Genomic DNA, 110,246 nt, shown 5'->3' with positions numbered 1-110,246 from the left:
AAGTTGTAACACCCCCAGCAGCGATGCGTACAGCTGCAGAGGCAGAGAGGCACTTTGGCTTAGAGACATTAGTTACACTGGCAAACTTTGGCGGGGCTGCTAAATAAGTCAGCAGTGATGTTAGCATGACAGCAAATAGCTTCTGGTGAAAGGGGGGTTTCAAACCCAGAGAGGTCATGTATCATGGGCTTTTGTATGTGATCCAGTGTACAGAACGAGAATATGATTTATTAAAACGAGTATTATCACAACATGCGCTATCCTTTAGTTCAGTGGTTCGCAACGTCTTTGCTTTGACACTTGTCTACTTGTGACCCCTTCTCACTGATGTCGACTATAAGTCTCCTGGTTATGACCAGTTCCACCAAAGACCTTGTTTTATTTGAGTGTAAAGCAAAGATTTGGTGCGGCAGACATTGGTTTTTTTATGCTTTCCGATCCAGTTTATCATCTTGTCACCCTCTGTTTGTTTCCCGACCCCCACACTGGGAACCACAATTAACTATTTTAAAGCTCACTAGTTAACATCTCATTTGTCTAATCCGTATATGTATTCTCCTCCTTTAACTGTAGAGAAGTCTGCAGAGCTCTGTCCAAAGCATAAACAGTATTTCACAAATACTACAATACCATGATGATCATTATAGTATGTTCTTTATACTTCCATCTTCTAAGTACACTTAGTTCATGCACACACATCGCCACGAGAGTGAGTACAGCAGTCCGATGTCAAGATTAAAATTGATTTGAAATAGAAGAGCATGGAAGACATGCCTCATTGGTAGTGTCTTGAGCATTGCACCTGCAGTCAGAAGGGATAACATTACAAGCGGTGTGCTCAGCAGTGCAACTCGCAGCTCTCTCCAGCAGCCCAAAGAGGGGAGCAAAAGTAGGTCATCCTCCCAGAGACCCACATGTCTCTCTCTCTCTCTCGCTCTCTCTCGCTGTGATTCCACACTGCAGCAGTGCTTGTGTCTTCCATGAGAGGGAGCAAAGATGGGAGTCGACAGCTCCCGTCCTACTTATGTTTTCCTGCACAAAGGCAGACCAGCCTCATCTCTGCTGCTGTGAGATGCCACTCAGAAGACAAAAGCAGCAGGAGGGGAAAAGTCTGATATGATAGGCAGTATCGACTGCAAATCATCTCGCTGTCAATCACCCAATTCCGTTCATCATCATCATGACTCAGAATCTGCCCCAAAAACCTCACAGAGTCTCAAATCTTAAAGCAATTGTTCGATGTTTTGGGAAATACAATTGTGCGCTTTCTTGCTGAAATTTAGAAGAGTAAGTTGATATCACACTGTCATATCTGGCTATTGAATATTAAGCAACAGTGAGCAGCAGGCTATCTTAGCTTAGCATAAAGACTGGAACAAGGGGAAACAGCTAGCCTGGCTCTTGCTGAAAGTAACAAAAGGCTGTTTTCTATCTGAATGTCCATTTAGGCACAGTGGTGTTTTGAACTAAATGCTAATGTTATCCTGTGAATTTGCTTAAAAGGACAATTGCTAACATGCTGATGTTTAGCAGGTGTACCATGTTCACCATCTTAGTTTAGCGTGTTAGCATGCCAACATTTGCTAGCACTAAACACAAGGTACAGCTGAGGCGGATGGGAATGTTTTTAGTTCTGCAAGTATTTGGCCATAAATCAAAGTATTGGATATTTTAAAGAAAAACTGACCTGGCGATAGCAATCGATAAAAAGCTAAGGGATCACCAAAGTTATTACAATGCATGCTAAAGGGAAACATAGACGTCTGTACCTATGATTGAATGTGCTGCTGCAATGGAATCTAGAACGGTATACATTATATGCATGTTGCAAAGTCTGCTCTGAAGTGTCTCCAGCAGTGTGCACTTTCAGATCAGCCAACTGCTGACTCAACACCTTCATAAAGAAGCAGAAAGTGCTTTCATCTCGGATTAGGTTAAGGAACCAGAGAGAAACAGAGAGGAAGAGGGGGGGGGGGGGGTGGGGGGGGGGGGGGTGGAGAAAAAGACTGAGGTGCCGTTTTAGTCCGTTTTAGTGACGTTCTTGCAATTCGTCCTGAGGGGAAAATGAATGTATGCACTCATTCCAATTCATCAAGCAGTTGTTGGGACATATTTCTCTCAGAACTAAATATCATCCTCATGGTGGCCCTAGAGGAAAAATAAGGGGATCACCGATATCAGTTAGGTTGCATCGGGGAAGCATGAATGTCTCTATAACATTTCATGGCAATCCATCCCATAGACATTGAGATGTTTTGGTCCGGCCCAAAGTGGTTGACCAACAAACCGACATCGCCATCCCTTGAGCCACGACACAAGCATTTTAACACAACAAACCACTCCAACAGCTGTATTTGTCCTCTGAGATTCAGTTGTGTCAGACACCTCTGCTGACTGCTGGGAGTGGATGAGATCATCTCCATTCTTGGCCTGAGCCGCATCCTTTTCAAAGCCGGGATCGGAAGGAACAATGACGCTCCATGGAAGCCGGCAGTGAAATCCCAAGCAGGAGCTCTTTCTCCAAGCTTTCCCATTTGCTGTGAATTAATAATAGCCTTGCTGTAGGAAATTGATGCACTTAAGATACCCTCATTTAAATGCGGCATGGGAAAGTAGATAGATATAGCAACCCTCTAACGTGTTTAAGGTTTCTTTAAAGTGTTTAAGAATCAAGCAAAAGTTTCAGAGTCAGGCTTTTACATTAATTACATTTTCCCAGCTTTCCCAACAGTAAGACAGGATGATCTGATATGGAAAACATACCATCAGAGGTGTGACAAATATGAGAGGGATGAATTTGACTGTTCGGAGCTGTCTCTGTGTGAAGAAATCAAAGTGAAGCCACATGGCCGTCTGTTATTCACTGCTTTGAGTTAACACCCCAGAGAGGATAACATATCAGACTTCACCAATGAGTATGTAGCTGTTATTAAAAATGATTTTGTTTAGTTAGTAGTCTGTTAGTTTAACAACAGAAATGAGAGTGACCGTGGTTATCAGCACAGCAAATAGTTTTACCCGTATTGGCTGAAACTTTTCTTTTTGCTGTCGCAGTAGAAAACAATGAAAAACGACTGAATCTGAGGAGGAAATATCATTTTAGGATGAGATTATTGCACATGTCGTATTCATTCAAATTAGAAGTGTACTCATACCTCATGCAGAGGGCTGAACACGTGTTGCTTTCATATGCTTTTCGGAAATCTGAATTTTCACGACTTGTGTGCAAAACGACCTGTGTGCAGCTGTTTGACGGAATTTGATATAATCAGAGGTGGAAAGAAACAAAACACATTTTCAACATTTAAGCGATGTGCACATGAACGCATCAACAATCATAATTGCATAAGATATATGGCATTCTGCATAATGAGTACTTTTATTTTTAGGGTATAAATATTGATGCTTATGGTTTTGACTTTATTTATACATTGATATTGTTTACTAGGCTACTGATTACTTCTTCCACAACCGGCTGATCAATAAATGTGGGGGAGTAAAAAGTGCAATAGTTCACTCTGAAATTTGAGTTAAAATATTCAGTGTAAAGTAGAAGTACCTCCAAATTTTACTTAAGTACAATACAGGAGTAAATGTTACCTCCTTAGGTCATGTTAACGGCTTCAACTTCGCCGTAGCACGTCGCATAATTAAAATCCGAGTTTAGCAGGAGTACGTGAAGGCAGCATAGGGTCCAGGACTGACTGAGGCAGCTCCGGGTCCTCAGAGCGGGACTGAGTGAGAGACTGAACCGCTGCAGGAGCAGGACACGGCGGGAGGAACGGATACTTACACCGCTCTCTAAACCTTTGCTCTACACCCGGGACATGAAATCCCTATTTTAACCGCGTTAAAAGTTAACTCTCCAGCCCAAAATGACGGTGGATTTTGAAGAATGTATTAAAGATTCACCCCGGTTTAGGTAAGAGCCTGGACACCTCTGAACACTACATTTGTTCGTTTTAATTGCTGAACGCAACAATGTATTCGCATGCAATACTTTGTTACGGGTTTCTGGTATTTCTGTGCGGGTTAATTCACATTATTTATCCCAGACATCGCATGCTATCTTTTCCTATGTGTCTTCTCTTATGTGTTGCTTGTTGGACTTCAATCTCAGTGGGATTTGAATATCTTTGTCCGATAAATGGTGTCTTTTATTTTCTGATTAGTCTACAGTTCTGGGACATCGGTCAGATTTGTGAGTAATTTCAGCCTGCATGTCAGTCATCTGTTACAGTAGGCATGAGGATGAGCAATGCAGCCTTATGAGTTGTCACATGGGCAGAGTGGGAGATCAAAGTCTTGTCTGTTGGTTCATTTTTCATTGCTTCTTCTCTTTAAAAAAAAATATCATCCACTTGACCGTTCAAATGGTGTCCAGGAGAACACTGTAATCAAAAAACATAATCCAGAATAATCAAAGGTAATGGGTGGAGATGGTTATCTGTATTGGTTTCCCTTAGAAAGATGAGCTCCTGCTCAAAGGGATGCAGTTCAAAGTGGAGCTGCAACTACGTAATTATTTCTCTTTCATTATTGATTCATCAGTTACTTGTCAGGTCTATAAAATGTCACAAAAAGGCAAAGAAATTCACCTCACAACTTGTCTGACTCATGAATGAAAGTACTGAGTATTTTCTAATTTAATTAAGAACTGAAGTGCAAAACAATCAGATTTTCTGAGAAAGTTGAGTTAGTCTGTGCTTGTTATTATCAATTTGGACGATGTATTTGTGTATCAGGATATCTCTACATATGATTTCATCACAATGTGATTCCATTGAAAGATGATACATTATCATACTGAGTTATCGCCCAGCCCTACCCCAATTAGACATCGTTTTATTGTAACGAGCCTGGTTTAATCTTGAAAAAAAGTCTCAATGCATCAAATATCTTTTACATCAAATCTTTATCTGAAAAGTACCAACAGCTGTCAAATAAACTTAGTGGACAAAAGTACTTTCTACAGAAATGCAGTGGAGTAGAAGTACAAAGTAGCATAAAATACCCCAAAAAGGACACTTAAGAGTATTTGAGTAAATACTTTCCAACACTGCACTTGTGTGAGGGCTCCCCGGAGATAGAATCTCTGCTCCCAAATAAATCAAAGACTTCCAGACTTGGCCGCAGCACCTTAATGACGGCCATCTGGGTCGGAGAGAGGCACATGTCAGGAAACGCTGAGTGAAGAGTATTTGCACTAACCTTCTCCTTCCTTGTTTCACATGCTTAAGCCAGGAGGCTCCAAGCTGCATGCTAAAGAGTCATTTAGAGCTCACTGTTTCTTTTTTGTCTCTCATGAATGGGTCGATAAAGTTCCCTCTTATCTGACTGGAGCTGTGCGTGTGGAATGAAAAATATGTCTCCTGTCTCACTATCTTGAGAGATGCTCTCTGTTCAGTCATTGTGCGCTTTCCCTCCACTTTATGTTGAGAGTGTTTTATCTGCTTCTCAGGATGTTTAACTGACTAGAAGAGATGCTAAAAGGGACAAAGTAAACACATGTTCTTGGAAGCCACTGAAGCCTGTAACTGTGTTTTTTCAGAGAGCATTCAATTGGTTTCCTTTGTGGAGCTAAAAGCAGCACTATGTTGCGTTATGTAACAACCCTGGAGGTGGATGACTGGAAGCAAGCAGCACGCCCAGAGTACAGGAAAATGAAGGCTTTTCACTGTAAGGATTGGCATGACATGGCGCTTCCCACATGTGTAAAATAAAGGCCGGAAATCAGTTCCCAGTTCCAGTTCCATGCCAACATGATGAATAACCAAGTCCTGTTCAGGGCCGAAGATCTCTTGAACAAATTCTATCTGTGTTTTGTCTCTATGGACACCACGACTCGGACAGATGTCAGTTTGCAACCAGTGATGCTCTCCACATCTGTTTTTGAGAACGTGGTCTGTGATGATTACACGGCTGCAGGAACTTGTGTGTTTGTATTTGCTCCGGCACAACAGTGGCAACACGCAACGTTTGAGCTGTTTACTCCCCACTGACATGTTAGTTCGAGGTCGCGCTCGCATACTGCTTCGGCTGTAGTTCATGTGAAGTATGCCTTTTTAAATCGGCTAACTTTGAGCACTATAAAACACATTATATAGCTTATAGCTATCGCAGGCATTTAGCAACTACTTTTAGCTTTAGTGCGTGTTGTGATTACAGCTCCTGAACCGCCATGAATGCCTTTTAGTATTTATGCTGAACTTGAGAGGATTTTTCATGAACACCCTTTTCAACGGTTTCACGTGGTTTTCAGCAGCCTTGCTGGTCCGTTCATGTGTCTGAGCAGTCCTCCAGCAGAATATAACTGTTGTCCGGAGAGCTTCTTGCTTCCGCTGAGAGACTCTATTCTCTGGGTCTGAATGGCCCGGGGCAGACAGCCCAGATGATCCTTCCTCCCTTGTGAACAGCTGGGGGGTGGAGAGCCGAGGCGAGGCCTTCATGGTGATGGGGTTTGTCATTGAGTCACTGTTCAGAGAGCCCCGACAGGCTGGGAATCCAAGGCCAGTGACCTATGGCGCTCACTGCTTGTGAGTCTCCAGCGTCTGTGAGAGAATGACTGGATGGATGGATTTGTGACACAAAGTCAGATGACAGGGTGAGGAGGGGGGGGGGGGGTGTCTATGTCAAATTCCAGGAGTTTCCTGGTATGAAGGAATGCAGAGCATGGAGTGAAGACTTCTACCGAGTTCAGTGCATTATTGTTGTTGAAAAATAAAAACGCATTACTGATTTCCAGCTGGTCTCCATCACATCCATCAATATGAGTGTTCTGTTGCCCATAAAGCCTGTGTCCTGTTTGGCTTCGATTTAATGACCTCTGCGTATGATGTCCGCATCAGACTCATTTAACTCCACCGCCGTCTTCCCCCCCCCCCCCCCACGCTTGTGATTTTATTCCGCTATTTAAATTTGCATCTGTGTGCTTGATTTAATGAGAAAGAGGCGCGGTGACGCAGCCCCGTGGGCATTTCTTAAAGGGCCGCCGCCCACGCAGTCTCTGTGGACGGCAAGGTGTCACACCTGGAGGATTAACGTCCAATTCCGGTGTCATCCTGAGGTGAAGGACTGCAAACGGATGATACATATCAGGCAATATCATTTCTTAATCACAGCGTTGTGTTGCCCTCCCACTGAGGAGGCGCTGCGCCATTAGCTGGGAAGGCTTTCGTCTCTTTAAAAGGAGATCGGATGAAGGGCTTTTGCCAGTTGGAGCCTGGGAGCTCACCACGCTCCAAAGCATGTAGGGCGGCTGCACATAGATTACCAGAGTGTGTGAAGGGACATGCACTCAGTTGCCAGTTTATTAGGTACACCTAGCGCAAACTAATGCAGTCTAATGCAACAGTGCTGCAATAAATCCTCATTCATGACCTTTATGATGTTTACGAGGGGCGTTGATGCCACTTCATGATCATTTTGGAGGGTTTAGTTTGTAGATCATTTATTTAATCTACCCATAGAAACACCTGTCAGCAAAGCCAACGATATAACCTGTTGTGTTAGATCGCATTAGTTCGAGCCAGGTGTAAGCCGACCTGATAAACTGGTAACTGAGTGTATGTCTTCGCAGTAAACATAAACTCAAAGGGCAGTGTGCAACAGATGCGCAAGTCTTCAGGGTTAGACCCAAACAGTCTATGGTTAGACCTCAGGAGGTGGATTGAGACCGCTCAACGGTTATAAAGGTCTGGCAGAAGTGGATCCTAATGACAAAGCATGGTGGGTCACTGGGTTTAGGCTTTGTCTGCAGGGATGAATGTGCTCGGTCTAATTTATGTGTTTTTTTTTGTACAAATGAAACCGTTCTAGTTCTAGAGCCTCCAGAGAAGGCTCCCAGGTCCAGTCGTTGTGTAATGCTTGATCAGAACCGGTTTGTGAGACTCGACCGCTAAATGGCCACATATGACGGCAGAGTGAAAACTAGAGAGAGAGACGCAAAAATCATTCCCGTTTTTCACTCACTCACCACTCTAGAAACTTAGCAGTTTACCATCCAGTTGGCAGCAGAAACTTCCGACACAGAATCATTGTTACTTTTCGTCATCACTATCATGTGTAGGGTTACACAAACGTGGCGGATTGCATTATGGGATTGTACATGCCATCGACACTTTTTTGTTGTTGTTGTTTAAATGCTGAAAATTGAGGGCACTCCATCGTAAATAAGGAGATGCATCCCAGTTTGTCAAATTAAGCGTCACTCCGTTTCTACTGGTCGACACTTCACTTTTGAAACTCTTATACAAAGTGTTTTAATTTTTAAAAGTATTCATGCTGTAGAGATAGCAGAACATGAGGTAATGGACATTTTTATTAATTTATACAGTGCTGCATAATGTATTATACTGTGTCTATGTATGCTGTATATCCAGGAAGTTAATGGTTGATTTGTGTAAATGCAGATTAATCCCTGGTGAGATGCTTTGGGATGATGTCATCCCTGAGCCTTTTGTACTGAAGGAGGGGGGTTCACTGCATGAGCCCCGGCTGTCCCTCTCATTTCATCTTCAATGAATAGCAAGACGTTTCACACACTGCTCACACAAAGAGCCACGGAAAGCAGGGTGCTGCATGCCGAAGGCTGCTAATCTGCTTCTGTCGCACATCCTGAGAGGTGACAAAAGACCTCGATCGGTCGGCGCACAAACACGGCAAGAGTGTGAACGGTTTATTAAGTGCGATGAAATCTAACGGCCAGAGCTCAATTTTTTTCTCTCTTTCAAATCGGCCATCCGGTGTTGCCACAGGTTGCGCAAGCTGCGCCGCAGACATTGAATCAGCACTATGGCAACATCCTGAGCCCGAAATGATGTACGAGTTGTAGTAACTTGGCATTAGTATTCCCATCACACAAACCGTGGTGGATGAGACCAGCAATGACTAATGCGAGGCAGGGCAGTTAGAAAACAAGGGCTGGGCCAGTGAGGGAAGTATCACACACGCACACACGCGCACACGCACACACACACACACACACTGAGCAGATTTTTAACGCTGATTTCTTTTGTTTTCCCTGGCAGATTGCATTATGGTAATAGGGACCAAACATCTGATCTCAATTCTGTATGGCTGTACAAATCCACTTTCCCCTTGATAAGTAGGAGTCAGGCTCCAATTTGGCCAAATCTGATCATGTGTTTTTATCAAGACGGGAACATCTAGAAACACAACTGACATGCTGGAAATGTGTGTATTAGAGCATAGCTACAGGTTGCAGGCATACCTCATATTTGGATTAATATCTGTGCACCTTCAACACTTTCTGACCCCGAACGGAGGGAGTTAAGCCTCAGCTGCAACGTGACTCCATGGTGGGCTGACGGTTACGTGAAGTGGACTGTGATTCTTAATATAAACAGTCTGACGAATGTTCCTGGTAGATTATCCATACAATAAAGTAGAGCTGTCCGATGTACCGGAAAGACTTGCGTAATACAGAAGTAGCTTTGTTCTTTCTCTGTACATCACAAATGGTTTTGGGAAATATGCTCATTCGCTCTCTGGTGGAGGTTTAGATAAGATGATAGATCCACTCTCACACCTGTCAGTTAAATATGAAGCTACAGATGTTCCTAAATAGGCTACAGTTGTACAGAGCTGCTGTTTCCAGTCTTTATGCTCAGCTAAGCTAACGGAACGCTGGCTGTAACCTGACAGAACCCAAAAGGGAATTTTAGAAGCAGTGCAGTTGCATAAATGTCAATTCAAAGACCTGATGAGCTGCAGAGGCGCTTCCAAGTGTTTCAGCTTGAGCCAAACATTCAGTTTTATCCTGGGGTTTTATGAATCTGCTTCTTACACAAACAAAGAGGAAAAAGGAGACAGAGAATAACAGAAACAACCAGGGTTTGAGTTCAGTCAGAGGCTCAGCTGAAGACAAACACAAAGGCAGCTTAACTTTTACACCTTAGGTCTGTACATCTGGTAAATTGGCTGTTTTGGACAATTCAACACAGACTGCACAAACACATTTAACGGACAGAAATTCAAGACACATTTCCAAAAGAAATGTTGCTTCAACTGCTTTGAGAGCGTGGTTTGTTTGAAATGCACTCCTTCATGAGCGTGTGACCTAGAAACATTACGCAGACGCGCATGCTTTAGAAATCTGATTAATCTGCATCAGGTTTTCTCATTAGGGTAGCAGCGTGTTCGGCCTGGAATCTATCACACCGCCCGCGTTTTGCATTCAACATAGAACACTAATTGGAAAAATACCCAATTTCCTCAGCACATAGCGGCTGCGACTCGTGGTCCGTCGCTCAGCTGTGTTTCTAAGGCTGTGCTGGAGGAGATTTGCCCTCCAGTCAAAAGCAGCATGTGAGGTGAAGTGTCCTCTCAGTGAGACGGCGGCTGGGTTTGGCTCTTTGGTCATGGCTGTGCGTCATTTATCAGCAGACTCACAGACAGCGGACAGTATGATCTTTCTTACCACTTTCACTCTTGATAAATAAGATTGCACAAGGAAAAAACAGGAAAAAAAGTTATTTTTGATCTCGAGCGGGGAAAGTGTCCAGGTGTTTCAACATCACCCCGCGCTACATGTCGATCACCCCATGGGTCAGCAAATGGGATAAAAGTCAGGATTTTAACGATACAATTGTGTGTTTGTGGTCACCTGAGGTCATATAAAAATGACTCTACGGCCAACATAAATAGTGACAGTGAAGCAGATATAATAGGAAAAATCATCGGTCTCCACAAGCACCCGTAGCTCCGTCTCTACTCCGTTTTTGAAATGCTGAATCACACGTGTACAAGCATCTGTTTTTGATTTGTTCCATCCCTCTCACTCCCTGCCTCATACACTCTCTTCCCCTTTCCAGTCCTCCTTTGCCTTCCTCTGTGTGCGGGGGCAGACTCCTGGTCGTGGCTGGGCCAGAACCGGGTCTAGGGACAGGCCAGGAAATGCGTCAGTCTGCTGAAATTTTAAAAGCAGGTTCAAAGTAAAGGGCAAAACCCGGGGGAGACGATGTGTGCGAGGAGGTTGCTGACTCTCGCAGTTATGACAGCCAGATCTGAGTCACAACATAAATCCCATGAACAGCGTTATTGAAACTTCAATGACGGCCCACCGGTGCACATTAATCATTTGGGGTCACTTTTCAAGCACAAATTCAAAGCATTTGATGGTTCTGAGTCATCAAAGTTGTTCTCATTGTTGTCTCACTGTCTGTTTGTTGTGGTTCTCCCTGGAGAGTGTGGTTTTTGGGCGAAATGACCAATGAGCCCTGACTGCTTAATTTTTTTCTCTCACAAAATTATAATCCTGCTCTTTTCTTTTCTCACTCGAGTCCGGCATAACTGCAGCTGTAATTCTCCAGAGTCATTTTCAGTGCCATGTTTCGGCATTGATAACTAAAGAGCAGCCAGCTGTTCCATGCTTCGGTTCTCTAAGCTCTGCCATTGTTTTTTGGACAATCAAGTGTCATCACAAAGTTTGTGGATTGACCAAGGAAGATTGGCAAAGAATGGCTGTTATTGTCTTCCTCACTTCTATCCACGTTTAAAGGTCCCATCTCAGGTTGAGCAACAAAAGCTTCAGGCTTTGTGGTCCCTGTTTTCCCAGTGTCCTCCCTGGCTTGTTGTGCTTCCTTGCTGAAAGTGTCAGGGTCCGCTTAGCTCTCTACTGGTTGACACAGGAGCCACATCAACATTCAGGTCCATGGACTGATGGGAAGGGGTTCGCAGGTCAACGGAAAAGAGCCCGAGGGTGACGTCAGGGCCGGGTTGCTGACTTCAGATCAAAGGAAACACCTGGGGAAACCCCGACGGAAGTGACACCTCTCCTCTTCACTTTGACTTGTCTTTCAGTCAGCTGAAACTGACACTGTGACGTTCGCACGATGTACGACCAAGCACCAGCTCCACGTGCTAATCTAAACCATGAATCGGCTGTCTGGGCTGCGTCTCCAAGGCAGTTGTTTTAATTTTGGGATCAAGTATAAAACAGCACTTGGAAGCGTTCTTGTTTCGCGCCTGTTCCGAGTGAAAGTGATATCGGCGTAATTCACATGGAAGCCGCCTGAGCTGTTGTACCGACAAGCAAACCATCTCTCAAGCTTCCAGATAGGAAAGAGCTGAATGCTTCACACGTCTGGTATGCCTTTCTAGTGCAAGCCAAGCTGCATGTTTAGCCCACAAAAATGCTGGGAAGGCTCCCGGCTCAGCCCCACCACATCGCGCCTGTGTAGGGATTTTCACAGAGGGATTTCTGCTATTTCACCAAAATGTCAGGGTGTTACACTGACTGGCTCACTGTGAGTGGCGCTCTATTCTGCTTGCCGCTTTTTTACCCCGACAGTCTGGTGTGCTGCCCAGAAAAAGGCCGTGAGGAGCTTCACGTCTGTAGGCTTTATTGTCTTCCTCCTTTCAATGGAACATTGTCCAGGCTGCTTCTCACAGCCCAGGCCTCTTCTGGATCCTGTGTGTGTGTGTGTGTGTGTGTGTGCGTTCTCTCATACGTCCCAAATATCTTCATTGACATATTTGTGTGTTGCCGTCATCTCGGATCACCCTGAGTTAACATAAACCTGCGCCGCCAGCCGAGACCTCTCATATCCTGACCTTTCTCCCGCCGATCAGCGGCGTCCCTCTCCCCCACCCAACTCCTACAACACTGGTGTGACGTCGAACACATCCTCTTGCATCCTATGTAATAATAAACACACACGATTTGAGACCGTCCATTCAAGTCCGTTGCCGGGAAGGCTCCCACCTGAGATGGTGCACAGGAATCACTCGCAGACCACACCAATTCAGTTGTTAACGGTGGGGAGTGGTGTAAATGCCACTTTTGCTGTGCTGAAAGGGTTAATCCATGTCACATTATCTCTAAATGACCATCTTTGTTGGCTCCCTGTCTGAAGTGTCATTACCCCTTGGGCTGTGCTGGCCTAATTGCACGACCCCCCCCCCCCCCCCCCCCCCCCCCAACTGCCACCATAGCTGATGGGGGATGGATGGAGTTGGCATTGCATTGTGCATAGGGGAAACACCCAGCTGGTTTGTGAAAAAAGCCCAAATCCAGCCGATGTTAAAGGCCTTCTCTGTGCTGCGTGCCAAATATAACAATCCGCGATAAGACTTTTGTAACCGGAGGCCCCCTCAGTCTGGATTGCTTCGATGTTCAAACCGAAAACAAGACAGGAAGCTAAGTCATTGCATCTCAACAAGTATTGGATGCAAACATCTTACACAGACATTCATGTTCTCCAGAGGATGATACCGACTTCCTCCTAATCCCCTGACGTTTCATTTAGCAACACAAGGAGGTTTGCTTTTTGTTTTTTAGTGAAATGCCTCGACAACAATCGGCTGAATTGTCGCTAAATTACATTGATGATTGAGCTCGTGTTAAAATTGGCATCAGTTAATCTTTTGTTGATTGAGTAATTAAATAGCCAGCTAATTGTTTCAGTACTTTAAATGTAAATCCTTTCTGTACGGCCCTTAGGCAGCTTACAGGTTCTTGCTCAAGAAGAGCAGAGAGATCATGTGGTATATTAGAAAAAACAAAACAACAATGTGATCTTTGGTCAAGTCTAGTTCCAGACTGTTGCATCACACCAGCAGTGGTTTATGTTCACACAGATGTTTGATCCATTAAATAAGTGAGTGTGAAAGCAGGATTGTTGTTTCTTCCTGTGTTGATATCAAAGAGGGAGTTGTTGTTTATGCGTTTTCCAGAATGACGTCACCGCTGACCTAGGGCTGCACAATTAATCGAATTTTAATCGCGATCACGATTTTGGCTGCCACGATTAAATGAGCACGATCGTCTGCGATATTGATGTTTTAAAATGCGTGCTCTGTTACATATCAAATCAAGCTCTTCCTCAACTAACAGTCAGCCGACCACCAGGGGGAGAACGAGTTGGGAGGTGTCATGCAAGAAGAGCAGCGGCAGTATCAAAGAAAGAAGTATCTGTCTGCAGTCGAGTAGAAGAGTAGAGAGACAGACAACAGAGCAGACGGTCACGGGTGTCGTGTGAAAGGTAAATCAAATGTCAGGAGCAGAAGGCGAGGAGCTAGCCCCTCGAAAAGGATCATCATCCGTTGTCTGGAAGTGTTTTGGATTTAGGGCAAGTGATGTTAACCAAGAACAAATCACATGCACAGAGTGCGTTCGAGTTATGTCTGCGCCGCATAGCAATACAACTAACTTGTTCAACCACCTGAAAAATCACCACAAACGATGAATGCATTAAGGCAAGCTAGCGTTACATCACTGAATCTCCGTCCATGTCCAACGTCAACCCAAAACCATAACAGCGACCCTGCATAGCGCGACAGCGTCTCCATCCACCTCCCAAAGACACGCTGAAATAACGGCTGCAATTTCATTTGGCCAAAGACGTGTGTCCAATAAATACTGTGAGCAACAGACATATTTATTTTTAGTTTGCCCTTTATTTTGGGGAAACATTTTATTTGTATTTTGCTTCAGGTGATCAGAACCGTATACATTTTATTTTGATGCAGAGATGTGTACATTAGCTGGACTGTAGCACAACATGGAAGTGAAAGCAGTGCTCTGTTGATTTCATTTTGGGTAAAAAGTGTTGATACTATTTTATTCATATTTTCCTTCTACGGCACTGTGATCAGGACCAGTCTGATGCAAAAAGTTGCACATTAGCCAGAATGTAGCACAACAATGGCAGTGGAAGCAGTGTTCTTGTTCATTTAAACGTGCAAGAAATAGATGTTGTCCCTAAAATGAATGAATAATCGTGATCAAAATAATCGTGATTATGATTTTGGCCATAATCGTGCAGCCCTACGCTGACCCGACAACAGCTCAAGGCTGCGCAGGACTCGGCTGGCCGCATTCCCGTTCATTGTCTCTTTTTATGCATTCCAGTTCAGCTTCCAAGAACTTTGCTGACAGCAGGAAGTTCAGGAGGGGAGCAACACGGCTGCTGCCAAAGTCACTGTAAATACCGTACGCTGAAATTGACGGTTGCATTTATATAAACGTCTGTGTTCTCAGACGATATTGTTCTTATTATACACAGATTTATCTCGTTGTCTGGACTGAGCGTCATCACTTAACTGATCTGTATAATCTCATGTATCTGGGGTTGTCGTGTTCAGTACAGATTGTTGATGTATTAGCAGCTAATGGAGCTCTAACCACAAAGCACCCCAGAGGCTGTTAGGAACATGAATAGTTGTGTAGAAAACTGCTAAAGTACACAAACTACTAAACATTTGTATCCTTCAATGCAGTATTAAATTCACAGTCTTAGGAGAGGACATGCAGTCACCGTCTACAGTCAGATGCCAGGTTGTTTGACTTGCTAATCCTCCTACAGCTGACAGGGTTCATGGTGGAAGTTAAAGCCCTGCAAGGAGAAATACTTTTGTCAATACTTCAAAAAAGAGTCATAAAAGGTGCTTCAAAGTCTCATCGTAACTCCCAATGATAGAGGTTTGTTTTAAGAATAGGGCTGGAACTTTTTAATGTGATTTTAAAACATCTTGTTTTGTCCAACTTACACTCCAAAACCATAAAATATTCAGTTTACAATGATATGAAACAGAGAAAATCAGCTACTCAAATTTGAGAAGTTTAAACTGGCAAACAATTGGTATTTATTAAACTAACCTCTAAAATTCTTCAGCATTATTTAAGAAAATTCAACTTATCCAAACAGGGATAGACAACATTTTGCTGTTTGACTGATGCCAGGATGTACCACCAAACAAATCCCTCAGCAACGAACAATACAGTGATAATCTAAACAGCTCAAAATGCTCTGAAAAGATGCTTGTTATAAAGGCAACAGGGGAAGGTACACAGTTTTCAGTTGTGTGTGGGATGTGTTGCTTTTAGACACTTTGGCTCTTTCCTATGACTGTCTTCAGTGTTGAGATACATCCAGCTGCCTGACTACAGAAAGAAAGGCGATATTGTGCAGAAGACGTCTGTTCCACAGCTGATCCGTACTCAAAGCTTTGAAATATTCGTGGAAAGGCTGAGACACGAAAGAAAACCGTCACGGTTCCAACTTCGACGTAGCAGGAGAAACTTCCTGCCACATTACTGGTTTCTAATTGTGGAGTTCAAGCATGTGCAATTCTGCTTTAACATTCAGTTAATAACTCCGACTTTACTTGGGTCGTGTACCCTCAAATCAATCTGTCTGAGCAGATGCTAAAATTAGATAATCCAGATGTTTTGCCATTTGTCTGCTGCACAAAATCCCAGAGCCAGACGAGTTATAAATGGAAACTATTCTCCTTCTTTTAGACATTTGAAAAAAAATCTCAGTGGATGACTTCAGTGGCAAAGAGCCTTTTATCATGTTGTAGCTCACGTTGACATGTGTATTTATTCGTGGTTCAACAAGCCCACAGTTTCGGTTTGTTTTGCGCGTTAGAGAGAAGAAAAGAATATCCATTTATAATGTGTTTGAACTGATGGAAAGTAATGAATGGTATTTCTATGGTGTATGAAGCCATACTATTAAATATTACATCATTAGTTTAGTGTTAGTCTTGTATTAATGTAAAAGCAGGATTCTACTGTTATAGTTGGTTGAAATGGAGCTCATTTTTAAAAACACTTTTGTAGAAAACCCCAACAATTATTATTTTCATTATGAATTAATATTATGATTAAGTGACTCCTTCATATTTGTTTGTTTTGTCCAACCAACAAAACCTCGAAATAGTTAAAATAACTAATAGAAAAAGCAGCAAATCTTCACATCTGGAACCATGAAATGTTTTTGAATGAAACATTACTCAAAAAGGTTGCTTATTAATTTCCTGTCACCCTATTAATGTTAATAGTTTCAGCTGTACTTGTATTTACTGTTGGGTAGTTTTAATTTAAAACAAAACGTCTTCTATTATCAGCTCTTTCTGTGTTTTGTGTGGAAATACCAATATTTCCCTCTGAAATGTCGAGGAGTAGATGTATAAAGGGGCATGAGAAGAAAATATTCAAGAAAAGTACAAATACCTCAAATTTGTACTCGAGTGCAGTACAACAAGAACTGTCTGTATGTGGCCTTGGTGGATCTGAATGTGAACTGGCTGGATTTAAAAAGAGCGGGAAAGACAACTTCAGCTGTTGCTCTTGGTCAGCAGCTCTCTCTGTCGCTCTCTCGCTGTCTCTCTCTCTGACACGTTATTCTGAAGCAAAAGGGGTGAGACATGCTCAGGTTTGTCTGTGTTGGCATGCAAAGCCACTTCTCTGAGCTGCCTGAGCCTGGAGTTTGATCAGACGGGGGGGAGCTGAGGGCAGCTGCTCGCTCCCCAGGGGTCGGGTCACTGCGGGGTCAGGAGTCAGGCTTTGGCAGCCAGTATCCACTGTAGGTTTGCACGAGGGAGTGAATTGTGAAAGAGCTGCTAGTACATTTACTTTTGGCGAGGAATATTGTCCAGAGGTTTGAACGATTATGTCATCCGAATGTCTTCGAATATTTTTTCTTTTTTAGCCTTGCTCATGTTTAGTCTGCTTCAGTCCAGACTGAAATATCTCGACAACTTTTGGATGGATTGTCATGAAATTTTGTACAGATATTTGTGGTCCCCAGAGGATGAATCCCTGTGACTCTGATTTTTCCTCTAGTGTCACCATAAGGTTGGCTTTTTGCGAATATTATCCGTCCAGGGCTTTTTTTGTGAAAAGTAAGACCGGAAGACGTGGAATAGGTCTGCGCTACCTTTGTTAAGGTTAAAAGGAGTAATAAAGTTTGCTGTCTTGGTTTGGATTGTGGAGCCTCCGTGTTGTTGTTTCATGAATGTAGGCGCAACTCAACCCGTTCCACGCGGCTTCATGGGTTGATGCCTTTATTCGCGTTGGAAAGCTCAGAAAAATCAACCTTGCTCCGAAAAGGCTCCGTATAATATTCAAGTTGTGTGTGTGTGAAGGTTCTCATGACAAAAACAGCAGTTCAAAAGAATATATTGACATGCCAATTAATCACATGGAAAAAAATCCCCTGGTTGTGTTAAGACCTTAACTCTCAGCAAGAAAGCAAGTAAGTTTATTTCCAAAAAAATGTCAAACTACCGTATTACTTGAGGAGGAGGAGGAGGAGGAGGAGGAGGAGGAGGAGGAGGAGGAGGAGGAGGAGGAGGAGGAGGAGGAGGAGGAGGAGGAGGAGGAGGAGGAGGAGGAGGAGGAGGAGGAGGAGGAGGAGGAGGAGGAGGAGGAGGAGGAGGAGGAGGAGGAGGAGGAGGAGGAGGAGGAGGAGGAGGAGGAGGAGGAGGAGGAGGAGCGCATCAGGGTTGTTGATTTTGGAGAGGTCGTGTGCATACGTATTGTCAGCCAGACTCAAATTCCCCTTTTTCCTCCTCTTTCAATCTTATAATTTTCCCTCCTGTTCTTTCCATTCCAGACGACTCTCTGGATGAGAGATTTTCTCAGGTTACAGTATGTTCAGCTGAGCTCCACATGCAGGTACTGTACATTTCTGACATTCTATCCAAAGTTCAGGCCCTGGGGAAATCCTGACAGAGGACACGACAGCCTGAGGTGTATGATTCCAAAAACTAAGATTCATGCTTTCAGGTTTGGCGGACCGACACCTTGTTGACTTCACTCTGTCATTGTGAAAAATGAGACTTTGGAGCTCTGGGCTGCTTAGAGGCAAGATGGGTACACTTGACTCACTTGGTACAACAGCTGTGCCCGTCTTCTCCCTGGAAAGGACAGTAGATGATATTGATAGATGACAGTCCTGCATCCAAAGCCAGTGATGAAGGTGCCCTGTATCACAAAGCATGTTTACTTCTGGCTCTCTTTGGGTTAACATTGGTGAAATTGGAAGACCATCTGGCTCAGTTAACTCTTTGGTTTCCTATTTGACTCATTCATGTAAAAGAGGCAGAGTTGTTAATTACGTCTTACCGATTTGCATTTCAGACACTTTTTCGGCACAAGCAAAAACAAAACTGCAGAATTAGGTTAGTAGAGTTAATTTCAACCCTCCTGCATAATTATTTTTTGAATGCCTTGCAGTAGATCCACTATGTCCGAGTCTCATTCTCGTGAACATGTCATCTCAGAACCTCCTGGAGGGAATCCCTTCAAAATTTGGCACAAATTCATCCCGGACTCGAGGATGAAGTGATTAGAATGTGGTAGTCAAAGGTCACCGTGACCTCACAAAACACGTTTTTTGGGCCATAACTAAGAATTCAAATGCTAATTATAGCAATTTCATTTGAGACAGACATGGACGTAAACTGCAGCTTGTCTGTTTGGCGGAGGCATGCTACCGTGAGGCGGCAAGTTTTGATGCAGACATAGCGGTACAAGAGTTTCTGTCCTCGTTAGTGATTCACAAGGCTTTTCATTGCTGTGAGAGAGGGTCGCCTACACGTGTCCTCATGCTTAATTAGACCTGGTTTTTTTAGGGGCTTCTCTAATGAGGACAAGCTCCGTCAGATGGCAGTCGGGCGCGTTACTGTTGATTCAGTTGCTGAGAGCCTTCAGAGCAGTGAGGGGTTCGGCTTTCATCCTGGCAAATTTAGACGACAGGACATCGGACACACGCTCTAAAAGAAAGAGTGAAGTAAGTCATGTTTTATTTTTGTCTGTCCGACAAAACAAGTCGTTTTAAGGCATCTCAACGGGCTCTGGTTACCTGTGACGGGTATTTTTCTGCCTGTTTTCTGAAATTCTACAGACTAAATGATTGATTGATGATCGATTCATTGTTTGATCTAGAAAATGTCTGAATGTAGTGAAACATTCCTATTATTGAGAAACTAACACATCTCTTGTTTTGTCTGACCCAGATTTGGAAGATCTTTAATGATATTAAAATAAATTATTGTTGGATTCATCTATTAGTCCACTGACAGAAGTTGACAGCAGTTTTAATAATCGGTACATTTTTAAGTTGAAAGTTCTTTGTCTTCTGTGATTGTATATTTAATATAGTTTTAGACTGTCAGACAAAACAAACAATTTGTACTATTTTGTGACATTTTATAGAACAATTTATTCAGGGAGTATTCGTCAAATGAAAACAATCACTATAAGCCCTACACATGATCATTATCTCTGTTCATTTCTACTTGTAAAATAAGGCTGCAATGAATGATTATTATTATTTTCAATTAAGTCTTAAAATGTCTAAAATTCCAGAGCCCTAGGTCACATGTTAAACCTTTTTTTTTTTTGTCCAACCAAAGTCATAATTGAGAAGCAGGAACCAATTCATGTTAATATAATTACTTAAAATGATCACTTATTGACATTGCAATCAATTAATTGTCTGTAGATTGACTTATTTCAGCACTAATGTGAAACCGTGTGACCCCAAAAGGTTGGAAGGTCCCGTCCTCTCCTGAACTCAACACCAGACGGTTTCTTCTCACACTTGGCAGAGATCACACACTCGAGGCCCCCGTGAGGAAATAGTCTGCTTGGGAATGTTGGTGGTCTCAGTATTAAGTCCACTGAATGAGTGGGTGGGCTGGGAGGAATTGTCTGCCGATGAATGTTGCTGTAGAAACGGGGCTTGGTCGATGGCTGCCACTCAGCTGTTTTGGCTATACACACACATGGTTGGCACAGTAGGTCAACTTAAGGGGGGGGATGGGGAGCTGAGCACTGTCCTCCACTTGTAGAAGAGCAACAAGGCGTTAATATACTGACCGCACATGAGACGTACACGTCAGCCCCCGTGATGGTAGCAGCCCACTACAGACTGGTGCAGAAATGTGAGCGGTGTCTACAGTGCGGCCCCGAGCTCTCGGCTCTTTCAGAACAGAAAGCAGGCTGGTTTTAAGTCTGAAGGAACACATCTAAGCTTTCAAGCCGAGATAAAAGCCTGGGCTTGTGAAACAATAGTCAGGGCTTTGAGCACATGGGCAGAGTATTACGGGAGACATTTGAACTCCCTCTGCACCTTAAATGCATGAGGATTGGGTTACGACAGATTATGGGGCGGTATAATTCCTTTAATTATTCGGATGATGATGTGAATGTGGCGCCAACTGGACGAGTGCAAACGTGTCTTTGGAGGTCATAATGAGCTATTGTAGCAGGAACTGACTGTTCGCTGACCAGTTTACCAGGCACAGGTAGACAAACGCAGACTTCTAATTTCTTGCCAGCAACCATTAATTTAACATTTCATCAGTGTTATTGTACTGTACTTGTACTGTTATTGTCTTTATTGTGCTGCTAGCTAACTCGTATCAATAAGAGAATCCTGTAAAAGGTATTTTAATCATGCATGTCTTCATGCCTACATACATGATATCGAGGCTGAAGCTACATGTCTCAGGCGAAACGTTAACATCCTCACCAGCTAATGAACCATGTAGAAGACATGGAAATAAAAAGCTATTTACCGGCTTAGCTTGTTCATCTTACCAAAGAGTATTTTTTCAAGTGACTGTTCCAAGAGGTGAGGCTTTGAGGATGAACACCAACCAGTGAATTTGTGTATAAATGTGATGCTGCTGTCTTGGATAACGTTGGTTGCAGTTGCTGGAGTGTAAACGTCCTCAATTTTGGCTCTTTTTAGTTTTGGTTTTGGAAAAGCTTTAAAAAGTCTTGTTCTAAATATTACTAAATCCAAAGCTTGACAGGCTTGCTGTGCCTAGTTAAGGTTAAGTGGTTGGGGAGGTAAGATATTCATGAGTGACTCTGAAAATGTACTGGGTAGGATTGGCATTGCATAGCCAGGGGTGCCTCCTCGACCCTGCATTAGTTCATGTAGTGGTCTGGAGGAGGAGGAGAGCTGGGCAGTGCAAGGGAGCATCAGGAGCCAGGCAGCTAAGAATAACTTGAGCTGCTGTTCAATGCAGCTGAAGGTCCCAACCCCCTCCAGTCAGCCATCCATCTCTGCAATCCAGCCTCAATTAGGACACTAAAGCAATCAATATTACAAGAAAATGCTGCCATCTCTCCAGACAGGAAGTGGCTCACAATGGGGCCCTCAGACAGACGGGGCCGCCCCCCCCATCCCCCCGTCTCCAACCTCTTGGTTCCCCCTCCTCCACTCCCCTTTGTAGCCTCCTGAACTCTCCACACTGATGAAACCTTCTGTGGCAGGTTTTGAATCAAGATTAAAGATGATGAAGAGCAAACAGCAGATTGATACCAAACAGTCTGCTGATTGCTGAGGATCACTTGAAGCTCGCATGTAGTCTGCAGTCTACAGCTGTTCTCATTTGTATGCTGGCAGAGAGAGATGAGAGCGTAAGCTGACATCGCTGCATCACTCATTGTGCCCCAGCTGGCGGTTTGGTTTGGGGGCGGCCACGGCTGTATTTTAGGGGTCACTACCTGGACCCAGTGTTGGCTCCCTCCTCAGCATCCCACCTGCTCGTTCTCCCTCCAGACCACCAGGCCGCTCTGCCTGGGATTCACGTGCAGTGGTTCATGAATTGAAGAGAAATGGAGGTGTTCTGCGACTCAGACCTTCCTCTGGATGCACAGTCAGCCTGTAGCGCTGCTTAACTGCACTGTTCCATGTCACCAGCTTAATTCTGCACACAAACGGGGGCATGTAACCTCAATCTTCCTTGACATAAAAGTATTGAGTTGTTGCTTTAGTGCTGTTGAATAGTCTCCTGATGAGGTTTTAATGGTGCGAGGATGGCCCTCTCTTGTCACAGTAGTGAGGTTATTGTCTACTTAGCTTCCCTGCTCCCCCCCCTGTGGTGTGAATAAGGGTCAACTCACAACCACATCGGGGACCTCTCCGGCCCACTTAGGAGATGGTTGCTGTGGCTACGGGGCCGGGGGAAACCGTGTGCATCCATTATGGGAGGCATGTGCAGCGAGACAGGGCAGTGGGGGGGGGTTAAAGCCTGGAGGGGAGGGGGGGGGGGTTCCACACATCTGGAACAGTTAGCTGTCGCTGCGTTGAGCCACTTGTTCAGTTGCATTCATGAGCAACGCAGAGTAGATCCCGTTGCCTGCGGAAGGCAACCTGCATCTTAAAGGACCCTTCTCACCGCCCTCTGGAAAGAGCTACAGGTCCATCAAAGTGCGCACCACAAGACTAACGAGCAGTTTCACCCCAAGCAAGAAAATGAATAAAACGGCAAAATAATACATGACCTCGCCTTTTTCTCACCCTGTTAAACTTTTGTGTCGGCCCATAAAAGGACATTGTGAATCCAATAGCCCACAAAAACCTTGAATAACCATTTAAAGCATGTCTGATATTTATAACAGTGGTATGAATTGAGAGCAGGAAGATCTGGACCTTAAAACGTACAAAGCCACAATTGTAGTCCATTAAATAAATATTTTGACAGCAGGTTTTACAAAAGATGGAAGAAACCTTCGTCGTGTCAAAAGTGCTGCAGATGTCGCTGCGTCTGCTTTTGGCAAATTTAAGTAGGTCATTCACAAACTGTTCAGCCAGATCAGCGTGGCTGCTGCTGAAAGGCGCGAGGAGAACGAGCCTCCTGAAAGGCGAGAGCTTGCTAAGCTCCGCATTATCACATAGAAAGGGCAGTTTTCAAAAATGACATCAGCATTGAAAACAGCTTTGGTCTCTGCAACATTATCCCAGGGTGTGGTTGGCTGAAGGCTGTCCAGCAGCAGATCAGATGAGGTTACAACAACACACGTCCACATGTGGAATAATATGGTGTTGATTATTTTAGTAATGTATGTTTCCATTTTGCATGAGCTGGAGCTTTTGACAGATATGTCCTCTCCAGAGTATCCCCCCCCCCCCCCCCCCCTCAGATCCTTCTAAAAGGAGATGGTGAGAGTAGAAGCTGCGGGGGTGGAGGGGAGTAGAGCATATGCCATCCCCCGTCCCCTGAGCTCTCTGCAGCCTCGGCCAAGCACGCTAATCCACCCAAGGCCAGCGAGAAAGAGATGAGCCAGAGATACAAGTTTTATATCCTGCCAGCTGTGGCCGATATATATGCCACAGATACTCTCATCACAGAGCTGCTGTGTGTGTGTGTGTGTGTGTGTGTGTGTGTGTGTGTGTGTGTGTGTGTGTGTGTGTGTGTGTGTGTGTGTGTGGTGCTGTGATTCGTTTTTTTCATTGATATCTAATGGGAAACTAGTCCTAATAAAGCAAAATGTATTTCAGCCACCTAAAAGTAAGATCCTCCTAAACGGATCAATATCACTTTGAGGAAAGCATAGATCAGTTTCACTGATATGTTTTGCTGTGGTACCTCATACAACTGCTGCCAGTATATTTCTTCAAAAGCGCTTGTCAGATGTTAATGTCGTCAACCAAAAACTAATCCAAATGAAAAGTAACCATTGAAAAGGAGAACTGTGACGAATATGTATTATGTCTTTGTCAACGGACAAAAAACAAAGGGCAATGTAAAAGATGGACAAAGTGACCAATTACAAAAATGTAACGAATGAAAACAAGACCAAACTAGCTGACATTTTCTAATTAGCACTAAATATGTACATCTGAGGCAGATGGGAAGTCATTAGATTTGCATGTCATAAACCAAACTCGGAGGATCTCCAAAGTGATTACAGTTCATCCTCTGGGCACCAACAAGTTATGTACCAAATCCCATCCATCCAACAGATGGATGTCAACCTTTATGGTGGCATTCTATGAAAAGTCAAGAGGATCACCAAATTCATTAAGATGCATCCTCTGGGGCACATGAATGTCTGTTGTTGTGGATATTTAGGAGTGGGCCAAAGTGGTGGACTGTCCGTGTATTTGGTTGAGGTATGCGGAGCTGTGACTTTATGACTGAGGCTGGCCTACGATGCCCCGCTGTGCAGCAGGAAGCAGATACTAGCAGGATGAGCAGCAGGTTATCAAGGCGATACAGATCTGTTCATTGTACTCTCTTATTGACACCAGCATGTGGAGAAGCTGGGGAGCGGTGCGCTTAGGGGCCACGTCATGCAGCTGTGAGCCTCTGGGTGTAAATCACACCTCTCTCTGTGGTGCGGTTGGGTGTGGTATTAGCGGCGGTGGTGTTGACGGTGGATCGGGGTTCGGGATGTGCCAGGCAGCCATGTTCGCTCTCACGTGTCGAGACCTCGTCTGCCACTTTGTTTTGACAGAGCTGAACTGCTCCCAGGACGGCGTCTAGCTCACTTACAGCTCCCCCAAACTCTCGCCTGTTGCTGCTCGAAACATGTCTGGGTTTGGCCCCGTGCAAAAATCTCCATCTGTCATTCACAGATTTATGGAGCGACTTCATGCTTCCTGAGAACGTGGGAATTCACACGCAGATTGTTAAACGGCTGTTTTCAAAATAAGATAAATGACCTTAAAGCGATATATTTCCACACATGCTTTAATAGCTTCTCTTGTTTTTGTTTTTCAGGGCAAATATTGATGAAGTGGAGACGGAGGTTGTGGAGATTGAGGCGAAACTAGATAAGGTAAGACATTTCCAATGTCCTTCATCTCCTTGTCCACCTGGTCTTATAAAGCCATCTATACACTCTTATAAAGCTATCTGTACACTCTTATAAAGCTATCTATACACTCTTATAAAGCTATCTATACACTCTTATAAAGCTATCTATACACTCTTATAAAGCTATCTATACACTCTTATAAAGCTATCTGTACACTCTTATAAAGCTATCTATACACTCTTATAACGCTATCTATACACTCTTATAAAGCTATCTATACACTCTTATAACGCTATCTATACACTCTTATAAAGCTATCTGTACACTCTTATAACGCTATCTATACACTCTTATAAAGCTATCTATACACTCTTATAAAGCTATCTATACACTCTTATAAAGCTATCTATACACTCTTATAAAGCTATCTATACACTCTTATAAAGCTATCTATACACTCTTATAACGCTATCTATACACTCTTATAAAGCTATCTATACACTCTTATAAAGCTATCTGTACACTCTTATAAAGCTATCTGTACACTCTTATAACGCTATCTATACACTCTTATAAAGCTATCTATACACTCTTATAAAGCTATCTGTACACTCTTATAACGCTATCTATACACTCTTATAAAGCTATCTATACACTCTTATAAAGCTATCTGTACACTCTTATAACGCTATCTATACACTCTTATAAAGCTATCTGTACACTCTTATAAAGCTATCTATACACTCTTATAAAGCTATCTATTCACTCTTATAAAGCTATCTATACACTCTTATAAAGCTATCTATACACTCTTATAAAGCTATCTATTCACTCTTATAAAGCTATCTGTACACTCTTATAAAGCTATCTATACACTCTTATAAAGCTATCTATACACTCTTATAAAGCTATCTGTACACTCTTATAAAGCTATCTATACACTCTTATAAAGCTATCTATACACTCTTATAAAGCTATCTATTCACTCTTATAAAGCTATCTATACACTCGCTATGACGCTCATGTGTATTATGCATCATAAACATACTTTTTATTAATTAATAGTGAATGCTTTATAATTACTGAAGTTATAAGCACTCATATATATTTGTAATGCTTTATAGCTATAATCATAACATCAAGTATCATAATATAACTGTAATTATACAGTGCTATAAGCAGATTATATGATGTATTATAGACATGGACATTAAATCAGACCACGTTTTTAAGATCATCTAAAAAAACTCATTTGTTTTCTTTGTTTTCTCCTTATTTTACGCCTTTTATTTTCCTATTTCCTTCTTCCTACAAAGCACTTTGTTACTCTTAAAATGTTATATACATAAATAAAATGATACTATAAATAATGCTTCTATCCAATAGGGTAACATATTCTAACATGTCGTTCAGGCTATCACTTAAAGTCAATACAACCACAGTATAGTTTATATTCAGCCATGCTAACTCATGTTGTTGGTACATTTGTTGCTTATTTAAGTCTTAAAGTCCGTATGCAACATATCAATCTTCATTTATGCTGCAGAAATAATAAAGAAATACCTAAACTGTCCTCGTATCACTTCACACAAATGAATGTAAAAATAACGGGGTTTGAATATTTGCTATAGTCTGCCTCTCTTCTGTTTCATGTTAGAATGTTTGGGGAAAACCCACCGGTGCACAAAAGAATGTCAATAACCATCACAGTCACAAGTTTCAGATTCAGTAATTAATAAAGGTATGTTGTACCAGATGTGCATAAATTAACTCAATAATTTGAAGAGTACTGAGTGTCTGTCTCTGCCAACAAGTTGGTCTACGCGGGCGGAAACACAAGTGAACATTAATTCCTGGAAACGTTTTCTTTGCCGGCATAATCTGCATTGGCGTTGTTTATTTTGTAGTATATGTTTTCCTAAGGCCATTGTGTATGCTTACAGTTCCCTCGCGCTCCAAGCTTTTGCCTAAATTAGTCGTGCCAGCAGCCAACTCTGGACATATTTGGTATGTTCGGTTTGCAGGTATTAAATTAACGAGCCTTGAATTGTTTTGGAAATAATCGTGGGTTATTTTCCAGTTCTGGGAAATGGACTTTGGCACATTGTTTTTTGTTTTCAGAGTGTATTTCACACACTGATCCCAGGCCTATATCTTATTTCAACTATATTGGATGAAAAATGACTAAAAAGGAGGAATGTTGGTTTTGTTATTTCTCCATATTCTGTCACAGCATATCTTGTTGCAACAGACTTTACACACAGTTTGCCCATTACACTCAGCTGCTCGTCACCAGCATTACGATACTCTGCAGAGCCTAATCCCACACGAACATTGCTAGACGCCACTGACGGCATAATGGAAAGCGTAATGTCGCTCATCCTGTGGAAAAGTTCAGCTGAGGTTCGCTGAACCGTGACGTGGCACTCACACCGGCAGATGAGGCAGCCAGATGTTTTTCCTGTCATCCTTGGGAGAGTGTCCACTAGTTAATAGATCATGGAAGGACTCTTTCGCTCTGACGGATAAAAAATACAAACGTGTCGCCAAATATACTTTGGCAGCCATTGATATACCTGTGTGGCCTGCCCAAGTAAAGTCTCTGTGGAAAACACAGGCTTTCTACCTTCTCATCTAACTCAAGGAAGCAAACAAGCATCCTTTAAACTAATTGAAAGAATGGCTCGGTCGTGTGTCTGGTTAGCAGCTGGGAGGAAGTGGGACTTTGCCGGAGAATAAAAGGGGCTGAAAAAACCCCAAAGATAAACAACCAGATGATCCTAAAAAAAGAACAAATTCCCAGAAACTACACAGCAAACATGTCCTCAGTGTCCTCAGTGATAACGGCCCAGCTAATGCTGATATGATATGCGGTGAAAGTGATACCTGAATTTATCCCACAGCGAAATGTGTGTCTGTACTCCACAGCTGGTGAAGCTATGCAGTGGGATGATTGAAGCAGGGAAGGCGTACGTCAGCGCCAACAAGCTCTTCGTCAACGGCATCCGGGATTTGTCTCAGCAGTGCAAGAAGGATGAGACGATCTCGGTGAGGTTCTGATGAGTGCGAGTCCTTTCATCTAGCAGCCCTGAAACATTCTAGCCTTTTGATTGTGGTTTTATGAGTCATAGTTTTTCTGACTGTTCGAGTAATTGTCTCCTGGGGATTGGGACTTTCCTGCTCTCTGGGTGTTAGCCTTGCAGCTCTGAATGTGTGTGAGTAAACACGATTACTAACAGATTAGTAAGTGAGCATCAGATGCGGTCTGGAAACTTGCTTCTGGCTCGGCTCGCAGCACCAGCGTCTTGGACTGTTTCATTGCTGCTGACGTTAAGTACTATTAAAAGCCTTCTTGGCTTCAACAGTAAGACTAATTGAGAGTTTCTTATTAAAGTCGTGTTCGTATTTATAGTTTCCATTGTAAGAAGAAAGTGAGAAAGAAACTGAATTACAGTTTCTTGTCCTGTTTAAAGTTCAAGAGAATAAATCCTCCAGTTAAACTCAAGTGACATTAACCAGCTCAAATCTAGCATCACAGTTCTTTTCATATACTGCCGTTTAGATTTTGATTTCAGCTTTTGACAGTTTTTATTTGCTTCTTTTAATCTCAGATGCAAATACATCAGCTGTTCTGACCCCGTTTATTTTATGATGCTATTATGTGCTTTACATCCTTTGCAGGAGTGCCTGGAGAAGTGTAGTGAAAGCCTCCAGGAAATCATCAACTACCACATGGTAAGTCAGCCTGCTCTCCAGACTGTCCCCATATGCTGCACATACAGTGGACTGTATGTCATCCAACATTAACTGGCAGTTAAGGCCTCACGAGGGTCCCGTGTTCCTATTAGAACGGCACAGAGGCTCAATCTGAGCTGTGTTTGAACCAATCTTCTTTCACACTTCATTACTTACGTCTGTCAGTCTGTCGCTGTGTAACTGACTGTACTGTACCTGTCAGTCAGAGCTTTATCACATCATCCAAAAGAGATTAAAAAACATCTTATGAGCAGATATGAGGGCATTTTTAAGTGTTTTTAAGGTTAGAATAAGTACAACTTCAAGAAGCCTTTGTTTTGCTGAATAGAAAGAAATACTCCAGTTTTTAGTGGTCCAGTAGCAGCATAAGATATGAAATATATGTAAGCGTCACCTCTCTGTTGGTTCCAGTTGAACAGCAACAGCACACAGCCCTAGTAACGGTTACACCGTGAAGTGTAATGCAATGTGTGTTATAAACCATGTTACTATACTTCTTAGAAATTCAAAATAAAGCATTACGGAAATGGGAGATCCCAACCTGACAAACCAAAACATGCTCTTAGTAGTTGCCTTTATAACTGATCTATAAAGCATTAGTAAATAATCATTAACTGTTAATAACTCCATTAGTTACATCTTATCAAGCCCTTATAAAGGATGCCTGATTAGAGATTGGTATGATGCCGGTGTAGCTGTTGGAAACTTAACACACAAAGGAAGAGAACAGCATTGGGCAACACAGCTACCACGATAGCACTCAATTTTTATTTTAATATTTTTCTTATTCCCAGCTTTGTTGCTGTATTTTCATTCATTTACACCTTCCCCCTCACATAAACAGCGTTTCTGCTTTACTGCTGCGTCGTTTCTCCTCCCCGCCTCTAATATAACTGACCCCTTGCCCCCCCCCCCCCCCCCCCCCCGGCCGTCCTGCCTCCAAGGCCCTTTGAAGTCCATTAGCTTGAACCCGTTGCGTGGTTGTCGACGCTGTGAAGTGCAATGCGTGTGTGCGCGTGTGAGGGGATCACATTCCGTTCTGGACTCTCAACAAAGACGTGTCATCGCAAATCAGCCACTCTCTCCACCTCATTCAGCTCCAGTGTATCGGTAGAGAGAGAGTGGGGACCGGCTTTACAACTGAAGGGTTAATGGGCCCCGGGTTGCTCAGCCAGAAGTAGAGTAGCTTCAGTCGCTGCTCAGTAGTAACCCGGTGTGACCTAGACTGGGTTACATATGGCGGGGCTTGTGGGGGGGGGGTGAAGCCAGTGAAGTGGAGGTTGTAATCACAGCGCTGAAAAAGAAAACTCTGGCACGCTCTACTGCTCCAGAGCCAAAAGACAGATCGCTGACAAACAGGAGTGTGCATAAGAGGACAATAACGATGTTTCTCTGTTGCTAATTGGGATTCCAAATCGTTGCACTAAATCGTTGGCGTTGTTATTTACAGTGACTGAGATTTGATTTAATTTTATTATCATTGCACAAGTACTGAGACAATGAAATGCAGTTAAGCATCTAACCAGAAGTGCGAAAAGCAGAAAGGTGTATAGAATATATATGAATACTCTAATATATATATATATACAATATGAACAAAAAGATATACAGTGCAAATATAAGTATACAGAATCAACCTCTCTCACTATTCTCATCAACCATATCAATTAATGCAGGTTCAAAAATGTGCAGAATTTACACATAGGTAGCGGGAGCACCGATTTTCTTTGTGCATTTTGCTTTTATGAAACTTTTTAGACACAAATAATCCACTTGCTTGCTGTACTTTTGTGAATTCTATGGATCTTGGTTCCTGTCTGGTAGCATCTTGAAGGATCTTATTATATCATCAATGAGAATAAACTAAATATTGGAAACACTTCAACAACATACAATTCAACAGCAACACAATCGAGAGCCTCCAAAATCAGCTGGAAGTTCAACGGCTCTCTTACACGGTCTCAAATAAACATTGACGCTGTAACCTTCATGAAGGCTGCGTCTTTTGCAGGACTGTTGTCTCAGAATGCATTTGTTTTAGCTAAGTGTACCTAATAAACTGGCAATGGAGCATACTTTCACCTGTACAGTTATTGGCAGGTTCAGGATGCTTCTTCTCAGTCAGATGCAGACTTCAGAGCCTCCATCAGTCCGTCAGTGTTTCTGTCAGACTGACGTATCCTCTGTTGGTCTGGTTCAGTGTGTTACACTTTAGAGAATGAGAGAGCGAGGCTTTGGCCTGAGACCAGCTGGCTACCTTGTTAGTTTGATGTCAAAGCGGAGCCGGAGGGCTCTGTGTTGCAAGAGTAGTGTGAGACTGAAGCGATAAAGAAAGATTTCACGGAAATGACACTACTTCCAACGATGTGACCTCAACGTAGCCTCGTGACCCACTGATATTAAAGACTCTTGTTAACAATTTATGTTGACATCTTTCACGTATTCCTATTTTAATCGGGAAGGACACCCTTCGCTTTGAACTGTGTGGCGCTCCTGTAGCCGAGGGACTCCGGCAGGGCTCCCATGAATAAGATATGATGATGGTTATGTCTGCTACTTGTGACGGATGTCCCTCTGCGTACATGCTTCTGTCATGCAGCTGCCACTACATATGCAATATGAAGTGGCAGCGTACAAATGGGACCGCTGAGTGCCCTTGTTGCAGCCATGCTCGGATGCCTTTTAAGACGCATGAAATAAACGCATAAAGCGAACGTGTACAAGGACGTGAGCTCAGACAAGCAAACGCGCAGATCCAAGAAAAGTATGAAAGAGTCTTTGCCCTCGTTTCCCTCCATTTCCTTATCGCTCAGCTCGCTCTCTTGCCAGCACCACACAACACAACAAACAGACTCTGTTTGTATGAAGGTGAAGCCAAGTTTTTAACTTTAGCTCCGAGCCTGTGAGTCTTTTCCCTCACCAGAAGCATCACCAGAATCAGGCCAAGATTTGAACTGTTTAACTGTTTGAACTGTCTGTTTAATTCAAGCATGAAGCTCCATATGAATACTCAATAAATGATTGACTTATGTTTGACTCTCCGAACATCCATTAGCAATGAGAGTAGCCTAACACGGAGATGCAAAGAGAGACTTAACATCTGAGCTGCTATAGGCGCTGTGTATATGTGCAGTAGGTAGAGAGAAGGCATGGATGGATGGAGGAATCGAGGTTATAATTACGTATTACTTTCAAGTACATTTTCACTTGCATACAGGAGGCTGTGCATACTGAATGAGTGTATTCCCACGTGAGATGCCAGCGCTAGTGTCTCTCAGTTATATTTGGAAACTGGAAAACAAAGAAAGACACAGCAGGAAGCTGTGTCTGTCTGCAGCTGCAATCCTTCTCATTCCTTACAGACTACAACTGCGTCCTTTGTTCAGAGAGTAGAAATATATGAAAGTGATAAGTCTTTACAGTGGCCTGACAGAGAAACACTGCTGTGTCTGCCCCAACACTTCGTTGTTAATTGTGTTCCTTAAATACTTAATATAGACAGCTGGTCATTGGTCTTGATAATAATAAGATTAGACTTGAAGCCCTTTAGCAGTATGAATACCAGACATTTTGATCTGCATTGCATGGACATCCACACAATAGATACATCAAGAATAAAGGCATTGTATGTTCCACGTTATTCTAGTGTAACATGGACTTTTCTCCTTCCACTTACATTTGGTACCATGGATTCTATTTTTACAAAACCTGTCAATCACAAGGTCGCCATGCCCACAAGCATACCCTGCTTTATGGTCTATTGTTGTACTTGGAAACGAGCTACCGAGGCCATAAACCCATGTTTACAATGGTGACTGAAGTAATAGATGAAATAAGAAGGAGGGGCATTTTATACTAGAAAGAACGTACGCTTAAGGCACTTCTGCATTGGCTTCACTTTTCAGAACTGTTGCTGCCAGGATTGTAAATTCAACCGATAAAGTGGCCATTGAGTGTATACCTCAGCTTACTCTCTGCTTTGATTTAAAATAAGCAGAGAAATGTTTTTATGCTCTTTAACCAAACGTGCCACAGCAGAAGACTGGCTGACCGACTGAAGCAGGGTTGTTCAGGTTTGATCAGTCAAACTGTCTGGATATAAAGTTTCAAAACAACATTTTTATTCCCCACACTTTGACATTTTCTATCTGATTTGACAGCTGTGTACTCCTGTGCGCGGATCAACCGATTTGGCTAAAGATTATTGCTTGACTGCTTTCATTAGGTCGGTCTGTGTCCCGACATGCCTGCAGAATGAGAGGCACACTGGTACAGTAGTCCATTGTGAGGGTGTTTGTAGCCGTCTCATTCCTCAGCTCTGATAACAGGCCGAAGATGTGCCAGATATTCCTGACTTTACTTTCTTAGGTACAACATGTTTGACAGTGTTTTCTTTGTCCGACCACATAACAGCATTGCATGTGTTGACCTGTCTGTTAATATGATAATAAGATCTTACGATTGTCCGATTTTGAATCCAAACAAAAAGGTTTCTCTTATTCATCATTTTAACACGACTGAAAGTCTATAGTCACAGTCGGAGCTTATTGACAACAATATGCCGTGACTCATGGCTCATAGCTAATATAAATATGTATTTCTCCTCGTTCTGCTCATCCTTATGTATTTCACTGGTAAACCACAGACGGGAGCGTGTGTCTCCTGATTGTCTGCTTGCGCGTATGCGTGTTTGTCCTTTCTACGTGAATATTATACAAACAAAACAGGGTACCACTCAGAAAAACGTATGACGCAACTGTTGATGGTAGGTTAAGGGTCACCAAAGTCATTTAGAACAAACCTCTGGGGACCACGGATGTCCAGTACATAATATATAATGTAAAAAAGATATTTCACAAATTACTGGGCCATCAAACCAACAATATTCCTTCAGGCAAAATTGTGTACGGTACCTTTAGGTGGTGTATTGTTCAGCCTGCAGTCGGGGGAGTAAACATCAGAGACAACCTCTGGCATCTTGACCTATGAAAGTAGGGTGTCAACTTGCCGCAAAAGCAGCTCAGGAATGCTGCAGGCTGCACCACCCCCAGAGCCAGGAAGTCTCACAGCAGTTTTCCTGCCATCACTCTCACACTCACACACACACACACACACACACACACACACACACACACGCACACGTACACAATCTCTGTGTGCTTGTTGACTTGACTACTTTTGAATATTGTGGTTTACATTGAGCCTCCATACACCTCACTCCTGTCTCTCACACTTATTTTGGCCCAGAGAGCTTATAGAGCAGTAAACTGAAGCCTTAACCCACCATCAAAACAAATGCGTCTCTTTTAGAGTTGGTCACAGGAATACGATGACCACTTCCATCTCAGCCACATTTTTATTTTGAAGCCTGGTCAACTCTAAGTCATCTCTACTTATTTGTAATGCCGGTGTGTGGCTCCCTCTGGACAGCACCTACAGTGGCAACTATAGAGAAGTGTCTCACTCATAATCAGTGCTTGTAATCCCACGAGTTAAAACACCCATAAGCTTAGTTTTATGGGATCCTTGCAAATCTTCTAATCCGCACCCACAGTTGCATATCCAATTATTCAGGCAGGATGAGGATGCAAACCCCTTCACCAATCTCGCTGTTCAGTGGGCTCTGACAATTTGGGTTTGCTTTGAGTCTGCTTTGGATGCAGACTCTGCAGTGTCACATTGTACCAAAAGCCTCTCCTCACTCTCACTCACTTCCTCCCTCCCTCTCTGTCCGAGTGACCTATTTAGCAGCAGCAGCAGCAGTATGGCGGGAGCGATCACAGAGGATGTGCTCAGAGGGCGAAAAAGAGGAGGAGGGACCTTTTTAATGTAAAACACGGAAAAGAAGGCGAGAGTGTTATTGTGTAGCAGCGGGTGTAGTTTGAGTCGGAGTGGGATTCCGCCACCATTCCAACGGGCATTAAAAGGCTGATTTGCATGGTTTGCGTGCATCATGCGGAAAAAGCATTGTGCTCTGTCGCCCTCTGCTGGTTAGAAATACATTGAGGGTTTGACTGTAGCACAATGTTTTCCCTCCAAAAGTTGAATCACTTTGAATGAGAAATGGCAAAATGCTTTAGGTTGTGCAAAAAACATGCTTTCGTATTTATTTTTGTTGTGCTGTATTGTAATATTCAAACAATCGTTCAGGAAACATCTTTATTTTTCACATTAAAAATCACGACTGTGTTAACTTAAGCTAGTATCAATGACTTCTTTTGACCTGTGTTATTTTGATATTACTGTTGGGTCAGTGGTGGAAGAAGTATTCAGATCCTTCACTGAAGAACTTAAAGTACCAAAACATTGATGTAAGAATACTCCACTGCAATCAGCATTCTTCATTCATCTTCATCATTTTTTTCTATAGAATGTCAGAAAATTGTGGAAAAGCTAAAGTCAGAAGCTAAAGAAATACAATTTTCTATCACACAAGACAAAGAAAAGCAGCAACTCCTTGTATTTTTGGAAGATGACATAATATTTGGCATTATGCTTGAAAAATGTATTAAAACTAATGAATCTATGATCAAAAGACAACTCAAAACTGAGTAATGGACTAATTGTTTGAGCTCCAGCTGAGATATGAATGAAAACCATTTCTCCTAAGGGTTATAAAACATCTTCATGTGTTTCAAAATCATTAAGACGTTACTCTTAATGATGTTAATCCCTTCTTTTCATCTGTTTCAGATCCTGTTTGATCAAGCTCAGCGGTCTGTCAAGCAGCAGTTGCACAACTTTGTGAAAGAGTGAGTAAACTTACAAGTTACGGCGCTTCAGTCGGGTATCCCCCGCAGAACTTTCAGATGTTTAAAATATTCAACACAGTTATAAAAAAACCAGAAGGTCCTGAACCTTTAAAGAGCAGATGTTACCCCCGAAAGCCTTTTTGGTGTTTCTTAAATATTAAACAGAGTACAACCCTTGGCAGCCAGGATCTGTTGTCACAGACGGATCACAAGCGATGCAGTGAAACCTCACGGCTACCTGTGACCTCATATTGACTCTGTGGTGGCGCTAAATATCCCAAAATCTGTAATTCTTCTGAGCTGAACAGTAGTTTGCTTTGTGATCCAGTGTACAGTTACTCACGTCTCACTTCCTGTGTCTTTTAGGGATGTGCGGAAGTTCAAGGAGACCAAGAAGCACTTCGACAGGGTGCGTGAGGACATGGAAATAGCTCAGGTGAAGAACGCTCAGGCGCCGAAGAACAAGCCTCACGAGGTGGAAGAGGCCGGCGGCACTCTCAGCATCACTCGCAAGTGTTTCCGTCACCTCGCTCTGGACTACGTACTGCAGGTTAGACAACGTCTCTGTGAATCCTTGTTCGAGAATACGACGATCCCCAACTTCAACTCCTTAGTGTTGCGTCCGCTGTCCAGTCACCAAAGTAGCGGGCTTCAATATTGGATCATGAGATAGAAATAACACCTGATCAACAAAAGCCAAGCTTTTATCCAGCACTGCGAAAACAAATGCGGTGACAACACGCTTAATGTCTGAGTCGTGAATGTAAAACTCCTGGATTAGTCTGAGGACTATGAGCCAAGATTGGGTTACGCTCAAACAGAACTAGTTCATGTGATCTGTTGTTCCACCTCCTCTGAAAGTGTTGATACCCGTTTCAAAATAGTGTGAGGTTCGTGGAAAACCGTGTCCGTCAGGTGACAGATCTGTGATGGGAGTATCGGGAGGAGGGGCGAACATTACTGTAAAACATTTGGATGATCACATCTTTTCATATCCTTCTGATGAATTTGCTTACAGTCCCACTAGACAGACTCATCCTGCCCGTACAATCGGGGGGGAATGGCCGTGACGTAGCCCTTCTAGCCTGCAGTGATGTCTGCGTCCGTCCGTCTTCCTGTATGACACATTATCCTCTCTGTTCATCTCTTCATATGCAGCATGCAGTTCATTTAGCGCACAAGTTGTAACCTACCCATGACCGCCCGCGGGGGGGAACAAAGAGGCTGATTCAGTGTGATGGCCGTGATGGCCGTGCCCTCTTTTCTGTTCTTCATTCTGTCTGCTGGCAGCTTTCTCTCACTGCTCTCAGACACGTTGCCCTTTTGAGTCTTGATTGAAAGTGTCTCAAGGCAGAAAAGGTCAACGCTGTAGGGAGATGTGCTATATGCATACGTGACCTCTTAAATGTAGCACAAAATGTTATTTAGGGTTGCGTTGTTTAAGGATGTGCACGCAGAGGCTTTAACTCATGAAATGTCAGACGGACTGTTTGTTTATGGCTGTGTGTTTTTTTTCCACTGTTCACTCGTATTGGGACATTATGGTGGTTTGCAATTGTGGAGGAAGTATTCAGATATTCTGCTCGAGTAAAACTACTGACATCACACTGACTGTTATAAGAGGTCAACAGTAAACCAGGCATCGGCTTTTGTTTGCAGGAACAAAAAATATTGTTGCCGCTTAATAATGGAAATGTGATTGCTCGTCCATTGGTTCTCTCCCTTTCATATTTTGTTTTTTTTGAGCCCAAAATTGAGAGAAACATTAAATTAGTCCCACAAAGTAGTTGTGATGTTGTCTCTACTTGAGTTGACGGCTCCGTCATGTTAACGATAGCTCAGCAGGCCGTTCACAAATCAACATAATGTCTTCGTGTTAGTTTCTCCATTGATTGATTTGTTGTTTGGTTTGTAAACATTCTGGAAAAAAAGGTGAGAAATTATGTCACATTTACCCAGAGTTCAAAGTGACACCGTCACAAACATTACGTCCAACCAACAGTCCAAACCTCAACATTATTAAAAGACATTATATTTTATAAGCTCTGCTCTGTGAATGTTTTGTGTTTTGTGTTCATCTTGAACTGACAGTCTGATCTATTATTTACATTTAGAAATGCATGTCTGTCTTTTTTTTTTTTGCAGATCAATGTCCTGCAGGCGAAGAAGAAATTTGACATCCTAGATGCTGTGAGTCAACACACACACACACACACACACACACACACACACACACACACACACACACACACACACACACACACACACACACCTGCATCTTTACAATATACTCCACAAAAAGAAGAGTCATCTGCGGCGTTGTAGCACTTCATAATGTAAAAACCCAACTACGTCTGTCCCACCCAGATGCTGTCATTCATGCACGCCCAGTACTCGCTGTTCCAGCAGGGCTACAACCTGCTGGATGAGATCAACCCATACATGAAGAAACTGGCTACTGAGGTGAGCAAAGCATCTTCATCAGCACTCAGCTGAGCTCTGTCATGTCCCCATGCGCTCTGTCTCCATTTGAACCGGTTTGATCCTCCTTTGAACTATCGACGGAGACGCAGTTGCGTAATGTATCATTTGCGTTCTTCTTCCGCTCGTTGATTGATACGTTGGAGTTTTGATCTGATTTTAGGTGTGTTGCACCGAATATAACGCGTCCTCTTCGCTTTCAATAAAAAGGATCCATTAGAGTTCAAACCGATATTTTCTTGGTGCACAAACATGTCATTGTGGACTAACTTGTTTGTCACAGCAGGTTGTCCGCTGCAGGAGAATCGATGCTTCATGACCTAACATGTTATTGGAGGCTAAGCCTGTGTTTGCAAGTGAAAACTGTTGCAGTCAGCTTCTGTGAATCACCCGTTACCTCTCTGGCACTGCCTTACTACTATATATCAGTAGTAGTCACTGCACTGTACTATATATCAGTATCACCTCGAAATGGAGAGTTTCACAGGATGTACATTTGGCTGGATGTCCTTTCAGAAACACTGAAGTTGTTTTTCTTTTTTTGTGTCTGTGACTTCCAGCTGGATCAGCTGGTGATTGATTCTGCCATGGAGAAGAGGGAAATGGAGCATAAACATGCAACCATACAGCAGAGGGTGAGTTCCTGCTTCTTTTTTTCGATCAGTCAATTAAGAATTGTAAAGAATTATACAAAAAAATTGTAGGATATCTTCAAGAGCATTGGTTTGAAAACAACGCTGCAGGCTGTGACGTTAGTTATAACATGTATTTGTATCCTACTGCGTGCTGTCAAGAGTTGTTATACACCTATTAACTAAAAGTGAGATCATTGCGAGAGTGTATCTGTATGGAATTAAGTGTTTTTAAGAGATATTAATCCCACTCTTGTCTGCTGTAGATGGTCAGCACATTATCTTCTGTTTGTTTGATGAACAGGAGCCTCACTGTGCTGTTAGTCCAGTAAAGTGCTGACCGCATGGTTTAAATGAATCCCTCTGACTTTGGGGATCCCCCTATTTTCTTTGCGCACGACCATGACTTCATTTTTTTCCCAATTTCTTTTAGTTTTTAGTGAAATATCTAAACTATTGGATGGATTATAATAGGCTCTATGGGTATAGCATCTCTTGGTGCGCGGATAAATACATGTAGGGTGCACTCCCTGTCTGATATCTTGTTCGTTAATAATTCAGAAAGCCTCATTTCCAGCGGGCCAGTGTCTGCCTCCTGTGTACCCGGGATCAGTGACCATCTGTCAGACAGCTCCGGTCAGCACTCTGCCTCCAGGCTCTGCGGTCTGTGCCGTGGATAGAGCCACGGGGAAGGGCCGGGTCACATGTGGGGCTCGTTATTGATCTGTTTTTGCCAGAGCAGTTAGACACTGAGCATCATGCACCATCCATCACCAAGGGACGTGTACTGTGGTTGTAAATATACAAGGTCAGGGAGTTGAAGCTACGTTCAAATCTAAATGGTAAGAATATATTGTGGTAGTGGTGGGTGATTTATTTTTACTGTGGGCAGCTTCATTGCTGGTAGACCAGTAAGGAGGATAATCAGAGGTGCATTGAAGCGGCGAGATTATTGTATTATCTCCACCTGAACTAGCCCGGTGGGTCTAACGCTGTATTTGTCTCTTCTTCTGCTCGTATGTTTTCATTGCCACCATCTCCTCTCAGACCCTCATGCAGGTGAGTACTCCGACATTTGTTTTCTCGTCGTCTGAATTTCATCTGTGGTTTAGTGTGTTGGCGGGCGGGATGGTGCAGCAGAGCCCACTGTGTTAGCGCAGGGCATTTACGAAACCCTTTGAAGTATTCTTCAAGATGTAGTCGGACTTTAAAAGCCCTCGAGGGCAAGCTGACGTAATTCCTGAATCATTTATAGAAGACTAATTAGAAACACAGGTCTTTGTTTGAGCAACGTCTGTTACATCGCCTATTGCCACTGGTGGAGAGTAACTAATACTCGAGCGTTGTACTTTTACAATATGCAGGTAGTTGTACTTTACTTGAGTACTTTTATTTTATGCTACTCTGTATTTCTACTCCACTCCATTTATTTTACAACATCAGTTACTTTGGAGATTTAGATAATTAATGCAAAATATAGATCAACTAATGAATTCAGATATATTATTATGGCTTAAGCCACCTGGTAGTATATCAAGTTCTTAAAATGATCCATTAAAATAGTGAGAAACACTTTAAGGCATCAATAATTATAATCCAGTAGTGTGTGTGTGAGACTACTGCCTATAAGTACTTTTAGGTATATTTTGATACTAATACTTTTGTGCTTTTACTTAAAGAAGATTTAGCTTGTAGGACTTTTCCTTGTACCAGAGTATTTCTACACTGTGGTTTTGCTACTTTTCTTGATCCGAGTACTTCTTCGTCCCTCTGCCTATTGAATAGGGATAATTGCAGTGTCCTGAAATAGATGACAATGTAATTGTTGCTTTCATTCTATATGTTCACTGTCTGAATCTGGTACATTACATGACAGGTTTTAGATTGATTCATGCACAAAATTGTCATTGCATTTGTTGTTCTTTATTCCCCGCTGCTTTTAGAACAGCGTGGCCTACTCTGTTATTCTTCTCTACTTCCCTGAAAGAGATTTTTTTCTCTTGTTTCTTTTCTTCTCCATCACATCGAGCATGTGCAATAAGCCTTGTGTAAAGTTACACAGGGCAGAGGGGGCAGCCTTTACTCAGTACAGGCAATAAACCAGGAGAGCAGAAAGCGAGTTAAAGTGCTCCAGCTGTCACTGCTGCTGGATCTGTGCACAGTGCAGCAGCACACATCGAAATGCCAGCGCCATTCATATTTAACCTCCGATTTAATGGAGAAGTCCTGTTCAAGGCAGTCGACTCCTCCTGCTCTTCTATATTCCTACCTTTACATCACCAGCGCAATGCTACATGCTGCCCCCCCCCCCCATTTGATTTATTTCTACTGCTTGGAACTCCAGATAGATGTTGTAGTAAAAACATGATTTCATATGTTTGTTGGGATGGTAGTTTTTATGATGGACATCAACACTCTTCATCTTAGCACGTACAGTACACAATTAAATGTACATACAAAATGTAAGTATATATAAAAAGAGATTAAAAAGATTTCGGGCTGCAACTAACAAATATTTTCATTGTCAATTAATCGGCATATTGTTTTCTTGATTAATGGGTTTGTCTGTAAAATAGTTATAATAATTTCCATACTTGAGAACTGAGAAAAATCTAAATCCCTCCAAAATACTACCAAATACATTATTTGAAGATTTCTGCAGGAGTATCATTTTTTCAGCGACTGGGTGGTTGGAAAGTTTCTGATTATATTAGATGTCATGTGTGTCAGATCTCATTTTATACAGCGAAGTTTAAAACAAATTGCGAGTGTGAAATGGCTACATTTGGGGAATAACATCATCACACTTGAATTTGAACTCTACAAAGAGTCTTAGCTTTCCAGTCATATCTAATTTATGCAATTCCAAGACGGTTTAGGGACACCAGTATGCATACACCATATTTAGAACAGGCAGACATAACACATTCAAGCCCAAACTGCATGGGATTATCATAAAGTGGGCATGAATGTAAAGGGGAGACTCGTGGGTTGCCATAGAAGCTATTTGATTCACTTATTGTGAGGTGAGAGGTCAAGGGACACCTGTGAAATTGGCCATGCCGGTTTCTTCCCTCAACAAAATGTACCCTAACAGATCTCAGCATATTTAGCCTTTTTCCCGACAAGCTATAGCATGACATGGTTGGTACCGATTTCATATGAGATCAGTACCTTCACTCCAGCTCTATACAGTAAGTGAGCCCGCTACAGCCTGGACGCTGGCCTGCTCAAGGAGGTGAGGAGATGATCAATGTCTAGTACTCAAAATGAACTGGCTTTTTGTAATTGTATAGCAATGTCAACCGGGTCTGTTGAGGATTAGTTGAAGACTGCTCAGCAGATGTCGGGCAGGTGTGTTCGGCACGAAAGCGCAAAGCCGTGTCTTGTAGAGAGAGCTTGCTGTGATAATGAGACACAGAAGGATCCTGCAGACGATAAACAAACACATCGCAGCAGACTGAGAAACAATTTGCTTACATGCTTCCAAACATTTTGGAAATCGCTGTTTCCCAGCCTGCTCAATAATTCACCCATGTTCATTTTCTGTCTGTGTGACGTTGCATCATTAACAATAGATGGTCTTTGTCGTGGGCTTGAGAGATTGCAGAGTACCACCCAGTGCGCATCTTGTTTTGAGTGTTGCCTCGCATGTTTGTGATGTTGTATTCAGAGAGGAGAGGCATCTGACAGCTGAAGGTAAGCTGCATTGACGATACCGACCGATTTGAAACTCGCGTTGCACTTGTGAGTCGACAGGAGATGGTAAATCAAGCCCTGAGTGGTGTTTGTTTGGTGGTCTGGGCAGCCTGCCAGATAGATTCCCTCCGGGTCACCAGGGGACTGAAACGCCCTCCTTCGTCAGCGGGGGGGGGGGGAGTTGTAAAACTGAAGCAGACGCAGACGCAAAAGTGTCAAAGCAGCCTGCTTGTGTTTGGGTCGAGAGCAGCTACAGTACCACGTAGTGTAGTCCACTATTCTTCCTCAGCACCCTGCCACCGACACATTGGCAGCTGTATGGTAATTTGTCCTAATCCTCGAGGCTCACAGGGCGGAAGGAGGCAGGTGGCTCTAGTGGAGGGCACACATGTCAGTGTTTGGAATTACGCACCGCACTGCAGCGACAGGATTCGTTGACCTCCGCTGTGAGACAGTGATGGCAGACATGCTTCTACTCTGAGACATCTGGTTTTTTTGGAGCCTATTTTTATCGACTTGTACGCCTTTTTCGTGCTTTTCAATGTTGTTGGAACGCGCTAAACGTTTCAAAATGAAGATCTTTTGCCGGTGGGACCGCAGTTTGGTGGGTTGGTTTGCATTAAATTGGCTGTTTATTACTCTCATTTGGTTATCATAATATTCAACTTTATTCTAGGTGTAGTTGTACTGCGAGTAGTTGTACTGCTACCACAACTTACTCCCAAGCAACTTCCCCTCAGCCCAGTCGCTCTCATTAAAATGTTTGGAGGTCCCAGGTGTTATGCTCAATGACGCGTGTGTACATTTTAAATGAAGTGTTATATAATGCACACTGGTGGGTAGGTGCACAGGGAAATGCAGTCATGTAGACAAAAAGGTTGAATTCCTGCATATTTTGTGCAGTATTCGACTATTTGCTTCATATTTTCATAACAGATATTGATTTATTGTTCTCTTCGTTATTAATAAATCTGTGATTTATTTTTTGTAAAGGTTATGAAGATATTCACGGCTGGGTTGTGATATTTAGACTTTTTTTTTTCACCCTTTGCCTCTTTTTCTATCAAATTTTTGTTGTTGAAAGAAATCTCTTATTTGGCATTACCCATCAAATCTTACAGTGAAAAAGAATCTTCATCTTCTTTCATTTGTATTCAGTGGTTTCTGGCGTGTTGCTTGTCTCATTTTAAGGACGTTTTTATTGATTATTGAAGTGGTGTTTTTAGATTTGGTGCCCCTTTTTAATTGGTTGCTACAAACTTTGACTGAAGTATACTTAGTGTACGTCCTGTTACACGTTTTCATTTGAATGTACACAAGTTAAAATGATGATATGGTGGAGAGCAACGAGTCGTTCTGTCATTCAAGCATTAAATAAGCAGTTAATGGTGTGCTGCTGCGTGTACACACACCCTGTTATGAAACAGGAGAGAAAATGAAATTCTGTTTTTATTTGGGTCACTCCAGCAGAGACTTTCATATGTTCTCGGGTACTTCTTTTATTATGTTCTGACATATATCTGCATTTTCTCAGGGCTGCATGCATGTGATGTTTCAATAGAACTTTGGATAACTTAATATTCTGTCCCTACTGCATATTATTATGTTATATCACCTCTAAGATATAGCTAATTAGACATATTGTCATACTTCCCTTACTATACATCAAAACACTGCTGTTTTTTGTGCTTCACAAAAACCTATTCATTTCGGAATGAGTGCTCTAATACCGGTGTACCACTTTCTATTAGCTTGCATTAAAGTGCTATCGGTCATGTTGTAAGTCAAGAAAAGGTTGGAGGCTCATTTCACATGAATCATCCTCTGTTTATGTAATAAGCTGCGTCACACTAGCATCTGTTGAGTTAGCAAATGCCACAGTGTGCCACGCAGGAAAATGACATGCAACTCCCATGCATACATGGACTAACACGTGACGGTTTCTACATGGTCGCGCAGTGCATGCTTTGGTTCTTTAATGGACTGTATGTACAGTACAGTCACATTCAATGCTACTGGTGTTCCAGGAACAGCACGCGTGCAACCTCCTCAGTGCAGAAAAGGGATTTGTTTCCTGTTTGACAGTTAAAATGTTTGAATAGCATCCTGCCAACGATAAGCTGGTGTGTCAACCTTTTCTATGACAGCCAGGGTTAACTTGGGGGTCTCATGTCTCTCTTTCTCTTCTCTTTCAGGACTTTTCGTATGACGACTCTAAGGTGGAGTTCAATGTGGATTCTCCTAACGGTGTGGTGATGGAGGGCTACTTGTTCAAGAGGGCCAGCAATGCCTTTAAGACTTGGAACAGGTAAAAATAAATCTTAATACGCTGCAATGTAGTCACTGTAGTATACACAGGACATTGATGGAAGAACACTTACAGTAGTTTTAATAAGTTACATAGTAACTCACAAACTATTCAGCATTGTGCTAATACAAAAATACAAGACTTTATTCAATGAAATAAATCAAAAATAGAAATTGAGAAGTTTGGTAGATGATTTGTTTATCTGTGTCTCGTTTTCGAGTCATAACTCAGTGAAATATATACAGTATATACTATACAGTAATATCTTTTTTAAATATAGTAGAAATGGAAGAGGTTACCATTTGTTTAGAATTTTACATTTTACAGTATTACCGCAATATTGCAGTATTATTGTTATATCATTGATACAAGCTATATAATGCAATGTAATATAGTATGTATAAGAATGTATAGTATCAGCATTTTCCTCAGTTTCTCATTCACCGGGAGGTTCGTGGTGCTGTGAAGCGATGTAATCAATTCTCACATGGTCATGATGTTGTGTTGCCAACAGCTAAACCCATTGATTCACCTTTGCTCCCTTAAAGATTGGAAGGATATCCATCGATGCTGATTTATTTATCTTCCTCCCTGTGGCTCTCTAGACGGTGGTTCTCCATACAGAACAGCCAGCTGGTCTATCAGAAGAAGCTCAAGGCAAGTCCATATATGTTGACGCTGTCGGCTTTCCCCGGGGTAAAGTGGGCTTCAAGAGGTTAAGTGCAACTTTAATGGAAGGACGGCTTGAATGTTTTTTCACGTTATGGGGGTCTTTTTCATCAGCACTCACCCGATGCCGTGTCAAGACATTTCTGCTGATATCTGAGTACTTAATCTGGAGCACACAGTGTTGCTTGGTTGTAAATATCTAATGGTCACACACTCTGATACTTTCAATTGCCAGGATAGAAAGTCTTGTCAAGGAGGAGCTAAAGGTTTATGTTTGTGTAGTGTTTAGGTTTTGTTTTTTATTATAAGCAGAGAAAAGATGAGTTCTTTGTGTTTTCGCAGGATTCCCTGACGGTGGTGGTGGAAGACCTCCGGCTGTGCTCTGTTAAACCGTGTGAGGACATCGAGAGGAGGTTCTGCTTCGAGGTCGTGTCCCCTTCCAAGTAAGACTTCACTATTAGATGGATGAACATAAAAACAGAAATTCATGTTCCTCAGAGGGCGACTTTCTAATATCTGCATTGATCCTTTCACGTTTCATCTAGTACCTTCATCGGGTCAAAGGTTTCTTCAAATACCTGCACAACTAATGACATTTCCATCAGACTGTAGTTTGTATTTAGCGCTGATTAGCAAATGTATGCACGCTAACTAGGGCTATACCGACGAGCACGGAGGGCCATTCATAACGCTGACATTCAAATTCTAAATCAACATTCAAACCCATCGGTTCTTTTTCTTCATCGCAGCACTTTTTTTGGTTAAGCTGTATAAGCACAGTTCTATATCGTTAATTATTGTCGTTTTGTTGTCGTTCTAAAAAGATGAATATATGTGAAATCTATGAATATGCAGACGAATGTATACATACATACATTTAGTTTAGCATTTCACACTCGATTATGCAGATCTGTACAGATGGTACATTATGGTTTATACCACTATGATTTGTCTGTTTTACAGGAGCTGTATGCTTCAGGCTGAGTCTGAGAAGCTAAGACAAGCGTGGATTCAGGCAGTTCAAGCTAGCATTGCGTCGGCCTACAGAGAAAGCCCAGACACGTACTACATAGAGGTAAGGCACAGGTCTGGGTCATAAAGCATGTAGAAATGTGTTTTAAAGCCTGTTTATGACATTTGATTGCATTGTTGCAGTGGTGGAAAGTAAAATACATAAATAAACATGTATTGAACATGTTGAAAGCTGACTAATTGACATGTTGTACCTAATCCATACAAAACGTGTAAAAACGACAGAATTTGCGGTTTTATGGATTATGCAGGACTTTTATTTGTCATAGATTATTGTAACTGTGTGAAACTGGTAATGTTAAGTTATCTGAACACATCTTTGTGACCCTAATGTTTTATGTTTAGCATCTGGACAGAACGGCCTCTCCATCCACCAGCAGTATCGATTCTGCCAGCGAGCCGCGGGAGCGCATCGTGCGAGGGGAGACCATCCTGCAGCGGATCCAGTGTCTGCCGGGGAACGAGCAGTGCTGTGACTGTGGCCAGGCCGACCCTCGCTGGGCCTCAATCAACCTGGGCATCCTGCTGTGTATCGAGTGCTCTGGCATCCACAGGTAGAGTCTAGAAAAAACATTTGTGTCTTTCAGATTACTGTACAAAAGAATCCAAGAGCAATCTGGACTTTGGCAAATGAGCCTAAGATTAGCTGAACTGCACGTAAATACAGTTTTGAGGTTCATTCATTCAAGTTTTTTACACATTAATGCAGAGGTGGTAATAATCCAACAATGTGTTGTATATTTAAACAATCTGAATGGGGTTGTTCTGCATAATGAGTACATTCGATTTTGATACTTGTAGTACATATTGATAATAATACTTATGTACTTTTAATTAAAGGGGAACTCCACAGATTTCACACATCAAAGCCTGTGTAGTGATTTTGGGAAGAATTACTGCATATATGTAGTATTAAGCCCAATCATGAAGTCCAATGAATTGATTTGAAGTCGAGTTGCATTGTGGGTATTGTAGGCCCCAGGTTTGGAGAATGTGTGTAGTCAAAAAGACATTATCTCTTTGAACTTTGAATGCAGGTATTTTACTCATGGATTGTTTTCACGCTGGTATTAAGGTACTTTTACTTAAAGATCCGCTGCAGACAAGTTTTAAAACAAATACAAATGCTCAACATTAAATAATTACTTGTGTCTGATGGTTTTTCCCTTTAAAAAACAATCTCAAGTTGTATATTGGATCTCTATTGTTTCCAAAAAAACCTCTTCCAGTGTCGAACATACATCAGTAAATTTGTACAGTGAAGCAAAAACATTAAAGTTAAGTAAAAAAAGAAGAAGCAAAGAACAGCATGTAGGGAGACTTTAAATAAAATATCTGAATACATCTTCCACCGCTGCCAATGTTTCTGTGTGGCTACTGGCACTGAAGGCAGGAAGTGGTGCCAACTGTCTGTTACTTTGGCCTTACATTGTGCTGTTAAAGTCTCCATGCACGTTCTGCCACACACACACACACACACACACACACACACACACACACACACACACACACACACACACACACACACACACACACACTGTTGAGGGGATTAAAGTGCGGAACACTGCTTATTGGATCAGGCTTTGATTGAGAGTTTTCACTGAGGGAAGTGAAGTGAGACGATAAAGACGAACTGCAGAGTTGAGACACACACACACAGTGAACAAGCCACTGAATAGTTTAATTCAGCATCAGATCCTGGTGAACATCCTCAACCAGATCTCATGTTCGCTTACGTCACACTCATTTGTTTTCAAGCTCCCGGATGGAAAAAAAATACCCCTCAGGAGTTGTGTGTCTTATTTTGAAGTATCACTGCTGATGTAAAGACAAACGTTGTGTGTGTGTGTGTGTGTGTGTGTCCTCGCTTGTTGAATATTCATGCTCCCTTTCGGGGCTCATCCTCTCACAGTGAGTTCGGACATCTTGTTACAATGCAGGTCAACAAAGAGGAGAAACACCGCTTCGGTGGTTTTGTTATGTTCTAGTGTGCCACTGTTGCCTGGGAACCAGACAGTTGCATCAGTGGAACTTGGTGATTTGCATGACATTAGGAGCTCCTCTCATTTCCCTCTAATGATGTTCGATCATTGCAGCTATTCAGACCAGCAGGTCACCATACAACACACCGTAGAGTATGATTCATTTTGAAATCTTCTCTCCTGTTCAAAGGATATCAGCTGCTCTTGTTTTATTTGTGGTGGCTGCCATCTGTTGCCTTATAGTTACAACAAAGTACAATTATTTCCCTCTCACCTCTGAATTGTTTGACTGCAGAACAGAAACACAGAAGATGTTCTATTTTTAACATTGATTTTTGTTGTCGTTGCAGGAGTCTCGGAGTTCACTGTTCGAAGGTTCGCTCGCTCACACTGGACTCATGGGAACCAGAATTATTGAAGGTACAGTTCGTTTCAGCTGTGCCCGTATTTGGTTATAAAGCTACAGCCAGGAGACAGTTAGCTTAGCCTAGCATACAGACTGGAAGCACAAAATCTAACTCTCAGCAAAAAAGAGAAAGGCGAATAAGGATATTTCCGAAAATGTCCAGTCTCAGTGGAAACCATTGATGTCATGTCTCTTTGTCTTTGCTTTGTAGTTAATGTGCGAGCTTGGAAACAGCGTCATTAACCACATCTACGAAGGCTCATACCAAGAACAAGGTCTAAAGAAACCATTACCGTCCAGTTCAAGGTAGGAATTCATTAAATATGGCTAAATCAAATTAAATCTGTTACTTTTAATTCAGCACGACAAGTCTCTCGTATGTTATGTGGTCTGTCGCAGGCAGGAGAAGGAGGCTTGGATTAAGGCAAAGTACGTGGAGAAGAAATTCCTGAAGAAGCTGGGCTCCACAGAGATACTCATCAATGGAGAGAGGAAGTCGGAACGGCGGTGGAGCGTGAAGAAGTGTCGGAGACACAACAGTGCCACCATGGTACCTAAAACACGACGAAGGTACCGGCAAGAGCCCGGAACCATCTCCCCGTCCACCCTCTCCTCAGGTACTTCAGTGGATCTCTGTCTAGACTTATGGGATGGAGCTTTCTAGTGATGTGGTTCATTTCAACTCTGAGCCTTACTCACAGCCCTAAGCACCTGAGTTTTCTAGCCAGAAATGCTGTATCTCCTTGCTCAATTTGTATAACATGAGCCAAATTTAAGAAAATGTCATGTCAGCTTTATTGGCATAGATCAGAAGTTTTCCAACTGTAAGTTGCATGGGATTTAGGGATGGAAAGACTTTAAATAGAGCAAAGATAAGTTGAAAGAGTCAGGCGCATGCAGGTGTTCTGAGAACAACAGGAAGTTAGTTATTTGGCCACTTTTTTGACAGCCAGCAGAGGCGGTGTCACACAGCTCAGGGAGGCTATCAAATGCTTGTTTGCCACATAATACTCCTTCTTTTAGACTTGATTTGGTCAAATCTGAACACACAGACGTGATACACATCGATCATTATCCCTCAAGTCCATCATGAGTAAACGTCCATTCATCTGCAAAGAAAGGCGATACTTGTAACTCCACCACTTGCCTGAGAATTACCACTTTTTTAAACTTTTGTTCAGTATCAAAGTGATCCAGTGTGACATGTCTGTACATGCATGAGTACGTTCTATACAGGGACTGCTGATAGCTAATTCAGCATACTTCTAAGTCAATTTACCAAAATGTAACGACCCACGGTGTAACTTACTGAATCTAAAGCTACACTACGACTCAGACTATTTGTGGACAAATCTTCAGAGCAGGGAAAGAGGAAGTCGAACGCTGTGACTTGAATGTAATGTTGATAAATGAGAGGCACAAACTAGGGCTATGTGTTGATAATGGTCCCACAACTGTGCTCCAATATATTCGTCAAAATAGCTTCTCTTTGGTGTTCACCAGTCACCTGTGTTTGTCTCACAGCAGCTGCTAAGTTCAGACGAGACTCCCTGTTTTGTCCTGATGAGCTGGACTCTCTCTTCTCCTACTTTGACACAGGATCTGGACCTCGAAGTAAGCGGCTCACTGTTTTGACTTTTCCCCAAAAAACAAACTGGCAATGTATTCACTGTTCACAGGCAACTCCAAAACACTCAATATTTCCATTACAGACTGTAAGACGCTTGGGTCAAGTCTCTGTTTTGCATGATTCTGTGCCTTTTTTAAACAATACTGATCCGCCAGAAAGAGACGCCGGTAACTAATGTGTCCATGCTCTGGCATCTCCCGGTCCGGCAGGCCTAAGCAGTGACAGCGGGTTAGGAGGCAGCACAGATGGCAGCACGGACATCCTGGTGTTTGGTTCTGTGGTGGACAGCGTCACAGAGGGTAAGTCCAGTGGAGGAACGAGTAACAGATGGTCCCTTGGGTATTATGTACAGCACAGTGGGAAATAAATGTCACATGACTCAAGTTCCCGGTCTCTTTACACTGTCCGCAGAGTGCGAGGTGTCGGAGGACTCGAGCGGCGAAGCCGAGCTGGAAGTCGAGCCGGAGACATCGGACCCGGAGGACATGAGGGACCTTCATCCCGGAGCGCTGCTCTGCAAGGCCTCGAAAGCCCGCAACCTGCCTGTCATGGCTGAAGCACTAGCCCACGGGGCAGATGTCAATTTGGTCAACGATGAGGACGAAGGAAAGACACCTCTCATACGGGCCGTGATCGGGGTGAGTCAGTCGAAGTGAGCGTTGCCAGAAATGAGTCACGCAGGAAGCATCATCTGATTGACTCGCATTCATGAATGACAAATGTATACATTTTGCTTTTCCTGGGCTGATTGCCAATGAGGACTGTATTTAGCCTTTGGCTCCTCATCTGTATGGATGCCAAGGACATTCATTTCCAACGCCTAATAATACTTTCAAAACTGACAGAGCAGCAAACAGAATCCTGCACAGATCCTCACTCACATAGACAACATATTAGAGGCAAGTTCTGTTGTTGAAATGAAGGGCTACGAAGTGGAATAAATCAAATAGATAAATAGTTTCACACAATCAACTGTACGTGAACTGCAGCTGGGAATGTGAGGATATCTGTTTCTTCATGAACCTTTTCTGCCAAAATCAATTGCAGTATTTCATTGTCAGTGTCGTGTTGTTTTTTTTCTTTAGGGTTCGTTGATCGCCTGCGAGTTTCTGCTCCAGAACGCTGCTGACGTCAACCAAAGGGATGCGAGAGGGAGGGGCCCCCTGCATCATGCCACATATCTGGGACACACTGGGTGAGTCACGAGGCAGGAAGTAGCTGTAACCACATCTCGCACAGTTTATATTTCCATAAAACATGCTTTGTTGAAGGACTTCATGCAAAGAACCACTCGTAAGAAGTTGTGGCAATCACCAATGTTCTGGTACTTAAAATCTTCTCTTCGTTATGACCGAAATACAGACATGTGGTCCAGACCTGTCACACGAGTCCTGAACAGATATTCTGCCTCACGTCACCAGGGGGAAATTCTTGCTTTACTTAATTATAATGCCTTTAATCTAAATTCATTTGGAATTAAAATTTGCGTTGTTTACATATACCAAGCTAACTTGCTGCTTTGTAACCATGACTTTTTTTTAAAAACTTTTTAAAATTTCAGTTGCTGTTACACTGAACAAAAAACGCGACAAAACATCGTTAATGACAAAAAAACAAACAAACAGACACAAACAGACATAAAAGTGAAAATAAAATTTTAAAAAATAAAGTAAATTAATATATAATAAAATGATTTTATTTTATTGTAACCATGACTTTAGTTGCTCTTTTCTATTCGTTTTATACACCTCTGATTATTCATTTTGTACTTCTATTCCTCGATACTCATTTCTTTAACAGCTGACATTCATCAGCTTGAATGCAGCGATCTACGACCCGTTGGTGCAGTTAAATGAGTTTTGTGCACCAGACCGCACAGAAGAAAAGTACGAGAGATTTAGAATGAGAATACATTTTTCCTGCATGAGGACAGCTGTGTTTCTGCAGCTGCCTCTTCTTTGTCAGTGAGCCAGACGTATGAAGCACAGACCTTTGAAAATGAATCTGATTGGATATGCGTTTGCTGTGATTGATCTTTGTTTCTCTTGTGTTTTCAGGCAGGTGTGTTTATTCCTGAAACGGGGAGCTACACAGAACGACAGGGATGAGGACGGCCAGGACCCTTTGAGCATAGCTGTACAGCAAGCCAATGCAGATATAGTTACACTGTATGTCCATGTAATGTACATACTTTCCATCGATTATTTTACCATCTCTCCATCTTTGATGAATTTTAAACCCCCTTTCCTTCTTTCCCAAAGGCTGCGTCTCGCCAGGATGAATGAGGAGATGCGGGAGTCGGAGGGACCCTTTGGACAGCCAGGTCAATACCCAACCAGCAGCCCCACTGAGCAACAGTATAAGAGATGCATTCAGGAGTTCATCTGTCTCAATATAGCAGAGTGCTAGAAGTTTAACATACAGTGTAAAACCAGTGCAGGGGGTGCCAGTAGACATATGACTGACCGATAGAGACGAGTCGGAGGGCTTCAAACTTCTTTCCTCCACTTGTTTTCTCACCACCGGAATAACTTCTTCTCTAGATCAGAATAATGAATCTCCCCAGCGCAGTCTGCTGACTTGAGACTAAAGCAGCCTGCTACTCACTCAGGATCACACAATAACTCAGTATTAACCTCCGTTAATGATGTCAGATTCTACCCACTGATGATGAGCTTAGTCAGTCCAATCACTGCCAGTGAAGGGTTAGCCACTCTTTTAGTTCACAGATTATCCAGCAGCACTATTGTGAAGCAATCAATAGACCCCCGATAAAGGCACCAGCAGAGTATTTAGGGACAACGTTGCCCTTTTTATTTGGAGGTTTTCGAGGGTACAGGGTGCTCTGAACCAAAGACCAGCCACAGCTCATTTGTCCTAACAATTCTACATTTAAGTTCATCGTGAGAGTTGTTGTCGTAGTGGTAACTTGAAAAGTGTTATTTTCGGGCACTGTTCCGGTAGTAAAAGTCCCCTTCATTTTTCCCCATAGTCGCTGTTATTTGACCTTTTCTACGGCTTGGATCGGCATGAAACTCTCCTTGTTAAATCATCAGTACAGAAGATTTAAAAACTGAATTAAAAGTTGAAGATTACAAGCCTGTGTAAATAAAAACGTTGTGGGTCGACGTTTACTACGAGTCCCAAAGGGCATTTCAGAAAGAAACATCCAATCACTGAGCTTTAATTCAGCTTTCATTTTTTTTCTTCTGCGACAACGGGTGGGGAAAAAACTTTTGGCAGGTGAAAAAATGTAATAGAACCAAAAGCTTTCATGTTACTCACCTGGTAAAAAACATGAATACTTTTAGGCCTATTGAGAATATGAGGTTGAGGTGCACTTGCGGCCAAAATTAGGATTAGTAACAACAACAAAAAATGTAAAAAGAAAGATAGTGACAACAACAACAACTAAATATCACCTGCGAAAACAAAAAATGAAGGGAACCTTTTTTTCCACCCATTCTTAATTCAAACACTGGGTAGAAAACAATTTAGAATAAAAATGGGTCACCACAATTTGGCTTTCCTAACATGCCTCTTAGGGCATCAATACTAACCGTAAAGGAGATGTTGCGTAAAGAAAACTTTGAGATGGGAATACAGAATGGGAATTATTCCTGACCAGGAACCAGCGGCTCGTCCTACTTGGTAACTCTCCACAGTATTCGTAGCACAGATGAGTCGGGTGAATGATGTCAAATTGTCTTGTACAGGGTGGCACAGCCACTTCAACTTTCCTGTTCATGGTCAATTCAATTTGAGCCGACTGTTCTTTTCTAATAACCTGAGGATCTGTTGTCCGTGCACGTCAGATTTAACGGCGGTGGAGCTCTTGTGTTGTCATTGTGAGAGTCGTAAAGGGGAAACTGTGAAGCTGCGATAACTGTGACTGAGAGTAAATGATCACAGAAGTTTAATTAAAAGCAAAATGATGCACTTTTTCTTACCAACAGTGATTTAAATTTAGTTTTTGCTCTTATGTCGCAGTACCTTCCCTTCTTTTTCATTTTTTTTTCTTCAACATAAGTTTTAATGCTTTTGTTTTTAATTATGAAGAACCGAGCAATAGTGAAATGATTATTTCAGTTCAGATAATCTGTATTTTTGTGTTATGTTTAACAACAATACAGGTGATATTTTTTTGAGCTGGATATATTTTGTTATATTTTATTTGCCGAGCAATCACACACACATAGCGCCAGTATTATATTGTCATTATGAGAAAGAGAGCCAGTTCTCCAAAGTTCCATGTTATATAATCTCTTGGAGTATTTCTGCAGTCAAAACTGCAGTAGAAGATGGACATCTTTTGACAAATCACAATAACCCAACATGTATTTGTATGTTAAAATGTTTATTTATGGTATTCTAATGTATGACGACGAGGCGGATATTAGATTTGTTCTTTGTTTATAGTGCATGGGTGGCTGTTGCCAGGTCTTCTTCAGCCCTGTTTCTTCTGTGCCCAGTGTATGTGAATATTTGACATTTATTATTGTTGAACAACATTGATATCCATGTTATATACTGAGAAAACATGACAACAGTGCATGGAATGGCATCCGTGACAGAAATGACAGACTGAACACCCATCTCCCACTGTCTTCCATTGGCTGCTTAGTGCAAAAAGCTTGATGACAATGAAAATGGCTGCCTGGCCGCTGCCCAAAACTGTATTTAATGATCCCGTTTATGCCCTAAAATGACGTCGGGTCTGTTGAGTACTTTACGTTTGACTCTCTTGGTAGCTCACAGTAAATGTCAGTGATCCAGAAACTGTTGGTTGTAGCGTTGAGCGGCCCCGTATGAGACTGACCGCTGCGTTTTTTCACGTTATCTGAGGCAAAATTAGCCGCGAGGAAAATATTTTTCCCAAAGATGTTGCTTGTCTTTGACAGATGCTATGGATTGTTGGGGTTTAGTTTAAACTAAAAACCACAGACAGTTTTTCAGAGTGCCAGCAAGAGTTTGGTTTTTTTCTTTTTATCATTTTACCAAAAACACCCCCTGAAAATCGAGTCCTTGCTGACTTCCATTGGTATAACTTCTAACCCTGCAGTGATGTTCAAGTGTACTCCAGGTCCCTGTGACATCACTGACGGGTGTGGTTACAGGTGCAACACAGAGCATTTCTGACCGTTGAGCTGGGTTTGATCAGAGTCACCGTAATATTGTTTGCTTCACCCATTAGTACAGCAGGTTGTTTTGTGCTATAAATGCACAATACCTTTACCTTTAATGCTGTACTCTAATGATGTAGAACAAAGTGAAGGCTGCTGGTTCGTGAAAATGGCCGCGTGCTTTAGATAACTGGCACAAGATAAGACAACAGAAAGAGCAGCTCACTCCCCCGTCTTGCTCCTCGGTGATCGATTCAAAGCACTTTGAAAAGCAGCCTTTTCTTATTGTGTGCAGTCCTTATTGTGGTAGCTTACAGAAACAGGAAGCAGGTTTTACGAGATGATGTCATCACTGACCAAACAATGATTTGCATCAAGCCATTGAAGGATTATGTGTTGTACAGTACGATGTGTCTGTTGACTGTTGTGTGTGTGTATAAACTAAAAACTATTAACACTTTAACTGCTTGCTTCTAACATGACATTGTAAACTTTCTTGTATTTTGTCTGTCTCTGACTGTTAACTGTACAATCTCTTTGAATACTGTGCCTCTGAATATACCTGTGCATATTAACACTAACTGCTACCTATGTTTGGTTTTGACTCCCTTTTTTTTGTTCAATAACTCCTCCCAGTGTCTTCTGAAATGTAAATAAATTAAAGATGTGACTAAAAGCTAACCTCTCCCTTTGCTTCTTTGCTTTGACAGCCTTTCACCACATCAAACAGCATTAACCAACTTCTAATATCACGCACTGCTGCTGCACTAATAATGGATCAAATACCTCTCATTTTCAAAGCATGACATGATAACCTGTATTACCTAAACTAGAATATGAATGAGTTTGTATATGCATGGAGAGAGATTAACATATGGGGTTTTTAAGCATTTACAAGCAGTATACAGATATTAATACATGGTTTGTAACACAATGTTGTTAGTAGTTATAAGAACATTTTATTATCATTTTTTCACATTTTTTGGACATTACAAGACAATTAATCTGAAAACTAAATGGCAGATTAATCGTGACTCATAGACCTGAATTAGTTACTTTGGGAGAAATGCAGCGGATTAAAAACTACAGTATTTGCCTCTGAAATAGAAGTAGCATGGAATGGAAATACTCAAGTAAAAGACAGGTACTTCAAAACTCAGAGTAAGTACAATACAATAAATGTAGCCTACTTGGTGGAAAGTCACTTGATACATTTACTCAAGTACTGTACTTTTGTACAATTTCTAGTTTCTAGTATTTCCATTAAGTGCATTATATTTGTACTTCAACTCCACTACATTTCAAAGGCAAATATACTTTTTTTATTCCACATTTTTTTGGGGAGAAGTTTAGTTACTAGTTTATTTTCAGATTCATATTAATATTTCAAAATAGAATAATTTGCCTGTTACACATGATTCACAGGAGACAATAAATACTTAAAAAATACTCTTACTTTCAACTGCATTATAAGGTTTTATACACCTCTAAATGGAAAGTTAAAATAAAGTGTTGGAAGCCATATCTATGCATTATAAGGCTTTTACTCAGTGGTCTCTCCTTCTCTTTCTCACACTCACACATCACAGAAACAGGGAAAGCAAGGAATGTTCATTGGCCCCTTTTTTTTAAATTAGCCAAGCCTGGAAGCTCTCATGGGACACAAAAGAGTTCAACTGCTGTTGTTGTGCCTGTGGATTCAGAGGTTACCATGGCCACGAGAAAAGTAAAGGCTCAGAATTTGGAAAGTTGAAAGAGGAAAGCTTCATGGTGCCTCTGCCCTTTTTTTTTTTACCCTTCCTTTCATGCATGGGGCTTTTTCTTAACTCCTCTGCTTTCTGTTACTTGTATACATAAGCTTTATATAAAAGGATGTTTTTGCTCAAGTGGCATTAATATTTTCCCCTTTTTCTTCTTCTTCATCAGGAGACGCCACATACCTTGACATATTCCGAGAATTTTCTCACATGGCATCCCACAACCCGGAGAAGCTGAAACGAAGGAGTGTGCATTTCCGACACTCTTTTAGGTAGTCCGCCAAGAAGTGTCTGAAGAGGAGCAAGATTGTGTACTTGAAAAGTGCAACAGCCACTTTCCATATATATATATATATAGATATAGATAGTCACATTTGGGGTTGCAGTTCAACATCACAATTAAACCTACCTGATAGAAAAAGGATCATATTTCAAAATAATAAGTTTTCTGTTTTATTCCACAGAAAAATCCACCTCTAAAATGCATTTAATTGAAGAAACTATTGCAATTGTGTATGCTGTTATTCATTATCATTCTTTTTTTTTTTTTTGCTGCATTATAGCTGCATATAGCTGCATATAGCTGCATTATATCTGCAAGAGTCTTGTGCTGTTTTTAGATCAACCTTTTATTTTGAAATGAGGATTTGCTGGTCTTGTCCTCTCAAATGTTTTTTATTTTTTTTTTAATATAGCATTGCTTTTATACAGTGTTGAATGAAACCTTTTGGATAAAATGCCAAGCACTTGTGTTGTTTATTTTCGTTGTTCGTTTGTTTTTTTGGTGTAAGTCATTTGTTTGCTGCATCGGTTTCATTATCTGATCAACATGTCTGATTCATTGAAGGAGTTTTTTATTATTATATATAAATACACTCTTCTGTGTGTGTGTGTGTGTGTGTGTGTGTGTGTGTGTGTGTGTGTGTGTGTGTGTGTGTGTAAGTAATGCATGCATTTATTCCCATTATATTTCATACCTAAACTTGAATTCAGCTACGCTGTATGGAGTGTCATATCATTGTTACTCATCATCATCAACAACCTTGAAATCAGAGTGTTATTTCTCATGATGAGCAGTTTATTTCAGTTATTTTCTGGGTTTTTTGCAGCGACTATGCTGGTCTAGTCTTCATAATGTTTTGTTTAAATGTACTTTGCAATACCACTATGAAATGCAGTGCTTATGTTACTGTATACATGCTGTAGAGGCAACAAAATGCTAATATATCTGAATGAACAGCGATGCAGTTGAAAGATGGATGAAAAAATAAAACATTGTCTGTGTTTTCACACATGCAGTAAGAGTTGTCTGTTCAGTTTTGCCTCATATCTACATCACATCTCCATGTAGCTTAAACAACAGCGCCCACCAGTGTTAAGAGATCAGATCAGTGAGTTTATAAACCCTGTCTTCCTGCACGAGATGTAAAACACTAGTTGGTCATATATGACCAACTAGTGTTTATACCATCATAACCATCCATCATAAACCACGTAGAAATCACGCTGCGTTCGGTTTTTGTTCGCTCTGTAAAGCCCCGAGATAGAATAGATGCAATAACTGAAACTACAATGGAATGGAAATATCCTATTTGTTAAATTACCACAAAGTACCGACAAATTGCACGTACTTGTAACAAATGTAGCAACTTGATTCCACAACAGCCACCTATACTGATTCAGCGGATTCCCCTTTTCTTAAAATAGATCTAAACGCTGCTCCAGTGTTTAAGTAACGTGAGTGAAACGTGGAGTGAATAATAGACGATCTTTGGCTCTATCGCCGCGGCCGTCGACGTCCGTGTCGTCTCGCCGTTACGTCGTCTCGGCGGCGAGCGGACAGACCGTGGTGAAGATGGAGCCCTGTAGCAAAAGTGCTCATTGTGATGCTGTCTGACATTTCCTGTGGCATGGTGCACATTTTGCTCGCTTGACGCGCGATGTGACTTGCGACTTCGAGTCAGATGTGACTCGGATAGCTCGCGTGTTAGCTCAGCCCTCATCCATCCTGCTGCAGCAGGACACAGAGCACACAGAGCACACAGAGCCCGGTGAGGACATGATGATGGTGATGATGAGGCCTTAGATGTCAGATCGGCGTCGGCGTGTTCACTCATCAAATACAGGTATTGTCACTCGTGAATCGGCAAAAGCGTCGCTACTGCCATGCCAGACTGCAGTTACCTGTGGCGTTCAGGGACACTTGAAGGGACAGGGGCCAAAAGCAAAAACCTTGACCCTAATGTGTGATCAAGGTGGAAGGATACGTATCAATGAACCGACACAGGCGTGTAATGGTGCGTTTTTCGGCTCGAGAGATAAGGGTCATTAGTCTAGAGCTGAGTTAACATTAGTTAATTGATTAATCAATTACTTAATTAGTGAATCTGGCTCCACAATATTCTACTCTTCGAAAGGTTAGAAATAGCTGTTATAGCTATGTTTTTTCTTCCAAAATGGCTATTTTAAACATAATCAGTTTAATTAGGACACCAAATGTATTATTTCAAATAGTTTTTACCTCAAAAGAATAATAATCAAATTGTTATTGTTTAATACAGGATTGCACAATGTAATAGTTGCAGCCCCCTCCATGCTACACACAGAGAAAATGTATGAACAAATATTCAAAACAAGTGAATTAGAATAGAACTGATTGATTTTCTGTCGATTGACAACTCGATTAATCAACTTAATTGTTGCAGGTCTAGATCCATCTCATCTCTTGTTTGCATCATCTTCAGTAAAGGACATACTCTTAAGTCCTCCCATGTCAACGTCTTGTCTGTTTGTTTTTTTAGATGTCATAGTGATGGTTGCGGCTGATCTTTAATCTGCAGACATGGCGTCGCAGGTCCAGGTGTTCTCCTCTCCCTCCGTGTCCTCCAGTGCCTGCTCTCGTTCAAAGAGGCTCAAAGTTGAGAACAGCGCCTGGGACGTGTCCAACCAGCTGGGAGACAATGCTTACTACCAGCAGAGTCCTACCCAGGGAGCTGCACCCTCCGCTTCTGGCTCCAACTTCAACCCAGTGTACAACTCCAACCAGGTGCACCCACCGACAGCCGGCTCCAGGGAGCAGACGGTGGTGCGGGCGGCAGACAGCACGGGCAACGTTCGTGGACCTTCCTCTTCCTCATCTTCCTCCTCCAGCCGTCGTGTCAAGGATGCAGAGTCCTCCTCCCAGCCGTGCGACCCCTACCACAAGCAGTACAGCTTGAAGCGGAAGAGCGAGGAGGTGGACAGCAGCGACAGCGTCCAGATCCTGGAGGAGCTCTCGGCCCCCGTGGTCTCAAACCGCACTGGCGGTGGAGGAGGGGGAACCGCCACAGCTCAGTCCATAGCACACTCCACTTCTACCACAAAGAGCAGCAACTCCCACAGCGAGGGAGACTACCAGCTGGTCCAGCATGAGATTCTGTGCTCAATGTCCAACAGCTACGAGGTGCTCGAGTTCCTGGGACGCGGCACCTTTGGCCAGGTGGCAAAATGCTGGAAGCGGGGAACAAATGAGATAGTGGCCATTAAGATCTTGAAGAACCATCCTTCTTATGCTCGGCAAGGTCAAATTGAAGTGAGTATGTTGTTTTGAGAGGAATAAAAACTCCAAGGTGGACAGACAGAAAGCTGCTCTGAAAATCACAGATAAATAGTCTGATAATTATCAAGTTTCAAATTTTCTCAGGTGTCAGATTCATCCAGTAGTGGTTGTCAGAACATCCACAAGTACACTGCAAACAGGAACTGCTAACACAGCATGACTTTTAATCGTGACAATTTAAAATGTAAACAAATAAAGGCCAAAACAAATAGTGCTCATGGTCCGGCCCGCAGATAACAGTTCACGTCATATGTGGTGGAGATGGGAAATATTTGCGAGCGTGCACGTCATCAAGACAGTTGCATGATTATATAGTTAATCTGTGTATCGACAATTCAACATGTCAATTGAATTTGGGTTTAATTCGATGTTTTTTGCTGGATTTGAGGCGTCCATGTTTAGTTTTCTTTTCAAGAACACCCATATTGGATGTGTGTGTTTCCCAGTTGTACTTCCCATTGGATGTTAATGTGAGGGACATTTACAAAGAGACGTGTAATCAAGATAAATTAGCTTCTGCTGCTTTTTGCTGGCATCGCCCGCAGCATTATGAGAGCTGCAGTTCCAAAACAGATAATTCTACCAGGGAAATTATTATTCTAAATAGAAGTTAGTGGTGTTTTCTTCATTATTTATCTGTTAGTGAACACAATATCTTCATCTTCCTCCCTATAGGTGAGTATCCTAAGCAGGCTGAGCACAGAGAATGCCGACGAGTTCAACTTTGTCCGCTCATACGAGTGTTTCCAGCACAAGAACCACACGTGCCTTGTGTTTGAGATGCTGGAGCAGAACCTTTACGACTTCCTGAAGCACAGCAAGTTCAGTCCTCTGCTGCTCAAGTGCATACGGCCGATCCTGCAACAGGTCGCCACGGCACTGATGAAGCTCAAGAGCCTGGGTTTGATCCACGCCGACCTGAAGCCTGAAAACATCATGTTGGTCGACCCTTTGAGGCAGCCGTACAGAGTGAAAGTCATTGACTTTGGCTCCGCCAGCCACGTGTCCAAAGCGGTTTGCTCCACCTACCTGCAGTCGCGATACTACAGGTGAGTACGTCCGCCTCAACTGTAAAGTAAGAGCTTTGAATATGTAAATGACCTGTTGTGATCCTGTCGTTTGTATGTTGTGATGTGCTTGCAGAGCTCCGGAGATCATTCTGGGCCTTCCTTTCTGTGAGGCGATCGACATGTGGTCGTTGGGATGTGTCATTGCTGAGCTGTTTCTGGGATGGCCCCTTTATCCTGGTGCCTCAGAGTATGATCAGGTCAGCGATAGCACGCCCACAAATACATCTACTGTAAAGCGTCAGTCATACATCATCATTGTGGCTGACACAATCGGCTCTCGTGATGATAACTGTATAAACTGCTACTGAGCACAAGTATAGGTCACATGCTGTCGCAGGTGATCAACTGACTTTTTTCTTTTCTATTGTCTCTGTCAGATCCGTTACATTTCCCAGACCCAGGGCCTTCCTGCAGAGTACCTGCTGAGTGCCGGAACCAAGACCAGCCGCTTTTTCAACAGAGGCCCCGACTCGAGCTACCCGCTCTGGAGACTCAAAGTACGTCACTCCACAGAGATGGACGTTTCTATCATCAAGCATATATACAGTCTGTAGTACGTTGACAAATTAGGGCCAATACAAATCATTATATATGTATGTGTGTGTGTGTATGTGTATATATATATATATATTATTGATTGCTAAATATAATTCGATTAGGTTTTCCATTCTAGGCATATTACACGGTTAACGGCGACATCTGCGGTGCAAAGTGAAGCAATGTAGTTCATTTTTACTGTCAAAAACTCACAAATGTTCTTGTCAAATTTCCGTTCATTTTATTCTCTAAATATGACCCTGCATAGATCGATTGGCGACTGAAACCGGCAGTTTTTTTGCAGATCGGCCAAGATTCAAAGCAAGCATTTAAAAATAAAAATAAAAAAATACAATAGTTTAAATCCTAATTATTTGCTTTGCTGTAATTATTGTTCTGCAGACACCTGCAGAGCACGAGGCAGAGATGGGCATCAAGTCAAAGGAGGCAAGGAAATACATCTTCAACTGTCTCGATGATATGATGCAGGTGAGGACGGAGCCGATTGATTTCAGATAAGCTCCTGCAGTTTACAGTGACATTGTTGGTAAATCTGGTCATTTAAAAGGCTCCAAGGTGGGACAACTGTGTCCATAGGCAAATAATTCATGGGTGTGTCAGTGTGCACTTTTACTGTTGGATACATTTTGATGTGATGATGTCGTTGGGTGTACCAGGATGCAGTTTGACAAAGCCAGACTTCCTGTCGTTCTGCAGGTGAACATGACAAACCTGGAGGGGACGGACATCTTGGCAGAGAAGGCGGACCGGCGGGAGTTCATAGACCTGCTGAAGAAGATGCTGACGCTCGACGCAGACAAACGCATCACGCCCATTAAGACGCTGAACCACCCCTTTGTCACCATGACACACCTGCTGCACTTCCCTCACAGCTCACAGTGAGTTCAGGACTGAGAAAGTCATTTTCAGGATTCCATCTTTGTTCCTTTTTTTAACGATTTTTTTTTAATTCTAAATTTTACAGTGTGAAGTCCTGCTTTCAAAATATGGATATATGCAAACGCAGATGCTCCGCCTTTGAGAATGGCAAAAATATGTTTGCCAGCAACAATACCCCAAGTGCAGCCACCAACCTCACTGTCACCTTCAGTAGCCAACTAAACCAGCACAACCAGGTGAGAATATCTCTGTTCTGCCTCATCGTGGTCTTCATGTTACCATGTTTTCTGCATGTTGTGATACATTATCTTGCAGATGGCCTCAACGGGAGGCCAGTCCCTGTCCCTCAGCAGTAACGTCCCGTTGCTGAACTACCAGCCTGGCCTCTACCAGCAGGCCACCATAAACATCCCTGGCCTAACCCAGCAGGGGGTACCGCTGCAGACCAGACCCGCGCAGCTCTGCGCCCAGACTGAGCCCTTCCAGCAAACACTCATAGTTTGCCCTCCCACCATCCAGGGTAAGAAAGCCCGACGTTAGTGTCATCGTGCTTCAATGAAAATAAATCGTATTGATTAATGATTTGACCAACCAGCCACCAAAGGAAATAAACCTTTTACGGATATGTTGCTTTTTTTTGCAGCCAACTTCATTATCCCTAAATTTCTTTTATTCTATGTTTTCTCATCCTCCATCTTTTCCTTGCAGGTCTTCAGACATCCAATAAGCCCTCTGGTTATCCAGTGAGGATGGACAACTCTGTACCCTTAGTTCCTCAGAACCAGTCGTCCCAGTCTCTGCACATCCAGCCCGGCATGCTGGCTCAGGTAGGAACCACTTCATGACCACTAGGGTTGGCCTTCGCTGGACTTTTATTGAATCTGATTCCAGTATTGACCATGTCAGTGGTGGAATGTACACTTATTACACGAGCACCCGGCGAATCACGTTACAGCAGTCTTGGAAAGGGAGGAGTGAGTGGAGGGGTATTAAATTGGTTGCAATCTACAACCACACCGCCAGATGCCACCAAATCCTACACACTGTCCCTTTAACAGATTATTGCCAAGTTAATTTTGGCTGAGCTTTTGTGCCCCCTGGTGGAAGACTAAAGAAAGACACACCCTCAGACAGCAACGCACACTGCTGTGTTTTTAAAGCTTTAGCATCTTCTGACATTATTTATTTTTGTAAAGAAATGTGAGCAGGACTGCTTAAAATCAGAAGCTTAGTGAAATGTGTTTTTTTCCCTCTTTAAGCTTTGTCTTGTATTGTCTGCTTCTTAAGTCTCTTTTAACACATTTACTACTGAGTCTTGATAAATGCAGATCTCTCTGCACAGGAATAAGTCTGGTGTTAGGGTCTGCTGGATGTCCTGGTGCGGGACAGAGATTGGAATGCTGGTGTTTGTCTACAAACTGCATGTGCTCGTCATGCATTTTATTTCAGTGTGCCTCTCCAAGACACTGCACTTTGTTCTCTTCTTAATGTGTCACTGCTGAGGTTTAAGGTTTTTGAAATGCAATATTTTATGATTTAAGTGTATGTGTTTGCATACAGCAGGGCTGGCCAGCAGGCACACAGCAGATCCTCATCCCTTCCACATGGCAGCAGATGCCAGGCATGGCCATCCACAACCCTGGGCAGGCCGTGGTGCCTGAGTCATCCATGGGCGCCCCGATGCCCGACAGTCAACAAGCTTCTGGCTGGAGGTGAGTTAAGTCGGACGGGACTCTTGTGTCATAGCTTCACAGGTCGGTCTATTATTACGATGAAATGGAGAGTCTAAAATGTAAGTGCAAGTTAAGCGTGTCCTTCCTTTTCACAGGGGTCGTCATGGGAGCCAATACGACGGCCTCAGCCAGCAGGACTCTGGTGTCGGCCGTCACGCTGCCTCCCAAGGCCACAACTCAGGGGCCGCTCACTCCAGATCCCAACAGGGAAAGAGGTCAAAGGCTCGACACGCAGAGAGCAAAGCCAGGTATCCTCTCACAATCTCAGGGGGGGAGGTGGGCCTTCTATAAATTGCGGTGATCCCTGGCGTCTCCTGACCACTTGTTCGAAGACAGTCGGGCTCCAGCGATTTCCATTGAAGCTTTAACCAACCTGAAAAATGTGTTTCCCATGACGACACCAAAAGTAACATTGAATTGATCTGCTCACAAGTGTGTCTGAGCTGCCAAAGCCTGATATATCTACTTCCTCTGTGCCATAGAGCTCTGTTGTTGTTGAAAAACTATCAAAAACACATCAGTGAGCCACACTGTTGCATTGAGTGACATGTTCCTTCATTACTATGAACACAGTGAATACTGTAAAAACTTCTACTTCTGTAAATACTCACTGGAGTTTAATCCACTGCTGAAAATGTCGCAAACAAATAGACTATTTACTTTTGTTTGATTAAAGTTTGTTATAAACCGCACTGCTTGCTGGCTGAGAGCTACACACAGCATTGGGCTGTTGGGATGTATTGAGGGACGGACTAACACATTGTTGGTTTTGGTCTTTGCATGATATTTTTTGACAATAACAAAACATAGAATAACAGAACCTTGGCCTCTGCCGAATGAATGTAACGTAATGTGATCCTTTGATGTGCTCCAGCAGTGTCTCCTTTATTTAATAAGGATATGAGATAGATTCAATATTAAAATGAAGGGCTATTTTAGGCAAGCACAAGCTGTAAAGACAATGAAATATAACCTCTGCTGCTTAAAATGTTCAAATAGATTCAGCATTTGCAATAAGAGCGTGATGGAGCATCTTCTTCCCCTCCAGGCCTGTGTTGTCGGCCACCACTGTGGTCCACAACACTTCCGCTTTTGCTGGCGACCAGTCTCAGCCCATCGTCATCTCGGACACACCGAGCCCCGCTGTCAGCATCATCACCATCCACAGCGACTCAGAAGACGACGACAGGAAGTTCCCTGCCGCCTGGTGAGCTCAATTAGAATTTTCACAGAGATAGCTTTTTCTTTTTTGCTGAAATGTTTATTTGACTGCCTCTCTTCTTCTCTCCTGTAGCTCTGGAACAAGCCAGAGGACCAACGTGATCAGCTGTGTGACCGTGCACGACTCCCATGACTCCGACTCCTCCAACAGCAGCCCCCTGAGCCCCAAGACGACCTCACAGCCCACCAAGTCTTTGGCCATCATCATGCCCTCTGTGAAGAGCCAGCCGGGGGAGAGCACAACCCACAAAGCCCCGGCAGCTCCAGGTCCTCCAGGGGCAGAGATCCTCTCGTCTTCATATACATTCATTTTGTTTTAAATAACTAGATGTGGATCCATTTTAGGTGCACGAATTATCGGCGCAGCTCTTAAGGCCTTTGCACAGTGGGGGTGTGACAAATAAACAACACGAAAGGCAAAGTACTCGTGACAACAACAATACTTTCTAACAATTATATCAAAATGCAAATGAATCACTCGAAGAAAGAAAACAATATGCCACCGGTGTGTGAAGGCTTTAAGATTGACAGGTTGAACTGATCCATTTTCTTCTTAGTGCTCACAATATTCTGTCTGGTTTCGCACTCGCAGATCAAGCTACAAGTGGCTCTGGAAAATCCAAGAAAGGATCGACTCAGCAGTCCAGTCGGGCAGGAGATTCCAACGCTGATCGCCATCAACGGGCCGCATCCAGCAGGTCTCAGCCTCTCAATCTGAGTCAGGTACCGGCATCAAATGTTGCTTATGTCTGCTCAACAAGTTGAAGCCAGAAAGAGTCTGGTTCTGCCTCCAATCTGTTCTCGTTATGTATATACATTACTGCTCAATCTGTCACATCACTGTTGATTCTGTTTACTGTTACTCTCCAGCCTGACTACCGCATTTCATTATTCCTCTGTGCCGGCGTAAGACGTGTTGTGGGGTTGTTGAGATCTAAAAATGCCATCGTCAACGACTGCCCACTCTACGTGTGGGTATGTATGACCCTCTCTGTTGTTTCAGGTACAGCAGTCTGTGTTGTCGTCATCCCACGATCAAACAGGAAGCAGTAGTTCCCTGAGGCGGCAGCCCACATACCCTCCTCCCGTCTCGTCCCACTCGTCCTACCGGCTTCACGAGAACGCCGTCTTCAGCTCAACCCCAAACCTGTACGCCTACCCGGCATCTGCCGCCCTGGCCTCTGTGTCCCAAGCCGTGGACCAGATGCAAGGTGGCTCATCCCGCCATAGCAGGGCGAGCGGAGCTTACTCTTCCCTGGCGCTGCTCCAAAAGAACGGCAGCTTGACTCTGGGAGGGTCTGCTCCGGGACAGTACGGCAACCAGCAGCAGCAGCAGCAGCAGCAGCAGCAGGGCGGGCAGCCTTTCCACCACGCTGCTACTTACCAACGAAAACTCAACCAGTATCCCTACCTGTAAAGACTAAAGCGCTGGATGTCGACCAAATGAAGACCGAGACTAGAGACGAGCACAAGCTCATCACGGGCGGCTGTGATTAGACTTTTAACTTTCCTTTACTGTGCTTATTTTTACAACTTCCAGTGATTATTTTGCATAAAATAATCATAAATGTATTTATATTTCAATCATGGTCGTATTTTTTTAAATATCCATTCCAACTTTGGAGTTTCTTCGTGTCGCATACAGCGACAAACAGAGCAGTCTGTCAGTGTCTACAAAGTGACACATTTATTGTCGTGTTGGTTCTGTGCTCCGGTACAGCACATTTTGAACAGTGTGGGGTTTAAAGTGCGGACTTTCAGCTTTAATTGAAGCGCGTTTTCATCCGCTTCAGATGAAACGCGTCGGAATCTCAGCCTTTTTCAAACATGCTCCCCAAATTGAAGGGACCAACGTAAAGCTGAAAATTCTACAACTTACAGACTGCAACGTTAAGTTGATTTTATTTATTTTTTATTTTATTGTATTTGAAAAATTTGTATTGAGGAGAAACTGGAACTTGACTAACTGTTGTGCTGATCTCTATTATTATTATTGTTATTATTATCATCGTTGTCAGAATTATGAACTAATTGTGTAAAAGTTGCATTTTCATGTGCACAATCGCCTTCCTTAAGTCAATTCATTTTGTCATTTTAAACTTTAACATGTCAGCACATTGTGATAAGTGAGATGTTGTACGTTGTATTCATTTATGAATCTACTATGTGTGTGTGTGTGTGTGCGTGTTATCTGTTTTTTGAAAAAAAGAAAGTAAGTTGTGCTGTGTATAATAATGTGTCCTTCAACTGTTTCTCATGTTCGCTCTGTTTTCGTGCTGCCATTGACCTATTATATTTACATGTTTCGTATGTCCATTGATGCAGTACAGTTCAGCGTAGAGTAGGGTGGTATTTAGAGGGGACCGTCGTGTTTTTTAAAGTTATTCTTACGGTTGCATGTGTGTGACTTGGAGTAGCATTCAGGAGAGGTTTGTAAAAAAAAAAAAAAAAAAACTGCAGCTGCGCTGATTTGAAGTGTCGCTCGCAGATGATGGATTATCAATGTTGTGTCAAATTTGTACGACAAACACACAAATGAAATTTTGGGAAAGTGTAAAACAAGGTGATGTCTACAAATAACTTCTTTATTTCCCCCATCAGCCCACAACCCTAAGATATCCAGTGTTTAATGATATAATACAGAAAGTACTCACATTTTGAGAAGCCAATGTTAAACGTTGCAGATAATATTTGGCAGTTTTGCTTGGAAATTAATCGATTGTATATTTGCCAATTCATTTTTTGTCAATCAATTTGAGATTGCAGCTTCTAACTCAACTGTTGCACGATTAGGTTAATACTCATTGAAGTATCATTTCAAATAAAATCAACAAAAGCACAATCTAATATATGTCCAGAGCACTTTTTTTCACCAATATGATAATAAACTAAATATCTATTTGTACAGACAAACCTGAATTGTGGCGGTCATTTTTCCCAAATCCCTTTTATATTTTGTGATTAATCTGTAATAGAAGTAATCGTTATTTGCATCCCTGAAAATAGAACACTAAAGAAACCCAGGTGCCATTTAATTGATGAGAAATATTTATTACCAGTACATTTGCAATACATTTGTGAGTGAAAATGAAAGGATGAAACAAAAGCGTTCCAAATTTAGCTTACAGGTAAATATAATGAAGAGTGAGCCACCACACAAAGACCACCCCCTTACAGCAATGAAGCAAAAACAAGAGATGCTTAAATGCAGCTGATCCAAATCAATCAAATAAATAAATTGCTCTTTATCCACATCATTAGATTGCGTTTAGTCAAGATCCAAACAATAGGCCTTTACATACAGGAGACATTCTGACCCGACACACATGTGAATCTAATTATGTTGACGCCTGTACTTTTCCTTCAATGAGTCAAAATGTCTCATATCATACAGTGACAATAAATTGTTAATGGAAGTTTGTGTCAAGAAGTATCACTGTCCGTTATTGAGGCAGTGTTTAAAAGTTATGCTTCAATTTTATTGTTTTTACCCTGTTGTAAGTAGGACGGATACTATCTCTAACAGAAACTAGTGGGATTGTACGCCATTAATGACTAAATCACCTTTCAATTTAGACTCATGTTGGTGTGTGCCACCATATAATATCTCTATAAAGGGCTTTTCCTTGTAGCAGCATTATATATATTTTCTCTCTTGCCAGAGGCATCGGTATGGGATAATGAATATTTACACTGTATACAGAACCGCCAGCTAAAAAGCGAGAGATCGCCTCGCCGCACCGTCACTCTCACCAGTAACGACAATATCTAGTCAGGGTTAAAATTCCTCATAGACACACATTTCACACAGAAAGATTTGGAGCCCAACATTTATAAAAATAAAAAAAAATTAAAAAAAAAGTCCAACGGCACACAGAAGGCAGACCATGTTAATAACTCTGATGGCGGGCAGACGGTCCAGGGCTGAAGGAAGGAAGGATGCTTTAATTGGAGTCAGCAGTGAAAGAGGCCGTTGAGACTTTTAAACACAGAATTGCACACTAGAACCTCCTATCATTACCTCCTATCATTAGCCCCCCCCCCCCCTCGTCTAGCTTGTCCCTGAAGCAGATGTAGGAAGTCGCCCCGCTTTGCCGAGAGGGAAAGAATGTCCCTCAGAACTCCTCGTGAACATTTCGGGCGTAATCCATGAGCTTGCTCCCCGTGAAGTATTGGCTGTACTTGAGAATCTCGTCCAGCTCCAAACTATGGTTCTGGTTTTCATCGGCGACGGCGATCATCTGCTTGGCCTCGTTCAGAGCGTTGTGCTCGTTCATCGGGTCCATGTACTCCTGTACGCCACACAAGAAGAAAAGAAAGTCAGTGGTGATCAAATTTAAATGTAATAGCTCATTCAAAAGATGATTATTTGCATTTATGAAAGGGTTGGCTTATAGTTTACAAACAAGACTCACCTCCAGTTCCTCCATGGTTATAATGCCGTCACGGTTGGAATCGATGACGTCTTCAAACTCCTTCCTCCTCTCTAGAACCCAGTCGTTATCGATGTCCTGGGCCTGCTTGTTCTCCACGGTGCCCACAGGTAGAGAGATGAACTCCGACAGCGTCAATTTCTTATCGCCATCCTGGTCTACAAGCAAAGCAACAGCATTTAACCCTGCATCTGTTAAAACACATGTTCTTAATGCGCCCCATCACAGAGCGCTTATTAAAAAAACAGATCCACTGTTCTATTCATTACATAAACAGATGCGATAACTTAGGAGAGAGAGCTTAACAGAGTTACATTTACAGACATTGGCTCCAAACGTCATGAGGTTGAGAAAAAGATTTCCCCAGAAGACAAATATTTCACAATGCAACACACAAGTGCCATCTGAAATATCTTTACATTAAAGCTGCTATAAACAATATTTGTATATTATCAATTGACAAAATAACTGTTTTGGTTTTACAGCCTTTACAGTTCACTCTCATCAGCATCATTTACAGCAGCAGCTATTTTTAGCGAAAAAGCTCTAAAAGCCCACTGAGCATTACCTACTCAGCAACATGCTTCAGACAGACTGAAGTTTGAGACTAGCACGTCTACAGAGTGGAGAATTCAGCAGCTTAAGAGGCAGATTTTTCCCTGAGAAATGAGCTAACTGAGCGAATATGCCTTTTCGATATTGAACTCTCAATGCTAGCGTTGCTATGAGTCTACTGGATGTGTAAATAAGCTGCAGTTTGCTAACGAGTTCTCCATATCAACCTAAAAAAGGCACAACATGTCAAGGGTTGTCTTAAAAAAATAGTTCACAAATGTTCGACAATGATGCTCATGATTCAGGTATTGGGGAAGCAAAATGTACCTAAGTCGCGCACAATCTCCTTGACCATGTATTTGAGCATTCCTCTGCTGTGCTCCGGGTGAAGGAAAGACAGGAACTCCTGCTCATTCAGCAGCTGGTCAGATGGAGGGTTGTCTGCCTGAAACCAGCGGTCCTTCAAGCTTTCCAGAACCTCCTGAGCTGCAACCATGACAAACTTTCAAATTGCAGCACATATTCTGGGATATATTCTTTAAAAAAAAAAGAAAAAAAAAAAAAAGAAAAAAAAAAAAGATTACAACATATTCCATATTGTTCTACACTTACTTTCCTCATCCAGTTTCAGATCCTCGTTATTCTTTATTTTCGCAGCAATTTCCTTCTCATTGAAACCTTTGCTGGCCAAAAATTTGACTCTGTATTCATCCCACGTCACATGACCTGTGGACAAAGCATGAATTGAGGATTTGGGTTTGTTCCTTAGTTTTACGACACACTGTTGCGACATGGCCTCCACAGGCCACAAGCCTGAACGGGTTGCATTATAAGTGAATGTCTGTGTCTCTCTCACCATCACCATCGGGGTCAACAGCACGGAAACTGTTCTTGTTCTCCACCATGGCCTCCTGATAGTGCTCCTCCGTCTTCTCCATTATCCAGCGCTGCATCTCCTTGGCGCTAACACTCTTGTCGTTGTTGAAATCAACTCTGTGAGGATAGAATAAAAATGTAAGAAAAGTTGCTAATTTAGCTTATTTAACATGTACACAGTGATTAAACTGCTGCCATCTGTAATGAGCCATATCACCCGTTTGGCTCGTGTCCAATCGGGCGCTTTTGTTTAAACTGGCCAAGCACTAACACCTTTTTAAAACTGACATGTCTACCATTTAAGGTCAAATAAGGGAAGCAGGAGGAGGGAGGGGGGGGGGGGCTGTGTGAAGTCATGGTGAAGGATAACATCACAATATGGAGCGGCCCTTTTCCTTCGCCGTTATTCTCTGCTGTAACAATGGCAGCTTGCCTTGGAAAGTTAAGCTATGCAGAGACATATTTGCATAACTTCAGTGAATTCTCACTTTCAATGCCGGTATTCTGATGTATTGCCTCGTGTGCGTTATTAGGTGAAAGCTTGTATTTCCTGATCTGGATTTTAAGAAAGAGGATGTGTAGTAATATTGGGGTTTCCACAATACTCTCACTCTCATTCTGTGTGTTTTGCAATACTTCAGCTTCTCAGTGGTAAGTGTAGTTATCACAGAATGTGCGTTAGAATGTGGGTTTCCACCTCTTTTTGCTAGTCTCTAGACACGGATTTATAGCTGGTCAATCCTGAAGAACCTGATCCCTAAATCAGCAGCTAGGCTCAAGCAACCAGTTCAACAATGCTGTAGCTCCTGACTGAGATGTAAATAAAATATGACAAGAATGTCTTACTTGGTGAAGATGTCAATCAGCTTCTTCCTGTTCCTCTTCGGCTCAGAGTCCTCCTCAAACTCCTCGATCTCTTTCCCCAGGAAAACCTCCTGGTGGAAGTCCTTGTTGAGTTGGCCGTCCAGCTCCATCTTCATCCCGTTCAGGTGGTCCGCGGGGAGAAGCTCGTTGTCATCCTTGCCGGCTGCAGACTTATCTTTTGAGGTTGACATGTTGGCCGGCCGTGCGTGCACATCCATGGCGTTGAGCAGGATGTAGAAAAGCAGAGAAGCTGCCAGGAGGTTTGTGCTCCACAGCTTCCTCCAAACAGCCATGATTGCCTATAGAAGGGTAAAAGTAACATCAAGCAAAGTTAGCGAAGACAAAATTATTTTGATCATCAAGCACAACTTGAATTCCGAGTTCATGAGACATTTGCACGACACCTCCGCGAATGCATCACGCCCACTGGATATTCCAGTTCACTACTCAGTATTTGTTTATAGATCCTTGAGTGGAGGACTCATGGAGATCAAACCATCCAACAAATACCTAAAAAAATCAAGGAATACACTAATGTAGGCAGCCAACAGCAACGTAAATAGCATAAATACACACTAGCTATTGAAAGGCAACTAAGAAACATAAATAAATGAGTTTAATAATTAACATACAGACGTGAAAGCGTTATATCAACCTGAGATGATGTGTAACGCAACACAAGTTACGACGATTTAGTAATCAAGCCGTAAACCTTCACGTTAATATCATGTCCACTTAAATAGTATTCACCAGCACGGAATCACAACATAATAAACAATTATAATACAGTTATATAACGTCCCCTTAACGTAAATAACAGTTTGCTCGTGAATTTAGGCTCGTCACGTCATTTAAAATAGTTTTAAACCGTAGAACGCAGTTGACTGTGTTAGCTAAGTGGCTAACACAAGCAAGCTAACGTTAATAAATCATTATTAAAGTTAACGCTACGTAGTATACAAAGAGACGATGCGACCAACCTGTCAAGCACGATGACTTAAAAGCGAGACTGTGCGGTGAGTTCAAAATACTTTGGATACTGAGAGATGACTGTGTGTAAGCAACATTACCAGCTGACTAATGTTAGCTTCACTTCCTAGTCAAACAGACCTGCAGTGGCTTCCAGTCAGTCAGCTGTCAGACTCCACTTCCTGTACACGTGGCCTCCCAAAACACCCCGACTCCAAAATGTGGGACGACTCTGTCTAACGCCACTGAAGGTCTGCAGGTCGGGCTGTAATAGTTATCTGTCTGTAATGTTCCAGTTAATTCACTTAAGCTGTTAGTTGGTCTGGTCACTGACTAGTTGCTAACGTTGCTATCAATTTTATTTTGCTATGCTAACCATATTTACAAGGATAACTTCCGGGCAGCGCTTTCAAAGTAAAATCTGTGCGTTGTCGAAAAGTTTAAGTTTTGGAGAGTAGCTTCTACAGTTTCCAGGTGGTAACAGAAAAAAAATTAAAATTTTAAATAAATATATATATATATAAATATATAAAAATATTGACTTAAAAGTAAATACTGGATAAAATGGTGAAACTGCTAAAAGCAAATGGAGAATTGTTTTAAATGATTCGATAAAAGTAATGGATAATGGTTCAAATAACAGGTAGCACTAATGGATATAAATAAATGGATACATAGTGGAATAGAATCAATTAATAAAAAGGCAAATTCGCTGAAAAGAAATAGATACCTGTCATTGGCTAAAGTAGCAAAAATAGTTAGATGAAAATATTTTAATTTGTAATGATATAAAACACTCACCAGGGACAAACTAAGGTGCAACAAAGACACATGAAATCTAAAAATAAACATACGATAGTCGTAATGTTTGAAAAATGTCCTAAACTTTTTTTGTTTGTTTTATTCACACACGTGCCATCTAAATTCCCCTCTTTTATTTTTAAGCAAACCTACCATATTTCCGGTTTTGTTCCGTTTGCCCGTGATGAGCTTGACGCTGTTGGCTGCTACCTGCTACGTCTTCAGACAGACGTGCCAGCGGATACCGGAAGTGGGACGGCACCAGTATGAAGCCATACTGGAAATTATTTTGCACTACAGGCTGCTGCCTGTGGGTGGCACTGTGTTAAAATGTAAAATGATCAAGTAGAGGCAAAAGCGTTCTAAACACATGCAAGTTGTGAAGTTGAAAGAATATGTTGCAGCTAACATGTTATTTGTTCTAATAAGACTATGGGAGGGCTGAATTCCTTTTCGACAATGTAGGAACATCCAGACCAATAATTTGTTCACGTCAGTCCTGTTATTAACTGAAACCTGCAAATGACAGTACTTGAAATATAAGTACTTACTTCAAATGTTTTTTCTAATGGAGCCTTCAGAAAAGTGAGACTTCTCTCTGAACATCAAAACAGAATAAAACAAACATGTATGCACTGTTGTACATGGCACAGTCAGGGTACTTTGGAAGATTTTCAGGCAGCAGATTAAACAAGATAATGCCTTGAGGTCACAAAAAAAGCACATTTCTATTTCTTGCTTGGATGTAAACAAAGGGCTTTGGTAGAGTAGTCTAATATTGAGCCAAAACGACAAACACACTTAGAGAGATGCACAACTTGATACACATCACACACGCACAACTCGTCTGCCAAAGAACCTCTTCGGCTTGAACACTTCATCTATGAGATAAAACAGAGCTGGATAAGCCAGTAAGGTTGCCAATAGTAGCAAGGGAGAGAAACAGAGAAAAACAGTGTGAGAGAGACAGGGAGAGGGGGGAGAAAGAGAAGCGGGAGGGAGAAAGGGTGATGATAAAACTTGACTGTGAGCCGTCCTGTGAGCTCAGTCAGAGCAAAGCAGCAACTGAGACAAGAGGGATAAGGGAGTGCAACGGCAAAAAAGGGACCTACCACGCAACAAATCACTGCTCTCTTACGTGAAAGTTGCACGTGGCCTTGGACTTGTTGACTTGTCGGGAGATATAGCAGGGAGCACATGAGTTGTGTCAGACAGAAGCAGAAGAGCAAACCTGTAAAGGTTTTGATATCAGTGAGGATAAAGGAAGACGACTAGGCAAAGATCAAAACTGGACCTCATCCACCTCCTCTTGCATCCCTTGCAGGGGTGCGTGGTTTGCGGACAGACACATTGAACACTGAACTGCATCTTCTGATGAAAGCCCAACTTTTGTGGATCTTGCAGCTTTTCCAGCAACCACACAACTTTGCTGGAGACTGGATCCACTGCTCAGTGTGAGAAACAGCAGGAGAGAGAGAGAGAGCGGGGGGTGGGAAAGAGAATATTGCTATCCATCCCTAGCCCCCACAGCCCACCCTCAGCTTTGGACGCCCCTCCTCACTGCCTCTTCTTTTTCCCCCTGTACCCCCCTCCCCTCCCTCCCCTCTACACCTCACCCACCAACAGAGCAGAAAGCGTGAAAAATCTCACTAATGGGTTTATTTGCTGTCAGATCTGCGCCGATCTGTCATTCCCTTGGACCTTTCTGCTTGACACATTTCATAGTTGAGTAAGCCTCCTAGCTTTCTAGCTAGAGTTAACAGTGCCCCTGCAACTTTGTGCTGGCTGAGAGCTCATCAAGAGGGGAGCAACGGCGGCAGCAGTCAGTCTGACAGTCTCTTGGACAGGGAGTCCCTGAAGCTGCATTCCTCCAGTCTCCTTCCCCCCGTTGGGACTTTGTGTTTGTGAGCCTTGTGGGCATCCTCAGTTTCTGTCTAATCATTCACGGCTGAGTCCTCCACAGAAGATCCAGGCTGTTTCTGCAGGGACTCTGGTGCTGAATTGAAAACTAGTGTGAAGATGTGGTGTGGGGCCGGGCCTCTGGCCGTGGTGGCTGCAGTGTTTTGGACTCAATGTGTCCTCCTGGATGGGGTGGACGCAAAGAAGGAGAGAAAGAAGCCAAAGGAGGCCAACCCACAACACACAGAGACCTACAATGCTACTTTTTCCAACAGTGAAGAGGTCCGCGAAAGCGTCAAGGTAAAACTCTCTCAATGTAAAAATTAAATGTCAAAGTGACTTTTTTGATATTTTAACTTGTTATACATGAGCTATTTCCTTATGATAATGCATCAAAGTTTGAAGTCAATCTGCAGATATGTGCAGATTTCTTGTCAGTACAGGCAATATGCAAGGCAAATCAATTGTGGAAAAGGTAAAAGCTAGGGCGAGACAGGTGTGCCCTGTAGGTCAAGCTTCAGACAGTGAGACGGACCAAAATGTGTGAAACACTAAATGGATGACTTCCGGAGCTATGCCAGGAATGTGGACATCCGAAGGCTGATCAATGCATCAATTAGTGCACGCTGCGGGTGTCTGCCACCAATTTCCCAGCCTTTGTGAAGTAATCAGGATGTGTTAAGGTTTCATGTATCAGGCAGAACGAGACAAGATAAGATGCAATAAGGTGAGATAAGATCATTTAAACGCCGTTGCTGCAGCAGGAAATTGCTTTGGAATTGCTGTTAGCCAAAGAGAATTTTACACAAGGAAAAATAACATCTGTCACTGAAAACCAATGTTGTTTACATCAGAACCGTATATACAGCAAAACTGCGTAACAGTGGTACAATTCAATTTTCAGGAGCAAGCGTTGGCCCTTGACTCTGCTATTTATTGGTTTATTGCTGGTGTTGCATATTTGCGAGAGTTTCCAACAGGCTATTTGTTTTGCTGTCAGCCCACCCATTACGTTGGCATTCTCGTTTAACTCTCACTGCCCCATATACCAGTCTTCAGCTCCTACCAGCCGCAAGTCTCTGGAATCCTAACCGTAACCTTCGCCGCCTCCCCCCTTGAAACCAAGCAGTGAGGTCTCCTTTGTATCTTTAAGAACACATTGTAGGTGGTTGTGGCCCGGTGATGTTTATTTGACTTGGTTTGCCCTGTAAAAGCAGAGGCTATGAAGGATGACCTTGTGTCAACCCACAAGCCTGCTGAAGATTGCACCCCACTGGGGTTTCACTCCTCTGTCCCGTCCCACAGGGAGACGGGTGTCTTTACAAACACTATTTCCCCTGAGGTCCCTAACAGGCCCGCTGCCATGATGTAACTCCTGGGAAAGTTAGGTGGACAGATATTTAAAGACCTTTTTGGCGTGTTGTTCCCAGCCCATTGATTCTGTCATTCACAGGCCTGGTCTGACTCCGCTGTGTCTGGGACATCCGATAGGGGCGGTGCGGCCCCAAAATCTGGGGCAGCATGCCGTGTAAGCCCCTCACAAAGCCCCATCGAAAGGGTCCTGAAAGAGAACACCTCGGTGAGGATTAGCCCTCTGTGCCTCCCTCTCTAACATTCTTCTCATCTCATCTCCCACAATCAGAGGGTAATGACATAATCACTCTTAAGACGCAGTGTTATGCCAGATAGTGTCTTTGCCAAACATTGTCACCTCTGATGAGAACCTGAGCTTCAGGCTTGACATCTGTGGAAGTGGTTGTATTCAAAGTCACATTTGTTGTTGCCACCCAAACCAGGTTTCTGTTCAAGAAAAAGAAGAAGAAGAAAAAGGGTACCACGCACCATGAAAAGCGGTAAACTTACTTTCCTTGGGTAGTGTGTAAGTTTATCCTGTTACACATCTGTTAGCTCCCAGAGAAAACAACACGTCCATTGGAGCTGTCTTGGCAAGGAATTTGTGTTCTCAAACAAGCCAAACATTTACACTCCACATTTACATGTTTTCCCTTGTGCCGTGTGGAAACATTGCAAATAGTTCTTATGATGGCATTTGCTTTCTATCTGTCCATTCCCGTGTGTGGGCTGCTGGCAGCGGGCGGTCGTACACTGCATTCCTCAGGAGATTTTCCATTTGAAAGTGATCACAATAGTGAGGTGTGGAGTTGTGCTGTGAGTGGAATTTTTTTAATGAGATGATAAGTGAAGTACATTTCAAACAACCGTGATCTCTGTGAACCATCACGCTTGTACAGTTTTAGAGCAATATGTCAAAGGTGCATGTACGTAAGCCCCGTTGCTCTCCTCTCCAAAGATGAGAGGGATCTGTCTTTGTTGAGAACAGTGAGGGATCTGTGATGGCTGTAATTGAGGGAGTCAAGTCAAACATCACGCCTGGCGTGTTGAGTAATGGCTGGGTTTAGCCCGAGGCGAGGGTTTTTGTTTCCTCTCTCTCATCCCCAGTGATGATTAATGCAGCAGTGTGTGGGACCTTTTGGATCAACCTACGCATACGAGACAAGACCAGGTCCCACAGGAAACTCACACCTCTCATACGCTACCTATAGCCTTTGCTGGAAGATCGTGAACTCTCCTTTAACATGTTGGACTAAAAAGGACATTCAACATTCAAATTACCTAATGATGTCACCTGACAGAGAGAGAGAGAGAGAGAGGGAAAAATAAACAAATGATCAACTTTTTGTCATCTGAAATAAACCACAGTGTTATATTCTCACCACACTGACATAGAGCGACTTTTATTTGGGTTTTGTTTCATTTATAATAGCTTCAGATTGAAGCCAGATTCATAGAAATCCTTCTAATCTTGCCTGATTCTTATCACTTGCTGGTCGTGTTTCTGAAACGTGATTTCAGAACTATTGCTACACTTAACAGTATCAACTATGGCTTCAAGTAAAAAAAACAACAACAAATAGAGCCAACTACATCAGAGCTACAAAGGAGGTTGGTGTTTCAGATTACCCTGCAAATGCATATGATGGACATTACAATGGGCAGTTGTATAAAGAAAATCACAATTATGCTGCATAAGAGAGATTAAGTGTCAAATATTTATCTTTAACCATTTCCCTGTACTATTAAACAAGTAGTTTGACATTTTGGGAAATACACTTACCTGGTTTCTTGCAGAGAACAAGTGATACAACTTTCTTATCTGTGCATGATATGAAGCTATTTGGGAGATGCTTGGCTGAGCATAAACACTGGAAAATGGGAAACTGCTAACCTAGCTCTGTCAAAGGTTGTGTTATTTTTACACTTTGTTTTTGTACGGAGCTTAAGTGGTTCTGGTAGACACATTTTGTGACCTTCTGGCACCAGGCTAGCTGTTTGTTTTCAGTTTTTATGCTATGCTGAGCTAAATGTCTGCTTCTAGCTAGCTTCATATCTACCATACAAACATGAGTGTGGTACTGATCTTCTCATGAGATTGTCAAGAAGGCGAATTATTTAATATCCCAAAATCTTGAACTATTCCTCCCTATATAAATGTCCTAGTCGTTTGGCATCCGTCATATGTTCTCGTTAAAATGCGCATGTACAACAGTGTTTCAGTTAACCTGCTTGTGTCACCACCTATTATGTTTCTCCAACTACTTGTAAGGTGTAACGTAACACTACAGAGGGCAAATTGGTTGCATAATAAAAGTAATAAAAGAAAAAATGCACCATTTACAGTGTGCACTTATGTAACATAATGCAGAGCCACAAAGGAATCGTATAAAAGGAGGAGGATCTAATGACTTCTCACCTGAAATGTTCTGCCCACCCAGTCAAGCCACGGGGCAAACCTGCGTACCTGAGCTGGATCTGGATCACTCGTGCTTTTCATCAGCTCGTTTTACCTACCACAGGGAAAATGAGCACTCACTCCAGTTTCAAAGCTATAATTCGTACACAAAACAGATGTCACACAGCGTTCAAAGTCTTTCAGCTTATATTGTTTTTTTGTTTTTTTTCATATCAAGAGGAAGCCAAGATTGTCTCAGGGTGAACTCTTCAGTATAAACACAAATTTATTCACTTTCGCTCACACATCATAAATGTATACACACCTCTGTTGGGACAACAGTGACGTAAAAATCAGGCCGTCTTATAAGAAGCGTGTTAAACTATATTTTTGTGCGGTAACTATATTTTATCTACACTTCCAAATAGTGTTCCTTCAGCATTTGTTGAACTAATAACAGCATGCTCATAGTGTGATAGCGCAATTGTGTTTTGCACACGGTGCTTGCCAATTGAGTAATAACACGGTGAGAATAGAACAGAGTCAACATTGCATGCCTAACTGTATTTAGCTCTTCGGCGATAAATCCTCAAGGCAATCTGTTTCTGTGAAGTGCAGCGGTGGAGAACACGGGGGTGGATGCATGACGACTGGGATGCACGCAGGTAACCAGGATCCCCTCGTCCCACACAGTCTGGGGATCCCTGCCTCCCAGCGTTGGGCCCGTCCACCCATGCATGGATGACTGCACAGGGAGCAGTACAGTGATGTGAAAACAAGGGATTAAAGAAGGCTCTCCATCATCCTGTCCAACTTTCAAAGCCGCCTGTGCAACAGTTTTTACCAGCAAAAAGTTTCATGTCGTCTAGAGTTTGCCAACAGGTAGAAAAACAGATAACACGTAAAAGAAAACAAGTTCAACTGTTCATATGGAAGAATTCAGGAGCTGCCTGTGATGGAGTAGAGTTTCAGGATCTGGTTGCAGCTCCAGAGACATGTTTTAACAGTTGTGTTTGTGTTTTTGGTGGCATGCTGCCCCAGGGAAATATTTTCCATTTTATTGCTTCAAATAAATTCAACCTAATTTCCCCCAAACGACATGACAAACACACTTAGAGCTGTGCACATAAAAATAAATAAAATCTCACGGGGCCTCCGTGAATGATCAACGAGGACAACTGATTCACTAATTGATCCAAGAAACTCCAAACTTGCTGTGCTGTGTGTTAACAAAAAAACCCTCTGCTCACTTTTAATGTGTGCCATGGGTCGACAAGAAAACAGAGGAGAATAACCAACACTCAAAGACTGTAGTTTAGTCCAATTTTGAGGTTTTTGGATTTCTATTTACTGCTATTAATATAGTACTTCTTACTCACCTATGTTAATTTGACAGTTAGACACTTTTTATTTAACATAAAATACATAATAAGCCTATAAAATAATATGCATTGTAAAAGTTAAAAAATGTGTAGTTGGGTCCCTTATCATGTTTCAAATGTCTCTGAGCTGTTAGCAGTCATACCAAAGAGGTATTTCTCCTCTAAACTATTGTTATATCAAAGCGTTCTTGACCCAAAGAGTTCAAATTATACATTTCACAACAATGCAAAAATTAGAAGGAAGTCCAAAAATGCATACACATTTGTATTGCAGAACTTTGTTTTTTCTTTCCCCCTACCCCGTTAATCATCTCATGACCCCTCAGATTTATCTTGTGACCCTTTGAATGGACCCCCAGGTTGGGAGCCACTGGACTAAACTACCGAACGGTATACACAGAAGTTAAAGGAACAGCGGGGACATAGATACCACTCTTTTATGTGTCAGCCATTTCAACTTACATTGATAGTCTTTGGTAACTGGGGATAGCTGCTGATAGCTACTGATAGCTAAAACAAAAGCGCTATCGTCTCTCCATTGTGGTTGCACAATGGTTGACGCACTCGCTGTAAATCAAGCCTTCATTTTGTACCCAGTGGCAGACAGAATTACATTACAAAACGAGGCAAATAGGGAACCAATCTAAATGCTAATGGTGTCATTATTTGATAGCCATTACATTGTGGCTTCAACATTGACTTCGTAATAAGGTAAAGCAACATTCTTGTCTGTTGCCACTTTAAGTACATTTTGCTGATAATACGTCTCTGTAATTCATGTCAAAGGATGAATTCCTGGCTTTTACTTGTAATGGAGTACCTTTACATTGTTGTGTTGGTACTTCTTCTAAACCCTGGACACATTGCGTCCCATTCTAAAGATCTGAAGCCTCAGTAATGTGTCATGATTTGGAGCCCCATCAACGAGGATAAACACTGTCTAGAAGATTTAACGTTTCTCACCTTTCGACAGAATACCTGACACATTCCCTCAGTCTGTGCTGGAAAAGCGTACGCTCACACCCGCTGACAGACGAGGCCACTTTGAGGCACTCACACATCAGCGGTGATCAAAGCCAGAGCCCTGGTGTTCTTCATCAGCTCTCAGACATGTACCTGGATCTGCTCCCTCCCCACTTTGTTCACCAGTTGTACGTGCTGATACAGAGCTATGCCAGGGAGTCCGTAGTTTACTTTACGCCACAGTCAATACAAGCGAGTGAGAGATTGAACGTTTCTGACAGATTGTTCTGTCATCAAGCAATACGGTTTTCAAGTCTGCATGTTTGGAATCTTTGATGTTCTCAGTTGCAACAGAGACTCACCTGCATACAATGAATCAGATTTTCTTTTGGCAAGTTGTGAGCCATCCCAGCTGTCACTATATATGTTACGCTCTGACAGTTCACATGCTTAAAATAAACACACAATCTGTTCAATGGAAAGAGCTGAGCATACCTTAATTGATGATAAGACTATTTATACAGTGATTTGCTGTCATTTTTTAGCTCAGAAATGAAGGTAATAATTAACCTAATAACCATAGCCTTTCTTCCTTGAGCACAGACAATCCTTGAGGGCAAGGTTTTAATGGTTTAATTACAATGGCGTGTGTTAAAGGGGATAACAAGCTCAGCGTATGGCTGATTTCCTGGCAATGATATGCTGTCTTTTTTATTATGATGTAGGGATAGCTAAGATGTGTAATTATAAGTCACATGTGTGGGCATACTTGCACTGTTTCATATCCATGGAAAAGCAAGACAATGATCTATGACATTGATATAAACACAAGAACTAGAGCTTTGACTTCTCTTGGAATTGGTGCCCATTGGCTCTCATAATTGGGTGGGTGTCTTTTATATCATACTGAGGTGTCTGAGGTGATGATTCACAGTTTTACAATCAATCCCAGTGGAAATATACTAGTACAACCACAGCACCACCGCAGCCCCCAGTTGTCAACATGTTAATATTTGTTCAAGCTTACAGGACTGGTATGTTAAAGGAATATGTCAACATTTTGAAAAATGTCATGTTTGTTCGGAAGATACAAACAGCCAGCAGCAGGTTAGCTTAGCTTAGTACAAAGACTGGAAACAGGGTGAAGCAGCTAACCAGACTCTGTCCAAAGGTAAAGACCTACAAGCGCATCTAAAGATCACTAATTAACATTTTCGGTCTTGTTTGTTTCATCCATAAAAAAAACAAAGTGTAAAAACAACGTTTTACTGGAGGTTATTGCCCGCTTTCATGTCATCTGACATCTCAACACGGTTGTTTGATTACAGAGCTTTGTTGCGTGAGCAATAAAAATGAAATGCATTAACAATTTAACTCTGTCATATTTGAGTTTACAGTGAACAATGGACTTTGAGACACCTCCATGTTATTAAGTGCTAAACCGGATATATCCAAGCTTTCCGAATCATATTTATGGCTTGGATGTTGACATGAACTCCAGGAAGTAACTGCGCCGAGCCAAGAAATAGTCCCAATCATTAACCCTGTTAATTAAACCACACTACACTTCATTTTTCGTACAGATTTGTCAAATAACATAGAGGTGCTGACAGGCAGATTTTCTTACCTCTTGACAGAGCCAAGCTAGCTGTGTCTCCCTGTTTTCGGCCTTTATTCTGAGCTAACAGCTGCCAGCTATATATTGAACAGACAAATATGAGGGTGGTATTGATCTTCTCATCTGAAACGGTAGCAAAAGAGCTATATATTTCCATCAGGATCTGTTGGAGACCAAAAACTGCCCAAAGAGAGTAAATATTGGACTAATATTCATCAGGCGGACACAAACACGACTTCAATGACTTATAATAGTGCTCTGTAACTGCTTGATAACAGGTTTTCCATACGGACTTGTTTCTGCTGTGTCCAAGTTGCCAAGAAATCAGTTAGTGCGTGTTTAGGTATTTCTCAAAATATCAAACTATTCCTGTAAAGCTTTCAGAACTGGTATTTTAATGAATATGAAAATTTGACATGTCAGAGGAAAAAGCAGTTTATCGTACAGGCCCCCAGTTTGATGGAAACAGTGTTGAGTAGTGTAAAAGTGATCTTGTCTTGACAAAACCAGTCTTGCTTTTATCTGTTTCCAAACCTCAAAATCACAACAAAAACACAGAACGATCCAATATGCAGCCGGCGCAGCGCCTGTTAGGTTGTTTATTTTGACTGCTGTCAGAAAGAAAAAGTCACAGACAGAAAGAAAGGGAGGGAGAGGCTGCTGGAAATCCAAAATATCAAAAAAGTCTATGATACAGTATATTGAAAAGACAAACAAGGAGTAACTTTGTTGTGGTTGAGCTAGAGACAAGTCTTTAACAGTGAAGAAAGGGTCATGTTGGTTTTGTAGATAAGTGATCCGTGTCCCGCTGCCAACCCTAAACAAATTCCATTTCAGGCAGCTCACCTCCATGGCGCGTCTTTATCTCCTCTTCTATCTCAACTCAAGACACTTGACATTTGTTGGAGGGTTAGGGTAAAATTCAAGCTGGAATTCTTTCAGCGTCACATTTTACTGAAAAGAAAACACGGCAGTTGTAGCACTGTGCATACAAATGCTGCTTCCAGAGGTCTTCTTGGACTGTGTTTCTTATCTCCGTAACAGATCCCAGTCTCCTATACAGTCATTTGTTATAAATGAGTTATTGCAGATAAGAGCGAGCGTTAGGAAACAGACTAACAATCTTAAATCATTACTCGCCGCTGTATACACTGTATATACATTTGTTATCTCGTTTATTAAATGTTCCATCATTACATTACTCAAACAAGCAGTATTAATAAAAGAAAATACTAGTATGTCTTTTGGTGATGGAGAAAGCGTCAGCCATTTTGACATGTTATAAATACAGTCATTGAGGTCTGCAATCCACAGAATCTACATCACATGTACACAGGGCAGACTCATTTTTCACCGGAGTGCTCATGGAAATTTTCATGTGCTGAAAAAAAAAATCAAGGTTTGTTTACATTTGTCCATGCACATTGGGCAAACGAGAACTGACGTGGCACCTGAGTGAATTATCTGGAATAAAATAATAAGCACACCGTGGAGCTTTCGGAGAAGAATAGTGGCTTCGGAGTGGCTTCGGAGAAGAAGAGTGACAGAAAGAAGAGTTTCCCTGTGTGACCTTCCTAGGTGTCTGGCACCACTTAATTGTATCTAAGGGCAAGATTTTCCAATGGTGGTTTTAAAGGAAGAAATAATAACTCGTTGGATTTAGTTTTGAAGGTACCAACCTTTGCATCAGGCCTAATTTGGGCAACATTATCTAGAATTAAAATACATAATAAATCTGGTAAATGGCACATTTTTAAAGGCTGTAATTATTGAACAAGAGCTGTGTGGTGGCTTGAACTGCCACTGTGACTGGAATGTGCTTTCCTTGATATTTTGTATTTCGTATGTGTTCATACTCATATTGGTCTATTTTTTCATGATTTTTTTTTGTCTTTGTCTTGTTTCTGCTGCAGATTTCTGACAACCAGCGAGTGGATCCATTGGGATCATGGATGGACTTTGTCAAAAGACCGGTTGGCAACTTCCCTGGAAAGTGTCGCAAACGCAAACGACCCCTGGTAAGCCCAATAGTTAGACTGTGTCTTGCAGTTTTTACAAATACTTGATTGATTATAAATGATACTGGTATCTTCTTTTGCACTTCAGTAATAGGTAAATAAGACAAAATTGCATAATGATTTTTCAGATCAAGTTTGATGCATGATAACGTTTTGCTCATCTGTCCTCCACTAGCCGGGCCCACCTGGTCCCCCAGGTCCTCCTGGCCCACAGGGACCTCCTGGCTCTCCTGGAGCTGAAGTGACCCAGGAAGTTCTTCTCCAGGACTTCAAAGACATGATTAAAGGTAAAAGCATTTCAGCTCCTCTTTCCTTAATTTTACAGAGAGGACCTACAGCAGTAAACATTTGGATTTGCACAATTGTATGTCCACAATATTATTTGTCATCACATTATCATGAATGTATAGTTTGAAAATCAATGTTGACTCATTCTGTCAGAGGCTACAGAGAGGAGAGCTGCAGCATTGGACCGACAAACCAGCCCCAGCCAGCTACCGACGGCTCTCCTCACCCTGGAGGGGATGACCTCCTACCGGCGAATAGAGGAGGCTTTCCACTGCAAGCTCAAGGGACCTGTGGTGGTCGACAAGAAGACTCTGGTGGAGCTCCAGAACTTTCAGACAGTATGTTTATTTGAAACCAAGTAAATGTTTATGAACTGGTTCAGCCTCGCTCCCTCTGCATGGCTGAAAAAGAAAAGTTTTGGCTAATCCTGCCCTGCATGGTTACAGGCTTTGTTTCTGACCCATTTGCTTCTCTGTCTTAACTGTGTTTGAAAGAGCGAGTGTTTGGTAATCTTCGCCTAGTTTGCATGTGGGGGAATTATGAGAGGATCATCCCCTCACTGGTAACTGGCAAGGCATGCACTGCCACTCTGAAACTCAGACTGGCTCTTTGGTCAAAAATATCTACTTTTTCAATTCTACACATCACTCTCTGTGCGGCGTACAAAAGGCACTCTGTCTCTGACTTGGAATAAAGTGTGGAGAGGACAAAAATAGACACTGTTTGAAACAGCATGCTGTAGTGGAATAACTATGCCCTGTTGGGATGGGCTGACTAGGCTGGAAGAGGGAGGATTAAGCTCTGCCGAACTGTTTAACATGCTAACACAGCACTACGTTAGAATAGGTGCGTTACATACAGCTTTGGAAAGGATATTTGCCATGTTTTTGCGGAGTCAGAAGTAAAGAGAAAGATATTGTAGGAGGCAGAGTATTAAAGTGAAAATGTGTTTTGGACCCTGGTCACACCAGATAGTTGAACAGTAAAAATGTTCTGCACGTCTTGACAAAATTTGTGGTTCTATAAGCTTGGTGACATAGTGACATAACTTGCAGGGCTAGAAACAAAAATCACTGATTGAAATGAATCAATTCACATGAATTGACGTCTTAGTTTTGAATGCCGGTGGAACCAGGCCTTTAGGATTGTCGGGGCTGAAGTGCCCTTGCATTATTGCGCTAAAATGTGAATTAATTTCTGTGCTTTCAGCCACCAGCTAAAGGAGCCTTCCTCAGAGGGTCAGGAATGGACCAGTCCACGGGGAGATTCACAGCTCCCATCACTGGGATCTACCAGTTCTCTGCTAATGTCCACATTGGTAAATCAGTCACTATCTTATATCTAATATTGCAGTACATATGGCAAGAAATTAAGACTGTAAAACAGTCCCAGAAAAGTCCTGACTGAACACTTGAGAAAAGGTCTCAAACTAATGCAGTAGTGGCGGGTACGGTTATAACTGCAGAAAGCAAGCTAGTTAGCTGGATTTGCACTTGCAGTTTACATTAGAGCAGATAAACGCACCGTTTAATCCATTCCTTACACTTTAGCTCTTGAGATTTTGCCTTTCAAAAGGCTAATAAAATACACCACCATCTAAACTCTTTATCGAGTCTTATTTCAGCCTCATGTTCATAGCTTCAGGATGTGGAGAAATCCAAAGCTCGGCAAACTTGCTTTGTCTATTTACAGGGATTGGACAATCCCTGTTCAGGGGTAGGATTTTCGTGAGCGGCCATTTCAAGGGGGATGTATTTTTTGTGAGCAAAGCGTGAGTCAATATCGTCATATGATTGTGAACATTTTGGCTCCTTACAGACCACAATGAGGTGAAGAGGAGCAAGAGCCAGCTCAAGGCCAGGGACAATGTCCGGGTGCTGATCTGCATCGAATCACTCTGCCACAGATACACGTAGGTATTCTTTATTCCTCTGTATTCTTTGTTGTTGTTCTTATTACCATTGAGTACCCACATGCACACTAGCTTTTGAATCTTACCCTGGTTTCGATCTTATTCCAGATTTGACGTTGACATTTAACATGATAAACCTGGTAATTCATGAATATAATTGTATCAGGTTTCTGATCATCTGTGCGCATTTATGTCTCCTCAACATCTCATCTCTTTACTAACAGAGCATGTTCAGAAACCTGGATACGGTGTTGACATGCCACAGTATGCTGGCTTCTATTAGAGTACTCCAGGTTGCACATCCAGGCTCTCAAATCTGGGAAAAGTCCTTAACCACGTCTCTGAAAACCGGGAAACTCCAAAAACCTGATCATAACATACTAGTGCGCATGTACACACCCTCATTGCTAAATATGCTGTAGAGCTCATCCCCTGAATCAAATATACTCTACGTTGTTGTTTTGACAAATCGTTTACTCTTCCTGTGTAATAGTGATATTTTAATGCTGCCAACTTTTATAACTGTCAACAGAATTTACGAGCTGTTAAAGGTGTTTCAGTCTGTGTGGAACCGGTTTGGCATTTCCTGTATAAAAGCAGAGCAGGTCTTCTAAAGGAAATGTCCTCTCACTTAGAGCCCTCGTTCCTGTCGCCTAACTAATCTTTATAGACTCACCTTTGACTCTTCAGACAGACTGTTATATTCAGCAGCATAGCAGTGAAATGCCCTTGTTTGGGATGCGGGAGACCGATAATGAAGTATCTGATAGTGTTTCTACATGGCGAAACATTACAAATCCAGTTGGGTTCTGAGTTCTTGCCAATATTTCAAAGTTTCTATTTACATAAAGTCAGTGCAAACTGCAGAAATGAATTGCTCCCTAAAGTCTCCCCCGGCCTGCGCAGAGCTCCACAGCCTCCCTCATAGCTTGGTACAATGAGGGGAACGTATAAATAATATTATTATGATGGCTTACCTAACCCAAAAGAGTCCTTGGCTTTTTTAGCCAAAGCCCCAGCCAGTCTCGCCCTCCCACACATGAAAATGCAGAGAATGTGAAATGAGGTTCATTGTGATGGCAGTTGGAGTGAAGACAAACATGATTGATTTGCCATAGAAATGTAGCATTTTCCACTTAACAGGAACCAGTGCTCTCAGTGTGGTCAAAGCCTGCGGTGATGTTACAACCATCTGTACAGACTCTGATGGCACTGAGTTGTTAAAGAAAACTCTTGACATTATGGGAAATAAGCTTATTCTCTTTCTGGCTAAGAGGAAAATTAAAAAATGGATACCACTATCATGTTTTTATGATTTGAATGAAGCTACCAACTGCACCTGGTTAGCTTAGCTTAGCATAAAGACTTGAAACAGGAGTAAACAGCTAGCATGGCTCTCTCCAAAGGTAAAAAAAGGCAAATTGTTGTTTTTAAACAACTTTCTAACCGGTACAGTAGCCAGGAGATGGTTAGCTTAGCATAAAGACTGGAAACAGGAGGAAGCAGCTAGGGTGGTAACAAAAGCCCACAGGGCTATATGATAAAGTGTTGTTTTTGCATTTTGGTTTAGAGCTATAACATGTTAATTAGTGAGGTTAGGTGTTGGTACGCAGATTTAGACTGAGCCAGGATAGCTGTTTTCCCTTGTTTCCTGTCTTTGTGCTAATCTAACTAAGCTGGCTGCTGATGGTAGCTTCATATTCGTGAAGACATGACAATATTCTTCTCATATAACTCTCAGTAAGAAAGCACATCAGCGTATTTCTCAAAACATCTAACAATATCTAACAGACATTTTGAACTTCAACAAGGATTTCAGATTTGCATATTCAGCACAAATTGTTGAAAACACAGTATTTATTCAGAAATGTCCTTTTCAAATATGATTGCAGCTCACTGGAGATGATTGTTGGATTAGAAAGTAACAGCAAGATATTCACTGTCAGCGTGCAGGGGCTGCTGGAGCTACAGGTGAGCAGGACACCAAGAAACACACAAACATTAAATATCTGTTTTTGTGCAAATCTTTCCTGCATCAATGTTGTGTATTTTCCTCTGCAGGCCGCGCAGTACACCTCCATATTTGTGGATAATGCAGCAGGCGCTTCCATCACAATACAGAATGGTTCCGATTTTATGGGTATGCTGCTGGGTGTATAGCCTCACTCGTCAACAGGGCATCGTCCAAGCCATCCACTGCTGCAGTTTTCTTTTCTTCTTTTTTTTCAATGGACTGCTTTTGAGCACCATCACACATCACCAAACCACAGGGGAGGTTGAAAGAAAGGAAATGAGGCTGACATGGACTTGACCGCTTGTCAGATGGTGAAGAGACGGTGTGAAGAACTCAAGGACAGAGTTTGTTTTTCACAGTGCATCGCTGACACTTCCCGGAGGAACTTGGATGCCTGTTGCTTCACCAAAAAAAAAAATAACCTGAAAATAAAGCAGTGAATATGTCTGATACAGTACATGTTTGAGTTTGTTGAAGACCTTTGCGGTAAAACCAAAAATCAATGTTTTTAATGTTCTCTGGATGGACATTGAAAGATGCTAGGGGACAAGAGAAAGTACATTTGTGTGTTTGATGTAAACTGACAGGTTAATGTTTTCCGTCTACATGATCTATTATGTACACACTCATTAACTATAGTTGTATTTTTTATCATTAATTGAATCTCACATTTATATATGGTATATGGTACATAGACTGTGAGTACACTGGACAATGGAAACATGCTCAATAGACATAATACAGCCTCACAAGATCTTGTCCCACTTATAAAATGACATGTTTTGTAACACAACTATTACTGCATATTTTAGCTATGCTAGCGGCGTGGCAATGTCGGACATTGGGTCCACCCTTTTGGTTCAGACCAAAGTCTCTCAACAACTAATTGGTGGATTGCCAAGACATTTTCCACAAAAATGTAATGTCCAATGTGAATAAATCATATTGACTTTGGTGATCCACTCTCATGTAGCTTCACCATGAGGTTGACATTTGTGATTTTGAGTGAAATATCACAATTATTGGATGGATTGGCTTTAAATTTGCTACACACAATGCATGTCCCCCTCAGGAAGATATGCAACTGATGTTAGCATGCTAATACATTAAACTAAGATGGTAAACATCATACCTGCTTAACATCAGTATGTTAGCATTGTGCATTGTGAGCATATTAGCTTGCTGATGTAAGCATTTAAGTACCATTGTACCTATATGTACCATCTTAGAGCCGCTAGCATGGCTGTAGACTATTATGGCGAATTCACATTACAACAGAAGAACAAGGGTCTCGCGTTCCGCGTTGGTCGGTACAATAATTACTACTCCGGGACTTTTTTTCCCCCATTTACGTAAGCTAGATGCACTATTTTTCAAGCCTTTTGAGATAATAGAATGCCTAAAAGTTCGTACATTATTTGGGGAAAAACCCCTGTAGCTGCCAAGGAGAAGAATCAGACAAAATGTATTTGGTCTTTCCGTTCAAACAGTGGTCCACAGCGATTGTCTGCGCCCACAACTTTCTGCGAACCGCAGACATCCATACAGAGCTTTCACAACATTAATGGCGCGTGCTAAAGCTGTTTTTCTGCGATAATGTGAATACGCCTTTAGTCTTATTTAAATTTGTCAGATAAATTAAGATCCACCTTTTAACTAAGAGAGCTGAAAGAGAAAAAAAATTTAACCGTAAGATTATTTTTCCTGTTTTGTGTTATCATTTATCATCTGTTTATTCTTTACTGTATTTTATTATTTTTTTGATAGCTGTTTGTAATTTATAATAACTACTACACCAGTAACATTGGAAAGTATTGACATTTTATATGGTATTTATGTTTGAGTAAATGTATGAATCACTTGTTGATTGACACTCTCGTGGACTCTTGTGAAACCACAGATTATTGCAAGGATAGAATTATAACTTTTGCTATTTTTTTATTACCCATACTATGCTGTAATTTGAAATTAAACTTTTCTTAAAGTTGCCATTTTTGTCTTTGCACATGATTGATGCTTTTTCATGAAAACACTATCATAATTTACTCAGTAGAGGGAAGTAATATCTGGATTGTATTGAATTGCTATCAGAATTTCCTATTCTTTTTCAATATATCAGATTCATTTTATCGAAGCATCCTCAGGAGTTAAACAAAACGTAACATTTCTCTTTGGCATTTGAATTGCAAAATACCCAGAATACCTCAAATACCTTTGCAAAAACTGGCAGACTGCCAAATAAATTCAGGACTACCTGTAAAATATTACAACATCTTGAAATGGGACCCTCTGCGTGCCTTTCAGGATCATGTGTCCAGGGAACCAAATCCAATGGCTTTTACCTTTCGTGCAGTTTCAATTAAAACTGAATAGCTGTTGTACATCACAACATACTGCAGTTCAGTAAATTCGACTTTATTGCTTGGAGATTATTAGAAAATCTGTAATATGACTATATTGTTTCTTGGGTGGTCTCACAAAGCACCGATAAGAAGGCCTTTATTGCACAAATGCTTGTCCAGCCAGTAAAATGAGCTTGTTAGCATCACTGCATGAATGCCTTATAATAGAGGCTTCTCATGGAAGCATTGCTGAGATGCCAAGTGTCACATACTGTACCCAAAAACCAACCACAAGAACGTTGCACCCACGTGCTATTTCAGCCACATACTGCAGCACATATTTCAGACAGAAATGTGCTGCTGGCTGAAAAGCCAAAATTTGGAAAACAAACAATCCTTTTTTTTTCATTTTTAACTGAATTGCCAAACATCTTTAGTACCAGTTAATTTGTGTTTTTATTTCCCAACAGCTTCATTTTCACATAAACTCCCAGTCAAGAGAAATGTTTTGAAAATGACAAATGAAAATAAAGATGTTGAATATAGCTCAGCCAGAATTTATAGTGTACATTAGGTAAGTACGATTGCTAAAGCATATTCACTTTCCCTTTTTTTTCATAAACTGTAGTCTTTCAACATGTTTAACAGTGCAGGGATGACAGACAATAGACGTTTACATAATATTTGCCTTTTCATTGCTCAAGAAGCAGGAGAATGGCACACACTTGCGAGTTTTGATTGTCTTATTTTTTTTTTCTTTCCAAAATGTGTTTAATGACAGCTATGTGAGCATGCCGTAACGCATTCGCTGCCCTGCAGTGGAACACGGAGCCTGCCAAAGTGGTTGCGAAACCACCCTGCGCCACGACTCTGACAGGAATTTCCCATTGCCCCATTATCAGCATCAGACAAGCTGAGTGATTGCAATTACATCTGCCGAAATGCTAAGAGCAACTGCCTTTTCTCTTTTCCTTCAGAAAAGTGAGGCATTATGAATGGCCCCATTGTGAATCTGTGAGGTTTCTGTCTGCCCAGTAAACCAACATAGTTGTGTAGCTTTAATGAGGCCTTAATTATGAGATTCCTCTACCTTAGTGACTGGCTCATTGAGTGACTGCTTTAAGCAGATCTCCGTGTGTACAGGCGTCCCTAAGACAAAGGGACACGAGAGATAAATGTGACACAATACCTTATGCTTTGTTTACAAACTCAAAATTCATATAAAGAAGGGGATTCAAACCAATTCACTTCTCTTTATAATTAAAAGTGCTGCAGTTTACTCGAAACACTCAAGTCAAGTGTGTTTATAAGAGGTGACCATATATAGTTGGAGCCTGATTACGAGGAGGATGTGACATTTTGGCAAGAAGCCAGCCACCGGCCTGGAGCCCATGCATTCTGTCTTTCTTCTCTGTTTGTCAGCGCTTCCAAACATGGCTACCTGCGGAGAGGAACAGACAGTGAGACTTTCACTTCGGGACACCAGGCTCCTGTAAATTATGTTTTAGCATGCCTTGGATTTTTTTCACAGTAGCCTAAGTTACTAAAAACAGAGCCGAGCAGACCGAGTCCTGCTGATACCGAGGCGGCCCTAAACAAACCTGTTGCTGTGATACCATCCCAAGTGGAGAAGATGATGAAAGATAAATGCAAAGCAGTGGAGCTTATTACTTGCAGTTTTTTCACACTAAAATGATATGTATTTGTGTATGTGGATACAATTTTATAATAAGTCACATTATATAAAGCCTTTATCAGCTGCAGTGGCCTTACTTATGGTTGGATAAATCATTTACTAGTGTTTTACAGATCTGTTATAAGCCTCGTGCAGAGATGGTCATCCTGGATTTCCGAAAACTCGCGAAAACTTTCACAAGACCTATCCCAACCTCAACCATTTAAGGACAATGTCTATAACCTCAACCATCACGCCAGAGTTTCACAAATGGAGCGTTAACATCTAGACGCGACCAGCCATTGAAAGAAACATATTTTGGGTTTTGGAAAAATCCTAATCCAGCACAACACTTGCTTTGTCTTTTACAGCTAACTCTTTAAACTATGATCAATATTTTTTAATTGGCCAATGGATCACATAAGTACCTGAACGGTAATAGTTTTAGCGCTACTGAGCTTTACAACGTTTCTCAGGTCAACAAACTGCGCACTCCCTAGCACTAGAATGCAGACAGTCACAGTTAGGATGTGTACATAAACAACCATCTAAGTTCCCCGTAGCAACTTAAAAAGTAAAAATATATCGGTGTGGGTGTTCAGAGCTTATGTCTGCTGCCCCCAAGTGATCAATATTTACAAATGCATACTTGATGGATAGCACATACATTCTACTAGAGTCAGATATTGAGATGGCAGTTCGTGCTACACTGCTAAACTAGGCTAGCTAATATCATTTTTAGCTGGATGAATTAACCAGGTGTTTCTTTTTTTTCTCCATTATGATTCGATGTATCTACTAAATTATTTGTTGGTGAATTATTAAGATGTTTGAGCAACAGGTGTTTTACATTTTTTCTTTCAATTTCAACACAAGGGCAGGACAATGTGAGCAAATTAGCTTTAGCTCAGGCACGCTGGTTACCTCATCCAGCTGGCCTGAGCTAACTTCAAGTACAGTCACAAGTATTTTTTTCAAAACATTTGTTTTTTCTAAACTTTTTGTATGCAAAAAAGGATGTCAGATTCGGATCTGTACACTATTGAATGCACTAACTTATTATTAGCTTGATTTTTTATTTTTATCCTGGTATTACTTACTCACCACTGGTTCACACTGTATTTCATCGCTAAGCTTTCATCTCAATATGATTTGTCACTGTGCTGTAAATGGAAAGAGACAGATTTTAATTAACATTTATTGTTCCTGGGGTTTCGTTTTTTGCCTCTTTGTTGTTTGGCTCAGCAATTAAATTATTTCCCAGAAGAAGAGGGCCTGGAACACAGATTGTGTCTTTATACTGTGCCTGCAGGACGTTATTCTAATAAACCTGTGCAAATTGAGTGCCAGGGCCACTTTTCTGGATCATATGTACAAACTGAATGTGTCATTTCTTCCTCTGAATAATCTTGTATTAATGGTGTCTGGCCGGTTTCAAAATCAGACAGCAGCTGTGTAAGTACTTTTAGAAATGTAGCTCTCAAATTGCAGCTGTCATGTGCAATTGAGGCTTCCCTCAATCACACATGGCCCCTAAAAAGGTTTTTATCTCATGTCTCTGTCATGTCTACATCTCTGCACCTTTAAAGGTTCACTCAGCAACCTCTGCTACAATTACACGAAAAGTTATATGAGGACAAGGGATACATTAGAAACACTGGTCCAGCTTGACATTCACGCACACACACACCTCACAGCATGGACAGGCAGCAGGAAAGAGTCCGTTGTAGTTGCAGTGGAGACGGTGGGTTTTAATGACACGGTATCTCTCAGAATGCTGTTCCCATAATTACGCTCTGTCTGACGTGGATCTGTCATTGGCATTGATTGTTTGTCCTGATGCCCACCTCCTTCGGGGAAAAGTGTGTGAGTGTAGAGGAATGGGAGGGTTAGGATGGATGTTTGGTTCTCCTCGACCTGGACAGGTTGCATTCAGGAGCCCATGGGAGGCCCAAACTGGAGCCATTGGTGAGATTGGTATCGTGTTAATGGCTCCACAGGCTCCAAGACACATAGCAGCTAAACCATAAGAGGCAGTGGAATGTGGAGCTCCCTTGAATCATTGTCATAATTAGGGACAATTGCACAAGCAGACCCAAGACCTATTGTGCTTATTTGGAACCTGCTTTGTCTGACTTCTCTCCTGCCTCTCTACGCTGCTTGTGTTTGTATGTGTTTAAAGGAATAGTTTGGCATTTTGGGAAATGCGTTATTCGTTTTTTTGCCGACAGATGAGAAGATTGATACCATTCTCGTGTATGTATGTTTCATATGAGGCTACAGCGAGGTGACAGTTAGCTTAGCTTAGCATGATGACTACAAACAGGTGGAAACACCTAGAACAGCTCTGTGAAACGTGTCTTTTTTTACACTTGGATTTTGTTGCGGAAAAAACTTTATTTAACGGAGATAATGATATTCTCAGAAAGAGTAAGGCAAACTACATTCAAGAATGTGCGTCATGTATGTGTGTTCAGGTTTTACTCAGGGGTGCACCTTTATTTCTACGATTTGTTCTCAGGCTTCCTCATGCAACAGCAGAACTAAGCTCAGTTATTATGAAAATACATGTCAGACATCCAGTGTAACACATGCCCCTTCATATGAGATAATGAGGCCTTAAATAGAACTATTGACACGAATAAGGAGCAAATATCCCTCATTATCTTTTCCCAGAGTGATAGCAGAGGATAGAGCGGGGCGGTGCAGGTGAGGGGACTCAGACGTGGGGGCTCCTGGGAATGAAAACAGCAGACTTGGTCATGTTGTGTGCCAGTAGCTCAGTTCTGAGGGACGCGTCTGGGGTTGATGAAGTGGATAAGATAAGGTCTTGCAGTGATAAGGCTGAGGGGCCCCAGAGTGATAAAGCAGGCGATACATGATTGGCGTCACTGCTACTTGAGAAAAAACTTGTGTTCAGACCAATAACTGCACAACTACAGCTCGTATGACGTATTTTCACCCTCTGAAAATGGTATATTGACAGGTGCTATATTTCTTGATCCAACTTGATCTAGTCGACATTATCTTCTTAATGATCAACTGTATTTTATTTATTTTTTTAAAGCTGTCAAATAAAAAATGTCGACAGTAAATACACTTTGTCACATTCCACCACCGTAGTGTAAGATCTCTAAAGCAAGCCTCACACTTTTAGTTAAATATGTGATTACATGTAAACCAGAGGCATAAAATGCATAAAAAGAGGGAATCATAACTTAAAAACACATGAAAGTAGCAAAAATTTGGAAAAGTTGTGGCTGATCTAATTTCTGTGATTGATGGGTAGCAGCATGTTAACAAGTAACAAGATGTTGTTTGATGTCATTCCTTTACAATCGTTCCTTTCTCTTTTCTCCATCCCAGTCTTGTTAGCGTGTTAACTGTGAATCTCAACCATGCCTCGCTCACCACATCCATTCGCCTTCAGTTTTGGGTGAATCCACTCTTGGGTGATGATGGCGTTTCTGCACTTGCAGGTTCGAAGGACGAGCCATTTGAGCCTCTACCCACTCCTCCCTCTGCAGCTTGACTCTCGGAAACACCTCAGTCAGTGTCAGACCAGCCCTTTCTCACCCTGCAGGGAAAGCCGGTGTGGTTACACAAATCAAGACTGTCAAACGATTGTGTATATCCTGGCGGGGACTGATCCAGTAGGCTGATAAATGCCCAGGCGTCTGCCATCCATTTGTTCACATGTGTGATCTCATATATCACACTTGTCACTCTTGGGCAGCTATAATCTCCCAGAAGCTTTTAGTAGAAATCCTGCTGACAGTGTTATTTGAAATGCCCTATTTCTATAGAGTCTACACATTTGTGAGAAAGATGAAGAAACACAGAATAACCGCAAGGACAAAAATAACTTCTAAGTTCTTACGAGGAAATAATCAGATATGTAATGAGTCTTTCACTTTTTTCTGCCTGTTGCTCAGACCTTTGCCTAAAAAGCTGGTGTATTACCACCTTAAGACGCAGGGATATAATGGGATGACATGTGGGAAGAGGTATTCAGTATCAAAGCATAAACACAAAACAGCAGTGTACTTTCACACAGTTCACAGACTGCAAACTATAATCTTCCAAATCCTGTCGAAATCCTGGGGATGTATGTTTCACTATTAAACATACGCACTCACTGTATGTACCTTCTTTCTCCCACTGCTATGCGATTGGGTGCATTTGAACGCGAGAGAGCATCTCTGGTTGTTTTGACAGGGTAATAAAACCGTTAAAAAGTAATATTTGTGGATGTAACTCTTCTGCCTTGAGACAGGTTTACAGTCTTGTGCTGGCAGGATGAATTCTTGAAATAAACTTTCCAGACCCAGGGAGTGAAAACAACTCCCTTTCTTTTGGGAGGGAGACAAGACTCGGCCCGATATTCATCAGTGGGGATAACCTCTGACCCCAGAATCATATGACGCTGAGTGCTGAAGATCCCGGTGCAGCCAGACAGTCTGTCTGAGACGCCATCTCTCTCTCTCTCTCTCTCTCTCTCTCTCTTCCCAACACTTTTTTCTCTCTTTTTTTCTGTCTGTCTCCCCCTTATTCCTCTCTCCTCACCTTTCCTGCTATCTTGGGGTCTGTATGAACATTGTTAGGGTGTGAAGGGGTGCTGAAACTCCACAGAGTTGTCACTTCTTTGGACACTCCCGTTGTCTTCCTCTCCCAAAACTGCAACAAGATCCCTCAACATGTCAAAAATAATGCAACAGTAATTATTGATTCATCTCTTTTCATCATTAATACAGATCTCAATTTAGATTATAACACAAAAATATGAATCAGCTAATAAATGACGGTATGTTATTATAGGTTAAGCTACTCAAAAGACTATAAACTAGTTTAAATTAGCCTCATCTTTACCAGCTACAGCATTAAAGTGATGAACACATTAATGCATCACTAATTGTAATCCAGTGATATCATTTCTATTTTTCTGAAATGGGCCATTCTGGATAGTGAGTACTTTAACTGTTGGTAATTAAAGTATATTTTGATGATAATACTTTTGAATTCAGGACTTTTACTTGAAACAGATCATTTTTACACTGTAGTATTGGTATTTTTGCTTCCACCTCTGACGTACATAACCCTTCCCCTTTTGTGACACCCACCTCCCCCCTGATGATGTTCATACAGTCCCTTACTTGCCTACGTTTCCAATATGCACCCCTATGTCTTGTAACACAGAATAACGTTGTTTTTATAAGCGGAGGAAAAATTACAAATCTAAGAGAAATAGTTTTCCCATAACTGCCCTCCCCCAAACTCCTCAGATACCAGCATGCAGACAAGACGGTGGCCTCTCACCGCTCCAAACAATTACCATTAGGTAGGCCATGACAGAGCTTTTCCACACTGTGCGACAGACTGAAACAGCTGCTGACAAGCCCATTTCTCCTGAGCCCTGCTCCAGTCTGTCGTGATGCTCTGATTATGACACTGGTTTTCGGGTAAGGTATGACCTCAAGATGACGGCCTGATGCACAAATGCCGAATGAGCTTCCTATAAGAGTTGATTTAATTTAATCAAGCTAAATTGTTTCCATCTTGCAGCACCATACTGTAGCTAATTGCAGTTGCTTATCAGTGCGATCACATGCTTTAAACTTCGCATGATGCAAAGGATGCCATGGTTGATTTATTGGAGTTTTTCTTTTTTTATAAGAGTCGCACAATAATTACAGAGCATCTATGGATAAATCTCAGGGTAGGATGCATTCATACTTTCACTAATCCAGACGTGGAGCCTCTAAACATGTAATTACCTTATAAAAGAAGTATGCCCCATTTACATGCACTCCAATCAGTGAACAAAATGTAACGGCAGATAATGTGGTGATTTTCAAAAAGGTAACTACCGGGATCAGGTGTTTATGCTCTAATCAGCATAGAAGCGTGTTGCTCAGAGCATAATGAACTTGAGCAATTATAACTGTAATTTAATGTTCTCGTCCGCAGACTATTACCTCATTTTTATTGCTCTGATGTTGACATTAAATAAAATCCATCTACTCATGATATATAGTGGCAAAACATGATGGTTTCTTTTGATGAAAAAGGGGCTTGCAGGTGGGTCGAAGTGGCTGTGTCACCCCTCCCTATGCTTACAGGCAGAGGAGGCCAAACCCCATGCATACATTTCTGTTCACTTCGTAATTTGGCAACCGTAAAGTTTGAGGCATTTCACTCAAGTGAGTCATGGATTGAGCACAGCCCTGTGCCAAAGAAGTGTTGGATTTGAGTGCTGCGGTGTTCAGAATGAGGCGTAGAGCGTGAGGTGACATGTTTTGCTGGTATAGGGGATACGGGAGATACTCCTGTAATGAGTGCTTTGTGAGATAATGGCATGCACGAGCCCGCCTCCTGCTATGTTTCCTCACTCAGCTCCAGAGGCACAGAACAATGCCGAAACATGTCATGTAGACAAGCTTGGAAGGCGTGCGGCGCTTGAGGAGGGGTTGGCGGAGCGTGTTGGCAATATAATCTGAGTTTCACATGGCACCATGGTTGTGTTGTATTGAATAAAACTCCAACATACTCTTGACAGCTGTGGAACTCTATTACATGTGATCAGAACACTTAGTTTTGCACTTGAGTCTCCTATATGCACAGTACAGTATGTTAAAGGCCAGGTTCACAATTTGTCAAGTCTGTCTTAAAAGAAAGAGCACATGCAGGGGTTGAACTGGGATTTGATAATCAAGCTCTATGGTCTTGGGTTTTGTTTCGTGAGTTTCCTGTTTTATTTTGAAGTTTACTCCATTTGTGTCTTGTTTTGCCTTTGTGAGGACTGCACAATATATCACCATTTCCAGACATGGTTTGTGTGCGAGTAATTGCAGAACTGCGGCAGTGTATGGTTGATTGCGTGCAGCGTAATGTCTCAGGGAGACATCGATTAAATCTCCTTTACTTTTGCCTTTATGCTTTTAATGGTTTCATGTGAAGAAAAGAACTGCACAATATATCGCCATTTCCTTCGGGACCGAGTTCGTGCAAGGCGTACACTATAAAACGCAGATCGGCAGAGATCTTTTCCAGACGTGGTGTGTGTGCGAGTAGTTGCAGAATTGCGGCAGTGTATGGTTGATTGAGTACAGTGTAATGTAAATCTCCTTTGCTTTTGCCTTTATGTTTTTAATGGTTTCATGTGAAGCACTTTGAATTACCTTGTTGTTGAAATGTGCTATACAAATAAACTTGCCTTGCCTTTGTTTGTTTTCCCGCCTTTGTGATTGTCCTCATGCCTTGTGAGCCCTGCTGTCACCTGCCCCTCGTTATCTCCCTGTTTACTTGTGTATTTAGTCCATGTGCTTCCATTGTCTTATGTCGGTTCGTCTCTCACCTTCGTTGCTCTTTTGGAGGTTTTAGTTACCTGTTACCTGTCTACCTGCCGACCATTTGGACTCTCATTCTGTGAGCCATTTCGATTTATTGAAGTGTTTTCTTTGAATCTGCCTGCCTGGCCTGAGGGAGCTGATGGGCAGATGGCCTCTTGTATGGGAGCCTATGCCATTAGTGTGTGTGTGTGTGTGTGTGTGTGTGTGTGTGTGTGTGTGTGTGTGTGTGTGTGTGTGTGTGTGTGTGTGTGTGTGTGTGTGTGAATGGGTGAACGTTGACATGTAGTGTACAGCGCTTTGAGTGGTCGGAAGACTACAAAGGTGCTATACAAATTGAAGCTTGGTAGGGTCAACGACGTCAACTCAGATGTCGATGTTTTTATAACGATGGCAGCCGTGTAGTGCTCGCATGAATATATAATTACAATGAGCTGATTACGGTACAAACGTTTTTCAAAAAGATTGTTATGCACGTTAGCTATGGATGGAATGAAATTACAGCTCTGTTGGAAATTCAAATATTGATGTGGTGTGACAATTAAACTTAATGTTAACCTTAATGAAATGGCACTCTGATCAACAAGAAAATTCAAATGATGCACTTCATATGAAAAAAGGTTGCCGACCCCTCGTCTAGACTAAGGAGCAGTATGGCTAACAGCTGTGGCTGGCTGTGACGGCATTTCCTTGGATATTCTCTGACATACTGTGTCTTTATTTCCAGCGGTCAAGGTCCCATTGCAGCGCCCACCATGGATAAATGCTGCTTTTGTCAAGAGTTTTCACCCTCTGAGCAGCTGTCCACAGCCCCTCAGGCACTCCTCTGCTCAGCAACCCAAGCAAGTGCATGTCGGCTGTCAGGGCAGCAAGAAATTCATTCAATTTGAGAGACAGTTTTCATTATAGCGCCAGGCCAACTTTAGATATGTTGGAAAAAGTATTTCTCCCAAGATGCTCTTTGTATGCAACGAATTAAAACAAGACACACCTTTGTACTGTGTGTACATAATGCATACCTCATTGGAATCTGGCTAGGATACATCTCAAACCATTTCACAATTCCTGGTAGTAACATGACTCACTGATGCTCCGTGGATGTTCCCAAAAGTTGGTTTGTAGTCTCACCAAGCTGTTAACTTTCGGAGATTATGTGGCCAACAACACAAACCCCCGATATTCAGCACCTGAATGGGATGAACTTTTTCACTGCATATTCTTTCAATCAAAAGAAAAAAAAGAGAAGATGTGTTTATCTAAAACGTGGCTCTGAGTGGCTGATTAAATACATGAGATGCCATGAAGCCATGGCAGAGCAAGCGTGTCACCAATAAGGCCTTGACTATTACCTGGACTGACAACCAGAGAATGGGAGGAGAGGGGATGGCTCCACACTGCTCAGTCAGCCAGAAAGCCTGCAAGCGGCAGGGCTAACGCAGGTCAAGTGATTTGGCGCCTCGGGTGTATTAAAGCTATTTACAAGGGACTAAAGGATTTACGTTGCTTCACCCATTCAGTCTGCACTTTTATATGACCTGGCACCGAGCTGCTACGTTTTCTCTCAATCAATACGAAAGGGTAATAAAGAACGTTGCCTTTAACGGGTGTTTGGCTTTTTGTTCAGTTGCAGAGGAAAGGAGGTTTTTATGGGTGACTGACGCCTGGTGTGAAGGCAAACGTGCACGAGCTCCCCGGCACACACGCAAACACACAAAAACGCATGCATGCAGATGCACACAAATCTGTAACTCAAAGTCTGGAGCATTTTGAAATTAGGGGTGACACTTTGACCCCATAATTCAGCATTTATAACAGTTTTGTTTATTAATGTATTTATCTACATTCTTCCCGTGGGCATCCATAAGTGGAGGCAGCTGCCTAAACAGATAATGAATGACAATCAAGTGAAACAGTCGTAATAATATGTAATATTTCTTCATAAGAGAAATAATAATTGTTGTCAAACACTGTTTAAAACATATAAATGTCCTTTTAACTGCGTGCAACTACATTATAATGTGTTATAAATCATTCATGAATTGTTTATGTGCTTATAAATGCTAAATAAGGGCTTTTAATTATTTGTAACTGTACTCATCATTAAGTTTGCACCTCATGACAATCCATCTCTGAGCATATACTATTTATACAAAAACTCTTTTCAGAGTGACATTCTATATTTTTTACTGCGGTAGATATTTTACCCCCAATGTTCTTTAGACCCCCTTTAAGAGATTGAAAAACATACGAAAAATAGTTTTATCAGTTCAATACTTAATGACCTTTTCTAGTTGTATGAGCATTACTCATCCCAAACCTCAAATAAGTCCATTTAGATTTCCATTATTGGAGTTTGATCATAAAAGGTCTACCAAGGAATTCAACCTCTCTGTATATATTTGTGATTTTCCACTTAGTTAACACTTAGAGCAGTGGAACTTCAAACGATGAGGACATTTCTGATCCAAGCCACAATGAAGCCGAACAAAGTCAATGGTGGAAAGTAAGAACATCTACTCAAGTACAATTTTGGGGTACTTGTGGTTTACTTGAGGAGGCCTATTTCCATTTCCTGGAACTTACTACTTCTATTCCACTACAATTTATAGCGAAATATACTTTTTACTTCACTATCATTGTTTTACAACTATAGTTACTATAGCTTATTTTCTGATTAATTGTGCATTGTAAAAGCACAAGAATTACAATACATTGCTGAAGATTAAAACATAATTCTCCCAACATTGCTGTAGTTGGGGCCTCTTGACTCCTTTCCGATGCCATCAAAGAGACATTTTCCCTCCATATGACGCTCATGGCTTCATTTAAATAACAGTTTGAGGCCCAGACTAGATTAAAGATTCAAGAAATGACCCAAAGTTGTTCAGCAGAACGTTGTTATTTTTGACTTCTTTTCCTCATTAATCATCTAACGACCCCCAGATTTATTTTGTGACCCTTTGGAGCCGACCCCTCGGTTACCTGACTGCATCTAAAGCTATTTATCGATTAAAACTGCAACATATTGACAATATATTATGTGAAATGTAATAATGAGTGTTTTTTTCTGTAGGGCAAGTTTTTACTTTTGATCCTTTGAGTACATTTTGTTGATGATACTTTTGTACAATTAAGTAGGAATTGAAATGCAAAACTTGTATTTTTACATCATTGTATTGGTCATTTTACATTTCACAATTTATGTAATCATACGGTTCACTGTTGATGTTTTCCCATAAAGAGAGATGCTGCCATCTTGTGGTTATTTTTTGCAAAGGACCCATGCGCAGTAGTGTGTTGGGGACGCTTGCCAGTGCCACAGGACATTTCTGTCTCCTGTCCCCCTGAATAAATTGAATCAAAGAGTCCCACCCTGAAAATGTCTGAGCTACAATTATACCCTTTCATTGTGCACCAGCCTCGAGCTAAAAGGTTATGAGACTGCAATGTGCCGATGTTTAGTAGAACATAATGAATCCTGAATGATGCTTTGCCCTTTGATCGCATTACACTAGTCAATGGGGCAATTAAGCCAGTAATTAATAATAGATTGAAAACCCCCCCTGAGTGGCAGGCAGTATGGGGACACATGCTGCAAATCGATTTAGCAAAATGGAGAACAAAAGGCATAACACTGTAATTACTTACATCAATCAAGAACTATGATTGGACAAAACAGCTCTCAGGTATACCCCCCCCCCCCCACACACACACACACACACACACACACACACACACACATACACACACACACACACTCATAAACACACAGTTTTACAGCCAGGATTGTCAATGCTCTCGCCTGCCAGCTCCAGACAGGCAATGTGTTCCAGATCAGATCAAACTCCAGGTTGCCCATTTTGATTTCTAAAAGCAGCTGTATGACACTTTGTTACCATGACGACACTCACAGTCGGGTCTGGTCTGCTGTCTGTTGGCATAAAAATAGACAGGGGGGTTGTGATTCAGTCCAGGACTATGAGATGATACTGGCCAGCAGACAATCAAATAAAAGAATGATTAGACCTCAGCCATTGGGCTGCTGGAGGACCTGGCACCGGCCCTTATTCTAACGATGATGATACAGCAACAAGCTGCGAGCCTTGAACCCCAACTTCTCCGACTTTGTGGTTTGCTCCCTGAAAACAACCTTCACGGTCTATAGTTTGATCTGTTGGGGTAGAAACAGGGGTGGGGCTAGAGAGGCGGCAACCCAACCAACCTATAGTCAGAAGGTAGTGAACAGACCTACCAGGAGCTCCTGGACCAGAGCCTCTGCATTAAGTGACTGTTTACAACCACAAAGAGAATCAAAACGACCAGAAAGAGACTCAAACCAAATAGAAAGAGACGTAGAAGGAACTTAAAGAGATGTAACGACATCAAAGAGACACATAACAGCCACAAAGAGATGCAAAATTACCACAAAGATAAGACAAGATAAGGTATACTTTATTGTCCCACAGCGAACAATTATTCTTGCTCCAAGCAGCTGCATCACACAATACGCACATGCCAATATCACAATCCCCATGGTCCCATAGAACATAGATCATACATACACTCATGCATAATAAGCTTAAATACACATGTCAACTTTCAAAATAAAAGAACAATAGAAGGTAAAAAATAGACAGTAGTTTTGGACAAAACAAAAGAGACAAAAAAAGAGACACAAAACGGCCACAAAGAGACGCAAAACATCTAAAGGAGACACAACATCTCTAAATAGAGACGCTAAATGCTGCTGATCAATGGTAGTCGTTGTGTGTGTCTTTAAGTCTGAGTGTCTCGCTCCTATGTAGGACAGGTGGGTGGGCTTTTACATGCCTGCGTTCAGGGGCCTATATAATTATAATCTGCTCATGTCTGTGGGCTATATGGAGTCAATTTAAAAAGTTTCTAACTGCCCCTGGGTTGAAAAGTCAGGTGTTGTCAGTAAGTGTGATCGCTCGCCTGTGTAATCAAACCCTCATCCACTACTGGCCCTGCACTGAGCATAATCTACAGTATACGCCGTTCGCTCGCATCAGAGAAAAGCAATCTCCCTCCGAGCAGCAATGAAGTGTTATTGATCAATTCTAGCTGTCAATGTGCGAGGGGGGCTGTATGTTCGGAACCAATTAGGCGGATCAACCGTGGGCACTGGTGAAGCCAGATGTCTGACTCTTGTTGAATGGAAGAAATTTGCCACTGCAAATGTTTTCCCTTAGCTTTTAAATAACTGCAGTTTGGTACAAGTTCAACAGTTTTCTTTCACCTAAGAACACATTTTCTGAATTAATAGAATCGCATTTTTGAACCTCTCCCTCTCTTACATCTTCTCGATCGATTTAATCGCCTTTCATTACCTTGTTGTGTGGTTTTGTTCCATTGCAATGATGATGATGATCTTTTCGTCTTTTTTGTATATTGTTCGTACTCTACTGGCCTTGTCAGCAGCAAAGGAAGTGCTGTGACTCTGTTACTTTGTCTTTCAACTTCCTAACGTACAGCGCGAAGGACTGGAAACTCTGACAGAAAAATAAACGACTTTCGATCGGAAAGGCTCACCTGCAGCCATTTACACAGAGCTACCACAGCAGGTTCACCAGAGAGAGGTGGGTGAGGTTGAAGCACATAATACACAAAACAGAATGTCACTATATGACCTGGGGTTGTAACACTTTGTACTCTATGTTGTCCAAAATAACACAATGAAGTTTGTTGTGTTTGCCCTTTTCTCAATGCCCCAGACCCGTTCATTGCCATTCTCTACCTGTCCACTAGATGCCTGGACCTTTCCTGACTTCCCTGCCCACCTGCTCCCCTGTTTCCAATTTCAAAGTTGCACATCCCTTGCCAGCCAGCCTCCGAACCTTGCAACCGGAAATGTGCAACCTGTGTCTCTATCTGGATCTGGACGTCTGGACCTGCATACCTGCCAGAACTTTCCTGCTGTCCTGTGGACTCTTTACAACTCTGTTTGGGCTTGCCAGTAAGCTTACTCTATCATGCCTCCAATAAATCCCTGAACTGTTGCTGTCTGCTCTTCTGTCTGCGTTTCAGTCCTCCTCACTCTGTTGCCTGTACTTAACCGGCCTTGACAGGCACCATAACTAATTTCATTGCAGTATCCAGACTGTATCCCTGCAGTTATTGAGTTCTTTAACATTTTACATTTAAACAGTTTACTGTTTACATTTAAACTGTGTTAGAAGTAACAGTCGACAGAGCTGTTTTGTTATGTTCTGTCTATATAATCCCTGTTTATATGCCTGAGACAAACTGTACAAAATGTGCAACAAACACCAACCTGCACACATGCACAGAGTTGAGTGGAGCAAGCACATTCACTCTTTGAGGACATAGAGGGGTAAGAGGCACAAGGCTCCTCCCTGAGAGTTTGTGAAAACATTCCAGCAAAGTGAGAGCGGTCAAAGAATTGAGAACTCTCAGGGTGGCCTCTTACTTGCACTCTACTCTTCTCACGTCTTCGTACATTTACTTACACTGCATACAACGTGTTTGTAGGTTGTGTGAAGCTCTGAGGACAGTTCTGGGAGGGAAAGCCTGAAGAAGCATCTAAACTCTGGACAAAGAAACTCAGCTGTCCCCATTGATCGGCTTACAATGAAGCCGGTGTTTGTCCTCCTTGTTTCCACTGCCTGGACTTTGACTGGAGCCCAGTATTACTACCAGGGGCTGATGGATTATCTGGAGAACAGGTTGTTGGCTATGGAGGTAAGAAGCAGTACCCCTTTAAATGACGAACAATCAATCAATATACTGTAGTTTTCCACGGATTATGTGACAGCAAAGATATCCCTGAATCAAAATAAGGTGTTATTGCCAAGTAGGCTTTCGCATACAATTTTCCTCGGTATCTTTGTTGCATAATCGTGAGAGAACATTTATAAAAACAAATACTGCAAAACAATCACATATGAACGGGACAAAAATGACAAATGTTCACAGCATTAATGATAAAAAAACATGTACAATATGCAGAGATAGTATGTTTGTTAATTTGACGCGCTCAGTCATGTCTGAACAAACATTCATTAGAAATTAGAAATACAAGTTCCTGACTACATCCTTTTATGTGCAATACATTTTTCAACTCAGGCAGTCCAATTAATGTGATCTCTGCCGAGCTCATCAACTTTGCAGTGGGCCTCTGAGAGAATATCAGTCGACGCATGTAGCATGCAGCTTCTGTCCAACACCATTAGTTTCTTCAGTGTTTTAAAACAATGACACAGCAGTAATGAGAACAAGCTCAACCATTGCTGCCAACGTGTGAAACTCAAACATCCCACCTCCAAATGGAAAGGTAGAATGATGCTGTGTTACAACAAAGTGCCTCGGGGAAGGAATCAAATTGCTGAGAGTTCAGTATTGTGTTGTTATGAGACAGCAAAGTATGTGTAAGACTTTTGTTGGCTTATGATATGAAATGCAAGAGGATTACATGTCTGGTTTGTAATTTCAGTGAACTGTCATTTAAATAATTATTTTAATGTATTCTTTTGGTGTATATTTTCAGAGTCGGAATTTATTCTTTTCATTCTCCGTGCGGCTGCAATGCAGAAATGACAATCTTAAAGCTCTTATCCGCATGAAATGAATAGTCTATTTACAGCTAAATCCTGTTCTCTTCAGCCCCCTGTGGTTTCCCTCCAGCCTCAATTCCAATATGCTGGTTCAACTTCTGCATTGATATGAACACAGCAATTCATCAAATAACTTTTCATTGAACTTTCATTTCCATTTGACCACAGGCCCACAGCAAGCAAAGGGAGAAAATGAATCTGTTGCAGAGGAGACAGCGGAGAAGGCCGTCTGTTATTAAATCTTGCTCGAAATAATTTATCCGTCACGATGACTGTGTCATTCACACACTGTGAAACCGTCTTCTATTTGCTGACAGTGATAATGCTTTTTAACAAAACGA

General features: G+C 42.0%; 5 protein-coding genes across 6 annotated transcripts in view; 4 read left to right on the top strand and 1 right to left on the bottom strand.

Moving 5' to 3' along the window:
* The first annotated feature begins 3,744 nt into the window (after positions 1–3,744).
* LOC306781123 (arf-GAP with coiled-coil, ANK repeat and PH domain-containing protein 3-like) lies at positions 3,745–58,798 on the top strand. Its single transcript, XM_079273818.1, has 25 exons — positions 3,745–3,922; positions 25,282–25,339; positions 28,247–28,366; positions 29,000–29,053; positions 35,768–35,826; positions 36,193–36,376; positions 37,972–38,016; positions 38,194–38,289; positions 38,868–38,942; positions 39,987–39,998; positions 44,834–44,946; positions 45,552–45,603; positions 45,958–46,058; positions 46,579–46,690; positions 46,993–47,201; positions 48,980–49,049; positions 49,247–49,341; positions 49,435–49,652; positions 50,560–50,649; positions 50,875–50,964; positions 51,077–51,303; positions 51,751–51,860; positions 52,723–52,833; positions 52,927–52,988; positions 57,715–58,798. The coding sequence occupies exons 1-25, from the start codon at positions 3,876–3,878 to the stop codon at positions 57,819–57,821; spliced, it is 2,517 nt and encodes an 838-aa protein (XP_079129944.1). The 5' UTR covers positions 3,745–3,875; the 3' UTR covers positions 57,822–58,798.
* A 1,589-nt stretch (positions 58,799–60,387) lies between these two features.
* hipk1a (homeodomain interacting protein kinase 1a) lies at positions 60,388–68,119 on the top strand (the record flags this gene model as incomplete). Its single annotated transcript, XM_079273817.1, has 15 exons — positions 60,388–61,116; positions 61,819–62,192; positions 62,287–62,410; positions 62,591–62,710; positions 63,153–63,239; positions 63,468–63,649; positions 63,736–63,886; positions 63,966–64,170; positions 64,359–64,477; positions 65,211–65,362; positions 65,479–65,631; positions 66,432–66,590; positions 66,678–66,871; positions 67,197–67,327; positions 67,608–68,119. The coding sequence occupies 15 exons, from the start codon at positions 60,388–60,390 to the stop codon at positions 68,019–68,021; spliced, it is 3,294 nt and encodes a 1,097-aa protein (XP_079129943.1). The 3' UTR covers positions 68,022–68,119.
* A 1,510-nt stretch (positions 68,120–69,629) lies between these two features.
* On the bottom strand, positions 69,630–74,593 carry sdf4 (stromal cell derived factor 4). 2 transcript variants are annotated; one of them, XM_079273280.1, is made up of 7 exons: positions 74,443–74,593; positions 73,315–73,631; positions 72,449–72,585; positions 72,205–72,318; positions 71,920–72,078; positions 71,020–71,195; positions 69,630–70,896 (listed from the first exon to the last, which is right to left on the bottom strand). In XM_079273280.1, the coding sequence occupies exons 2-7, from the start codon at positions 73,623–73,625 to the stop codon at positions 70,720–70,722; spliced, it is 1,074 nt and encodes a 357-aa protein (XP_079129406.1). In that variant the 5' UTR covers positions 73,626–73,631; positions 74,443–74,593; the 3' UTR covers positions 69,630–70,719. The 2 variants fall into 2 exon arrangements, with proteins under 2 accessions (XP_079129406.1, XP_079129405.1); XM_079273279.1 differs by having other exon boundaries at positions 74,313–74,449.
* A 1,574-nt stretch (positions 74,594–76,167) lies between these two features.
* Positions 76,168–92,888, top strand: c1qtnf12 (C1q and TNF related 12). The gene is made up of 8 exons (XM_079273277.1): positions 76,168–77,301; positions 86,629–86,733; positions 86,909–87,020; positions 87,175–87,359; positions 88,231–88,339; positions 88,840–88,933; positions 90,826–90,904; positions 90,995–92,888. Exons 1-8 carry the CDS (start codon positions 77,122–77,124, stop codon positions 91,091–91,093), a joined length of 963 nt encoding a protein of 320 aa, XP_079129403.1. The 5' UTR covers positions 76,168–77,121; the 3' UTR covers positions 91,094–92,888.
* Positions 92,889–108,922: 16,034 nt separating this feature from the next.
* The window catches only part of olfml3a (olfactomedin-like 3a), a gene marked incomplete at both ends in the record, with an annotated part of 6,213 nt that continues 4,889 nt past the window's right edge, over positions 108,923–110,246 (top strand). The window contains one exon of the mRNA XM_079274269.1: positions 108,923–109,033. Coding sequence (XP_079130395.1) covers positions 108,923–109,033 — 111 coding nt within the window. The remainder of the gene's footprint in view (positions 109,034–110,246) is intronic.

This window comes from Melanostigma gelatinosum (assembly GCF_949748355.1).
Source record: "Melanostigma gelatinosum genome assembly, chromosome: 8".
NCBI lineage: Eukaryota > Metazoa > Chordata > Actinopteri > Perciformes > Zoarcidae > Melanostigma > Melanostigma gelatinosum.
Note: the sequence above shows the minus strand (reverse complement) of the source record. Positions and strands in the feature narration are given on the sequence as shown.

What these genes read in the sequence shown, in the direction of transcription:
- sdf4 (XM_079273280.1), bottom strand. Translation starts at nt 73,625, where the DNA reads ATGGCTGTTTGGAGGAAGCTGTGGAGCACAAACCTCCTGGCAGCTTCT. An exon ending in TCTGAAACTGGATGAGGAAA is followed by an intron (nt 72,079 to 72,204) that starts GTAAGTGTAGAA and finishes TCATGGTTGCAG; the next exon opens with CTCAGGAGGTTCTGGAAAGC. An exon ending in TAACCATGGAGGAACTGGAG is followed by an intron (nt 70,897 to 71,019) that starts GTGAGTCTTGTT and finishes TGTGGCGTACAG; the next exon opens with GAGTACATGGACCCGATGAA.
- LOC306781123 (XM_079273818.1), top strand. Translation starts at nt 3,876, where the DNA reads ATGACGGTGGATTTTGAAGAATGTATTAAAGATTCACCCCGGTTTAG. An exon ending in TTGAGGCGAAACTAGATAAG is followed by an intron (nt 25,340 to 28,246) that starts GTAAGACATTTC and finishes TGTACTCCACAG; the next exon opens with CTGGTGAAGCTATGCAGTGG. An exon ending in TCTATCAGAAGAAGCTCAAG is followed by an intron (nt 45,604 to 45,957) that starts GCAAGTCCATAT and finishes GTGTTTTCGCAG; the next exon opens with GATTCCCTGACGGTGGTGGT.
- c1qtnf12 (XM_079273277.1), top strand. Translation starts at nt 77,122, where the DNA reads ATGTGGTGTGGGGCCGGGCCTCTGGCCGTGGTGGCTGCAGTGTTTTGG. An exon ending in CTTCAAAGACATGATTAAAG is followed by an intron (nt 87,021 to 87,174) that starts GTAAAAGCATTT and finishes TCATTCTGTCAG; the next exon opens with AGGCTACAGAGAGGAGAGCT. An exon ending in CTCTGCTAATGTCCACATTG is followed by an intron (nt 88,340 to 88,839) that starts GTAAATCAGTCA and finishes GGCTCCTTACAG; the next exon opens with ACCACAATGAGGTGAAGAGG.